This window comes from Acomys minous, assembly GCF_964271855.1.
Source record: "Acomys minous genome assembly, chromosome: 1".
NCBI lineage: Eukaryota > Metazoa > Chordata > Mammalia > Rodentia > Muridae > Acomys > Acomys minous.
Window position 1 is genome coordinate 138,058,949 of NC_140483.1, and position 144,179 is coordinate 138,203,127.

The 144,179-nt window shown below is 41.4% G+C and overlaps 1 long non-coding RNA gene across 1 annotated transcript; it reads right to left on the bottom strand.

The window, feature by feature from the left end:
- Window positions 1-47,186: 47,186 nt before the first annotated feature.
- On the bottom strand, window positions 47,187-116,242 carry LOC311594624. Its single transcript, XR_014778156.1, has 3 exons — window positions 116,121-116,242; window positions 91,326-91,451; window positions 47,187-47,304 (listed from the first exon to the last, which is right to left on the bottom strand). It is a non-coding gene; the product is annotated as an uncharacterized lncRNA (long non-coding RNA).
- Window positions 116,243-144,179: the final 27,937 nt, after the last annotated feature.

Below are 144,179 nucleotides of genomic sequence, written 5' to 3' on the forward strand. Positions count from 1 at the left end.
AACATGTAAATTATGAATTAATTATTTAGATGGATAATGCTATAAAAGGATATACTAGAGAGACATAAAAAACATTTTGGGTTGAGATATTGTGATCTGTTAAAAAAAAAAAGAATCATTCATACGGGAAATGGAAGTTCAGGACCTTCAAATGGGAGATGAGTGCAAAGTTCTGTAAAGCCAATTGCCACGGAGAAAGCTGAAGGCAGACAGATCATCTGCCACCAGTCCAGAGGGACCAGTGTAATACAAAGAGAAAAAAAAAAGCCAGCCTAATAGAGAAAGGCTGGCATCATAAACTTGAAGAAGAGGAAGAAGAGGAAGAAGAAAAAGAAGGAGGAGGAGGAGAAGGAGGAGGAGAAGAAGAAGAAGGAGGAGGAGGAGGAGGAGGAGGAGGAGGAGGAGGAGGAGGAGGAGGAGAAGGAGAATAAGGAGAAGACCAAGTATAATGGTTCCCAGGAGGCAGAATGAAGACACTAGACGTACCACCATATCCAGATGGGAGGTCCCAGAAATGTTGGTCAATTTTAGCAAAGACATGTGTGGACATCTAACTCCTGGAAGGAATAGGTCAAGCTAGATAAGAGTTCAGAGGTGAGTATTTCAAGGTAAAGGGAGAAGTTCCACCATGTTGAAAGATGTCTACCATCTCTGAGTGTGAGGTAATCTCAGATGTCACTGAATCCTGGAATGAGAAGGAAATGAAAGGAGGAACGAGGAGCAGACAGTTGCTGTTTAAAGATGGAAATAAGAGAAACTTCTCACTGCCCCTGTTTTTATTTTCTTCAAAAAGTAGTCATATGATCATATCTAAAACGAAAAGATCAGGAAATGTGTTTTGTTCCTGTTGTTAAGTGACCTTTTGCTGAGTATATTGAATACTGGGCAAGTCTAAGTTTTAAAAATGTAAGATAGATGTAGTTATGAATAGAGGTAGAAATGTAGGCCAATAATTCCAAAGCACTAGCCAGCCAAAAACAAATGCTCAAGACAAAAAAATGGTGAGGATGGGAGTAAAGGGAAGTAGTGGCCACTAAGCAAATTCATTGTGTATCCCTGGCATAATTACAGGATGGTCAGTAATCCATGGCAAATTGGAAGCAGAGCTGTCCCAACTCATAATAATAAGTGTCATTTTCTTGCTTGCTGTAGCCCCAAGTGTCAAATATACAGTACTCTGCCTGGATATAGTTAGCTCCTAATCATAAATTGCTCTAGTCTAAGTGTTAGGTTCATGTTGGAATGCTGAGTAAGTGAAATCTTATCTTGATTTTTCTATGGGAATTCATGAGTGAAATCAATAATTGAATTAGCCAATACATTATTGTAAGTCCTACTATGGCCATATTTTACCATAGAAACTTTTGGGTTGATATAATTCTCATTTTTCTTATTTTATATTTATAACTTATTCAAGTTAGTTTCTATTATTCCAACTAAAATTAAATATTTTGGTCATTCATTGTACTAAACTCCCATGAATATGTTATATTATCTGAATATTCTATTTATTTAATATGAGGCTTCTAAATTAGCTAAGAGTTGTATATATTGTTTTTTTTCCACATGAAAACAACAGAACAATGTAATCCCTTACATGGAATGGGTCAGAAACCATAACATCTTCCAGATAAAAAGTCCCCAAGTCACTCAAGGAGAGAGGTAATGATTAATTTGAGTTTAAATATGGAAAATTCGGGATTAGGGCTCGCATTAGTATTTTACTAGAATAAAATGTCTAAAGGTTACTTGTTATACAGAGTACTGTTAAATTTATACAGGCTTATTCTTAGAAGTTTACAAATAGAAAAATGGGAATAGGGCTTCCTCAAGGCCCAGCTATTCCACTCCTTGGAATATACCCAGAAGATGCTCCAGCACACAACAAGAAAATTTGCTCAACCATGTTCATAGCAGCCTTATTCATAATAGCCAGAACATGGAAACAGCCTAAGTGTCCCTCAATAGAAGAATGGATAAAGAAACTGTGGTACATATACACTATGGAATACTATTCAGCTATTAAAAACAAGGAATTCCTGAAATTTGTGGATAAATGGATTGAGCTAGAAATGATCATAATGAGTGATTTAACCCAGAAGCAGAAAGACTCATATGGTATATACTCACTTATATCTGCATATTAGCCCAAGGAGCATGTCCCACGAAAGCCTTCACTTACCAGGAAACTGAGACAGAAGGGAGGACATTCTAGTGGGACTCTAGATGAGAGAATCATGGGAGAATGGCAAAGGAGTTGTATATATTGTATTCTTCTTAGAATCCCCATAAACATTTACAGAGCATCTGATTTGTGTTTACACATATTGGCGAACCTGTGGGGCACAGCCCATGCATCTTCTCTGATCATTAAGTAAAAGAGATCAGCAAAGATATACATCCAACAGCTCCTGTCTCACATCGCTGGCTAGTCCAAGAAAGAGGCAAGATACGGAAGTAAGAAGGTAGGATCTGGTTTATAACTAATTTGGTTCAGCCCAATGTGCAGTTCTTTATGTCGTCTGAAGGCAACTAGAAGGGAATATAACCTAGTTTTATATTAAGCTGCAAAATGATTGAAACCCCATCTACATTAGCACTCAAGAGTGACAATAACCTTAGTAACCGAGTTACTGAGTTAGAGAATAAGGGAAAGATGTATCAGTGGACACCCCAATCCTGCTTTTATGCCCCTCTCTCTCTCTCCCTCCCTCCCTGTCTCTCCCTCCCTCTCTCTGTCTTTCTCTCTTTCTCTCTCACTTCCACTCCCTCCCTCCCTGTTCTTTCTCTCATCTGCTTTTGTCTCCCTTCTGTCCCTTTACCTCATCCTCATCCTCCACTTTCCTTATCAAGCTTCCCCCTGGACCCTGCCTTCTATTGTCAGAAAAGCACAGTTCTCTCAAACTGAGTAAGTCTTGGCCAAGGTGAACTGTTACCCTAATGCACTATCTAAATCACTTTAAGTGCATGTAGACCTCTCTATCCCACATTATTTCCTTTTAAAATACACACACACACACACACACACACACACACACACACACACACACACACACACACACACACACATCCATTCAATGTATACCAGGCTATTTTCTTGACATCAAGGAATGTAGTAGTTACTTTTCTGTTGCTGTGATAAAATACTGTGACCAAAAGCAACTACCAGAAGAAAAATTTATTATGGCTTACAATTCCAAAGGGATTGAGTCTATTATAGCAGGAAAAGGTACATATGGCATGGCAGCAAAAGCAGAAGCTAGCTAGTTTCACCACACACAGGAAGCAGAGCAAACAAGTAGGAAGTGAGTGAGGCTATAAACTGTCAAAGCCCACCTCCAGTGATGTACTTTCTCCTGCGAAGCTGCATTTCCTAAACATTCTCAAACAGTGCTCCCCATTATAGACCAAGTATTCAAACACATGTGACTACAGGAGACCTTTCTCACGCAAATCACCACACTCTACCCTTGGACCTATATGTAGGCTCATGGGTGTCTTATGATTCAAAATGCATTTAGTCCTATTTCAAAAGTCCCCCAGCCTTGTACAATCTTGACACTATTTGCAAGTCCAACGTATCTTCTAGGACTCAAGGCAATCGCTTAACTATGACTCCCTATAAAATTAAGCTAAATTAAATTAAATATACGTGACACAAAATATACTTCAATATTCTAAAAAAGAGAACATTTCCTAGTGAGGAAATGTTGTATCATAGCATAGCTAAAATTTAACAGATCAAGCATCAAATCTGCTAGCCCCATGTTCACTGTCTGGGCCTCAGCTTCAAAGGGGTTAGATAGCTCTGTCTCAATAGCTTTGATGTCTGAAATCTAATTGTTTCTCCTGGGCTGATTCCACGCCGTGTACGCAGCTCTCCTTGGTAGACGTCTCACATCTCTAACATCTCCAACATCTTGAGGACTCCACCAGAACCCAGGATTCATGTCCACCTTCAAAGCCTCCTCACAAGGACTAAGACACTGATGACAACATGTGGCCTGGCCTCAGTGGTGCTCTGCAGCCTCAGAGGGAGAACCCATGACCCCCAGAATCTTACATTCTACCTGCCCCCAAAACCAGTCCTATGTGGATGACATTGCCAAGTTGGCTGCCAGTTAGAGATAGGTTTTCACCCCCTCAGACCATAGTACTATCAGCATCTGTATATGGAAGCAATTGCAATCTAGGAACAAATACCCTTTGGGCTGGGTTGGGGGCCATGAGGACATCCTTCCTACATATTCAGTGTAGAGTAGGAGTTCCAGTTGATGGAGTTAATCTCCTCAATAATTACTGGCTCTATTTAAAACATGCCTTTCCTGTAACATTCCTCTTTTTAGTGATCTTTTCCTCTCTAAGTTGCGTAAGTTTTTGATTTGTTTGTTTGTTTTCCATTTTTCTGACCCACATATTGCTCTTTTTCATCGTAGACTTGCATAAGAGAAATAGGCAATAATAATCTACAGATTCAACGATACTGGAATTTTCTGTGTCAAAGTTAGCTCAACTGTTTAAATTTAGCCTCAGATAGTTTCCTAAGACAGAGCCAAGATCCAGTTGGATTCTTTGCAAAAATACCATAGGAACGGACTTTAGCCCAGTTGCAGATAAGAATCTTTGCTCCTTCCATTCCCTCCTGAAATTTCGCTGTCCCTCACTGTTCACATTACTATCAGTATTACTGTCTGTCAGGATCCCACCATAACACCACCATATTAAGTGTTATGCCGAGATCATGAGACCTCGCAAAGAGGACCAGGAGTCTGAAGTCCTACGCAAAAACAAAGTCTTCAGAGATCCAGTGCTCTGGAGTCCTTGCCTATGCAAAGCAAGGTGGCAAAAGCCAATCCCCACTCCACTCCCAACCCCCGCCACCCAAGTTGAGCATGCAGGCTTTTTTATAGCTAATCAAAGGACGTTCCGAGATGGGTTAAGGGATCTTTACTTCTATTGGCACAGATCAAGAGCAAAGGTACAAGTACATCTGGGATTGATTAGGGCTCTGGTCCAGGGCTAGGGCCTCTCTAAACTGGTTCAAACTGGCCCAAACTGGTAGGTGTTCTTGAGGCTATATGATTCTGGTCAGGAGTTAGGAGCTCTTAAAACTGGTAGCTAAACAACTTTATCTTCTTCTGTCCTGGCCTTCCCTGACTGGTTGCCTGAGGGCTATGACTTTTCCAGGAATTTGTTTATAAAACTCTGAAAGACAGAAACTCCACCCTAGTCATAGCATGGAGTTTATATTTGTACAATTACCTGAGTCCTTCATAAGCTCTGCTTTAGTGTAGTCAGTGGCTTTTCTATTTTAGACTTCCAGCATCTTCCACCTTCCTCTAAAGAACAACATGGTTAGCTTCTTCACCAAAACAACCCACTTTCCTGGTACCTATTTCTGTATTAGTTACTTTTCTGTTGTTGTGATAAATTTCTGTGACCAACAGTAGCATACAGAGGAGTCTATTTTGGCTTACAGTTCCAAAGGCAGGGTCTCTCTTGGCAGGAAAGGCACTGTGTGGCAGCAAGAGCCAGAAACTGGCTAGTCACATTTCCCATCCAAACACAGGAAGCAGCAAAAACAGGTAAGAAATGGGTCAAGGCCAGAAACTCTTAAAGCCCTCCACCAGGGAAGCACTTCCTCCAGCAAAGCTCCACCTGTTAACAGCGCTACCATCTGTCCCAAGCTCAAATACAAGATCCTGCGATGGGCGTTGCTCATTCAATCCACCACAGAACTCCACAACAAATAGGTAGGTAAGGTATCTTCTCTACATGATAGAAGTTATATTCTGGCTGTGCGTACATGCGTAGGCCTGTGTGTGTGTATGTGTGTGTGTGTGTGTGTGTGTGTGTGTGTGTGTGTGTGTGTGTGTACAAGCATACATATTGAGGTCAAAGGATAACCTTAAATTGTATTCCTCAAATGATACCTACCCAACTACTAGTTTTTGAGTAACTAGTTTTTGAGGTATCTGAAACTCACCAAGTAGGCTAGGCTTTTTAGTCACCAAGCCCCAGAGACACCCACCTGTCTCAACCTCCCTAGCACAAGGGTTACAAGTACATATCACCATGCAGTTTTTTTATTATGTGGACTGTAAGGATCAAGCATGGGTCCTGGTTCTTGCACAGCAAGCACTTTATCTACTGCTGTATCCCCAGCACTTTTCTTTGCCTTTTTTTTTTTTAACATATCTTTACCGCAGCCTTAGGCCCAATAGTAACCCTATCCATACTGACTCCCAGATATCAGCTGGGATTTTTTTTCTGCACCTTAAGAACATGATAAGATTTATGAGTTAATAGGCCAACTCACAATATTATAATCTTCATTTTACCTTTTCTCTGTGATCGGTACTTTTAATTGTTATTGGGACACAGCCAAGAAGGAGGGCCCATGAAGGATCATCTAGGTGGTTTCATTTTGAGTCTGGCTACTGAATTATATAAGAACAGTGAAAGCAAACTGAAAAAAAAAAGTTTGCCTGCACTTATTTCTCTCTCCTCTCAGTGGTGGGTATATGGCCAGCTGCTGTGGCATGCAACCTTCACTTCCCTTCTACGGTATGATTTGGAACTGTGCACTAAAATAAATCCTTTCTCCCTTCCTAAATTGCTTTCGATCAAGTGTATTACACACCAACTGAAACCCAGGACATCTATTCAATATATTCCAGACACTGAATCCTATCCAGCTCCTGCAATGTCTTGGATTAAAACTCGTATTAAATCTAAATTATCTCCAAATTTGGGATTAGGCACTCACAAAGCTTGGTTTGTGTTGTCTTTGGAGATCACACCTTTTATACTAAGCACTCACTTGCCACTGATGATAACCTCACAGAAAATGGGGAATGTGTGTTTCTGACCACCATAGGACATTGCTAACATCACAGGCTTTATTCATCGTTGTCTGATCTGAATATCTTCTTTCATTTCCTATACCAAGAACAAGCACTCCTTACTCTGGTGTCTCTTGTCAACCCATCTATGGTTTTTTATTTCTTTCTTCCTTCCTTCCTTCCTTCCTTCCTTCCTTCCTTTCTTTCAGCATTTCTTTCTTTCTTTAACTGTACATGCAGAGAACCTCTTGAATCTGTTTCTCTGTCCTCTTGAGCATGCAAACCACACTCTATTTTAAAATTGCCATCCCAGGTTTGTCATTGCACAGTGAAAAGTAAATCCTTTCAATTATAACTAGTAAACCATCAGTTTCTCTGGACCTTGGCTCTCTCGGAACAGCCTTCCTCTTGGAAATACTATACTTAAAACAAATGTGCTTCTAACATCATCCAAAGGCCATTAAAAGCAGTAGTTGGTCATAAGCTAACAATTTATTCCAACCCAACATGCTAGAAAAACACCACACATCAAAAAAGTTGACCATAAAATGAGATATCTCATTTAAATTCCATTGCTTGCTGTTCTTTCTTTTCATCTCTGAGTGCACTGCTCACTGATGCCGTGACTTCTTCCAGCTTCCCCCTTACTGAAGAGTAGCATATCCATCATGCTGGAATGCCCAAGTTACAGGCAGTTTACTCACATTAGATCCTATTAGCAATTACACTAGTGTTCAAAAATACATTACCTCGTTTGTCTCTTAGCCCATATAGGTTTTTTTTAACATAATGAATTAGATCAATTAGTCTCACATGACAGAGGGAAATCTTAAATAGTACCATCCTTACTATAAGACAAGCTTGACAGAAGACAATGAAAAAAACCTATAAAATTAATTTTCTTTGCAGTATACCAAAAAAAAAAAAAAAAAGAAAAGAATTAAATAACAAAACCTCCCTCTAAATGTTTGTGGTGTGGGTTGAACATCAGAGAATAAGGCAGCATAGAGGAGGACAACAGTTCACTCAGTTTGGTTCTTGAAAGACACAACTTCATTATTTACATAGCTAAGAGTCATGTTTAAATGTCCACACCAACTTGTTTATAGACTTTTCAATTGAGGCCATGATTGTCCTTTGGGGAAAACCATGCTGATTGTAATCAGCTAAGAAATTTACAACTATTGCCCTGATCAATAGCTAGAGATTTTTGTTAGCACAAAGGCAGCTCTCTCCCTGTTGTTTATTTTACCAGTGCAGAGTTGTTTCTTAGCACCCCTGGTTTCCAGTCAAGTGATTCTTTCCAACGTCAAATCTAGCGTCCTAATCACTATTGGTAACTGTTCCTTCCAACTTCAACCATTATAAAGCACCTGAGATTGACAGAAAGCACCCAAAGTATGGGTAATTTTTTTTTTTCTAAAGGCTCCGAGCACTCATTCTGTGGATGTATAACCTTGAAAGACTCCTATACCTTTGTGGTCATCAGTACAGCAATTGTCCATCATCTTTGCAGGTCATGGTTTATTTTCTCATTGTCCCATCAAGGACTGTGAGTGCCATAAACTGGCTGTTGGTGGATAACCGGTTCACAGTGCCCAGTATTCCATTTATGGGTATACTAAATTGTGTCACCTCAGGAGTCAACAGGAGATACAAATCTGTGCTCATCGGTTTCTAAAACTGTGGTCAAAAACCTTGAGGTGAAATTTGATGCAGTCGCCCCTCTTTAATCAGAGCGACTCTCAATATGTCTGTTTTAATGCCGCAGCAGTAAATGACAATTTAGCACTAAAGGGGAATGGGGAGTGAGGACTATGTGTCAGTTGGGAAGGGTATTTTTTCCAGAGATCTCTCACGTGATGAAAATGAATTTTCCTTGTCTTCTAAACCAAGCATTCTTTCCTAAGGAAATGTAAATAAGAGGGGAACTGCAACCAAGACATTAAAACCCAAGCTCTGTGAATGCTGTGATTTGAAAGCTCAATTTCCCCATTAACCATTTTATTCTGCTTTTACATAATTATCCCACACCAAAAGCATTATCTGACAGGTTTCATTGAAGCATATGGTTTATGTTCAAATGGAATCTTTTAAACTGAAATATTTAAAATATTTTTAGTACTTATAACTAACAATTCAGAAAATATTGACTCCACTATGTGCTATTTGTATGTAAAGAGTCTAGAACTCTTTAATTTAACTTTCTTTTACTTCCACAGATCCACATATGATGTCATTATACCTAGTGCACTACTTAGGGACTCATGCCTACCAGGGCAGGATAAACCAGAAATGTAAATTCTGAATTTACATCCTTAAGAGGCCTTCAAAATTGCATGAGAAGCTTAAATCTGACCCAGTTTTTGCCATAGGTAAAATACAGAATGCCCTCTACAACTGTAGCTGGAAACTCATTTCATTTAGTCTTTTTTTAGTAAACTCCTGCTGTTTAACTTTGGCTCATCATTTGGAGACTTCTAGAATTGGAATGAAAGAAGCACCTCTTCCAACACTCCCTCCAACACACACACATGCACACAGAAAGAGAGAGACAGAGACAGAGACAGAGACACAGAGACAGACAGAGAGACAGAGACAGAGACAGAGAGTTTGCAGTTTATGTGGAGAAGAGAGTTCGCCCAAATGAAACAAAATGAGCAATTGTTGCAGAAAGTCTAACTTACTGTGTGATGACTGACAGCAACAGGGAATGAAAATGCCAAACCAAAAGAAAGACACTGGGAAAGAGCATCGTTGATGCTAGAAAGCCTTAGATATTTGGATATGGTTCAGAGAGTCCATATGTTCTCTCAAAGGAATTCTTAACTTTGCCTAATTGATCTCCAAGTAGAACTTAGTCTTTCTTGTGTCTAAGAGCCTCCCTGGCACCAAGGGGCCTATGGCTCCCATCTGCCTTTAATAAATGACTCACACTATGCTGTCTGAAGCCTCACTCTGGGGCTACCTTCAGGAAGCAGGTGCCGGGCTTCCTCTTACAGCCATTTTCATATAGGTCTGAACTGTTGCTCTCAGACTTTTTCTTCCCAGACCCTATCCTATGATTGTCTTTTTAAAAATTATAAAGTCACATTGTCTTTCATGGTTTCCTTTATGATGATCAAACCGAAGTAAGGTGAGCGAGATTGCTCACATGCATGGCTTCCTTGTGCAGTTACTTAGTGTCTTGAGAACTTGGAAAGGAAACGATAGTATTGTCTGCTTAAAGCTTGCTGGGGTATTAACATGCTGGCAGGGCAGGTTCTGACACCTGCCTTTTACAAAGCCCTGTGGATTTGCAGGAATAGATCCAGATCTCAGTCCTTCGGACTTCACTCTCCTCATCCTGTGCCCTTTCCAAAGACACCCTCTTCAGTCATTTCTAGGCTTTAACGCTTCCGTTCTCTCTCTAGTGCCAGCAGCTCATGTATAACACTGAAGAACTACTATCCTTTCTCTATCACACAGACCTAAACCAAGAATCGGGGTTTAAGTGACTTCCTCGAGTCTGTTTAAAGACAATCCTCAGACATTTCTGATTCCAGGCATCACTTTAGGATGAAAACAAGCCTTTCTTGTCTAGCCTCTCCCTCAGGAGCGCCTGCTCATTTCCAGGTTGTAAGAGAGCCCATCTCCTGGCTTTACAGTATCTTCCGCTTTTAGCTGGGACAAGGAGATAAGACGGCTCTACATTTCAAAACAAAGGTAACGTCTAATTGTGCTCATGCAACGTTAGTGGAAAAATTGCGTGGCTGCATCTGGAATAAAACAATACTGGGAAGCACATGCCTTATCGGACATATGCTTCACTGGGAAAGCAGCACTCCTGAAGGGAAACATGTACTTCTGAAGAATACTCAGTCAACTTTGTTGTATTTCTCTGTAATGTGCTATAATAACAAAGTCTAATTCCAAATGTTTCCTTGTAACTTGAGTGTGAAGACTTCTTATGTGCCTTAACCTGGCATACCAGAACATGGTAGAATGCAGTTTTGTTTTGTTTTGTTTTGTTTTGTTTTGTTTTGTTTTAATAAAGCAGGAACCTGTGTTTTTTGCATGACTCTCTGAATTGTCTCCTGTGGTGGGTGAGAAAACGTTTCTTCATGAGGTGACTTGTCTGGTCGGCAAAAGCAGAGAAACATACAGTGTGGTGGTTTTGCAGCAAGGCTTTAAGAAACAGTGTGCTTCCCTGCTTACACTTTTTGTGTAACAGTAACATGTCACAAGTAGCTACCTATTTATAGAATGAGAAATTATATGGAGGATTCTTTTTTAATATTTTATTAATTTATTCATATTACATCTCAATTGTTATCCCATCTCTTGTATCCTCCCATTCCTCTTTCCCTCCCACTTTCCCCCTACTCTCCTCCCCTATGTTTGTGACTGAAGGGGACCTCCTCCCCCTGTATATGCTACCCTTCCTCTGAGTGCCACCAGGCCTTCCCATTAAGGGGATGTGGTCAAATATGAGGCACCAGAGTTCATGTGAAAGTCAGTCCCCACTCTCCTCTCAACTGTGAAGAATGTCCTGTCCATTGGCTAGATCTGGGTAGGAGTTTAAGGTTTACTGCACATACTGTCCTTGGCTGGTGCCATAGTTTGAGCAGGACCCCTGGACCCAGGTCCACCCATCATAATGTTCTTCTTGTAGGTTTCTAGGACCATCTGGATCCTTCTATTTCCAGATTCTAAACTTAAGCTCAGGGCAGAAGCAAGCTCAGATGACATCAGCCAAACCCAAGAGCCCTCCTACTCTGCTTCCTATGGCCGTGATAAACACCACAGGCAAGAGGAACTGAAGGAGGAAAGAGTTTATCTTGCCTTAGAGCTTATAGTCCATCTCAATGGGAAGTCAGGGCAGGAATTCAAGCCAGGAAGCTGGAGATAGGAACTGAAGCAGAGGCCATGGAGGAACACAGCTTACTGGCTTGCTCTACTTAGCTTGCTCAGCTTGCTTTTATACACTACCCAGAACTATGGGCCAAGGAGTGGCCATCCCCACCCAAGGCTAGGCCCTCTTAGAAAAATCATAATCAAGAACCCTCCACTCCCCATAGATCTGTCCATAGGCTGATCTGATCTGAAATTCTTGTTGAGGTTCCCTCTTCCAAGACAGCTGTAGCTTGTGTCGATTTGCAAAGGAATTAACCAGAGAAGCATCCAAATCGTAGGCATAAAAATGTTTACGGTCATTAAGGTTTACAGTCTTGGCTGTTACATACCATCACATTGTCCCAGCAAATGTTGAGAAACTTAATAAGAGTCTGTAATTATAAGTAACGAACACCTAGCATTCTACAAAGGAATCTGTTTGTATTATGACTGCCCTGCAATTCAAGAAAGTGTTTATATGACAAAAAGGCACTTTCTATTGTGCCTATGAGCATTTCATTCTTTACAAATTACAGAAGAAAAAAACATTTCACTGCCATTTATCATTAGCACAGGGAAAGTCATCTACACACATACACACACACACACACACACACACACACACACACTCCCCAAGAAATTATGGAGCAACAAGACACAACACCTATTTCAAATCACGCATTTTAGGCCAAGGTAGGAGAGTAGCCATTCCTCAGGCAAGGAGAAAGGTGCCATGTGGGAAGAAACATCATCCAAGTGGTGTTTAAAAGTGTGTCTCCAAATTACTCTGATGCACGTGGTAGTCAACATTCCCTTATCTCAGAAGAAGCCACACAGTTCTGTTCATAGATTAATGGGCACCTGAGTTAGTACTGAGGGTGACTGCAGGACTGCTTTTCTAAATATTTACATGTCAAAAGAGACAAAAACCAGAACTCAAAGGCATCTTAGGTTGGAGACAGAGGGCTCTCTGTCTCTTAGAGATGTTTTATTTACATATACCAAAAGGTTTGAGTTGGGTCTCAAGCCCATTACAATTCCAAGGAAATGTCTCTAGAAGAGGAGAAATGAAAGTCTGCACATAAAAATTGTTTTTGCCTCATTTCTCAGCTATGGCGCTATGGCTACTCATGTAGAACATTTGACTTGCCTTTCATCACTGAATCGTAGGGATAAGGCCTGAGGCAAAGGAGGGAATGTATGTATTTTTTATCACAAAGTAATTCATAAGAAACCTGCCTCTTATCATTAGTATTTTCAGTGTGCAATCACAGTAAAGCTTTATAAGATGAATATTAACAACCCAACAACTACAGACTAGATGAAGGGACGTTAAAAAGTATCCTTTCTATCTTTTGTAACTTTTACAAATTCTTCCCCATTCATTGGCCAACTAATGCAGAGCAGTCACTTATCTGCAAAGACATACATAGGCAATGAGTATAGACTGTACATAGCTGTGGCAGAATTTAGGTTCAAGATAGAAGGTTCAGCTCTAACTAGAGACCCTGTGCCAGCAGCCAAAACTGAGTTCTCACAGCCCATGGTGAGATGCAACTGTTGGTGTTCCTGTTCCTCTGCTTGGCTGAAGCCATGGGAGAGACGCTTTGTCATAGGCACCCAGCTAAGCCACTCTTAGATTGCTGAGTTTCTGGAAATTATAGGATGACATATAATTGCTGCTTTAAGCTAGTGAATTTGAGTATAATTTATTATTAAAAATGTGTGTCGGCTAATTTTACATCAATTTAACATAAGCAAGAATCATTTTGGAAGAGGAGAACCTCAAGCGAGAAAGTACCTTCAGCAGACCAGCTTGTGGGCAAATCTGCTGGGCATTGTCTTGACTGATGATAAATGTATGAGGACCCAGCTGTTGGTGGGTTGGACTACACCTGGGAAGGTGTTCGTGGATGCTATAAGAGAGGCCAAGCAAGCCATGGGGAGCAAGGCTAGAAGCAAAACTTTCCCATGGTCTGTTCCAGTTCCTGCCTCTAAGGGTCCTGATGAGTTCCTATCCTGACTTTCCCATATGATAAACTCAAGCTATAAATTGAAATGAACTCAAGTTGTTTATGGTCAAGTGTTTTATCACAACAACAAAAAAACATAACAAAACAAAACGAAACAAAAATCCTAACTAAGATAGAAATTGGTACCAGGAGTAGGATGCTGCTGTAACAGATATAAGTATGTGTTTTGAGGAGAAATGTAGAAGGACTTTGCAACTTTTGTCTATAGTATCCGTATTTCTGAGAGCAGTGCAGATGACAGAGGCTTGGCTTATGAAGTTTCGTAGGGAATCAGGACTATTTATATGCTATTTTGAACTAAGAGTCTGCAGTTCTGGTTAGTTGGAGCTGAAGACCTGTGAGTAACAAGAGACCAGAACCACTAAAGTAAACATTTACTCTGCCAAGACAATAGGTGCAAGTTATCTAGGGCTGAGATCTTAGCCGTGTTTAAGAAAAGAGTAGCATCACTAAGGTGAAATCTCCTGGGAGTGTTTCCGTTGGGTGAGCACAAGAAACCTGTGGTCTAGAAGGGGCCAAGGCTGCATCTCATGCTGGCAGACGAACTTGATAGTGTCATCTAGCTGGTAGTGGCTTTGAAGGCCTAAAGAGCAGCTGAAGCTTAGGCCAGTAAAGGCCATTGATGAAAGTGTAGCTTCAGTTGCTCTAGAAATTCCAGGACTGAGGGGATAATGGAGAGAATTTAAAGTTGGCACCATGTGCCAGGGTCAGAGCCATGAAAAATAATTCTGGACTAGATATCAGTGAAGGTACAGGCAACTGTCGCAGGATATCCCAACACTATAGAAGAGCATGACCACCAAAGACAGCAATATCCCTGAAGTGGAACAGGCCTGAGCCCAGGAGACAAGCTGCTTGTGCTTTGTGTGGCAGAGCCAAGGATGTGTGACTGTCAAAGCCCTTAAGAGCCTAGAATATTGTGAGTGAATCCCAGACATTGGACACTGAGTTATTCAGACAGTTAGAATTTAGTTTTGCTTTGTTCAGATTATGACTGTGCCCTAGTTCTTTCTTGTTGGAATAAGAAAGTATTTAACTTTTTTTTTGGTATTACAAGAGGCCATGGTTGAAAGACTTTGTAGTTTCAGAAAGACTTTGGCATTTTACAGAGTCTATATTTGAGAGAAGCTGTGGATACTCTACTGATACAAAGGCTGTGGGACTTTAAAAAATTGAACTGCTTCATATTGTGATGTTTATATTACCATGCCAGGGAACAATTGAAGAAGGAAACTTTGTAATTGAATAGTGGTATTTTGTATGTCAGGTTGAGAAGAGGTCAACTGTGCAAGCTAGTTTTATGTCAACTCGATACACTCTCGAGTCAGTTGGGAAGAAGAAACCTCAACTGAGAAAACTCTTTCAACAGATTGGCTGGTGGGCAAGCCTGTAGTGGATTTCCTTGATTGGTTGTTGAGACAGTTGGTTTCAACTCACTGTAATGAGTGCCATCTCTGGGCTTGTGGTCGTGGATGGTAAAGGAAAGTAAGCCATGAGGAACAAGCCAGTAAGTTGTACATCTCCATGGCCAATGCATCAGTTCTCACCACCAGGTTCCTGACTTGAGTTGCTGCTCTGACATCCCTGGGGGATAAACTTAAGCTGTAAAATGAAAAAATTCTTTTGTTCCCAAGTTGGGTTTGGTCATGAAAATTTATTAAAGGAAAAGAAATCCTAATCAACACAGAAAAATGGGAAATGGAGAAATAGCTCAGCCATTAATGGCTCACACACTCCTTCTAAAGAAACTGTGTTTAGGTCTCAGGAATATATACGTGTGAGTGAAATGTTTTTGTAGGCTATGCGACACAACCAACACTTAATTTCCATCGGACAGCTTGTCTGTGTTATATAATGTTAAAAATGTTTCTGTATTAACCTTTCCTGAGATATGTGACAAACACCTATTCATCCTGGACAGGCTATCAGTGATAGACCATAGTCCTACCCAGGTGTCACTCAGTAAGGCAGCACACTGAATAAGGGCTGCTTACAGCATAGGTGAACAGTTACCAACAGAAACATGGGTACTACTGAAGAACCTCCTCATAGACCATCCACTGCTACTACACCCTTGGGGAGGGCTAGGGCCTTAAGTGCTGCCCTTCTCCGGTCGATGAGCACAAACATACCTTCTTAGTTTCAAGACAGAAATGCCAAAACAACGGAAATGTCTAGGAACTGGAATCTAATGCCATCATGGACAATATTTGTAAAGCCAATTTGAAATATTTATAGCCAACGACAACGTAAAAGATAATACAATGATGGACAGTCCACAAAGAATGAACAACATGTGAATCTGAACTCAATGGCTAAAACCAGTGTAAAAATCTTTGGATTGGTGATGTGTTCCCTAACACTAGGGAAGTAGTAATAGGAAGGTACCTAGTCTCATTAGTCAGCAAGACTAGCAGTCTTAGAAAGAAAGAAAAAAAAAAAAGGACAGCTGTTAAGCTGTTGAGAATTATATGAGGGGTTATCCTCTGGCTTCTGGATGCACGCACATATACCCAAATGCACATCTGTGTACACACACACACACACACGGCACAATAAATTCAAGATACAAAGTGATAAAACCAAACAGAAATCCAGACTAAAGATCACTGTGCAACCTAGGACTGCTCATCTGACAACTCTGGCTCTAACAACAGTGGAACCATGGGGGAAATAGATTGCTATGAGTTCTGGCACCCAGAATTCTGCACCTTTCACAAACATTGGCAAAATAAATAATTTTGCATACAAAACAGTGAAAGAATAAATTACTAGCACATGTGCACTTAAGGAAATTTTAATGTGCACTTCAAATATAAGGAAGACAAGCTCAGATGCAGCATCCAAGAAGCAAGAACAAAGAAGACGCTGAGTGCATAAACCATCTTAGTAAAGATAAAAGAGATAAAACTAAAATACAAAACTGTAATGTGCGTCAGAAGAGGAAATGGAATTAGAGTAGTCTAAGTTGCTTTGTTTACAATTAAATTTAGCATACAATTCAATTTAGTATGCAATTAAATTTAAACATTGGGAACTCAAGAATGCATTTTTAATTACTAGTATAATCACTTAACAGGAAAGAAACAGAGTACATAAATTTCAAACAGTTATGGGAAGACATGGGAAGACTAGAAAATTAGTTAGAAAATGCAAGCAAACAAGTAAAACATTCAACAAAGAGATGAATGGAAGGCATGAAATAAAAAGTAGAATGTGTCCTCTAATAAATGATATAATTATATAATTATATAAAATATAAATATATTTTATATCTATATATAAATTATATATATATAAATTATATAAATATAATTATATAAACATAAATAAAAGTAAACAGAATATTTCATAATGTGATAAATAAACCACGTCATGCTGTCTCTATCTACATGCTATTCATGATAAACATTAATAAGAAATAAAGAATAAAAGTCTTCAAGGTTTGAAAATAAGAATCAGTGACAGAATGCAATCACCAATGAAAAGAAGCTGGCTACAGCTTTGTTAACACTGGAAGACAATAAATAGTATGACAAATAACCTTACAGGTCATTTAATTATATTTTGCTCAAAACGGAACAAATTTATATGATAAAAATTGTACTGGGAAATAAAATAATATTTCATGTGTACATCTCTCACTTGAAGCATGCACACACACACACACACACACACACACACACACACATGTAATACAAGTATAAGCACATATATAGAAGCCAAGAGAAGAGGGAAATTTACCCTGATCCTCCCTCTTTATTGCCTGTGGTAGTTTGAATAAGAATAGCTCATATATTTGAATGCTTAAATACCAGAGAGTGGCACTACTTGGAAAGATTAGAAGGATTAGGAGCTGTGGCCTTGTTGAAGGAAGTCTCTCTCTCTCTCTCTCTCTCTCTCTCTCTCTCTCTCTCTCTCTCTCTCTCTCTCTCCTGCCTACAGATCATAATGTAGATCTGAGCTATTGTTCCAACTCCATGCATGCTGCTGTGTTCCCCAACATGATGATAATGGAAACCTCTGAAACTGTCAGCAAGGCCCCAGTTAAATACTTTCTTTTATAAGAGCTGCCTTGGTCATGGTGTCTCTTCATAGAAATAGAACAGTGACTGTCATTCCTTCTCTGGATGAAATCCTTATTAATAAGTCTCTCTTTTACCTTTAGTCTCCCAAGTTTAGGTGAGTGGTTATATACAGGAGTAAGGGCAACTTATCCATGGTTATACTAGTGAAGAACATGATTCTCCCAACACCAACAGCCATAAACTGCCAACAGTCCTTCGGGGAAGGGTGGGCCTTCATAGGCTCTTCCCTAAACTATGTTGAAATGTTCATAAGCCCAATCTTGTGAAGGTATTGGGCAGAAAAACAATTTCTGCAGAGAGTGCAAGGGAGTTCCTGAATGCAAGGGATATGCCATGTCCAGGGGACATTCCTTTGGTACATACCCCACATCTTCTGAGTCTTACATGCTTTCTACCTCCTCTTCCATGATGTTCCCTGAGCACTGATGCTGTCTTACTTAAGAACAAACACTCCGCTATCACTTATTCTCAGCACTATGACCAAGTCTGGGTCTGTGCATTATCCACACTTACTGCACCTTCTTTCATGGAGGCTGGACATAGCACTAATATATAAGTATAAACATGGGTGCTTAAAAGGCAATTTGACAACCTATAAGGCTGACTTTTAAAAATGAAATTAGGGAAAAATACTAAATAGATCATGATTTCAGACCACACACAAAAATCAACCTCAAGTAGAATAAAGGCCTAAAACTATAATAATAGAATGTCTGTGTGACTTTAGGGTAGAAAAAACTATCTACATCACAAAACTCTCCAATAATTATGGACAAGATTAATTACAATATACTAGGAATTTTTATTAATCAAACAGAGAGAGAGAGAGAGAGAGAGAGAGAGAGAGAGAGAGAGCAGGGGAGAGAACACAGTACATAGAATGGAAAGAAAGTCTACTATTCGGGCATATGTTCCAAATGCACACACAACTTTAGAATAACAATATGTTTGAAAAGCCATGTTAATATATGAGTATTAAATGCCAACAAATATATTTTTTAAAAGGCTCATGGCCATGGTGGTTAGGTGGGAATACAAAATTTAAAAAAGTACAATGAGATAATAGTATACACCCATAGATAAGTAGGCATCTACCCTGGAGAAAGCATTTCAGATGTTTGTCTAGAATTCTTCATCCTACCAAAATGAAAATTTCCAGGTATACAGCATCAGTGAAGTGAATAAATAAATAAATAAGCATGGCACCTGGGAATGCAGCATAATAAACTGCTAGAAAGAGGAAATATATATGTCTTATAAGTATAGTATTGGGCACACAGGGAGACACAGTGTAGTTTTAATTCTAGAATTTAAAGTAATAAAAGTTCAAAATACTTAAAACAGATTTTGTTGTTTACCCATGCAGTGTTTGTGATATGACTTTTTTACTTCTTAAAGTTATGATTTATTAAGATATAGAAATACAAAGAGCTTAGAACAGTAAAATTGCCTTTTCCAACTTCATGGTTCTTATAGTTAGAAATATCATTGTTGTATATTTTACAATCACATGTGTTCTCAAACCACTGCACACTCTCTCTGGGTTATTAAAAAGAGAGATGATGTTTTTTAAAGCATGGTAAATAGCTATTTCCCAAGCCAGAGTACAGACATTTGCAGGAGATGGAGTGGGTGGTAAGGACCAAGGCATATACTGGGGTCCTGACAGATCGCAGTAGGGTCATACTTGCTCAACTAGGTCATGGAAGCACACATATTCCCTCTAGTACTTATTAAACTATGTGCTTCTGCTTTGTATATGTCTCTGTACGTGTGATTTGCAAGACATTCCTTTAAATTTTTAATGAAAAGCACTGTGCAATGTTTCCTTTCCTTCCACCAGTGGGTCAATCCTAAAAACTGTAGTCTTTACAATCTCTGTGCAACTTGCTGTTTTGTGTGATGTAGAACACATCAGCCGACTTCTTACTGAGACGAGAAAGGAGATTAAAGTAATGATTGTATCAACAGATTCATCCAGGCACTAAAAATGTATTTGTAAAACTCCATATACTCTTTGGATAAGTAATCGCGGTCTGCAGCATTTTTGTCTCCTCTGAGGTAGTTCGCTGATGTGGAACAGAATCATTAGCCAGCTCCTCAACCTGTAACTTCTCTTACTTGTGAAGAGAGGCAGAAAATGAAGTGTTTAGAATAGAGGAAAAAAAATCTCGTTAGCTCAGTGCTGAGAGAATAGCACAAGTGGCTGTTCCTGGGATTCAAATATCTCTTAACTGAGGGATGTGTCAACCCCACTTCTCCCAGGTTGATGGCTGTTACCTAGAGACCTTTAATAAGCGCAGCTGGTGGGCTAGTGACAGGACACACACATGTAACAAGGTCCAGCCATCATTTTAAGAACAGTTGCTGTTGAAGAGCCTCTTCCTTACTCTGTTTAAAACCATTCCCCGCTCAGACATCCCCCATCTCTGCTGCTTTCATGTGCTGCCCCTTATGAGTTATTGACCTTCTCGCCATCTGTCCTCCTAACAGTCAAAGGGTTGAACTAAACAAGAGAAAGGTGCCAAATGTCACCAAAGACAATTGATCCTGGCAGAAAATAGAATAGCCAGAGCCACGTTTAACCTGCTCTAATAAGCAACCAGAAAACAGAACAGCACATGAGAAACAGGGGTCTCACTCTGGTCTAAAGGGGACATAAGGCTGTGGTTCTGAGAGAAAGGAAACAAAATGCCCTTTGAATGTACCAGCTTGCTGCCTGGAGTCTGCAAGCCATATATCACAGAGCAGGAAACTGAGCAGATACAGATTGCATCTGTCCGCTGAACTGAAGGTGGAGAATACAGTTTGGAAAATGCAAAGCACCTATTGTGTGTTGCACAAAGTAAGAGCAGAGAAGATGTATGAGGCAAGAGCCATGCAGTTCCACACACTGCTTGGCTGAGGAACACAGAAAAACGTCACACAGCTGCCCCCAAGGTGAGGAACATCTTTATCTTCACCTTCGGTAGTCATAAGACATGGTGTCCTAGCATCCTCAGTGTCATTCCAGTGGTGGCCAACTTAGCAGTAATGTAGAAGACTGCTCTGGATTGTCACACTCTGAATCTTTCAAAGTACCTAGTTAGTCCCTAGAACTTACCTACACCATGAGGAAATACATTTTTAAATAAATCATTTTTTCAAATTCAAATCTAAGACTGTAAACATTCCATCAAAATTAACCATGTTTGACACCCAAATTATGATACTGCTGAATAAATATTAAAAGGCATACAGAGAATAACAAACATGTGGTCCAAACCTGATTATTAAAAGCCACCAGTGGAAACTGACATAGAAATTATAGGACTGATAAAGGTAATCACCATAGGTATCAAGCAACTTATAAATTGACTCAAAATGTTAAAGAGGATGGATGAAAACAGGCAAAAAGAAATAAAAATTTTAAAATACAAAAATCAGACAATTTTAAAGTTAAATTATATAATACAAATAAATAGTAATTTAAAACATCTGAAGAATAAAATTGCAGTATTTAACGTGAAGAACACAGGAAAGAATTGGCAGGCTAGAAATAGAAAAGGTCAAAGAGGAGCTGGGAGATGGCACATCTGGTAAAACATCCGCTACACAAGCACAAGGAATGAGGTTCTGATCCCAGCATCCGCAGACAGGCTGCTTCCGCAGCACGCATCGGGCAACCTACACTGGGGAGTGGGGAAGCTGGGACGTGGGTTCTGACCCCAGCATCCGCAGACAGGCCACTTCCTCAGCACGCATCTGCAACTCACACTGGGGAATAGGGAAGGTGGGTAGAGACAGGATGGTTGCCCGAACTCATTGCTCAGCAAGCTACTCACATAGATAAGCTCCGTAGGTAGTGAGAGGTTCCGCCTCAAACAGTAAGGTAAGGGTAACCAAGAAAGATACCCAGGGTTGAACACTGGTCTCTATACATGCATGTGTGTGTGCTCACATACCCTAAATACACACACACACACACACACACACACACACACACACACACACACACACATACACCCTACACAAAAAGAAAGAACCAATGAGCTAAGAAACCTAAAAAAAAAAAAAAAAAGGAGACTTTTCAAAATGAAGCTTAAAAGACAGTGTATCATTCTATAGTCAAGGAATCACTATGTAGCCCAGACTAGCCTTAAACTCACTGAGTTTCCCTTACCTGAGACCCCATATCTGAGACCACAGAATGGTGAAATTACAGGCATGAACTGCCAAGTCTGGCTCAAGAAAAATATATTTGAAGGGAAGAAAGCACCATAGATCCGTAGAACAGTTTTAGCCCATCTAAATTGGGCAGAAAGAGTTGCAGGGGGGAGCGGGCAAAAAATTATTTGAAGAAATAATACCTGACAATTTCTCAAATCTGATGAAAACTCAACAACCTTTCACCTAAAAACCCCTTTAGTACAGCATAAGCAGAGAAAATGTAAGGATTTCAATTGGAAAGCAAAGAAAGAAACAAATATGAACACCGTATAGGCAGTAAATGGAATAAGCATGTGAGAAAAACAGGAGTTGAAAACAAAGAGAAAAACAATCAGACCTCAGTCCATAGAAAGGCTGCATAACAATGCCCACATTTTAAAAGGGAAATAACGAATACAACTGTGGTAAATATTTCCAGTTTTAAGACAGAGAAAAAAAATATCTTTAATGGGTGAAGTGTTTGTCCTACGTCGCATACACTAAGTCTGATCCTGAGACACAGATTGGTACAGAAATTGTTTTAGGGGTAATCTGAAGGGAAGTAAAAAGGGCAGGTGAGTAAGGCAGAAGAAGAGGAAGAAACGGAAGCGAGGTCTGCGAGTGCCTGCGATGGCGGACGCAGTTGCACCCACACTGGACAACCACTGAGTACAGCAGCCTCACCACCGCTTCGAGGTTAAGGACCGTTCAGCTTCTGGTTAGGACCCCACTGCCCTCCTCCTGCACGTGTCCAACTCTTCTCGCATACAAGCAAAGGTATTCTGGAAGCCCCTGCGTCGCCTTTCTGCACCGAGATAAATGCTAGTGTGCTGAGAATAAAATAAAAAAAAACCACAAAACCTGCATCTGTGGTCAACCGGAAGAAATCTGCGTGGGTTTGAGTGACCCACAAACGCTATCTGCGGCAGTTTTCTCTAAACTAAAGCGAAAGGTAGCAGTCCATTAGGAAAGTGGGCTATCCACAAAGCCAAGGCAAAATAATCAATGAGCCTAACAAAATATATTGATTCTCACAAGTAATCAAGAAATACAATTAAAACAACGGGAAGATTGCATGTCAAGCGTATCCAACTGGCAAGATTTTAAAAGACGGATGGCACTCTGGGGAAGAGGTTTAGTGAGTACTTGTAGGCATATAAGCCAGGGAGAACTCTGAAGGAGGTAATCTACGGGACACCTGGAATGATACATTTGGTTAATTCCACTGTTGAGACAGTAACCTAAAAAAAAATTACACGTGCATTTAAGGATGCCTGCAGAGGCATGCTGGGAGAAGTAGTATTTGTAACAACAACAAAAAAAATTGCAAAGAACTTACATTTACTTACAAATTTACATTTCTCAATGTAGGGATCTGTTGGGGATTTTTTGTAATTAAAATACATATATACTTTATTAAATTGTCACTGAAGTAGTGCTGTTTGCCTTTGCTTGCTAAGACAGTATTAACTAACCCTATCTATGCAAACCCCATGTATACACGTTCCCCTGGATTGTTTTTCTGGCCCAGCTGCATTGTGGCTAGCCTGAGGCAGTATTCACAACAGTTTTTGGAGGGGTTTCTTATCTTGAAAGAAACTGAGTCATTTCCTTAAATCGTAAGACTATTTAAAAAATCACTGTAAGTGGAGTGACGTGCAGTGTCCTTGGAATTAGACGATAGAAAGATTGCATTGAGGAATTCATAACAGTCTCGAATAGTTTACTGAGCAAAAGTATTCCTTGGCAGCTGCATCCTTCCTGGTGCTCCATTTAAAGCCGAGGTGCCTGTGCAGGGCTCATGCCTTTCTTCTGATTTGATTGGCCTCTGGGATGCTCTGACAGCACCAGGAAGGAACAGGAAGCAAGCCCCCAGTCTCTGGCGAGAAGCTCCTCGGTTGCTGCTCTTGACTGGGGCCTCCTTCCCTGCATGGAAACTCGAACACTGTGAACACAGTCAAACAAGCACACCAGATAATCGCCCGCCAGACTCTTTAGTCATGGTCCTTGTGTTCTGGTAACTTCCTGTACCTGAAATCCTGTATCGGGACCCGTTCTGAAGGAGAGCCAAGGGTACACTGAGCAGGGCTGGTTTCTTTGACCTGGGAACTCCACGAACACTAACAGAGTCTAAAAGCACATCTGCTCTCACAGAAATATACCCTTACCAATTTATTTTAAAAGCATAATTATCTAAAGCTGGACTTTTTTTTTTAAATTTAAGTTGTTATCAAGCAAAATCTATTCAGTTTCATGAATTTGACTTAAGATATTTATTGTCTGCTAGAATTTTGTTTGGTCTATTGCTATTTTAACATTTTATTCTATGAGCCAACACATCCATTATTTAGTAATGTGTAGTAATACATTTGGTTCGAAGGCACAGTGAATAATGTGGTACAGACTATCATGTGTGGAGGAAGGAAGAAAAATGAGAATAGAGTTTTGTGTCAAAGGATAGTGACAAAAATAGGACAAGGAAGCAAAGGAGGACGGGGGTCCCGAGCTTTAAAGCCTTGATTCCTGACTCTGAGCTTCACACCTGCGCACATGGCTTAATGGGTTGTGTCAAAACAGCAATGTATTGTTGCTCAGACGATATGGAGAACAGGCTACTTGAAATTATTCAGGATTTACAACTGAGGTTAATCCTGCTTAAAGTAAAAACTTAATCCAGGTTCTGCTGCCGTTATTGCAACTTCCAGTAGATTTGCAAACTAATAGTGAGCACATCACCTGTACAGTTACAGAATCACCATGTTTTAATATTATCTGGCACCTCCTGCTAGAAGGAAGATGTTGGCTGCCCAGGTGAAGCGTGGTGCTAAGACAACTGCTTCCCACACTGCCTTTTAACTCTCTTCTAGTTCCAGCGTGTTTTGTGATCTAAGCAGTGAACCACATACCTCTGCATCTCAGTATGTGCCTCTGTAAGAAGTGCAAGTCAAATATAAGAGGCATTCAAAAACTTAGACGCGACAAGGCTGCCCACTCTCTCCATTGCTCTTCAATATAGTGCTCTAAGTCCTAGCTAGAGCAATAAGACAGCTAAAGGAGATCAAGAGGATACATATAGGAAAGGAAGAGGTTAGAGTTTCACTATTTGCAGATGATATGACAATATACATCAGCGATTCCCCAAAAGTCAACCAAAGAACTCCTAAGCTGATAAACAGCTTCAGCAAAGTGGCAGGATACAAAATTAACATGAAAAAGTCAGTAGCCTTCCTGTATACAGAAGACAAAAGGGCATAGAAACGAATTAGGGAAACCATTCCCTTCACAATACCCTCAAACAAGATAAAATATCTGGGTATAAATCTAACCAAGCAAGTGAAAGACCTTTATGAAAAAACTTCAAGTCTCTACAGAAAGAAATTGAAGAGGAGGAAGAAAATGGAAAGATCTCCCACGCTCATGGATTGGGAGAATCAACATAATAAAAATGGCCATCCTACCAAAAGCAATCTACAGATTTAATGCAATCCCTATCAAAATACCCATACAATATTTTACAGAACTGGAAAGATCAATCCTCAACTTCATATGGAAAAACAAAAAACCCAGGATAGCTAAATCAATCCTATACAATAAAAGACCTACCGGAGGAATATCCATCCCAGATCTCAAGCTGTACTATAGAGCAACAGTAATAAAAACAGCATGGTACTGGCATAGAAATAGGCCAGTTGACCAATGGAATCAGACTGAGGACCCAGATATACATCCATACATGTATGGCCATTTGATTTTTGACAAAGAAGCCAAAACGATACAATGGAAAAAAGAAAGCATCTTCATCAAATGGTGCTGGTCCAACTGGATGTCTACAGGTAAAAAATGCAAATAGATGCATATTTATCATCCTGCATGAAACTAAAGTCCAAGTGGATTAAAGACCTCAACATAAAACCAGACACACTAAATGTGTTAGAAGAAAAAGTGGGTAAGACCCTAGAACTCATTGGCACAGGAGACAAATTCCTGAACAGAACACCAACAGCTCAGGCTCTAAGATCAATATTCAATAAATGGGACCTTATGAGGCTGAGAAGCTTCTGCAAGGCAGAAGACACTGTCAGCAGAACAAAGCGACAGCCCACAGATTGGGAAAAAATGTTTACCAACCCTACATCTGGCAAAGGGCTGATATCTAAAGTATATAAAGAACTCAAGAAATTAAACACTACCAAACCAAACAACCCAATTAAAAAATAGGGTACAGAACTAAACAGAGAATTCTCAAAAGAAAAATATTGAATGGCTGAGAAACACTTAAGGAAATGCTCAACATCCCTACTCATCAGGGAAATGCAAACCAAAACAACCTTGAGATTCCATCTTACACCTATCCGATTAGCAAAGATCAATAACCCGAATGACAACACATGCTGGAGAGGATGTGGTGAAAGGGGAACACTTCTCCACTGCTGGTCGGAGTGCAAACTTGTTCAACCACTCTGGAAAGGAATATGGCGCTTTCTCAGAAAATTGGGAATAGCTCTACCCTAAGACCCAGCTATACCACTCTTGGGCATATACCCAAAAGATGCCCCATCATGCAACAAAGACATCTGTGCAACTATGTTCATAGCAGCCTTATTTGTAATAGAAAGAACCTGGAAACAACCGAGATGTCCCTCAATTGAAGAATGGATTAATAATGCTTATCAAATGCTTATAATTAGCTAAGAATTGTTCTAAGAACTTTAGATATTTTAATGCATTTGTCATGAAAGGTTCCATACCCATTTAACAGACAGGGAATATAAACTAGAGAAGGTAAATAATTGTTTAAGCTCATGCATTTAGGAAGTAAGGAAGCCCAAATGCAAGCCCAGTCCAGGCCCCAGATAAATATTTATAAATTTTATTATAGAACTTGCAAATAAAAACTACCACACACAAAACTATTAATCGAGATCACACAAAGACAGAAAGGAAAAAAATAAATTGTTTGATCTCTATCATATGTGGGACCTAGATAAATACATGTATACATGTAAACAAATGTACATATCAGTACAATTTAGAAAAAGGAATAAAAAGTCTAAATACTGTGGAAAGAGGAAGGAGTAAAGGTAGGTAATGGGCATGAGTTATGAATGAGGAAATAAGGATAATTGTTTTTAATGGTTCATTTCTTTAAAAGTCGCTGTAAGGGAGGTTAAATGTGTCCCTACTATTTTTTCGTGACCAGACAACTCCTTGCCTTTAATATCACATTCCCCATGCACATGTCAAAGAATATTCAATGTAGCAAGGATAGTTTATCATTCTAAAATACCACATCAATTTGAACAGTTTTAAAATTTTAACAATTTATTTCAAATACATTTCAGTCTGGTTCCTTGTAACTCATGATAGACATGTGTGCTAATCTCTACAACACACATGTACTGAGTATCTCAATAAACTTTTCAGAAACAGAATTAATTGAAAATTTATCTGAAAATGTTAACTTCTAAAAAGAATCCCCAAGATAAATGCTTCCTTGGGCAGATGGTTATTTTGAAACAAAAATCATACATTACCCCTGGAAATGTACACCTGATGGTATCAGGGCAAAGCAAATTTAAGATGTCAATAGACATATATGTCAATAGATATCATAGACATATATGCATCCTGAGCTGTTGCTTCCTAAGGCAATGCAGCCGCTCTGGAAGTATACCCATCATAAGACTATGATCATGGCCAAACATGGCCAAACGGCCAGAATAAACATGCAAACCAACTCACAAGTTAATCTATGTGCTTAAAAATAGAGAGAAAGAGTGGAGAGAGAAAGAGAGAGAGAGAGAGACAGAGACAGAGACAGAGATAGAGACAGAGAGAGAGACAGAGACAGAGAGACAGAGACAGACAGAGACAGAGAGACATAGACAGAAAGAGGAAGACACACACAGAAAGAGAGAGACAAAGACAGAGAGAATATAAGCCCAGTGTTTTATTACTGTGTTGTTTGCCAGTAAGGGTTGGAAAGTATGATTTCTTTGCTAGGGAGGCATGTGATATACTCAAAGTTAATATGGATTCCTTTATAAAAGGTGCCATGTTGCTTTCTTCACAAAAGGTGGGGTTGAAACACTGACTGACATAACCAAATGTCTTAACAATTCAAAGTTGGATGGCCCAGGAGCCAGAGAAGAGTGAAGACAGAGGTTTACAAACCCCTGAATGAAGCTAGTAATGTCAAGGTCCCAGTCTGTGTACAACTTAGTAGACAGGTTTGCCTCTCCCAAAGGCACATAGAGATTGTTCTGCCCTTAGCCCCACATATAGTATTTGCCCTTCTCTGATCTCTTCAAGCGTATTACTTGCGTCTAACTCTGTGTTTCCATCTGTCTGTCTTCCGGTTTGAGCACTGGAAGAGCAGCCTGGGCCTCTTGGTGTACATGGAGTGTGTCCACTTTCATCAGTGCCCAGGTTCATTCTTGGCTTACCTGGAGCAGAACTGCATCAAATAATGTCACACAGCCATCATCCTAATTGACTGAACACCTCACTCTCTCAAAACCTCCACACTGTTGATCCCTCTGCACTATTCCTCTCTGAGTTATTGCGATATCCTTCCCGTACCTCTCCTGGTAGATCACATTCTATTTATTCTGGGAATCAAAAGATAACTGATATGCCAAAATAATCGAGCAGTGAAAGATGCTACATTGACAACTTAAAACAGAAAAACTAAATGATTATTTCGGCTGAAATACAAGCAGCAAAATCAAATACATGTGATTTTAAATTGTTAGAAAAATATGTTATTCTAATAAATAGAAATTTTCTTAACATTACTGAAGACACTAATTGAAAATCAGCATCAATCAACAATACATGAGAGTAATAATATTAACAGTGAGCTCAGGAAAATGAGAAGAAAGCTTTCTACTCTAGTTTGTGCTCAACATTGTATTATATATCATCAAAGGCACAATAAGATAATTTTTTAAAAAGTGAGAAGTCTAGCTAGAAAGACATGAACACAAAACATAAAGCCTGAAGGGAGTCAATGGTTAAATGGAGCTTTAAAAGAATTGGGCACTTGACTTTACTTAGGTTCAATGAAATGTGAACCTAAATTAATTAAACATTTTAATACACAAAAATAAAATCTTCCATCTTACTGATTACTTTAAATTTGATTTTAAAACTCTAAATTGTTAGTGGCAACACCGAACAATTTTAGTTTGGTAGTATATAATGAGATTTTTTTTTCAATTTATTTCTCTTCAGTAGATGGCAAAACAGTTTTCTTCCATAAATTTAAAAATGACGTACATATTATAGATGTAATGTATAACTTTGTTTGCTTCACTGATAAATATTCATGCTGCACTGAAGTGTCTTCATATCTTTCTTTTTGTTTGTTGACATCATGATTTTACTGAATTTTGGGAGCCAACATAGTATTTGGCCAAATCTTTCTCTGTACAAAAAGACCATGGTGTTCTCTATTGCTCTACTTGCTAAGCTGTCTTCTCTTTGTATATCCTCTGAAAGTCTGTGATAGCTCGAATTTGACACTATTGCAATACTCATCAGTTCTATGGTCTTTCAATAAAGTTTAAATAAAACCGACTCAAATAAAGTAAAAGAATAGGGAACCACTGTCTATTATAAACAAATTAATTTTTTTCTTTTCTTACAAATTAAAATTTTTAAGTGGATGTGGTGGTACACACATGCAGTCCCAACACTCAGGGAGGCAAAGGCAGGAAAATCTCTGTGAGTTCGAGGACAGCATAGTGTACAAAACCTGAAAACCCACAAAACAAGTTGTGAGCAGGGGTAACCTAAAATTAAAATAGCATCCACAACTAGAAATAACCATATTAAATAAAGTAAGCCAATCTCAGAAAGAAAAAAATATTGTATATGGTTCTTTCCATGTGAGTCCTAAGCTTTGTATATATATTTAAGATAATGTATGTATATATGACATAAAAGTATAAACAGAACCATCTAGGAGAAGAAAGAGGGCTAACTGGAGGGAGATAAAGGACAAGTCAGAGTTTCTGGAGGGGAATTTATACGTGTATGCAAAGATACTTGTTAGCAAATAATACTAAAATTCATTAATAAAAATTAAAACTTTCACAGTTTCAATAATATTTATGTTGCAATAGAGTGAGCATATACTATGAACATTTAATTAATACAAAATAAAAATAAGTAGTATCCAAAGTTTTTAGCCTCTTCATTAAAAAAATAGTGAAAAATATCAACTTTATAAAATAATTTTTATCAAGTACGAGGGAAATGACTGAAAGGTATCAAAAATTATGTAAAGAAATAAAGCATTGAATGGTAGTTATGAATTAGAAGACATAGAGTTATGAAGAGATTGCCAATGTATGTGAGTAAGATGCCAATAGAAATGTTATGGAGCTTGATGTATAAAGGAGCAAAATCTCATGAGTAGATAGAATGCTTTTAAAGAGGAAAAATGTGTAAAGATCCATTGTAACACTTTATGATATACTCAATGCTCTCTTGACACAAATGATTAATTCAAGCCTATACATGCGGGAATCAAGCAGAAGATTGCATATAGCACTGTCCTTTTTATGGAACCACTGGTTTTGCACATCCATCACACAGATTGCCAAAAAAAAAAAAAAAAAGTCCACTACTGAGACAATTGGAGATCTACCAGACAAGAATAGGAATGTCTTAAACCATAAACAGTAGCAAATAATACTAACTAAAACTCATTTATAAAAACTCAGAACTTTCACGGCTTTCAAAGAAAATATAGACACATGTCTTTACTCACTAGGGATCAAGTAGAAGTTTCTAGACAAAGTATGTGAAAGCCCAAACCTCAAAGACACAACTGATACAGTGAATGATGTTTTCAAAATGCACAGTACAGCCAACTTTAAAGGTCAAATCAGGCCTGGAGTAGGTGCTTGCAGCCAATAGCTCTATTATTTAATAACTTCAACTATTTAAAGAGGTTCTTCAAATAACTAAGAAGAGGAAAACACTGTAGAAAACCAGGCAAAGATGCAGAACTGAATAGGAATCACAAGTGGCCAAGAAACAGGAGAAAAGACTCTAAGCTCAACCGATAATAAACAGTAAACAAGAAGATGCCATTCACCCCAAACCCCAACCCCTAACCCCCACTTCACATCACCTGACCCTGTGCAAGCTTCAGCTGTCAAGAACAGGCACTGACATTAGGGACATGAATTAGCCCAGCTCTTTGGAAATAAATCTAACAATAGAAAATAAGATTGCTGTTCATCTACTGTGAGCTAAGAGTTTCTTCTATGAGTGTTCATCTGTAGCTATTCTCTTTTTCTTATTAAAATTTATTCAGATTACATCTTATTGTTATCCTCTTGCTTGTATCTTCCCCTTCCCAGCCACCCCCCCTTTTCTGCCCTATTCCCCTCCCCTAGACTCTGTCAGAAGAGGACTTCCTCCCTCACCATATGACCAGAGTCTATCAGTTCTCATCTAGATGGCCTGAATCCTTTTCTTTGTGTGCCCATGCCGGGCCTCCCCACAAGAGGAAGTGATCAAATTGGGGGCACCAGAGTTCATGTCAGAGCATCTGCAGATATTTTCACATAATAGATTCAACATAGCTTATTTTTAAGTGCTTATTTCTTATTTTTCATACCTCTTATTAAAATAAATGCGTATTGGAGGACCCAAGATGATGGCGCCAAACATATATAGTATCTGATCTGCAGGATGGAGACTAGGAACCTGTCTGGGAGCTACAGATCACAAGAGCTGGAGAGCCCTAGTTGAGAGGGGTCCACACAGTGCAGATCACAAGTGGGTCTGGCCTCAGGCCATCCAACGGGCCCATGGAGGACAGGTGCCCAGTCCCCAGAGTCTAGACCCATACCGCCTGCGAACTGCAGCTTTGCTCTACATCACAGACTCAATGACCAGTGAAGGACACCAGAAACTACCTCCCAACATCAAAGACAGCAAGATGACTAAAAGCTAGTGTAAAAACACAAACAACAAAACCAAAACAATATGGCATCTCCAGATCCCAGCTATCCCAAAGAATTCAACTGTGAGATTTCAAACACAACTGAAGCACAAGAAAATGACCTCAAATCCTTAGTAATGAAGATGATAATGGAGAAAACAAACACATAAAATCCATAAACAAATGCAGGAAGACGCAGCCAAACAGATTGAGGATATTAAAGAGGCCTATAGAGAGGAAATGAAGAAATCACTGGATGAAATTCAGGAAAATACAAACAATCAGATGAAGGAAATAAAAAACATTTCAAGATCTGAAGATGAAAATAGAAACAATGATAAGAGCACTGACAGAAGAAAGACTGGAATGAGACAACTCAGAGAAGAAAGCAGGAAATGCAGAGGTAAGTGTTTCTAACAGAATCGAAGATATAGAGGAAAGAATCCCAGAAATAGAGGACATAATTGAAGAACTTGATGCAATCATCAAAGAAAATGTTAAATCTGAAAAATCCTGACAGAAACATCCAAGAAATCAAAGACACTATGAAAAGATGAAACGTGAGGATAATAGGAATTGAGGAAAGAAAAGACACACAGCTCAAAGGCCCAGGAAGTATTTTCAACAAAATCATAGAAGAAAATTTCCCCAATTTAAAGAAGGAGATGCATATAAACATACAGGAGGCCTACAGAACACCAAATAGAATAGACTAGAAAAGGAAATCATCCCACCACATAATAATCAAAACACAAAATGTACAGAACAAAGAAAAAATATTAAAAGCAGCAATTGGAAAAGGCCAAGTAACATATAACGGCAAACCTATCAGAATTATACCCAACTTCTCAGCAGAGACCATAAAAGACAGAAGGGCCTGGGCAGAGGTCCTGCAAACCCTAAGATGCCAGTTCATACTACTATACCCAGCGAAACTTTCAATAACCATTGATAGAGAAAACAAGATATTCCATGGAAAAAACAAATTCAAACAGTACCTATCCACAATTCCAGCCATATAGAAGTTACTAGAAGGAAAACTCAAACCCGAAGTGACAAACTACAACCAAAATAACACAAGAAATAGATAACTTCACTGTTGCAAAACATAACCACACAAACACTCTAGTACAGCCAACATCAAAATCAAGGGACTTAACAGTCACTGGTCATTAATATCTCTCAACATCAATGGTTTCAATTCTCCAATAAAAAGACACAGACTAACTGAATGGATGCATAAATAAGACCCAACATTCTTCCGCATTCAAGAGACACATCTCAGCCACAAAGCCACAGTGATAGACATTATATCAGGGTAAAAGGCTAGAAAAATGTCTTTCAGGCAAACAAATACAAGAAGCAAGCTGATGTAGCTATTTTAATATCTAATGAAATAGACTTTCAACCAAAATTATCAAAAGAGATAAGAAAGGACACTTCATACTTATCAAAGTAAATTCAACCAAGATGGACATCACAATTTTGAACACCTATGCCCCCAATACAAGGGCACCTACATTTGTAAAAGAAATATTAACAAAGTTTAAACCCCACATTGATCTCCACACATTAATAGTAGGGTACTTCATCATCCCACTTTCACAAAAGGATAGGCCAAGGAAACAGAAATTAAACTGAAAAATAATGACACTAACTGATGTCATGAATCAAAAGGATCTAACAGATATCTACAGAACTATTCACCAAAACACAAAGGATTATAATTTCTTCTCAGCATCTCATGGAACCTTCTCAAAAATTGATCATATAGTAGGTCACAGAGTAAGCCTCATCAGATACAAGAAGATTGATATAATACCTTGTATCCTATCAGATTACCATGAACTAAAGTTGGACTTCAACAACAACAGACATACCAAAAAGCCTACACACACATGGAAACTAAACAACTATTTAATGACAACTAGATCAGCGAAGAAATAAAGAAAGAAATTAAAGACTTCTTCAAATTCAATGAAAATGAAAGTATGACATAGCCAAATTTATGAGACACATTGAAAGCAGTGATAAGAGAAAAATTCATAGCACTAAGTGCCTTCATAAAGAAACTGGAAACATCTCATATAGGCAATTTAATGACACATCGGGAAGGTCTAGGGAGAAAAAAGAAGCTGAAACACCTAAGAGGAGTAGACGTCTGGAAATAATCAAACTCAGGCATGAAATCAATAAATTAGAAACAAAGAGAACAATTCAAAGAATCAACAAAACAAGGAGCTGGTTCTTTGAGAAAATCAACAAGATAGACAAACTGTTAGCCAAACTAAAAGGCAGAGAGACACTATCCAAATCAACAAAATCAGAAATGAAAAGGGAAACATAACAACAGTCACTGAAGAAATGCAAAGAGTCATTAGGTCCTACTTCAAAGGTTTATATGCCACAAAATTTGAAAATCTAAGGGAAATGGACAATTTTCTTGATCAATTCCACTTGCCAAAGTTTAATTAAGATCAGATAAACAAATTAAATAGTCCTATTTCTCCTACAGAAAGAGGAGCAGTCATTAAAAGTCTCCCAACCAAAAAAATGTCCAGGGCCAGATGGTTTCAGAACAGAATTCTACCAGACCTTCAAAGAAGAGCTAATACCAATATTCTTCAATCTATTCCACAAAACAGAAATGGATTGACTACTACAAAACTCATTCAATGAGGCCACAGTCACTTTGATTCTTAAACCTCACAAAGACCCAAAAAAGAAAGAGAATTTCAGACCAATTTCTTTTCTGAACATTGATGCAAAAATACTCAATAAAATACACACACACTGAATACAAGAATACATCAAATGAATCATTCACCTGACTAAGTAGGCTTCATTCCAGGCATGCAGGGATGGTTCAATATACAGAAATCTATCAATGTAATACACCATATAAACAAACTGGAAAAAAAACCCACATGATCATCTCCTTAGATGCCAAAAAAGCATTTGACAAAATCCAACACCCATTCATGTTTAAAGTTTTGGAGAGATCAGGGACACAAGGCACATATCTAATTATAATAAAGGCTATATACAACAAGCCAATAGCCAACATCAAATTAAATGGAGAGAAACTCAAAGAAATTCCTCTAAAATCAGAGACCAGACAAGGCTGCCCACTTTCTCCATATGTCTTCAATATAGTTCTTGAAGTTCTAGTTAGAGCAATAAGACAACAAAAGGAGGTCAAGGGGATACAAATGGGAAAAGAGGAAGTCAAATTATCCCTATTTGCAGGCGATATGATAGTATACATAAGTGGCCCCCATGATTCCACCAGAGAACTCCTACAGCTGATAAACACATTCAGCAAAGTGGCTGGATACAAAATTAACTCAAAAAATTAGTAGCCTTCCTATATACAAATGACAATCATGCTGAGAAAGAAATTAGGAAAACTATACCCTTCACAATTGCCACAATAATATAAAGTATCTAGGAGTAACCAAACAAGTTAAAGACTTGTTTGAAAAAAACTTCAAATCTCTGAAGAAGGAGAGTGAAGATGACATCAGGAGATGGAAAGATCTCCCTTGTTCATGGATCGGGAGAATTAACATAGTAAAATTGGCCATCTTACCAAAAGCAATTTACAGATTGAATGCAATGCTTATCAAAATACATACACATTTTTAAAGGCATTGATAGATCAGTTCTCAACTTCATATGGAAAAACAAAAAAAACCAGAATAGTTAAAACAATCCTGTACAATAAAAGATCCTCCAGAGGAATCCTCATATAGTGCAGCTGATCTCCAGCCAAACTATAGAGCAACAGTAATTAAAACAGCACGGTACTGGCACAGCAATAGGCTGATTCATCAATGGAATCGAATTGAAGACCCAGAAATAAATCCACACACCTATGCACACTTGATTTTTGACGAAGAAGACAAATCTATTCAATGGAAAAAGGATAGCATCTTCAACAAATGGTGCTGATCTAACTGGATGTCTACATGTACAGAAATCAAGTAGATCCATATTTATCACTGTACACAAAACTCAAGTGCAAATAGACTAAAGACCTCAACATAAAACCAGAGACACTAAATCTGTTAGAAGAAAAAGTGAGGAATATCCTAGAACTCATTGGCACAGGAGACAACTTCCTGAACAGAACTCCAACAGCCCAGGCCTTAGGGTCAGCAATTATCAAATGGGACCTCATGAAGCTGAGAAGCTTCTGTAAGGTAGAAGATACTGACAACAGAATAAAGTGACAGCCTACAAACTGGGAAAAGATCTTTACCAATCTTACATCTGACAAAGGTCTAATATCCTAAATATATAAACAGCTCAAAAAATTAAACATCATCAAACCAAATAACCCAATTAAGAAATGGGACTAAGAATTAAACAAAGAATTCTCAACAAAGAAATATGGAATGGTTGAGAAACACTTAAAGAAATGCTCAATGTCCTTAGTCATCAGAGAAATGTAAATCAAGACGACTCTGATATTCCATCTTAAACCTATCAGAATGGCTAAATTCGAAAATTCAAGTGACAGCACATGCTAGCAAGGATGTGGAGAAAGGGGAACACTCCTTCATTGCTGGTGGGAGTGCAAACTTGTACAACCACTTTGGAAATCAATCTGGCACTATCTCAAAAAACTGGGAATAGGGCTTCCTCAAGATTCAGCTATTCCACTTCTTGGAATATACCCAGGAGATGCTCCACCATGCAACAAGGACATATGCTCAAACAAGTTCATAGCAGCCTTATTTGTAGTAGCCAGAACATGGAAACAACCTAGATGTCCCTCAGTCAAAGAATGGGTAAAGAAATGGTGGTACATTTACACTATGGAATACTACTCAGCTATTAAAAACAAGGAAATCCTGAAATTTGCAGGCAGATGGATGGAATTAGAAATGATCATCCTGCGTGAGTTAACCCAGACCCAGAAAGACTCACGTGGCATATACTCACTTATAATTGGCCACTAGCCCACCAGGGATGTCCCCTGAAAGTCTTCACTTAGCAGGAGATTCGGATAGATGCTGGGACTCCCTATTGAGACTCCAGGTGAGAGAAGTATAGGAGAATGAGGAAATATAAGGATTCAGAGTGTCCTAGAAACCTACAAGGAGACCATCAAGGCTGGCAGATCTGGACCCAGGGGGGTCTGCTCAAACTACTGTACCATTCAAGGCCAACACATGCAGTAAACCTAGAACGATCTAGCCAATGGACAGCACATTCTGCACAGCTGTGTGGAGAGTGGGGACTGACTCTAACATGAACTCTGGTGCCCCATATTTGACAACTTCCCCTTGGTGGGAAGGCCTGGTGGCACTCAGAGGAAGAGTAAGCAGGCTACCAGGACAAGACCTGATAGGCTGTGATTATATTGTGGTGGAAGGAGGTCCATTTATGTCACAGACCTAGGGGAGGGGAAGAGGGTGAAAGAGGGAGGGAGGGAGCAACGGGAAGATACAAGTGAGGGGATAACAATTGAGATGTAATCTGAATAAATTACTTAAATACAAAAAGAAAAAGAATAAATGAGTATAAACAGAAGAGTAGAAAAGTATATTGTAGCATAGTTAAACAGTAATATATGAAACAACAGTATAAATGTTGGACCACAGAAGTGTGGACATGAGGATAGAGAGAAGACTCATCACCTAAGAGTCTGTTCTGCTGCTTTTGCCAAGGACCCTACCTCACACTCACATCAAGTGGTTCACAACTGCCTAGAAGCTCAGCTCCAGAACATCTGATGCTTCTGACCTCTGAGAGTAGCTGCACACATGTGCAAATACCCCCAGACACACACACACACACACACACACACACACACACACACACACACACACACACACATGTAGATATAGCTAAAAATAAGGTGAATCTTTGAAAACATAAGCAAAAAGGTGTGAACTTGAAAAACACAATGTTAATAAGAACAAATGCAAAATGGTTCTAATGTACCTTAGACCATTCTGTGTGCCTTATATGAATTTATTTATCCCATGTTTAATGTTCTTTACAGTGATGTCTACTATTCTCTACAAGTCACAATAGGATGAGCCTAAAGACATCCATACTATCTTAAGTCATCTAATTGATAATATAGCTGAGCGACTGAATGACTTACTTCTTTGACTTTGCATAGCTATTAGAAAAGGATTGTTCTTAGTTTACTCTTAATCCCACTGCTTTACCACCTATTCATTTTTTAAAGTACATCACATAAAATGTTTCCATTAATACTCACTTAAAACCACCAGAGAGGTCTGAGGTCCATCCGTCTGAGGTCCATCCTGGAAGGTTTGCCTAAAGTGTGTAAACTCTGGGTCCTGTTACTAGCAACCTATGCACAATCAAATAATACTACAGTGTTCAAAGGTAAACATCTTTTAGGGCCACAAAAATGTAACTCATAATCCTATTCATTACAATGGTGTCGCATAAGCCAGTGAGATAAATGGCAAGTTCTGAATATCTCGTGTCATTTCCTTTCTCAGGTGGAGAAACTCGGGGTTCTGGCTACATGGCGCCACTTCAGTTCACTCCCTACGGCAGTGAGCAGTGATGGTCCTGGAAGCAGTCACTTCCAGGCACAGTGTCACTGCAGCCATAGTAGAGCAGTCTTTGATATGTCTGTGACTGTGGCAGGAGTGTTTGAAGAGACTAAGAGTGGAGAGGGGTGGGGGTCAAGAAAGGGAAGTGAACCCCACCCCTTCTCATAGTACTCTTCAGTTCACCTGCCCCAGCTTTAAATGCGTTTGTGCAGAGAAAAACCACCAGTTTGGGCTCCGCTACAGGTTCAGCCTACAATGTGGGCACTTCAAAAGGCTTCAAAGGGAGGGGACACAGCACTGTAGTATCAGGAGGGAAACCAAAAATGTGGGATCGAGCAAAGCTTTCCAGGGCTTGAAGTGATTTCCACTCAAATACGCTGCAAGAGAGTGAAGGGGGGAAAAAAAAGAATCAAAAACATAATAGGCCAGAGGAAGAAGAAAAAGATCTCTCATTTCTCTCCTTTGTTAATGCTATAGAAATATCAGTTCGGAGGGCTTGGTGGGATTTTACAAAGCCAAATGCCTGGATTCCTGCAGCAAAATGCAGGAGGCTGCACTTTCACGCTTTCCTGACTGGTCCCATTTTAAATAATGTATAGGTAAAAGGAAGATGGAGTGGGAGTTCACTCCTTGCCAAGCAGCATGCTTGGGGCTTTCATCTCTGCTTCATCTCCTTCTTCTAAGAACCCTATGTAGCAGCACAATTGTCTCCTCCCATTCACAACCCAGTAAACTGAGGACCAGGGTGCTGACACCCTCACGTTCTCCAAACACATACATCTGAACTCGGTCCAGCATTTTGGAGGCTCCTGGTTATTCTCGGTGCCCTGTGGATTTATGAAAAGTGAATGAAAAAATATCCTAATCTAAATCAGCCTAAAACACCATAATCACCCCCTAGTTAAAGATACTCATTTTTAAATTTATATACAAGCTAAAAGTGCTTTTTGAATGTCCTCAGAACGCCCTAGGGGTGGATTTTGTTTGATCCTACACTTAGTGGTTTCATAAGGTTGTAACTAATGCTCATTGGCGGTAATGGTGTGGAATGCAGTGTGCACTCTGGGACTCTAAGTCCACCCTCTAACTTTTCAACTCTTCCAGTGTGTGGGCTTTAAACAATTAGAAAAACTAGATATGGTTATAACAAGAGCCTTTCTAATTGAAAAAATATAGGGTTCTTAAAACCAATGTCTCTACGAACTGCTTGGCAAAATGAATATTGTTTAATTTTCATTTTGAATTAAAGACTTGGAAACCTGAGTAATGTAGAGGCTAATGATGAACTGAGCTGCGCCAAGCTCCTCTGAGAGCCATAGCAATGTATTAAAACAAGAATTATTTTGTGCACTGTGCTGTACTTCACCGTAGGATCCTCAGCAGACTGCAAAACCACTATCCAGATAATGAAATTATAAAAGAATTTTAATTTCATGTTAGAACTTGTATTACAAATTATTAAGGAAAGAAACAGGGGAGAAAATAATTTTCAAGCAAATTCCTCTTGTGTATCCAAACTGGAAGGGATTTCTGCTTAGAAAGTTTGTGCGACATTTTATCAGAGGTAGCAGAAATATTCACAACACACAGTCTGCTTACGGCAGTATTTAAATGTCATCAATGGGGCTCGGGCTGTAGCTAAGTAGCGGACTCCTTGCCTAGTGCATGCAGTCTCCAGCATGGTGAAAACCATGAAGGACATTCAAGAGCTGAGTCAGCAGTATAGAAAAGGCCATTTTCAAAGTTTTGCTTCATGGAATACATGTTTCGGTACCATCGTAGCTTATTAAAGGGACCAAGGGCAAGAAGTTCCTCTCTGGAACAAGCACACCAGATTGAACCTCACCAGGGACATCATATCCACATACCTCTAATGGCTGATCCAGAGCAACTGTATGTGCCCCCAATGGAGCCTTACCTAAACGATGCCAGATTCCCTTGCATGGGTTTGGGGTTTGGCCTATGAGAAATGACTTCTATACAGTCATTCTCTTTTCAGTGAGACAAAAGGAATATTGCCAAAAGCCTAAGGTGACAGGAGTCAACTCTACAGTGAACAAATGTCTAGAGGAGCCTCCCAGTTAGGAGCCTCAACCCTTCATTTCATTAGCCTGGCTGAGAACAGTGAGAGGTCCCTGCTGACTCCTTCCCACCACTAGAGCGAGACCTGGAAGCTGGTCCCGGAGCTGTCCAGCTCTGTGCAGGCCAACGATGCCAAGCTGCTTCCTGCGTGTTCTGTGCCCTCCACACGACAAAAGTCAGGCCAAGTCCCAAAAGGGCCAAATTGGTCTTCAAAACGTTCACTAAAATATTACAGTGTGGGCATAAATACCCATAACTTCAAAACAATAAGTTATTGGAACATAATTCACAATCGTTATTGGGTGTTTGAATCAGAAAAACATGTATATATTTGTGTGCATATATATATGTGTGTGTGTGTGTGTGTGTGTGTGTGTGTGTGTGTGTGTGTTCATATAGGTATATATATACTAAGTTTGTCAAAATTTGAAATATTTGAAAGGTACTTGGATGCTGTATTATGGAAACTCCATGACTAAAAGCAACTTGGGGAGGAAAGGGCTTATTTGGCTTACACTTCCACATCACTGTCCATCATTGAAGGAAGCCAGGACAGGAACCTGGAGGCAGGAGCTGATGCAGAGGTCATGGAGGCGTGCTGCTTACTGTCTCACTCCTCATGGCTTGCTCAGCCTGCTTTCTTCTAGAACCCAGGACTACTGGCCCACGGATGGCACCTCCCACAATGGACTGGACTTTCCCACACCAATTACTAATCAATAACTGTTGTACAAACTTGACAACAGCCAGATTTTGGGGAGGAGGCAATTTCTCAATTGAGGTTCCCTCTTGTCAGATGACTCTAGCTTGTGTCAAGTAAAAACTAGACAAAGCAACAAGAGAGACAATTAGTTTCCATGGCTATAAGTAAAGCCAGGCTACAACTTTTTTTTTCACTCACTAGCCTAAAGAGAAGCAAATAATGAATAACATTTTTTGTCTAGAAAGAAAATTTATAACTGAGGATTTTCATTTAAAAACTTACTTACAACACTGAGCTTGCCCTAGACTTGGGAAGCAAACAGAAGGAGAGAGACTAAAATAAAAATAATGCATCTGGTTCCATGTCAGCAGCTGACTCACTTAAAGCTCAGGTTTGACCATCAATAGTGTATGAACCTTTAAAATCAATTTTATCCTCAGTTCAACTTCAAGTGCTAGCTACCTGCAACAAGCTCTAATGGAAGTGTGAAAGTTCGTGTCCACAGAGTTTTGGTGCTAAGGACAGCAGTGTGCTCCCTGGTTCTCTATTGAGGCTTTGGAGCTGACAGAGGGAAGTTCATCTTTGTGAATAGTCACATCACTCCCAAAGCATGAGAGTAATTCCCACAGGACATGCAGAGGATGAGCAGAGGATCATGGGAAGGACTTGAGAGACAGAGAACAATCAGCACTTGCACATAGGCTCTGTGGAATTTTGGACACATTCCTAGCTGAAGAAGCCCGCCATTACTAGGTGGCTTTTCAGTCATTATTTTAATTATTAGAATGTATACCCATATTACAACATGCACAATGTCATGAAACTAGTTCACTAACAAGATGGGAAAAAAAGCAAGCATATGATGAGGTAATACCAAACCCTTTTGACTCTGTTTTTAATGATTTTGGTTTTCTTTTCTGAAGTGGAAAATGCCCATCTTGTTCTGTGGTTGGGTACTGGTGGCAAAAGTTGCTTACAGGAATGTTGCATATCACTAGGCTCTGTTTTTGGTTGCAAAAGCTTAAATGCTCAAAGAGTTTTCAAAACCAGGAAGAGAACAGAAAATGTGTAAGAGATTTTGTACGTCTTTCCTCAGTGTGTCTCAGGAGGATTTTAGGACTTACTTCAAAAAAGTAATGGCTTTTCTTTGCCCCAAGGAAAGTGGGTTTAGAAATCTCAGACTCTGCGAACCATGATAACATTGGTGTGGACAATGCTGAGCTTGAGAAAAGGGTGCCATACTGCTGCAGATAAAATAAAGGCCTTTCTTGTTAACCTCCTCTGGAAGAAAAACCCAGTGATGACCCAGACTGAATTCCTTGCCACAGTGTGGAGGACTCTAAGGAACAGGGAGGTAATATGTAATGTGCTCACACAACTGAGCACGTACGTGTGTGTATTACCAATACTTATGTGTATACGCACATGTGTGTGTGAGGAAAGAGAGGGCGGGGAGAAGGAATGGAAGAGAGAAAGAGGGAGGAGGGAGGGAGGAAAGAAGAGAGAAAGAGAGAGAGAGAGAGAGAGAGAGAGAGAGAGAGAGAGAGAGAGAGAACATTCTCACTTTAATAATTCTAGCAGAGGACAGAATTCTTCCAGAGGAAGTCAGGAGACAGCAATGGTATTGGCATATCTATTCTCCACAATATCCAAATAAACTAGAATTAAACTGATCTAATGTCCAATAAATTCTTCCCCTTCACATTACTGAATTTAAAAATATCATATCTCAGAGGGCTCAGTGAGTCGATTTCTTATTGACTTTCTAGTGGGTCCATATAGTGTAATGAGTCTTTATATCTCTATTCTTAAATTGCTTATTGGATTCCTAAGATTAAACAAAGCAGATGAGAAAAATTACAGTGTTGGAAATTAGGAAAGCTGGTCAAATGAGTACATTATTATCCTATCAAAACTACATTTAAACTTTCCAGAATAAATATTAAAACACTAGAAAGGCTGCTTTTAAAGCTTCTTGTAACAAGCAGTTCTTTAAAAATTGATTATCTTTTTACAACTTTACTTACTATAATATGAATTTCTGTCTCCATATAAAAGTCTAATGCTTTTCTCTAGATTAGATAATAAAGTCAGTTCTCAATTTGAAAGAATTTGTGCCATGGTATGAGACTCATAATGAGATTTTCCCCCCAAAGGACTTAAAAATAACAAAAAATTCAGAACCTTGGACATAATATAATCAGAATATTATTTTAAGAAAAACCAATGACTCAGTGCTGTGCTTAAAATGCTTCAGAGGGGAGCCTGTGCCGCCAGTGCTTCCTGCTCCTTTAGCCTGCTGCTTATGGGCCCTGGCATGGTGTGGGCCCTGCTCCTACTCAGCCTACGCAGCGGCCTCTCTCCCACTTACCCTGTGTCTCCAGACTTTGTTTTCTTTACCGACATTGCCTAGTTTCTGAAACCTGTCTTCTCACCCAGCACACTCCTTGCTCTTCTGTCTCCGTTTCTCTTTCTTGTCTAGAGCCTTGCACAGCTGTACGGAGCTCATGGCCCACACAAGATGGCTGCGTCCTGATTTTCCCCGGGGATGCAATCGCTCACTCTTTCACAGAGCCCTAGACAGAACCACGATACAGGGTCCTATCTGTTGAAGGAGGAATGGATGGCCCCATGGCAGCTGACTCCAGCTTCCCTCCTCAGCAGCACTGGGGCCTTCTCATCTACCGGATTGAAGACAATGCGAACAAAGTTCCCAAAGTGAGGAGAAGACTCCCCAACCCTCCCTGATAACTCGCAGGTGACCTGTAAGTGTTAAGGACTCATACAGAAAGATAAAATATCAAAGCATGTATTAGCTTTGGGAAAGTTGCTGGAGATGGGGGCCATGGCTCCACCAACCAGCTTACTTTTGTAAGTAAAGATAAATCAAATTTACTGCCACTAATGAGCCACTAGGGCTTGAATTTTCTCCCGTCACCTGTATCATTCTCTTGATAAAACTCAGCTTCAGCACTCGGGAGTCCTGAAGGGCAAGAAACCTCACGGAATGCACAAGGCACCACAGAGAGAATAGGATGGCGAGCTGGGTGCTACCTAGATGTAATTCCTTTTTCTGTAACCAAATCACCTTTATAGAAATTTTTGAATCAAGGAATGTACATTTGCCAGAACAAATGGGCCAGAGTGTGAATGAAAAGAATAAATCAGAATGTAATCAGGGCCCACTCTACTCTTTATTGCTTCTGATGAAATCGTCTTACCATGTCCTTCTGAATTTACCATTAGCTGCTGTTCCTGGAAGGGAAAGTGATCCAAAAAAAAATGGCCTAAATATCATCTGAAGTGCATTTTAAACGTAGGGTCTATTTGGTTAGTGTGCTATATTCCATTTTAAGGACAATGCTAGAACCATTACGAGTTTATTTTCATAGCTTTCTTTACTTATTTGGCACAGTTTAGTTCAAACTGCGCTTGTGAAAGCCCAGATAGACTAATATTTAGGTCACATTTCTTCTGGTCTCTGAAATAGCTCGGTGGTAGCCGCACAATTAAACTAAAGGAGGCATGGAGTGAGTGCTGTGCCCAGTTCTACTCGCGTGTGCCAACTTCCCCATTATAGTTTTCCTCTTGCTGTGGCCCCAGTACAGGCTCAATCACTGATAGCAGGTGGTCTTTGTGTCCCCCTCCTGGCCCCTGTGAACCCATTCTTCTGGCTGCATAAAATTAACTTCAAATTCTGCTAGTGATTATCTCAATACTTTCTGTGTCTTTGTTCTTACGCCATATTTATGTCACTGTTTAGTGATTTGGGGAAACACGTAAAGCTTCAGTTTAGAAACTCCTCAGGGAGACTATCTCTGCTTCAGGTCCCTTGGATCAGGAAATAGAAATGGCCCAGGAAGCAGGTGCTTCTGGACCACGTGGAAAGCCTTCTTTTAGCCTTGAATGAGGGGATTATAGGAGTCAGGTTAATTTTTTTTTTCTGCCTTATCTGCTTGGAGTGGAATATTTCAAATTTAAAACCGGCTTTCTTTTCATAAGCCTCAAATGAATTATAACTCAACATATTCAAGTATGTGAGTCAAAGAGAGGTAAAATGGCCATTGGTTGTGTTACTTCGCCAAAAGATAGCAGGGATTTAGTCATTCGGGTTGAGATCCGAGGCTCGTTCCTGTAGCACAGTGACCTAGCCTATTAGGAGTACCAGAACTACTGCGTGTTTCATGAATCTGTGTGTGAGAGAGTGGTGCGCCAGACCTGGCATCACTTTCCCAGAAATTCCTGGTGTGCTTATGCTGCTGAGACCACAGGCAGGCTCACTGGCAAACGGAATTCTACTTTTTTTTTTTTTTTTTACTTTTTAAAATTAATTAATTTATATTACGTCTCAATTGTTATCCCATCCCTTGTGTCCTCCCGTTCCTCCCCCCCCCTCGCTTTCACCCTATTCCCCTCCCCTATGTCTGTGACTGAGGGGGACCTCTGCCTCCTCTATATGATCATAGGGTATCAAGTCCCTTGTTGATAGCCTGCTATCCTTCCTCTGAGTGTCACTTTCCACTTTTGAGACTCATCTATGTGACACACAAAGGAGCCCAGAGGTAGATACACTCTTGAAACGGCGTCTGACTGCTCAAATAAATGTGTTCCTTTCGCTTACTATCCCATCATGTCTGGGGGGACATGTACTAAGGGTGGCAGGGTCTACACTGGGCATCATGCTGCAGCAACAGGTAGTTCTTCTAAAACAGAAAGTGAATTCACTGAGCCGGTTGCCCAACACAAAATCATCCAGAAAATTGGTAGATGTATTGAATCCAGAAAACTTCCTTTTTACGGCTTTGAACTATTCTCAGCCTTTTTCATCTGTATCAAAGAGCTAGTCCTGGGACAGGGCGCAGTGGCCTTCTGGATACAGCTTACATGAATTGGTATGTCTCAGGCATTTCAGTGTGGAGACTAACAGCTCAGACTTTGACGAGAAGAGCTTCTAGAATCTGAAAGATGACTGCCAGTGAGGAGAGAGAAACAGGAAGTTGACATCAGAAGCCCAGTCCTGCCAGACACGTGAGGAGGAGCAAAAAGGTCGGGGACCTTTTCCAGAGGTTTCAGTATTAAAAAATTCAACAGTTTTACAGAGAAACATGTCAAGAAACTTCTGATTTCCACTCAGTGTGTTATTTCCATGCTCAATTATCTTTGTTTGGAGACTACGGTGCCATTAGCCACTTGCCATATAAAGATCTGAAGACATCAGATATCTCAGTCTAGACATTGAAACTTAAATGCGTCATGAAAGTGCAACACAACATCACCACCTAGTGTCCAAAACCTAGAAGGTACGTCCAATGTCACTGACCTGTAGAGAACAGCAGCTTGAGGAAAAGATCAACAGAGAAGGAAACTGAAATTTGGAGAGCTAGCTAGCTAGTCGGGGGTTCTCCAAGAGCTGTGAGAAAACAGCCGCCTCACAGCCAGCATGCTCTGCATCACCCAAAGCTAAGAGTCAGGACGCACCTACACGTTTCAGCCAGTGCTCTGTCTACAAGATCACATATTCAGGAGGTACCAAGTGTGCAAACCCATTAAAGGAGCTGGAAAGGAGATACATTCAAGTAGAAAGTCTGAAGGGTTCTGGACCAGAACACAGTAAGAGCATTAGGGAAAAGCCGGTTATTTCCCAAAAGATTTTTGTTTTTAAAAGCCGACAAAATACAGTGTCGTGATATCCCATTTTTAATATTTTACATACAAATCACAAGAAAAAACTGTGGATACGATTTGTCATACACAGGGGTTTACTTGATCTGAAAGACAGAATGCCACAGGAACCCGTACAATGGCTATAATAACACCTTTAATATTGATTCCCTTAGCATTCCTATTATTCAGTGAGCTTCTATGAACAGTCTCATGGTCTCTTCTTGTTCCATCTCTCCTCAGCTTCGTGGACTTCTGCAGCATCACACATAAACCCATGCCCCGCAAGCGTATGTCTTAGCATAGACTTCAGGGCACTGCAGACAAAGTGGGAGAAAGGATAGGGAGCTATTCACTATGGTTTTCTCTTCCACCCCACTCACAGGGTCAGCATCAAGCACATCAAGTGAAACTTCTCTCCCATTCGCATTAATGACATGATGTGTTGGGAGGCCTTTGACTTCTGTCTTCCTGGGCTGTTGGCACCCAGTGCTGCATGCTTGGTGAAAACAGCTAACGGTTCTAATAATGTGTATGTCAATGTTCCACCTTATGCTGGCAGGCCAGCGGCTCTCTTTCTGGTTGTGATGTCTTAGCTGACCTCTTGTGACCAAACTCCTCAGCAGCAGAGTCCTGGCTTAGCTGGAGTCCTGTCAAGGTCTCCAGTGCCCTCCCTGCCCCAACACCACTGTTGCCTGAGGGGGTTACAAGGTTTTAATCAAAGGTTTAATGCCAGGATTTCTCAAGAAGGGGCAGGAGCCTATCAGAATCACCTAGGGAGGCTTTCCTAATTATGGCAACACCCCTACACACACATATACAAGTCACCATTTCCCTACAGGAAGACTGTTTCACCGCCCTCAGGTGTGTGGGAGAGGGGAACCAGGAGCTGAAAGCCGTTGGCTTCAAATACAGAGAGCAGAAAAGTTAATCTTCTTTTGATTCAGATGGAAAATACCTCAAAAAAGGGAAATGAAACCTTGTCTCCGAAGGATGAAGCTATAATAAAACCTTAATTAATTTGGACCCCATTAATTCAAACTGTGTGATAATTAGAAAAAAATGGTTAGGTTAAAGTTTACTTTTCCTCTAGCTAAGGGAAAAGTGGTTGAAGATTACTTTCCTGTACCTGGGAAAAGTGAATTTGCTAAGCAAATTAGTACTTTCAAAGAGAAAAACATCTAATGGGCCAAGTGAGCAAGTAGTTTTGAGACCACTTAGGTGGCATCTACAGATAAAAGAGAGCAATTATAATGATAAATATCCCCATTCAGGCATCAGAACAGCACCCCTGGACCTTGACAGGCAGCTTTCAAGGAATGAAGTTATCAGTTCAAAGTAATTTAATTTTTAAATTTCACAGCATCCCCGAGTTTCCTATCTTCCTTTTGAGTTAGTCCATGACTTACTGAGCTCAGGCTACTGATAACTCACAAAGCTGCCCCTGGTCATCATCGTACGCTGCACATATGCCCTGGACCCTTCTTTAGCAATACAGAAAACAGCTAGAAACAAGGCGGGGGACACTGAACAATACTCCTTTCCTCAAGCTTTTCAGTTGCATTAGATTGTGGGGGGAAAGTAATGGGGAGACTGGAGTGCTAGCAAATGCTGTGATCCCAATGTGTGCGGGGATGGGGATACTGGTTTCAGTACTATCCAGCAGTTCGCTTTATGACAGAGCCAAGAGCCTTTCCTAAGCAAATGTGGAGTATAAGTAGACCATAATTCCTAAAGTTCCTTGAAAAGGTAATCCTTTGTTCACTGTGAGCCCTAGAAACACAATGCCCAATGCTGCATAGTCTCTTCTGCAGGCACTGAGCATGTTTTGAGCAGTGACTGACTGGCCTCTGAATTCTAATAGTTAACTAAAGGTTTTCAGTTACTAATTCTGCTGCCTAATTATTTCAACACATCAAATAGAAATAAGAACAAAAAGTTATACCCCATAATATTATATTTATCCCATTCTATTTGAGTTTTTTTTTTTTCTTAAACAATTGCTAGCTGAACCCTGGGGCTTTGCGAACTGAAGTTCCTGAGTTGTGATTTAAAATATTTTAATTAAGTAAAGCCTCTGCCCTAGGGCTTCCTAAAGCAATTTTCAAAACCTCACAAACAAACAAACATTATACCAAAGGCCTGATCATTGACAAACCACAACCATTTCCAGGTGGTCACTTTTAGCTTTGTTTTCCTAGGCAGAGAAATGTTTTATTTTAAATGACAACAATAAATCACAAAGTTAGGCAATGTAATAATGAAGTTACATTGCCCTAGGCATGGTGAGAAAGAGAGGGCTCACCACAAAGTCCCTTCAGCTGCTGGGGACCCCATCAAAGGCAGCTCTCACTGAACCTGTACCTAATTTAGGCCCAGCGTTGTGTTGAAGTTACTTCCAATCTCTCCCTGCAACGTGTTAGGTTTTCATTTTAGCAGCATGCATATGCATTTCCATGTGGTTTAGCGGGGAAGCCCAGTGTGGGTTTTGAAGGTGATATTACTGTAATGTTTCTCAAAGCATGCACCCCAGCTTCACAGGGAAACGAAGAAATCCAAATTCCCACGCGTCTGCCCAGATCTGCTGAAAGGGCAATTCTGGGAGCAGTGGCCAATGGCCTACCAAGACATCCCCAGACTGTTCTGATGGGTTCCGATGAGAAAGTACCACTGAGTTAGAATAGAAACTGAAAAACCATGCCTGGAAAGTACTGCATTTCCCTGTCTGCAAAATGATTTTGAGAAGCAGTATTAGGTAACTCAAAGAGTTGCTTTCAAGAAAGGAAACAGATATTTTATGTAAAACTCTTCCTACAGGGTCTGACTGCATTCAAAATGGAAAAGGCACAATTAACTGATCATTTACCCCACGGCACTGGGGATCTGGGAAGCCTTGTTGGGAGACGTGAGTCATAGCTGTCTCCCCGGAAAGATGGAGAGACAGGCGGAGACCTTCGGCAGGCATACTGCTAGTCTTTTGAAGATATACACTTGAATTGTTCATTCAATGTTTCTTGTTTTGTTTTGTTTTGTTTTTGTTTTTCTGTTTTTTGAGACAAGGTTTCTCTGTGTAGTCTTGGCTGTCCTAGACTCGCTTTGTAGACCAGGCTGGCCTAGAACTCACAGCGATCCTCCTGCCTCTGCCTCTCAAGTGCTGGGATTAAAGGTGTGCGCCCCCAATCCCAGCGTTTGTTCGCTGTTTCTTATTGGTCATTGCTCCTCAAATGGGTATGCGCTGCCTACAGCGAACAGGTCAGGATATTGTCTACGCTTAGCAAAAGCCCAGAGCACTGCTTGTTAAGAGTAAGTAAAAGACAGCGCTCCCTCGCCCAAGAAAGGCCTTGTGCTAACTAAGTCAAGGGAGCACTTAACTCTTGCGGTACACAAAGGTGAAGTCATCCAAGGGAGCACTAGGGAGTGTCAGTGCGAGCACAAGAGTACAAGGACAACAGAGCTGTGAGCTTGCATGAGTGTCTGGGACCGTGGCCTCTGAAGTTAAGACAACCTAAACATTCTGAGATGCAGAATGTGATTGTCACCAATGCTAAACAAACATTATACCACGTGTTTAGTGGGAAAGAAGCTGAACTTCAGGTTTAAGATTACAGATCCTCCTCCAGATCTCCCCGACTCCTCACTACTGACCCTCCGGCTCTTGGTCATTAGAGTGCCTTTCCCCGCACTGTGTCATTACGGCTGTGTCATTGTAGCCATGATTGTGTTGAAATTATTGCTGGATTGCTTAGTTTTGCTTTGAGCTTTTCAATTCCTACAAGCACACCACTAAAATTTCTAATGTCACAAAAGGTCCCCCAAAACACAGAAAGGTTGATAAACATGGGCCGGAGCCAGGTTTTAATGATAAGTTTCTGCTCAGTTATTCTGCCGCTATGCCTCCTCTGCCTTAGAAACATCCTTTGATCCTGTCTCCCACTAAAATGAATTTCTCCAGAACGGGCTGAAAACTTGTATTTGTATTCCAACTGGAATGCGAACAGTGACCCACCATCTCATTTCTCTTCTACCCTTCTGGAATTGGCCCTGTGGCTTGCTTCCTGCTTCTCAGTCAGAATTCCTAATTGGCCTTATCTCCCCCTGATCAGCACTGGACCTGCCTGTAGCCAGTCCCTGGAGAGGAGAGCAGAGTGTTTTCCTCCTGTTAGCCAGAACAGCCCTGGGACTGCAGGACTGCTCACGGGAATCAATTGAACTCATACAGCTTAGCGCTCTGCACCTCTTCAACCCCCTACCTGCTTTTCCAATATCATCTTATCAGTTCCCTTCTGATCCAATCCATTACATGAAACTGAAGTATACTTCATCTATTAGCTGCTCCTTTAAAATTCTGTTAAGACTCGGGGAACGGAAAAAGGCAGAAAGATAAATGCTCAAAAATGGAAATTTTGGTCATTTTGAGAAAGGGGTGTCAAAGCCTGGATGCTTGAGGAGTTTCATTATATACTTCAAAGTGAAATTAGCACTATTTCTGGGTTTTATTCATCCTTTTGAAATACATATCCACGCTTATAACATCCCTCCTCTTACTCTTAGGAAACTCCTTTTTAAGACTGATTGATCCTCTTATCGCTCACTGAGACTCCTTGGCCTTTGAAGAGCATTTCCTGTGTCATTAAAATTTTCATTTCCAGTTCTTGAGATAGGCAACAAACACCACTTCTCTAGTTCTACGGGGCAGTTGGGCCCTTGTCATTAGCGAATACTTCAGCTTTCTGAACTGCCAATTTGTTCGAGAGTATTATCAAAGGGGCTAATTATGCTCTGGGTCTTGCTTGGCGCTTTTGGCCTGGCCACTGCAGGTTGGGTGGGCTGTGTTCTTCTCGGGCAGACTCTGCAATACGTGATGATTAGAATCGACAAGGTTCCCGGGCCACTTGCGTGTCTTTATCAAACATATTCTCGGACTTGATCAGCATAAACACGAGAGAAAGCCGGAGCTAAACTGCATGGCCTCTTTTTAATTTCAATTATCTCATCATCACTGTAAATAGAAGGGAAAGAAGAAATTATACCCTCCAGAGAAATGGTTTTTCTCCACAGCAGCAGTTTGATTTCTAGAACCAGCCGCAGCATCCATCTCAAACTGCTGGTCACTCATGCTCACACCACTAGTCACCCATGCTCACACCACTGGTCACCCATGCTCACACCACTAGTCACCCATGTTCACACCACTAGTCACCCATGCTCACACCACTAGTCACCCATGCTAACACCACTGGTCACCCATGGTCACGTCACTAGTCATTCATGCTCACACCACTAGTCACCCATGCTCAAACCACTAGTCACCCATGCTCACACCACTGGTCACCCATGCTCACACCACTGGTCACCCATGCTCACACCACTGGTCACCCATGCTCACACCACTGGTCACCCATGCTCACACCACTGGTCACCCATGCTCACACCACTGGTCACCCATGCTCACACCACTAGTCACCCATGCTCACACCATTGGTCACCCATGGTCACGTCACTAGTCATTCATGCTCACACCACTAGTCACCCATGCTCACACCACTGGTCACCCATGTTCACACCACTGGTCACCCATGCTCACACCACTGGTCACCCATGGTCACGTCACTAGTCATTCATGCTCACACCACTAGTCATCCATGGTCACATCCCTAGTCACCCACGCTCACACCACTGGTCACCCATGCTCACACTTTCTCCAAAGCTACAAACTGAGGCCATTTTGAGGGAATTCTGATTTTTGAAATGCATTGCCTCACCGTCACGGCATCAGAGGAGTTTTCTTCATGTTCTTTCCCACAGAATGTTTTGTGCTTTAGCTATAGACAGGGAGCAGGGGCAAAGCTCCAGGCCTGCCCACAGCTCAACCCACTCAAGGTTTCAGTCAGCATGAGGCCATCTTCCTAGGCAAAACCAGCCCAGTCCTTCATTTCCTTATTTCTTGTGACCTGCAAGTGACACAAACTAAAAGCCATGGGTTATTTTTTCCTTAAGGATCTTTCTTTCTTCCTTTTTTTTTTTGTGTGTGTGTTTTTTGTTTTGTTTTGTTTTGTTTTTGGGTTTTGTTTTGTTTTGTTTCTTTCTCCGGACAGAGTTTCTCTGTGTAGCTTTGGCTGTGCTGGACTCATTTTGTAGATCAGGCTGGCCTCAAATTGACCAAGTTCCTCCTGCCTCAGCCTTCCCAAGTGCTGGGATTAAAGGTGTTCACCACCATACCCAGCTTCCTTATAATTCATGGATCTTTATTCTTCATCTTACGTCACAACAAACTACTGTTAACTTACTGACAACCCCGACAAGGTAAGTAAATGACACTGCTCCTAAGAAAAAGAAACCAGAAAACCCTATGCTTCCTTGTTGGGGGGAAAAAGCACCAAGTGCCTTCAAGTTGTGGTCCTTTTCCTTTTTCTGGAAAGACAATAGATTGAAACCCATCCTGGGGGTGAAAGCAGAGTGATCCATGATCTGTCTCATTCTATAGCCCCTTCAAGGCCTCAAGAGAAGAGTCATTCTTAGCCTTCAGCTGAAAAGTGAGTCAGGGAACATGAAGCTGCCATGGTGGGCACGTTCAGGTGTCCACAGAGTGTCAGTATCTAAGGATAAGCTATCTGGCAACAGCAAACAATCTCTGAAGAGCCCATTTCTCCAAACTGCTTCAATTTAGACCCACAATTGGCCATTTATTCTTCATGGGCATACGGTAGTTTTCTTTACCATTTTAAAAAGTGAAGAGGATTTTAAAATTATTTTTGAAAACTCCTTACCACATGGGGCTTCTTCAAGAGGCATCAGCTCCAGGCTCACATTCTACTGGATTCTGTTCATGGGCCAAGAAAAGCCATGACTTTCCCTGGCAGCTAGACTAACACACTGGCCGGGTGCCTGCAGATCTGTACCTCTTTAACTGTGATTTAATCACAACCCTACCTCTTGTCCACACCATTTTCCTTTGCTGCTAGGAAAAAAAAATGGAAAACAGACAAGCCATCTACAATTGTTGTCGTGTTAAATATTTGTTCTCCTAATTCCTTCACGACACAAACAGCATTGTTTTTTAAAGAGAGCTTTAGTTCTCTCACGTGTATTCACTTGACTTCACAGAATAAGATCCTGACACATCTGAGACATTGTTTAGGGACAGTCATTTTTCACGAACTCAGAGAAAGAAAAGGTAACACTGTCAGCCTTTTCTCTTATTATCCCATGGCTTGCACAAGACATTTTACTTGAACCCGCCCCCTCCCCCTTATCTCTGGTTCCTACATTACTAAGCAACTCTCTAATGTAAGAACTGTAAAGAAGCATTTGTCCTGTTTCCATAGTTAGCATCCAGGAATTCTGATGGCAAATACAGTAGAGTTGGTCTTGTTTTATATTGAGCCACTTGGATAAGTGTCTGGAAAGATGATGCCCGCTCATGGCTTTAGTGACTTGTACAAAGAATCCATACAAAAGTATTTATGGACTAACCAGTAGGCGAATGAATCATGCATGCCCTGTGTTCCATCAAAATTGTTTTGACCTTTTAAAGTAGACTTCTTCTCCTGTCATCATTTCATTCACACTCCTGAAGGTCTATTTGTTAAATAAAGAAACTCTTGACAGTGACATTAAGGAAAATGTAGACTTAATTTAAATTGTAACTTATCTATTTACTGACTGGTGATATTGGAAGTAAAAGTGGGAAATATGTTCCAGGCCCTTCCCCATTTTTTTCTTCTAACCAATTTAGTGTCTCTGGTTTTATGTTAAGGTCTTTAATCCACCTGGACTTGAGTTTTGAGCATGGTGACAAATATGGGTCTAACTGCATTTTTTTTACACCTAGACAACCAGTTAGAACAACACCATTTGTTGCAGATGCTATCCGTTTTCCATTGAATAGATTTGGCTTCTTTGTCAAAAATCAAGTGACCATATGTGTGTGGATTCCTTTCTGGGTCTTCAAATCAATTCCACTGATCAACCAGCCTATTGCTGTGCCAGTACCATGCTATTTTAATTACTGTTGCTCTATAGTGCAACTTGAGATCAGGTACGGAGATTCCTCCGGCGGATCTTTTAGTGAACAAGATTCTTTTAGCTATACGCTTGCATGATAAGGTCATTCTCAGGCCCAGAAATCTGTGTTTTAAATGCTTGATGCATGGTGACCGTTCAGTATGTAGAGGTTACCGTTGTCCTTGCACTGAGAAACAAGTGGGGTGCACCTGCCATGCTCGCCAACTTCTGATTAGCATGGCCATCATCTCTAGGCATTATTTTTTTTGAGACCCTTTAATCCTTCCTAGAGAGCCAAACCAAGGCTTTGCATCTGAATCTAGGCAATCTAACCAGGCTGGCCAGCAGCCGGTGGCACTGTCTGTCAATACATGAGCAAGATGAGAGTAAGCAGTGGCCTCCTATCTGCTCTAAGAATCTTCTCTCCTGTGAAGTTTCCCAAAGATGATGAGCTGCAGAGGAGAGCAGAGCATGTGTGGTAGGCAGCAGTGGAAAGTAAGGTGGATGTATAAGGAAGGACGTGAGAAACGAGGTCCAGGACAGGTAGGAAGAGAGGGAGAAATGGGCAAGCCCCATTCCACTGAACTGCCTTAGTGAGTGGTACTTGCTTCTCATGGGTCAGATCACCTACATGTCTGGCTGTGAGCAGCCAGTTACCTGTGTCTTTTTATTTCCCATTACACTTAACCTTTGTAATAAATCCCCTCCATGGAACTGACCTCTGTTCCCAGGGACCAGCCTGAGCATCGCGGTGACAGAGGATGGAGGCTACAAAGCCAAAGGGGGCTGCTGACCTAAGGCAGAGTCTCTCACCTTCCTGTCAGTTCTTTACTCTTTACCCTTCGGCTTTCATCTTCTCTCCACCTAATCAATTCTAGTGTCAGAATAGACCTTGAGAGCCATTCTTGCTGCCTCACCCTAAGTACAGTCATTCAGCCCCCGGGGCTGTGACCGGTCCTAACCCTACCTCACCTTTCTCCTTTGGAAATGTTGCCTTGTCTTTTGGGGGAAGCATCATGAATCCAACTGGCTGCAATCCCTTGCCTAAGATGCTGAGTTTCTGGGAAACTTGGACTGTCAGACTCTGCCTGTTTTCTTCATTATTCATCCAAGGAGTGGATAACTGTTCTCTTCTGAAGCTTCACTTTTGAAAGGGAGAAAACAAGGAGAGAGGAACAGGTAGCATTCTCCTCAGCTCCACCCCCTTACTCGTTCTTTCTCAGTTGCTGCTCATGAACATGTTGCAGCTGTCTTCCCCTCTTTCTGCTACACTCTGCCTCAGAGTTTCCCATGGTTCTTTGCGTCCAGCTTCCCAGTATTGCCTCCGGTTATTCTGTTCTGCTGCTCTAGTTCCCTATACGATTTTCTTCATTGTTGTTGTCAGCACAAGGTATGAGGCACACTTATAGCTTAGGTTACTTTCTACTTCTCCCATGAAATAGAAGCTTCAGAGACCAACATCTTGCTCATCCTCTGTGACAGCTCAGGGCCAGGCTCCTAACAGACACTCAGTAAATACCTACTAATAATGCAAGAGTGTATCCTTCCCAGTGACAGTATCTGACTGACACTCTGTTGCTTTTCCCCACCAGACTTTTTGTTGTTGTTTGACTTTTTCTCTTTTTCTTGGCCTTTCTGCAAGATTCTATTAGCAACTCTAATCTTCCCTGGATCCTTCAGATATATTCATTTACATACGTTGACTCAGATGTCTTCATTATACTTTTTAAAGCTAACTCTAGCTATGCATTTCGTAATCAGAGCTTGAGGTCTCATTACACGGTCCTGGGTGCTCAGCTTATGTCTCTAGGCAACAAAAGAAACTTATACTCTCTCGCTATCCCACAAATCTCCACCTTAGAACTCTTTTCCTTACATGGGTATCCTAACTCTGTGCTCTGTGGCAAATGTAAAACAACTTAATATCCTTTCATTAGGAAAAGAAAATCATAGAGCTGGAGAGATGGGTCAGTGGTAAAGTGTGTCCTGTTCTTGCAGAGGACTGGAGCTCAGTTCTTAGTATCCATGTCCACAGCTAACAACCACCTCTAACTCCAGCTCCAGGGGACTTAATGCCCTCTTCTGGCCTCTGAAGATATGGCCATTATGTGCACATATCCTTACATGGACACACATAAAATATGTAATTTAAAACAGTGTATTTGTTTTAAAGGTAAGTCATATTAAAGTGATCAACACCAAGATGACATGAGTTATCAATATCTACAACTCATGAACAGTTCTTTGGATTCCAATCAAGGATCATATTATTCCAAAGCTATTTCCTGTATATGTATATGTATACATATATGCATATGTATATGTATATATGTATGTGTGTATATGTATACATATATGTATATGGAGTTAGGAGGAACAGGTTACTGAGGTTCTTGACATAGCTTCTTCCCTACCACAACTTCTGATCTTTTCCCAACATTTATTTCCCTTCTCTACAGTAAAATATCCCCCAAAGAGGGAGGAGGAGCAGACACTAGGAAAAAACAAGGCTGAAGTAGAAGAACATACACACTGCTCAGCTATTTCTATCCACATTATCTCTCAAGTTGTTCCTTTATCCAAACAGTCTGAATGTGCAGTATATGCAATGGCTGATCCTCTGAGCCTCATGTATGACATGATAACTTGGTTAAGTTATCATGCTTAATTATGTGGCACATGTATTTAGTTTTTAGAAGACTCAAAACAGTAATGCTTTTCTATAACAGCGCCAATCATTTGAGCTGAGAGAAGGAGAGATATGAAGGTAAACTATCAAATTCAGGATCAATAAAATGAACTCATAAATGAAGGACTCTGGACAAAACAAAACAAAAGTCTCCAAGTGGATGAGTTTTTTAATTATAAAGCCAGATTTGCCTGTTTCGCATGTAATTTGCACCTGGGAAATCATCACATCTAGAATAAAGTAATTTATACAGAGTTAAAGAAAGCCAGCCTACTCAAAGCATCACCTAGGACCTTGAATGGAAACAAAAGATCTCATACTCCAAAGGCCACTGTGGAAGGACCTAAACACAGCCAGAGCTGCAACTGGTCATTAGAACTGTGTCTCTTCTGTCCTGACAGAACCGGGGCTGCACACAGCTGTCCATAACAGTCATGCACTATGTGAGCATCGCCTAAACTATGCCCTGCTAGCCAGCTTTCTCTTAGGCACATTCTTTTCCTCACTGCCTCCAGCTCTCCTACTTCCTTCAACAAAAACAGATGAATCAGAATCCTTCTATTTAGTATCTCTTTAGCTGGGTGTAGGGGCTCATTACCTGTTATCCCAGCTCTCAGAAAGATGAGACAGGAAGATTGTGAACTTGAAGACAGCCTATACTGCACAGTAAAGGTACAAGAGAGAGGGAGAGAGAGAGAGAGAGAGAGAGAGAGAGAGAGAGAGAGAGAGAGCGAGAGAAGCAGAGAGACAGAGACACAGAGAAAGGCAGAGACAGACAGAGACAGAGACAGAGACACAGAGACAGAGACAGAGACAGAGACAGACAGAGATTCGTAAAACTGATTGTATAGAAGTATTAGTTACTCCATGATCTACAAACAGTAAAAGTAGGGAAACCAGAAAAGGCAATGAAAGCATTATCCAAAATTGGTGTGTGTATGTGTGTGTGTGTGTGTGTGTGTGTGTGTGTGTGTGTGTATGAGTGTGTGTGTTATAGGCTATTTCTATTGCCATCACATAGTTTAGGCCTCTGCCACCTCTAAATTAGACAACTGTCGATTCTTACTTAGCCACCTATCTGTCTCTCACTGATAACATCAATATCTTCCAATCCATCTTTCCCAGTATTAGGCAAGCTTTATAGAATACAAGTAGAGAATACAAATTCTAGTCTATGAGGACAGGGAATGTTACATATAAAAACATCAGAAAGTTGCTGAATATAAATTTTTATAATTCACCATTCAGAAAAATAATGATTATCTAGGCAAAGAAAATTTTTAAATGAGTTTTGCTGCTGCTTACAGTGGACATAAGGAGGTCAAGATGTCATAGCTGGTATATTTTTAGCTACTGTAAACTACTGTGGTGCATTGCATTTGTATTTCTCTGTCCCAATATTCACATTTTTCTCGTTGCTTCCCACCAGTAATACATGCCGGTAATGCAGAAAACTCAAACCAAAATTTTTTCAACAAAAATTCAAATCAGCAGTTTGAAAATGAGAAGGAAATGTTGATTTTCATTTTATTTTTGCATTTTAACCTTAGGATCTAATGGGAGTTTGAGTGGCTTTCTTTGCCCATACATAATAGAAAGCAGTCTAAGAAAGAAGGGTTCAGCAATAGAGGAGACACTTGTAGACCCCACTTAGGATGGACAAAATCTAATTCTTGCTCAGATCATCAGATTCATGGGATCCAGGTGAAGCCGAAACTCACAGTGTCTAAACATCCCAAAGAAGTTAGACAGTGAATTAGTAAACGTACTGTGTTTCAGGGATAAGTTCAATTTCTAACACTTCAAACTGAAAAACTATGACAACTACATTATATATTTTTGCAGAATAATGCAGTAAGAAAAGAAATCTGGGAAAAAAAATAGTAGTCTTCCTGTTTGTGAAATCAGCCATTGAGACAGGGAACTGAGCAGGAGTGCAGTCCTCTCCTGGACACACTCTCTGCTCCAGTCTCTGCTCCCTCAAAAGCTGAGTCTGTTTGTCCGCACTTGACACATGGGTGAGAAGCTCAGCACCTCCTCGAAGCCACTTGACACGGGATGTCACACTCAGATGGGGGAATCATGTTTGCTACTGAAGAGCTGGCCTTGTCCATCCTCTGCTGATGCTGAAACCACAAGCATGGGTGGACTGCAGACTTACTCTCATTTTCGTACCTGACTCTGGTCTTCTTTGGCATCGTCTGTGTTCCTTTCTGTTTCCGCTGCAATCATTGAGCAAATTGCACTTGTAGATGAATAGATTTCAGTTACCTGCCACCAAAGGTCCCTCTTCCTTCTCCTCCTCTCTCTCCTCCTCCCCTCCCTCCCTCTTTCCCTTTCACAGAAATGGTGCATTTGGTTTAGAAGAAACAATCGGAGAGCCTTTGAAAGAAAAGCTAAATCAATTTGAATCATAATTAACAGAGGTCTAAACTTCTCAGCTTTTAGCTTCGATCTGTGCTCCAGGTAACCTCAACTTTAAAAGAAACTCCGTAAGAAGTCTTTCTCCTATGTACTGTGTGTTTATTTCAGGTCCTTAGATTTAGCTACTTATACACTGATGGGGATCATCAAATGACCTGATGTAGGAAGAGAAAGATTTTTATAAAACTTATTTTAAAGCATCATCTGAGGTAGTTGCAGCCAGAGTGATCTTCTAAAACCCCGAGCCAACCATTGCATCCCGGCTACCATCCCCTGTACCACTCCATCATCTCCAACATGTAATGCAGTTTACAGATGGGTCGTGTCTGCCACCTCTCCAGTGTAGCTCCGTGTTGCTGTGTCTGTATACCTTACTGGCATTACTCCAAATACACCAACTCTGCAAGAAGATGAATCTATCCACCTGGGGTCTGGTGTATCGAGCAAAGCTGCTCTTACAAACCCAAATTCATATGAAATGTGCATGCTTGGGTGGCAAAACTTGTACATCTTACCCAAATATCCATAACTGACAGTTTTGGGTGAGTTTCATGACTATCTATCTAACTTACTCCTTTTTGCTGACTGCTTGTGAGAAAACCTAGTGTCGATTAAGTGTTAAGTACCACCAAATGCGTGAATGAAGTCCTAACTGTTCCATGCCAAGAAGCAGGGCCATGGCCGATCTGCTCGTCATATCCCAGCATACTCTTCCGCTGTAACTAGAAATCCTCTGCTTGGTCGTTGCCTAAACTACTGTATCCTGTAAGCATCTGTAGGAAAAATGTGCATGGTCTGTTATAGCTCTTTGTCTGCTTTAATATCTTCCATATAAGATAGGAAACCCCCGAGGTATCATCAGCGTTTCACCCCCCTTAGTAGCTCCAGATACTCTGAGTGAGATCTGAAAGAACAAAACATTAACTGAACAAAGAGCTGTGTGAGTGAGTCTTGAAATAGACCCACGGCTGCCACCATTGGACGTCTCTTCTGGTCTGCACTAAACACATGTCACAATAATGAAACAAAAACCAGGCATGTGCCTCCGCTGAACCCTCATTAGTGATCTCTCCAGAAAAACTGAAATAATGAAGCTATGGCCGGAGTAACTCTGAAGCAAAAAATCACTTTTTCAAATTTTTGTTTGCACCAAGACCTACTCGACTCTAGCATCTCTCATTTTTCTGTGGCTCACACTCAAGCAGTCATGCACCAGGGAGACTACTCCCTTCCCAGCCTTTCCTTGCAGGGACATTGTCTGCTCCTCAGAACGCCCATGCCCAATGCCAGAACCTGCACCGTGTTGTCAGCTGTCACAAAGGGGCTGTCAACTTTATTCCCAGCAAAACTGAGCATTGAAACATTTGGGGAAATTAAGCACCAATGAATTAGTCTTCTGTCCCCAATATTTTCTGCCTTAGAAACACCAAAAGGCTTAAACAGTGGCTGATGTGGTGTTGAGTTACAGTCCGTAGATAACAGTCATCTCTGGTGCAGAGTGTCGGGTTCAGCATCAGGAGAGCCTTCCGGCATTTCCTGTGTCCTGTATAATCCGTGCCGCTTTGGGGAGTCTGGAAATTGTTTTTCTGCCAAAGAACAGAGCAGTGGGGGAAGTGTGCCTGCTAGCCTTAGAGCACAAAAGTGCCGGTTCCCTCATCCAGTAAAACACTAAGATTAGCTCTTTTATCACTAATTTCCCACTCTCCTCGCCTACTTTGTAAACACGGCATGGATGACTTTGCTTCTTATCAGCAACAAATGGAATCTGCTTTTGTTGAAGCACTGTCAATCACAGGCTTTCCTATATAAACTCAGTGATATGCCCAACTGAGAAAAGACAGACTTTCCATTGCCCCTCTGTGACACACACACATACACACACACACACACACACACACACACACACACACACACAAACACACACACACACACACCCCAAAGAGTCTCTTTCATAAGCTACAACCTGGAGTTCATTTACTCTGTCAGACAGAGTGAGATTAAAAGCCAATGGAGGTCAAGACTATTAACATTTGGATAAAAGCGCATTTTGCTTGTTAGGATCTGGTTAGAGTACGTTTCTGTAATCGCCCTGTTTGTTTCTACCATGTCATGTAAACATGAACATTAGCTGCAGCCGCAGTGGCCTCCCCTTCAGTCAACAGCTTTATCTTTGATTAGGAGCAAAAAAAAAACATGAAGCCTAGCAATTTGAGTTGTCAATGAAGCTCTTGTTTCCACTGGTACGGCTTGGTGGTGACATTCCCAAGGGGACTTTGACTTGGTTTCCCTTCTGCCGTTCATTTTCAAAGCGTATGACTGACAGCTCCCTTGCACACTAGGGCAGCTTCAGGACCAGCACATTAGATTTAACAAAGAAATCCCCTGATCACCAGGGAGGGAGAGGAGATGTAAGCATTAGTCCAGAAGACAAAGCCTTAGGATCAAAGAAGCGTCATCATGCTGGGCAAAAGCTCCTTCCTCAGACTCAGGGAGTACGTTCCTCCATTCTTCCTTTCTCTTAGGCTGACTCTGCATTTTTAATTCTAAGAGCATTTTCTAGACAAGGTTTCGCTGGTCCACTCCTATTACTGATCCAGGTAAATAATAAATCGGAAAGTTACATGAAGGTTTGACCGTGAGCCTAAAGGCCACTGATGTGAGAGTCAGAATGCATGACAGGAGGTAGAGGAAGGAGAGGGGCTGAGGTACTGATGTCATTGTATCACAATTTCAAATACAATTTAAAATCAATATTAAGAATTCTTAGTAAAATGTATGCATCCATCACTATCTTTCTATGTAAGGGAAGCATTTCTCCTTGCTGTCCTACCCGTACAAATGCCCCTATCTTCAAATCTCAAATCCCACCCCGTGCCATCATTACCCCCCCCCCGTCATCACCCCCCACCCCGCACCGTCGTCATTATCCCCCCCAGTCATCACCCCCCACCCCGCACCGTCGTCGTCATTATCCCCCCCCAGTGATCATCCCCCCCACCCCGCACCATCATCATTATCCACCCCCAGTCATCACCCCCCACCCCGCACCGTCGTCATTACCCCCCCAGTCATCACCCCCCACCCCGCACCGTCGTCATTATCCCCCCCAGTCATCACCCCCCACCCCGCACCGTCGTCGTCATTATCCCCCCCCAGTGATCATCCCCCCCACCCCGCACCATCATCATTATCCACCCCCAGTCATCACCCCCCACCCCGCACCGTCGTCATTACCCCCCCCCCAGTCATCACCCCCCCACCCCGCACCGTCGTCATTACCCCCCCAGTCATCACCCCCCCACCCCGCCGTCGTCATTATCCCCCCAGTCATCACCCCCCACCCCGCACCGTCGTCATTATCCCCCAGCCCCCCAGCCCCCCAGCCCCCACCTCACCCCCACCCCAATCGCAGCAAGCATAAGGTGTATTCCTGCATCACGAGTGGTCATAGCATTGCCAAGCTTCATGCCCAGGTGTCTGTTTTGCCTTTGCTTCTGATTTACTTGAACTAACCTTACGTTATAATTACTTTTTAATTTCCACCTCTCCTGTGCACTCATCTGAGCTTACTCAAGGAAGATTTTTGTCACCATCTTTTCATCTCACCGTCAGGATTTAGCATGGGGCAAAATCATGGGATGAACGAATCTTTAGAAGAATAGAGAAGATCTCGAAAAGAATGCTACTTACTCCCAGGGACACTGCAGTTGTTTATATTAAACATTCCTGATATATGCATTAGGGATGTTTAATACTACTCTCAATAAGTCACTTGAGAATTTTCCATGGTGCTGTCTTACCCCTCAGGTTAATTTTAAAATCAAATGTTATTTATTGCATTGTTCTTACCACCTTGTTATAATTATAGCATTTAGTTGCAATGAGGGAAGTCTTGAATAAAGCTATATTTACAAATATGATTGTGACTACAATACTTGAGTTTAAGTGAGATTGGAGAAGAGCCCAGAGCAGCAGCCTCAGTTTAAAAGTGCTTCAGGCATCAGTGCTGTGTGTGGGACAGTCCTTAAGACGACACTGGAAGAAAAGTTAGTAATCTTTTTATTTCTTTAAACCAATAAAAAACATGTTGGGTACTAACTATTCAACATTGTAAAATGGATTTCTAGATACCAAGATAATTTGGTGTTAAGAGAAATATACATCTCCAGTGGGAAAGAGGCAAAGAAAGAGATCTCTAAGCTCTGCTATGAGGGGATAAAAGGCAGGCCAGCCCTTCCAGGGCACTGCTGGCATGGTAAGGCATTCCCTCAGAAGAAGGTCTTCAAGCCAGAGTTCAGATTTTATACAGAGTTAACCCCAAAAAGATTATGAAGCTAAAACCAGGAGGATGTTATGAAAGCCCAGAAGAAAATGCTTAAAAAGACTCTTGTGACCTTGAGTTGGAAAATGGGTACATATGACATCAAAAATATAATCCATAAAAGATAAAATTAATTTTGAACAATTAAAGCTGCACATGTGTATGAAAACACCATAGTGAAGACTATTATTCTATATGTTAACTTAAATTTTAAAAATTTTAAAACTAAAATTGATAACTTAAATTTTGATTTTGTGATAAATAAAAGTATGAATATTAACACCACTTACCACTGGCCTTACTTAACATTAGGACATTCACTGATGTAAACAGGGAAAATTACTTTTCCCTCTTTTGATACAAAATAAACAAAAATTTGTTTCAATTCAGTACACCTTCCCATCACATAAGCTTCCTAAATCAGAACTAGAAAGACAATCTGGTGACAATTCTTCAGTCTTTCAGCAAAAATGCATCTTATCAAAGATAATTTTCTCTAAAGATCATAAAGAATCATTCCTCTTCTTATGATTCTGCTGTTCAGCTTGGGCTTGCAGATCTCAGCCAGATTCATCAAAAATTAGGCATAAGACAGAAGAATTACAGAAAAGGAAACAAATTGCCACTACTAACAGATACAGATATTATCTTTACCCATCTTTAAAACGCTTGGAATTCTCATGATGAGCTCAGCGCCTGGACCACAACTAGTGTTTTTCACTGTCAGTGTGTGGCCTGCTCCATCAATCTTCAATGAATGTCGGACATTATGCTCCTAACATTGTGGAGACTCAATGTTTGTTTCTGGCCATTAGTCAGAGAAGATTGCTTTAGTTCAATTAGTGAATGAGTTGCTTCCATCTCAGGCTTCCTGCCTTTGAGCTTATGCCCAGGTACAGCCTTCAGACCTCTTAGTGGAAAAGCAATGTATTCACTAGAATCCCTGGTGGAACTCTCCTATAAAAGCACATTGGCCTACTGTCTTCTTTATTGAAGTGATAAAATACTAATTCTAATTAGATAATAATAGAGATAGGTTTAAAGTTTACTTTTCATCTTATGTTGCTTTTTAATACACGCTTTGCATTTTTCCAGGAATTTCCCAATATACTGCTTTAGAGTTTTATGAAAATAAAAAATTATGTTTATCATCATATCTTATCTCTGCTCTCTGACAGCTGTGTCCCACTGGAGAATGTGCCCCACTGGAAAGTGTGTCCCACTGGAGAATGTGCCCCACTGGAAAGTGTGTCCCACTGGAGAATGTGTCCCACTGGAGAACGTGTCTACTGGAGGCTGTGTTCCTCGGAAGGATGTGTCCCACTACAGAATATGTTTTCACTGGAGACTGGAGGATGTGTCTCACTGGAGGCTATGTTTTTTTCAAAGACCAATTTGCCCCTGTTTTCCTATATTGTACCCTCACTTTCCATCTCGTTAAAAAAAACTTCTTCCCATTTTTCCCATTCAGTTTATCTTATTATTGCTTGGAAATAACCTTACTTCTAACACAGGAAATGTAACTCATTTTGATTTTTTTTTTATTAAATAGTACAAGTATTTGAAGCTGTAAATATTTCTTGAAGCACAAGATGTCCCCCACAAATTATAAAATACATCATTGTCATCAATGTTCGGTTCTAAGTTTGTTGATTTTATGTCTTACTTGTTTATACCATGACCTCTTTAACAGATCACTTTATCACTAGTGGTCATAGTACAGACTTGCCTGGGGATACATAACAACTTTAACATAATTGGTTTTTGTCAGTTCCCTTTACATACTGGCATTTTATCGTCCATCATAGACTGCCACGTATAGACTGCCATGTGTCCTGGCCTTGGGACTGTGTCCCTGCTGCCTTGGCTGACAATGGAGTCTCATCCTTCCAACTCTGGCTTTGTCCCGCTAGCACACACCATCTTCTGTGACTATGCTCACACAACTGCATAATGTTAGCCTTTCTTTAAGTTTTCTAGTGCTGACAGATTTTCTTAACTTCGCTGTCAGCTAAGCAATGCAATTAGACGGCATTTTCTGTAATACAGTCCAGTTGGGTAAGTATGAGTCTTTATAGGATTACTTCTCTGTCAAGCCAGGACCACTTATATGAACTAAGACTACTTTAAGATTGTCGTGTCACCTAATTGCTTTAATTTTTGTTGCAGTTCCTAGAATACTTAAAAAATTTTCTTTTGAGAATTTATTGTCTAAAGTCTGTTAATTAGACTTATCCTGTTTATTTTGAAATCAAGGTCTCCTGTGCTGATACATCCTGTCAAATTGACTGGTTATGAAACGAAATTGATATCTTCTATACATTCTGTACCTTTCTTTTCAGTCTCATCTTATCTGTGTTTTACTAATGTTGGTGCCATGTTTTTGGTACATATATCTTAACTGCTGATTTATAAAATACCTTTCTTTTTGTGTAATAATTTTTCCTAAATTTAACACAATATATTACTGATTAAAAACAAACTTTAAGAGAGAGAAAATTATTGATGTTGTGTGGAAGATTTGATGACAATGATGGTGGTAGTATGTGTTTGTGTTGGAGTGTGTGTGGGGGGAGGTGGGGGGGGGTGTGTGTGGGTGTGTGGTGGTACTAGTGTGTTTGTGGTGGAGTGTGTGTGTGTGTGTGTGTGTGGTGGTGGTGGTGGTGGTAGAGTGTGTGTAGTGATGGTGGTGGGGGTGGGGGAGTGTGTATGTGTGTGTGTGTCTGTGTGTGTGTGTGTGTGTGGTGGTGGTGGGGGTGGTAGGGGTGGTGTGTGTGTGTGTAGGTGTGTGTGTGTGGTGATGGTGGTGGTAGTGTGTGTGTGTGTGTGTGTGTGTGTGTGCGCGCGTGTGCGCGTGCAAGCATGTGTTGACATATATCTGAATCTGGTGACTATATATTCTGATCTTGTGAAAAAAATTTAGTGATGATTTCCTTCTAATTCTCTTTCTTAACTGTCATTTCCATTGTAACATTCTACTTATAATTTCCCAGATGTTAGACTGGAAAAATATCCATTTACAATTCAGCCTATTCAAATATGAACACAGAGAAGCCACTGTGCTTTAAAGCTGTGTCTCTAAGATACCACTTTTAAATTATATTTTATCTTCCCCGTTAACTTAATTGAGACAAGTCAGATTTAATCTCTTGTAAATTCATGATCATCAATGAAATAGTCCAGTACCTTCTGTCTTTATAGTGTTATAAATCATGGTGGGAAAGCTGATACCACTGCTCTGACCCACAGGAAATAAGATCACGTTGAGTCCAAGAGGTGCAGCTTTGTGATGTGCCCATGACATAATCATTAGCAAGTTAATCCTGTGTTACTGATTAATTGGAACAAATATATTTAGAGGCATTTGTTCTTTCCAGTCACTAGTCCTAAGCTCTGTTTAGGCATGTTTCACTTGCCCTGTCTGAGAATCTTCCACTTTAGAATGTCACTTCACCTTCTGAGTCCTCTAATTTATTTTTATGACTGTGATTTCTTTTACAATGTTCTGATCATTCATTGCCACCATTTTAGGTCCCTTATGTTCTTTGCTCCCAAATGCAGTGAGCACTTTACATTTCTGCCTGGAGAATAGCATATGACTAAGTATGGCTTCTGAGATACTTCCTAGACCATTTACTCCCAAATTTGTTTAGTTTTTCTTCTTTTTTTTTCAATTCTATAGTCCATAACCCTTGTTTTCTTTTGCCCAATAAGTCAGATGGAGCTCATAAAATTTATAGACCAAGAAGTACATTTAAAGGTACTGACCCATGCAAAGCCTATATTATTTTCTCACTATTCCTATGCTGAGCTTTCTGTGACCAAGATTCCAGGATAGATAGCATAGCATCTAGGATAGATTGCAACCTGATCAGTCAGAGTTGGAATATTGAAAAGGTTATTCTATCCGAAAAAACGATTAAATCTATAAGAATTATAGATTTACACACCTATGAGCCTTCCTACTGAGTGAAACAAGACACAGTAAGAACAACAACAAAAAAGGCTGCCATATCCTTAGTCAGTATCTTTACATGGAAAAAAAGCATTTTTCTTTTAAATTGGAAGTATTTTTCTAAATGGCCTTTTTCCAATATATAAACAGATCTGTATGTTAGCAACTCATAGAATCCTATATAATCACAGAATAGCTAGAAATATTAGTCATGTAAGCACTCTTGGGTGTCAAGATCATAAACTTCATGATTAATAATAAAGAAACATCTGTGATTATACTCAAATAAAGAAGAAAAAGAAAAAAATTAAAGAAAATTAATGATGAATTTATAAGAAATGCACTATTAAGACCCTATTGCTAAAGATACCACACAACTTCAGACACAGGATATGGGAGGACCCAGCTGGGTGTGACTGGACAGCCTTCTCCCTGATGACGAGCTCTCACAGTACCAGCAGGTGCTATGCAAACTTCCAAGAGAAAAGAGCAATCATCAGTCTGACCAAGCTGTGAACTACAACAATAACCAGCAGGGCAAGATATCTCCAATGATGTAGTCGTGGCACTTTTATCTGTGAGCCACCAACAGCCGTCTAATTGGACTTAAGGCATGCCCTACAGGAAGAAATTCATGCCTGGTATTGAACAAAAGTAATTTTATTATATGATGGCTCCTTAAGCCATTTATAATTTCTAACCGCATTTCCAAATACCTACCCTTTCACTCACGGATAAGTATCTCTTTTACCTCATCAAAGAAGCTTCAGTTTGCAGCCGATGGGTCAAAATTCAGAGAACAACTGATGTTGAGATATTAAACCCCAACTGATGCCACGCCTAGCCCTAAGACTCAGGGAGCACTGCAGAAAAGGGCATAGATAGATTGTAAAAGGCCAGAGGACTAGGATACCTGCTGTTCCAAAGTATCTTGTAGACGTGACAGGGAAGTTACACCCATAAAGTCTCAACAATCCAGTAGCCTAAGCAATCCTGCATAATGATAATAACAGTTGTCATGCCAATGTGCATGGAAGAAATATCCCAAAGCCCCACCCCTAGATGAAGAGCTATGGGCATAGTGGCTACTAAGAGGCATACACACAAGGACAAGACCTCCTGATAGGTTACCCCATCCCAAGCAGTCAGTCCTAAACACACATGCACATGAGCAACACTAAATCGGCTTATATATACACCTATATGTGTATATTCAATGTTATGTGTGTATATACATGTATGTTTCATAGATATGCCTATATGACAATATTAATTCAGGGAGTGGTCACAAATGTGAAAGGAAGTAAAGGGCATGGGAAGAGTTGGAGGGGTGAGAGAAAGGGGTAGAAATGAGAATATGACAGTCATGCAAGAAATTATTTTAAAAATAAAATAAATTAAAGGAGTTCATCATTATAAGACCATATGCTTTCACATCTAGTTCTCTGCTGTGTGTTACATGTTAATTTAATTTTCTTAGCACACAGAAAAACAAAGTAGATACACATTGTAAAACTAAGAAAATGAGCCATCACCTAAAGAACTGAACTAAACCATTAATGCCCTCATATACTTTATATGTGGGTGATAGACGTGCTTTGTACTTCTAGAGGATTGTACCACACATGTTCAATAAAGCTAATCAGGGCTCCTGGCTTAAGACACAATTCTAGTGTATACCAGGCTATAAACATGAAGGCAAAACAATTACATTGTTGAATGGGCTAAGTTTTGTAATGACTTCTGAATCTCTCTTCAACATTCTTTCAGAGGACAGGAAAGTATCCATGCTGTTGTGGCCTGTGCACTGTAACTGCCATGTTGCCATTCAAGGCTGGGGTTGCCCAATGAATTACAGAAGTTGCACAGTGCAGTCAGTATCTGCAGTATGATTCTAGAAACATAAATGCTGAGTAATCACAGTCAGATAGGAAGGAACTGCCTTTGGCACTCCGGCTGTGAGCTTACCATGTGGTTTTTGGTGCTTTGTAGACAGATGTCGCCTACCTCGGTCTCCAGTGTTCCTCTCACAATCACTTTGAAAGTAATGTTTCTTAAAGGTGGAGACCAGAGAAATATGCACTTTTTTCGAGGCTTTGGCAGCATTGTGAAATAGGGCCCTTCCGCCCTAAACACCTGTGACTGGGCTTGTCTTTGCCACAGCACTTTCTTATTTATAATTTTTATAACTAAATGCTTCACTGTGAAGTTCCAAATATCACACAATAAATTTAGATTATTGGGTTGGAGCAGAGAATCATCTAAAGGTGCAGAATGTAACTATATAGAATCATCAATGCTATTAGTGCATCCGAAGTGTGGCAATTAGGATGCAAAAAGAGTGTTTAAAAATAAAAAGAAGGTTCTCCTCCATTCTAAATGAGGGGGGGAGGGAAAGAAAGGAGGTAGGGAATAAAGAGAGGAGAGTGCTAAGGCATATTCTTGTTCTCAGGAATCAAAATTCACCCTGACCTCTTTTATTTCTAGAATGAATGGTCTCAAGAAATGTCTATAATGGGCTTTAAGATGAGGTGAAGAATGAGGCCACATGCACTGTTCTCAATGCCTGGCTGTGAATTGTGCTACGTATTCAGCTACACCTCTCCCCACAGAGGTCTGAGGTGAGGGAAGCTATATTTTGATACGGTACTTTGGGATATAAAACAGGTACAGAGAATACAAGCGAAAAGACTTCGCTCAATAAATTGTTTTCTTCCTCTTGAGCCTTCCCATAAGAAGTAGGAAACTACATATTAAATACGCCTTTTGTTCTTCGAGACTTAATTTTTTTTTTTTACTACTAAATAGTAACGCCCTGCATTGTTCTCCATAGCACCATTGTACAGCATACAAATACATTCTCGTCAGTAGCTCAATGATCTTCCTTCCCTTCATGGGGATGCTGCAGAGAGGGCGAAGGCTGCAGGAAATGCCTGATGGAGGTACGTAGTGGAGTGATGGAGTTCCTTGGTGCTGAGCTCACTTTTGTCTTCAGATGTCAAAAAGCATGTGAGTCCAACATGAACCAAGATCAGTAACAGCCCAACATCGCTTACCTCTGAACAAGTCTCTTTGATCCCTATGTCTGAGCTATACACATCTCTGAAGTAGCAGGGTTTTGTAAAATATGCCTAAATTTTATCATGCTTTGATGTGTTTATACGAACAAATCATTGCAAAGGCATTTGGCTCCAGGAGGTGCTTTCAAATGGCTAGCAAAATTTCGTTCTAAAATATGTATAGAAATTGAATTTACCCATTGAAACATAGAATTATAACTGAGAAGGGACCGACATGTGGAAAGATTAATATACACAACCCATAATAGTCTCTAACATAATAAGGGTTCAGAGTTCAGGGTACATAATTTGACAAAGAAAAAAAAAATACAGTGAAAATTTATGTCTGTCCATGATCAGAACACCAAGTTTTTTCTTTGCTTTGGTAGTATCTTTCTGACCTCTTCTGGTGCTTTGACTTGCTCTGATCTCACACTTTTGCCTTCTATAAAAATGCTGGTGTGAAGAGTGCAGATTCTTAAAGGCACCAAAATCCTGACCAGGAGTTCCACACTTAAAGAGAGCGTACTGACCCCTCCCCCACATCTAGACACTATGGTGGCTGAAGAACAGCAACAGTGACAGCAAGGGTGGGGCCTACAGAGGCCAAGAGTTTCCCAGAGGCAGCAGTCAGCCCCCCCTGAGCTGCCCAAGTCCTGAGTGCTTGCTCCAGTTTCCCTTCACACTTTATTTGCAAAGTTGCAAGTTAAAGATAAAATGATGAAATGTTTCAAGATTAGTACGCCAGCAATAAAGCATTAGCAAAGGGCCCCCTTCTAAGCTGCTGCTCCGAGCTGCTGAACTGTTCCCTGACCCCTGAAGCTAGCTTGCCCTACATCATCAATAATCAATTAGAAAATAAAAGCATCGTATTCACAGCAAAATTATCTACTCTGAGTCTTTCATAACTGGGTGTTGTGCTGTACATACACAATTAAAGGTGTAAAAAGGTTTGATAAAGTATGAAATGCTTTTGAAAGACATAAATAAGAAGCTGTCTTAGGGTTTCTATCGCTGTGCAGAGACACCATAACAAAGGCAACTCTTATAAAGGAAAACGTTTAATTGGGGCTGGCTCACAGTTTCAGAGGTTTAATCCATTATCATCATGGTGGGAAGCATGGCGGCGTGCAGGCAGACACGGTGCCGGAGAAGGAGCTGAGAGTTCTACATTTTGACCCCCAGGCAGCAGAAGTGACTGTGAGGACCATTCACTAGGCATAGCTTGAGCATATGAGACCTCAGAGCCCGTCCCCCACAGTGACACACTTCCTCCAACAAAGCCACACCTCCTAATAAGGTGTGTGGGCCAGGCACTGAAACACACGAGCCTAGGGGGGCCATTCCTGTTCAAACTACCACATTCCACTCCCTGTAGCCACAACATAATGCAGAAATGCTTTCAGTCCAAATTCAGAAGACCCTATATTCTGCAACAGTCTCAATCCTGTTTAAAAGTCCAAAGTTTAAAGTCTCTTCTGATTCAGTCTCTTAACTGTAATCCACTGTAAAAGAAAAATGAAAAATCAGGTCACGTACTTCCAGCATACAATGGCACAGGATATAAACTACCTTTCCAAAAGGAACCATAACGAGGAAATAATGGATCGAAGCAAGAAGGAAAACCCATTTTCCAAGGCTTAGTCCACTATTGTCATGGTGAGAAGCATGGTGCCATGCAGAGAGACAAGATGCTGGAGAAAAATTTGAGAGTTCTACATCTTGATCTGCAGGCAGCCGACATACCTGTGAGCCACACTGTGTAGCTCGAGCATATGAGATCACGAAGCCTGACCCCACAGTGACACACTTCCTACTCTACTCCAACAAAGCCACTTTTCCTAATAACGCCATTGCCTACGGGCCAAGTGCTCAAACAGTTGAGCCTATGAGGATCATTCCTATTCAAATCACCACAGAATCTGAGTAAGTGAAGAAATGTGTTGTGTTAATGTGCGAGAAAAGTCTCTATAAAGGCATGATTTCCCCCGAAAAACATTGTATATGGATTCAAAACACTACCAGTGGGACTTTAAAATGGAGAGAGGAAAACGTATTGTTAAAATTTACATACAACAGGGAAATAGGATGATAATAATAGCAAAGTTAATTCAAAGAAAGAATATTTTTTTCTCCAAATCAACATTTGACATTTTATCAAACCAAGAAAAAAAGATGATAATAGAAGAATGAAATAAAGTCAGTAGAGAAGCTTGGTTTTGTGATGCCAACTTGTAGATTGGTTTTCAGTGTATCTAAATTGAGTGAGTCAGAACACATACGGACCAAAGGACACACAGGCTGGTGGCTGTCCTGAAGTGCATTGAGGTGGGGTATTTTTGCTAACAGATTGGCAGGCAAGGCCAGCAAGAGCTTGGGGTTCCTTGGGAGAAGGTCTCTTGAGATCTAGGAAAAATGTGGGGGTGGAGAATCTCCACTGTTCATCCCCCACTCGCAACACAGTTGGCCTGGAACGGCATGCCCCCTGACCACTGTGATTTAGCTGGTGTAAACCCCTGAGGGGCATTCTGTTTCTAGAGGTGCCTTTGTTTCAGCTCCCTGTCACGGTGCTGCACTCCAAGGCATGCTACAGTTGCCCTTGAGACCTATAAGACGCAAAGGGGTAAAACAGGGCCTGTCCAAAGCTACCTCTCCCCTCAAGGCCCAAAGGTCTATGTGGAAAATGGGGTGCAAAGACTGTGGGAGCCAGAGAGGATAGGTGACTCCAGGGAAACAAGATTTTCCAGACACAACAGGACAGATGCACACATGAACTCACAGCGACTTTGACAGCATGCGCAAGAACAGCACCAGCTCAAGCTACACAAAACTCTCAGCTCTGAAGGAGAGAAGGGGACAGGAAGTCTCCCATTCCTTCCCACGAAGCTATTCCTAACTCATAATTGTTGAGAAAGGGAAACTGTTTCTTTCAATGCAGTGACGCTGAGTACAGCAACCACACTCCAGGGAAGGCCCCATGCTCCATAGTTGGCCAGCCCAAACCATTTTTGGGTGTGTCATGTTTCGGTCTCGGTGTTTTGTTTTGGTTTTTTTCTCATTTGATTTTAGTTTGATGTGAAGTCAGCTGAGTGGTTGACGAGGGAGAGGGAAGCATAGAAGTGTTCCCTCTACACTGTTGGCTTCTGACTCACAAGCCATGCTTTTTACTTCCCTATATTAACATATGCAGATTCTCAACATAGAAAGTGTCTGACAAATTCATTTCCTATTCTCCTGGATTAGTTCAAGTACCCGAGAGCTTTGACTGCTGCCTCTCAGCTCTATGTTCTGCCCTGGACGTCTAGTACTCTGAGTGGCCCCTGGCTCCCGCCAACCTACAGACATTGTTTTTGTTTTCCTCTCTTGTTTTGCAATGCAGTTTCCAGCTTTTCATGTCAACATCACTATTTGAGTTTCACTTACCCTTTTGTTGTCGCCTCTACAATTCTCTACTGGTTTGTAGCTTATTTCTGCCCTATGATCTCGACGACGTAAGCTGACTGCCAGCCTAGTCACAACTCTTTTATAAGAAATCTGTCTTTGGTCTTTGTCTTTCATTTTGTTTATGTTATTTGCTCTGATTGTCGATTGTTTATCTGTGATATAGCTAGCTAATATTTGTTTTGTCTATCTTCGAGGCTTAATATGCTTTATTCATTTTTTTTGAGGAGATACGCTTTCATCTAAGCCAAGAAAATCCTCATCCATAATGTCCTCCTTCATCTCCTCCTCCCCTCTAATTTTGTCTAGCAGTTAACTGAAGAATTCTAACAATCCCAAAGGATGCTACAGCCCATGGGGCAGCTGCTAGCCATAACTTTTCAGTATACCCATGCAGTCGTGAGGATCAGATTTCCATCCCTGTAAGGACTTGAGGTTCAAGCTCCCCACACTACACATTGCCATCAGCTCAGTCTTCGCAGCAGTCTCACAGGGCATACGCTTGTGGTGTATTTAGTTGCTGCTCTAAGTTCACGCTTCCCTTCTGGATTGGCCCCTGCACACAGCACGGTGTTTATTCCCAAATGAACTGCCTCAAACCTGTTTGCTGTACTTGAAGGCATGCGCATGTGTTGCAGGAGGTATCTTTCCACACATCTACTTTATTTCAAAGATCTTATGCTCAAAACATTTTAAAGGCACAAATCTTAAAACAGAATTGCATGCTATGGTGTATGAACCAGCAATTTGTGTTTGGAAGCTGAGTAGAATCCATGACCATAAGAATGACCGAAAGAATTTCTGCTCCCAACCCTTCTTAACACCAGATAGAGCCACGCTTCCTCAAATCAGGGGGAAGGAATTTACTGGTAGACTTTAAGAGGCATATGCTGTCGCTCAGGGCAAACAAGTACCTAATGATTTTAAGATGTGGCTCCTTGTTCCTGTAGGTCATCGGGACATGGAGCATGTCCTGTGTCCCCCCTCAAAAGAAGAGTCATTAGTAACAGGTTTCCGTGTAGCCCGTCAAATGGACCCTACTGTTTGTTGTCTCTCCTCATACATCTTCCTTTACCCCTCTCTCCAATCCCCCTGCCTACTTAACCCTCTCACCCCAGCCTCTCCCCTGTATCTCCATAACAATATATTTTATGTCTCCTTGTTTGGGACATCCTCTCCTTTTCCCAGTCCCTTACTAGGTGTCTAACCTCTGTGGTTATACAGACTGTAGCATGCATATCAAAGGATTAAATATATGCGGCAAATAGGTTACGCATATGAAAGAAATCTGAATGGGAGACAATATTCCCAGATGAAACCGCTAGTTAGTGCTAGGAATGAGTTACATCTGGTTGAGTTGTTGGCCAAAGAGCCTCATAAAAATCCCCAAACAGCTCTGGCAATTGCTCTCAATTACTCTCAACAAATTGATAGCAAAGTCCTATTGATGAAGACACTTATATATCTCCAGTGCCTAGGGGGAAACCAAATGCTCTTGTTCTGCTAAAGGAACAGCAATAACATGATTCCTAATGACATTCCTCTACACCCAAATCACTGTCTCTATCAGCCATCTTCAGAGGACTTCTTTTTTTCAGTAGATGGGAATTGACACAGAGACCCACAGCTGGAGAACGTGTGGAGAAGGAGGGATATTGGAACACATGGTATTAAATGGGATGTCCTTATCAGACCCCTCCCCACAGAGAAGAGAGACCTATATGGAAGATGAGACAGAAACATTATAAGAGCCACAGGGGGTGGATGACTCAAAGGAAACTTTGCCTTCCAGACACAACAGGAGTGGTATGAATTCACAGATACTGTGGCAGAGCAAGCCAAATGGGGCCCAGAACTGCAAAGGGAAAGTGGACATGATCTTCCATCCCTAACCAAGAGACTATCTGCAATTAGGACCTACACATCAGTGGATGCCCCATGCCTAGGAGTTGATGTCCAGTATAACATGAACTGAATTTTATTTTTTGCAGGCTTTTTGTCTCATATAGATTTGTTTGAGCGTTTTTGCCTTTTGCTTTCTGTTTTGGATTCCAGTTTCGTGTGTGTGTGTGTGTGTGTGTGTGTGTGTGTGTGTGTGTGTGTGTGTGTTTTAGAAGTCAGAACTGGGTATCAGATTTCCTTGCAAGTTGCATCCCCTTGGACTTACATGTGGATGTGGGCTGCTAGACGTGGAACCAAAAGTGGGTCCTCTGGAAGAGCTACAAATGCTCTAGAGGACTGAACATGTTTGAAACAGGGTTTCACCATGAATCTCAGGCTGGGCAGGAGCTTGCTAAGCAGCCCAGAGGACTCTGAACTTTCTGTTCTCTCGCCTCAACCTCTCCAGTGTTGCAATTTCAGACTTTGTTCAGAAGCCCATTCCTCCCAGCCCAAGGGAAACCTTTGGTTAACGGATACCTCTAGGGTTTGTTTGCTTTGTATTTATAGTTACAGAGGCTTGGTCCACTATTGTCAGGCCTTTATTAAGAGTCACTGTGGTCGTGCTGTCTCTTTATAGCAATGGAGCATTGATCAATACATATAGCAAGTAAAACTGGGTGAATTTGGCCTGTGAAGGAAGAGAAGGAGATGAGGAAGAATAAGGAAAGAGGAGGAGAGGGGAAGAGGTGAGGGAGGCAGAGGGAAAGGAGTCATTAGAACCATACTCCTTTGAGAGGTCTAGCAGGCCTGAGCCAAGAGTGAACTTCATGGAACATGGCTGCCATAAGGCCAAGGAACACTATGGAGCGGCCCACAGGGAGAAATATAGAAAGTGGGAGGCAAATTACCTGCCTATTACACAGCAGCTCCTATCTGTAAAGGTGGCTCTTTCTGATTAAACTAAACCTTTATTTTCTAAACTCCCAAAACAGAAGGGGAAAAAAAAAATCAAATACAGTGGAGAAAGTACAGACCCAGAGGAACGCAGTGGCCTGGTCCCCTCTCCTGATAGGGGAATGACTGAGGCTGCCCCAGAGCCTGGGGCGTCTCATTTGAACCTTGTTGATATGCCGAGCAGATAAGAGTTCCTGACTCCTCAGAGTAAACACTGGAGGACCAAAGCTAAGTGCTGCTGTGATTGTTGCCATGGCTGAGTTGCTGTCCTTCTTTTACAAAGAGAGAAAGGGCTCATTTAAGCATTAAGCTCTTCATTCTTCACGTCTGTTTTGAGCCCTCGGATGTCTACAACATTCTTAACATTGCCATGTTATAGAAACATGCAGAAAACTGAACGCCAATTATAAAGAACTGGATGTTTATGTTTACCTTTTATCATGTAAAAATAAATAATACACAGTCCCATAATTATTTTCCAGCAGTCAATCCTGCTATCATGTGACAGTTTGACTTTAGTTTTTGTCTAAGGATAACCATATATGAATGGAGAAGAGTTGGCTGTCAGTGTGGTGTGTCTTAGGAGACAACAGTATCCTCAGTCTAGGCAAGGTTGGAGGTTCCATCTCTCTCCTTGACCAGTTCCCCTTAGAGAAGCAGGACAGGGTGTAGCAGACGTCTTTCTAAGGGAATAGGGCAGCTCAGGAGCCAGTGCTCAGGGAGCCACAAGGTGGTGTTTCTTTAACCCCTGGCTCATTTAACCCTTAGAACACTTTTCCAGAAATGAGGCCTGAGAAGACCTTGAAGATACTTACAGTCACCCAAAAGATATGAACAGCAGACAAGTATGTGATGAAACATCAAGTCTGTTCTGTTCCCATCCTGTTGCTATCCCAAGAACATCATACACACACACACACACACACACACACACACACACACACACACACACACACACACACATGTTGTCCACTAAGCAAAGAGTTCCTAGGTACTTATTTACCTTTTATGATAACCAATTACCCCAGTTTTGGTGTATTAAACATGAAGACAAACAGCAGCTTATCCCAAGGAGACTGGGTAAAGAATAAGTTACTTTAAGTGAAGGACCCAAAGGGCAGAGCTGCCTCAGTCACTAGAGGCAGAATATGACTATGACCACATACATTTTGCCTTTTTTTCTACTGGAGAAGACACTTTTTTCTGAATTTTTATATTTCCACCGCTCTAGTCTTTGCAGCTCCTTCAACACTCCTAAATTTTCTTCTGTGACCCACAATATTGAGGCCCCAAAATATTTAAGAGATCATATATACATTTCCTTTTAAAGTTCAACAAACTCTCAAAATGAAATGTCTTTTATTTCTTCCTACACATACTCTTTCTTTCTGGATCATCAAAAGAAAAAAAAAATGAAAGGAGGCAAAAATCAATTCTATTTCATGTTTGGTTTTCAGCAAAGTGTGAGAATTATCTGAACCATTTCCTTGTTCTATATAGGGAAATATGTTTTCCATGGCATGGTTGGCTGGAACCACATAGGTAAAATAAAAAGTCTTCAAACTACTTCCCTTCAGATCCAGAAATGATGAGCAATTTGACATCCTGTATCCCCCGACTGCAAAGCAGAAACCTCTCTGTCAGGAGCTATTCTTGCAGTATTATACCCCTAATGTTATGGGAAGTTGTTTGAGGCAAAAGGCAGCTGTAATAATGGGATTGTGTTTCGAAAAAGAGCTGGCTGTAAGGCCATGCTGTAAATGAAAAGCATCATAAAAGAAACGTTCCCACTCTTAAGAAACAGTGAGACTGCTGGAATAACTCATTGCAGGCTGTTTTTATAGCCCTCTAATTCTGTTTTTAAAATCAAACACGACTCTAAAAGAATAGCTCACTCTGAGTTGGGAAGAAAGCCAAGCCTGGGCAATTTATACAGAGTCTCAGATCTTACTAAATACAAGCCATTCATTCAATCAATCAAAGCAGCAAATACTGAGCACTAACTATAGATATTTCATTATGCGATGAGGCACACCTCTCCCCTCCCCCAGCGAAGTTTCCAGTCAGGCAAAGACAACAAGCATAATGAGGTAAATAGCCTACAAGACAAACGAAGAGCCTGGCAATGGAAGAAGCAGGTAATAGTCGCAGCCCGGGAGGATTTCATTCCAGAGGAAGCAGCATTTACTGAGCCTTGGAGAATGAGGGCAGAAAATATTCTTGATAGGAAACAAGAAGGCGCACTGACCCAGGGTAAGGGTGAACAGAAAAGGCAAACTCTGTCAGGGATGTGGGAGAAACTCTGAGAGCAGCCAAGGGAGTTGTTAGTGTAGAGCCAGCACAAGGCCATACTGGTCAGCATAGACTTGGAGCTGTAGCCACTGACTGGCTGATGGAGTCAACTGCTTCCCCAAAGGGGAAGCTAATAATGAAGGCCTCACAAGTCTGTTTTGTAGACAGAGATTAACAGTGAAGATATTCTTTATGGACTGAGCGTTAACACTCCACGTTCCAGGCCAACTTCAGCATCCTCTGAGTAAAAGACAGAATTCTTCATTTTGTTTTGTTTATGTCCCTCATCTCTGACTTCATCTTAATTTTTCCCCAAAGTCTCGGTTTCCCCTTTTTCTCATTTCCTCACATAAAAATATTTTGTATTATATTTATTTTGCTGTATGACAGTGACCTTATAAATGAACATACCATAAAGGTACAAACAGCAAAGGCGGGCACAGGACAAGTACATGTATTAGAAATCAAATCAGTAATATTTTCTAAATAGACCACCCTACAGATCAGTCCCTGGTAATCCTTACAATTCCTATAGTTTCCACAGCTCAGAAAATTTTCACACAGCTAGCTGATCGTATCAATCACATCCAACAGTTACAAGTAACGTGACCTTCTATAATAGCTTCTCTTCCAAACAAGAAATGAGATTTCTTAATATGGGTATATTTAGAGAGCAGGCAAAAATGTTTTTAACCAACACCAAAACAACAGCCAGACTTCCTTCTACAGTACACCAAATCAGTGCTTGTGACAGCATTCTGACACTGCCATGTCAAAACAGTGTGCCATGCCCAACTTTGACACAACCATGTAGTAGTAGAGATGGTGAATGAGTCACATCAAGGTCCCATGCGTCTTCAGATGATTCATCCATGTCCCATCAACTAGGGGCATGTTTTATGTTTACTAGGCTGAAAATCAGAGGATTAATCCATTCATGCATGGCCCATAATGCTTTCTGCCCAACCCACTTTGCTCGATTTGTAGAACTGCAAACATTTGAAGACTACATTTAATTGTATGTATGGTAAATATGGTAAGAGTAATTATGGGGGAGGTGCCTCTGTGAAGAAGAACACTGCACAGTCATCAGGACCTGAGTTTGAATCCTTGTCACCCACATAAAAAGGAACCAGAAGTGGCCGTGAGCACATATATAGCCCCAGCATTTAAGTGGAGGCAGAGACAGGAGGATTTGGGGGCTTTCTGGCCAGCTAGCCTAGACAAAGTGAGTTCCACATTTGGTGAAAGATTCTGCCTGTCTCCAGGTACAAAGGCAGAGAACGGTAGAGACAGGCATTCAGCATCTTTCAGTGGCATGGCCTCTTGCATTTACTCATGGGTATACACATACAGCACAAGTACACACATGAGCAATCTTTTCAAAAGTAAGTATTGAGGCGACAACCAAGTGGTTTGCTCCATAGCATCAACGTGAAACAACAAAAAATGAAAAGCAAAGAGAATTCAAGCTGAAATGTCTTGAATTCTGTAAATATTTGCTGTGTGCATTGGGAAGAGACAGTTGGTTTTACGTGTGTTTGGCTGGCTGATTATCTTACCTATTATGGCACATTATCTAAACATCTATTGAAGTAGACGCTTCATGGTAAAAAACCACACGCCTTTGCTCTGAATGCCTGGAAACGGGATGGGCACGGATGGTCTATATCGTTAAAGGAAGTCCCTGCTTTGAAGTATAAAGGAATCATCACATAGAGACAGTCTCCAGCAGTCAGCTTGGCCATATGTAATCCCCAGCCAGTACCTCTCCTCCCAAAAAGTAATGGGGAAAAAAAATAAAGCCAGGAAGCTTTCAAACTTCCACCTGCATTAGCATGGCAGGGCATAACAGTTTGGAAACCATTTCTGCTTAATGAACACCCACATTTGCATTTGAAGAGGACCTCGGGGGGCCGTAAAGTCAGCACAGCATAGATAATTCTGAAGCCAACCCTTCTCTCCTACTAAAAGGTCCTTTAACTATAAAAACCAATTTTAATAAAAGGCATCTGTACTCAGGATCTTCCATTATACAATACACTTCATCATAACATAAAGTGTTTGGCCCGGAAACTAACTTTATACGGAATTCCGAGCAGATTAAGTCATTATTAGTCATGACTGCATATTGAAAATCATGTGTTCATCCCTCATCAAACGAGGGTCAAAAACAAAGCCTGGATTAAATTATAGGGACTAATTACTCTGTTGCCCATTTACTCAGTGTCCACAGGAAGAACAGGACTGACAGTGAAGGCCATCTCCTCTCTCATCTTCACAGGCACTGACTGCAAGGTGGTAAACAGCAAGCCACTGAGGAAGGAACATTTGGAGTTGGCTATAACCTGCCTGAGCGACAACACTCTGAGTTGAACACAGTAGGAAGCAGGAAAGCGTGAGGCCCAGTCATCCCAGTAGGCAAGATCAAGGCTGCCAGCCTCTGCGTCCCCCCACCCCCAAAGTCCTGAAGCCCATAAGGCACGTGTCTTTCTCGGATTTTAAATCAATTGTTCCCAGGAATTTTCTTCCACATTTTAAAAATAGCACTTCTTCGGTAAGCTCTTCCTTTAGACCCTATCTAACACTAGCTACCTCCTTGTGTCTTCATCCTACAACAGTGGTTCTCAACCTTCCTATTGCTGTGACCTTCTCATACAGTGACCCCAACCATAAAATTATTCTCATGATACTTCATAACTGTAATTTTGCTACTGTTATAAATTGTAATGTAAATATCAGTGTTTTCTGATGATCTTAGATGACCCATGTGAAATGTTCTAACCCCAGAGGAGTCTTGAGAGCCCCACAGACAGCTGACAGAGAAGATGAAGGAAAGAGGGATCCGTCACAGAGAGGAGTGAACCAGAAAAAAAAAAAAACATGTCACGGAAGCCAAAGGAGACGGGGGTTTTCAGGCGGGTGGGAGCAGTGTCAACCACAGCAGAGCGCCCAAGAAGAATGAGGCTGAGAAAAGGCCACTGGGTCTATAATTGTACAAGTTCATTTTTCATGTCAAGCAAACAGCAGATTCAAAAAGGAAGTGTAGTGCTGAAGGGGGCTAGTAAAAAAGGTCAACTTGAAGCCTGAAGTAGCAAAAAGGAAAAAAAAAAAGTTAAATGAAATGTAAGCAATATTTTACTAGTAAGTCCTAAGATACACCAGAAAACTTAAAGCCTTCTTCAATTAATAGCAACATAACTAACAAATCATTTACATAACCGAGGGAACTTAATAAGCCAACCATAACTGTCAACATTTGCTAAGTATCGCAGAACAAAAAGAAATGAGAGGCAAGAGCTTAAGATAAATGAAAACTAATCCAATTCACAAGCAAATGGAAATGCCATGGGCCCAGAGAACATTTATGTGTGGGATTTTGTTTCAAGATCCCAAATTTAACAAGCTAAAATTAAGTGGCATAGCAGTCAACAGTTTGAGATGAAGAATTTCCTTTTATTGGGATTTTTTTTTCATTTCTTTCTTTCTTTCTTTCTTTCTTTTTTAAAGAATAAAACAAGAACAAAGCCCCCTAAAGTTACTTAGTCTCCAGAGAAGCAAGTAGTTCTTGTACTGTAAAGATAAGCTCGTCATGGGGTTGAGGGGACTGGAGTCGTCTTTGCTGCTCTTATTCCCAGCCTTCTCCAGGCCCTGCTGTCCAGCTCTGCATCCATGCTTGCAAGTGGGGGTTTACTGCCCGAGCTTCTGCAAGCAGCCAGAGAAATGTGAGTGAGGTCTGGCACCCTTCTCGTGTTTTCAGTGCCCCCCTCAGTTCAGTTCACAGGTGATTTAAACAAAATTGTATCAATTTTTTAATTATTTAATTATATTTAATTATATTTTATTTATATTTTATATTTACTTTTATTTATATATTTCTATATAATTATAATTTATATATTTATATATTATAATAATATATATAAACATATAGATATTTATATGTAATGTTTTTATTAATTATTAGTAAGTTGCCCATCATTAAAAGGAGGCTGAAGGATAAAGCAGAATTGAATGAGTGCTTTGCATTCGCAATGAACTCAGATCAAATACTGGCTCCAACCCTTCCTGCCTGACCTTAGTCAGTTACCAATGATGGTGGTGGGGAGGATCTAAGATGGCAGCGTCAATCACACACTGTGTCTGATCAACAAGACAGCAGCAACTAAAGGACCAAACTGTGGGTTGCAAAACACCAGCGCTGGTGTTTCCTAGGTGAAGGAGATGACACAGGGTGAGAGTCGGGGAGGTCGAATGAGAATGTCCCTAATAAGGTCATATGTTTGAAAACTTGGTCTGCAGTTAGTGAGGGAACTATTTCAGGAGGATTAGGAGGTATGGCTTTTCTAGAGTAGGTGTGGCCTTGATGGAGGTGGTGTGTCACTAAGGGTGGGGCTTTGAGGTTGCAAAAGCGCAAGCCGCGGCCCAACCCTGGCCCCTCTCTCTTTCTCTCTGTCTTCTGCCTGCAGATCAGGATGTAAAGCTCTCAGCTACTGCTCCAACGCCATGCCTTTCTGCTTCCTGCTGTGATGAGCATGGACTCACCCTCTAAAACTGTAAGCAAGCTCAACAGTTAAATGCTCTCTCTTAAGACTTGCTTTGGCCATGGTGATTCTTCATAGTAATAGAACAGTGACCAAGACTCTCCCTCTCCCTCTCTCTCTCTCTCTCTCTCTCTCTCTCTCCCTCTCCCTCTCCCTCTCCCTCTCCCTCTCCCTCTCCCTCTCCCTCTCCCTCTCCCTCTCCCTCTCCCTCTCTCTCTCTCTCTCTCTCTCTCTCTCTCTCTCTCTCTCTCTCTCTCTCTCCCTCCCCCATAATCCAGTCCTCTCCTATTCTTCTCAGCCCCCTCCTGCCCACCAAATCCCCTTTCACCCTGAGCCAGCCTCTTCCTTCCTTGACTTCTCTCTGCCGCCCATATCGGGCAGTACAGGGGTTCTCCCCTCAGCTGCTCACAGTCTGACCCTTTCTGACACTTCATCCTAAAGGCCTTGTGTTTTGCTTCCTCAGGAAGCCACATATCTACAGAGACAAACACCATGAAGGAACAAATAAGCTATGTGCATAGTCATGGCGATCCAACCGGAACTGCTGGAATGAAGCTTTGGTGATGAGGAAAGCAAGGTCAGCCACCCATGGAGAAGCCAAAGGGCCATGTGGAACTTTCTCTTATTACTAGGACAGCTTTTCTGGCCAGCTCCTGCCTCACAAGTCACTGCAGTAAGTGTACAGACATCATAGAATGTCGGAAGTCCTCAATAACCCTGAAGGGTTCCTCGTGCTTAAGACACTCTCACTTGGCCTTGGGTTCCTCGCCTCAATCCGAACTCACCAGAGACCAAGCTAACACTGAAGCTAGAAGCAGAGAAAGAGCATGCGGGAGATGGTAACTTGGTTTTTTATTTTATTTTATTTTATTTTTAGCTTCTTGCATGTTAAGTTCATTCCTAAAAATCTGGTAGGTGAAATCTTAAGAATGTCTGACAGTAAAGCTCAACTGAAAGGATGTGATCGCTTGAGGGCCAGCAACTCCAAAGCTGCGTGGAAGAGGCTCAGCAGCCAGGTGCTCTTTGCTTAAGCTCTTTGGTTTGCAGGAAATTCGACAGACTATTTGAAAACCACCTTAAAGCAGTAATAAGTAGTTCAAACTGTAAAACTCAGCAGAAGAGGCTATATTTCGAATCTCATTCCCTAAAGTTAAACCCTTTTGAATTAGATCAGTAATTTAATTAAGAACCTGGTTAGCAATGAAGGAACAAATTTTGGATCGCACCAACACTGCTCAAGACACAAACATGATTAATGGCTTGTTGGATAACAAGAAGACTTTTCTTAGAATGAACATGTTACTCTAAATTATACTCTTAGATTATCCAGGGCAGGCTGTGGTGGCAGGATAAAAAAAATTATAAATATGCATATCTACAAACAAAGCTAAGATAGAAAGGAAATTTTAAAAATTGGGAAGAAGGTCAAAGTTAGGGCAGAGTCTAGAATTTAACCCCCATGTACTGCCAAGGAAAAGAGTGGCGCCTCAATTGTGGCACACCTAACTGCTGGTGTAGTCACAACTTACACATGATTGCTCAGAGCCTGGCACAGGCTGGGGTTGTTTCTTGTTACTGCTTTCAATTGGCTCAGCCAGTATCTGGTGGTCAGGGGCCAGGCTATAGGCTAGCTTCTTCAGCCATGGAGTCATAACTCATTAGTGTACCCAAAGTCCACTGCCAGATCAGCCAAGCCCTCTTGTTTCCATACAGATACACCAATCAGCCCATAGTAGGATCTCAACAGCAGTGTTTCCCATTGACTCTTGGAAGTATTTAATGTTCGTCATTCAAAATCAGATTGTGTAGAATATAATGAAAACAGAAAATTTCTGACCCTTCTCCATACTCTGAATTTCACTACCCTTTGAAGTCAGACTTTAGTCATTGGAGCTCATAAAAAAAAATGTTCAACACCTTTTTTCTGAGTTTTCAATTGTAGATATTAAATTTTTGACTGAGTAATACGGAAACTAAGACTATCACCTCATTTACATTTTGTTCCCTCTCTCTTCCCATAATTCTTATTGGCCATGTCACCTTAATCTCTCTTCTCTGTGCACCACGGATTCCATGGTAACCTTCCATGCATGATTCCGTTAACTTTCCACTGCATCTCTTAAATTTCATCATGTTACATGATGACATCACGACCCAGCTCTACTCTCGCGTCATCCCCACCTCTGTCATCAACTCAGCCACCACTTTCTGTGTTTGTAGTAGGTTACAAACTGGAGCTATAGCCAATGTTCAGCATGTTAACCTATACATTCATTGTAAACATTTATATATGATAAAGACAGCACTTAGGACATTATAAATATGATCAAGTCATGTCACTGCAGCCAAACAGAAGGAGGGACTAGGGATGAGGTCAGAGTAAGCATGAAGATTTAGGAGCCACCTCAGGAGCTGTAGCCTCAGCTACAGAAAGAAACAGCTTGATAGTCTGCGAGGAAACAGGCCTCCTGACGAGAGGCATCTTTTAATTGTTATCACATTTATTTATTCTCTATCCTGCGTGGGTAGGGATTGAACAACTTGCAGGAGTTGGTTCTCTTTCCAATATGTGAACCCCCAGGATCAATTTCAGGCCATCATGCTTGGCAGCAAGGATCTTCATTCACTGAGCCTCTTCTCCGCCCAATAGTCATCTTTTAAGGAATTTTTTTGCTGGGCCCGCAGATGCAGATGCTGCTGTGGGTAACAAGAGCCCTTGACAGGCAAGCACGTGGGCCTGAGTTTGAATGCCTACCCAGCATATTCACATCAAAAGCTGAATGTGGCCACATAGCCACAGAACTCTGAGGAACGGCCGGAGGGGGATCAGTAGCATGTCAGCCTACTTGCAGGTTCAGTGTGGAATCCTGTCTCAAGAAACTAAGGCAGGATACGCGACATCCTTCTCTGACTACTAATGTGCATTCCTGGGTGCATTCTCTCATGTGCACATGAACATACAACACATGCCTGCACATGCACGCACACATTTCATTTTGCAGCATCAAAATACTTGCATGTTAGACAAACATGGAAAACTGTTTACTGTAGCCACTGAGCTCTAGATGTTAAAAACAGTATCTCGGATTTGGCCTGAATAAATGGATATATTTTTTAGTTTTAAAAAAAGGATGCAATTAAAAGAAGCTCATTTTAAAAAAAGAAAAAAAAAGGTCATTATAGCTTCAAGTTCAAACTCCATTGATGATGAGTAAGCTTCCCGGAAGATTTTGGTAATAGGATCCATCAGCCTCCTTGTCCCCATCTAAACACTGCTGAAATCACCTATCCTGGGCTGCTTTGTGAACATCAAGTTAGGAAGCATCGGTGAAACTGTACTGTGAATTATAAGCTGCTGCACACAAACGAGGCAATATCCTCATCACTAAGAAGCATGGATGCTGCTTCTGACTAAGTGGAAACACAGTACAGATGCCTGACATCAAATCAAGGCCATTTGGAGAGGAAGGAATCAAAGCAGACTCTGCATAGATTTGTGTGGCACCTTTGAAAGGACCGGAAAGCTGCACAGCCAGTCAAGAAGCCTGCCGCTTGGGATAGCTTGTTCGGTGCAGCAATAGTTTTATGCAAGATATAGATTCAGCAAGGAGGCCTGCTCTTCCCTGAGACTTGTCATGGACATTATTTGCAAAACCTCTAAACATGGTGTCTCATTGGTCAAATGAAAACAAAATAAGAACAGATTTTGACATGTTTGTTTCATAGACCCATACCTGAGTCCGACCCAATATAAGGAGTTGACTTGGTTCATTCAATCCCCTCAAAGGGAATTTCTAAATGTGTAGGAGGTTCAATTGTTTAAATGACCTTTAGTGTTACTTTGGGCTGACTTCCTAAATGCCAATAAGCACTCATATCAGCTTAGCACATATAACACACAATCCTGTGACAATAGAAAGGAAAGCAGTCAGAACAATATACCCTAGAAACGCAGAAGGGTAGGTAGGACTTATCTACGGCGCAAGTTATTGTGTATCCCACTAAGAACCCTCAGCACCAAGCAAAGAAAATACCAAAATCCTATTCTTCTAGCCAGGGGGGTAGGGGGTGTTGACTTAAAGGCTCTAGGTCACTGTTAAGACCAGCTCCCTTAGTGTTTGCCTTTTCTTAAGGTTAATACAGACAACCCTGGAGAAAGAAATCATTAAGCTAGTTCTGGGATCTGCTGAGACCAAAATATGCCTGAGAAACATCTACATACCAATAAGCCAGTTGCCACCCAGCGCAGGACGATGGGACTCATTAGAACAGCAAACCTGCTGAACTCCCGGCCATCTCCACTCACATTAAGAGGATGTCTCTTTTACCCTTTATGGCAACTGGATTTTTCCTCAGCTGTTGATGAGAAGAATCTCAGTCTTTATTGAGTGGATATTTCCCTCAAGTGTTGCTCTCCTTAATGGCAATTTTACCCTATTATGTGTATGTCCCAGGGAGCTCAGGAATGTTAATGAATGTCAAGCCCACATCTCTCTCAGTGGCTGGATTTCCAAATGTGGCTGGAGCAGTGGCCTGCTGCAAGCGCACATGCTAATCAGGCTCCATCTGCACAGGAGGCTGCTTGCAGAAACAGACAATTATTTTGCTCCGTGCAGGGCTGCTTGGGGAGCAGGAGTAGCTGCAGAGAAGTAAATTCCCAGGGCTTAGGATGATTAGGGGCCCCCCAAAGAACACTTAAGTCTTTGAAATAAATACCAAAAAAAAAAAGTTTCCAAAAAGCATGAGACGAAAGTCTTGGTCCTTGGGTCCCTTCGCCACTTATTTCAAAGCCTTTTCCATCAGAGAAAATCCTTCCCTCTGACTGGCTCAGGGAGGAGGCCTGAAGCACGGGGAGACCTCCTGCCTTGCGCTCCCTCCGCAGTAGGTGTACAAGCCTCCCTTTCAACTAGGTGGGGAAGTGCTGAACAGGAGGCCTCAGACAATGCTGCACTGCAGACACCGCGGACTGGGGAATATTAATGTCTCGCCTGATGGAGTAATCGCTTCTTTACCGCAGTGTGCCCAAGGGGAGAAGTCACAAATGAATCACTGATCATCATCGAAATGTTGAATTTACAAACTACCACTTGTACTCTCTCGTGGCTCCAGTTACACAGATGGACACATTTATGGGTCTTCAGGCACCGAGAAATTCTAACCCAAGGAACTGCTTGACAGAAGTTGAGAAAACAGCAGAGGACTACGTGTCTCGTGTTTCGGCTCAACCTTGAAATATTTTGAGGAAGCAAAGGGGACACGCCACCAGCTAGAAGGGAACATGTAGGTGATCTGAAACTGCCCGTGTCACCATGTATTACTTCAAGGGAATCGAGCAACTGCCACATCACCCCAACCCCCAGACATTTCAAATATTCTTTCATATGTTTGCTTTATCTTAGCATTTGGAAAAGCCTGATGCTGGCCTCAAATGAGCAAATCCCTGGAAAGACATGGATTCAGCCTATCTGTGGTCGGTGTGGTGTCGAGGTCAGTTAACCAAGCCAGAGCAGACAATGAGCTCACTAGGGCCTGGAGTTTTCCAGGCACCCCAGGAATAGAGCAAGGTCCCCCAATCTCACTCCCCCAACCCCAGCATGGCTCAAGAGTTACTGTTGTTCTGGTAGTGACTAGGATCCCTGTCTCCTCTAGTCCCCAGTGCATTTCCAGGGGTTACCCATGGCCAGAGGAGGCTCTGTATGGTTAGAGAAGAGGTCAGCGAGGGTCCCTCACAAAGATTGGTACTTGGAGGCTCAATTCTGAAATGCACCCAGCGAAGGCTCCTGAGCACTCAGTAAATGGATAAAACCTGCGGGGGAGTGTTACCACTGCCTTGGGATGAATGCATTCACAGAAAAACTGAGTGACTGGAAAATTACACGTCCCTGTCACCTGTCACCTACTCTCCAGCCTGGAGGAAATAAGGCAGCTGCAGCCTAGAGGCTTCACCTTGGTGCTTAGTGCATTTGGCACCTTGCTGGCACTCCCTGTGGAAATTAGTTCAAGCCCATGCCCCAACCCCAGACAATAACTGCAGAAAAATGATGCACTGTGTACCCCGTGGACAACCTAATGGCCCAGAGCACTACCTTCGGAGGCCACCAGCCAACGTGCCCAAGAGAAATGGTGCCTATGCTGCTCTAGCAGCAATCCCATAATCACTTCTTGAGTCAGTAATGATGGAGCTAAGGTGGGAATTTGCCCTTAAAGACACTGACAAAAAAAAAAAAATCAATCTATGTGTCCACATAGAAATGTATTGTTTAAATGAATATCCTGGGAACAAATCAACAACAGTCTCAGATATATGGGAAGGGATGTCATTGTTAAAACAAGGCTCTATGCATCTTACACAGGAGGCTGCCTGTGTTTGAACTTCACTCCTAGACAGAAGTGTAGAGCATCTCTGCACGCCTTGCCCCATTTCATCTCTAACATAATACCCAAAGACTCACTTCATGTCTTGGGGTTGAGATTACGAGTCTTACGTCTTTGCTCTAAAAAGCAAGTGAGACTGCCCTGTTTAGAGACGGTGATGGCATCAAAGCTGAGCCACCAAGACCTGGCTCAGCCCTCATCCACCAATGATTAGCAACCCAGCAAAGCCACCAGCACTCCTGTGGGCAATGGGAGGTGATGAGCATATTAGGTGCTGAGTTCCTTGTGATTCTGATTTTTTTTTTCCACTCAAAATACTGAAGCACTACATTTATTTTCAGTGTTTTGATTTATATGTTTTACATGTATGGTATTCTGTGCGCATGTATGTGGACGTACCATGTGTGCTTCCATGGACGGTAGAAGAAGGCACTGGAGCTGGAGATGGTGGTGTGATGGCAGGTCCTCTGCAAGAGTACCCCGTGCCCCTAACTGCTACGACATCTCTCCAGGCCCAAGTACGACCTTAAAAAAAAAAAAAGAAAGAAAACAAATTATATTTAGCTGTTACCAATGTAAGCCTTCACTGCGCATAGATCTGAATATCACAGCTGATTCATGAGCACTCTGTGGGCCGAAAGGAAGATGGTGTGTGGGGAAGTCCCTACAATGGCAGCATCAGTAGATGCAGTCATTCCCAACCATCGACTGGCTCCTTAGCTTTGCCTAGTCATTTGTCTGCTTCCTTCTGTCACACACTGACAACTTCCTCCTTTTCCTTTCTCTAATAGCAAAGCCATTCTGTGTTTTTCTGTTGCTCTCTAAAGGGACACAGCCACTCTACATTCTTCTCTGCCCTTTCCTCATTAAATACCATTGTTGTTGATGGGATAGCAGTGGAGAAAGAAAGGCATTCCTGTAGTTCTTTGTCTTGGGATGGGGGTTCCGTGAATTTCCCCCCTTCTGTGTTAGCAGGCCCATTGATATTTCCATTGTTCTGACCTTGTTTACACAGCCGTTTCTAGGAAAGACTGTTTCTCATAAGACTTCTAGGTGTTCTGGCTCTTACAATAATTCCACTCATTCTTCCTTCATGTTCCCTGAACCATAAATTCAGGAGCTGTGATGATGAATCTCTATCCTCTGGGGCTGGGCTCCCCGTGATCTGTTGATCTTTCCATTGCATGAGCCCCCTTATTTGTTGTCTAATTCAGATGGGATCAGTTTTGAAACTATATGTGCGCCAACAATATAGCCACACTCAGCATATTTTACTTTTATATATCTGTGTACACACATGCATGCATATGTAACAATAACAATCCAAAAAAATAAGGCTGTCAGCTTGAGTGTAGGGAAGCATGGGAGAAGTTTGAGAGAGGGTAGCTGGGAAAGATTGGAAGGAGAAAAGGAATCAGGGGAACGTGATATAAATTGATTTCAACTAAAAGTATTTTTTAAAAAGAAGAAAGAATAATGAGGCTCCAAGTCTCTTCCAGGCATTTCTGTTTTCAAAGCTATGGTTGTTCCGGCACTGGGACTCTTGTATTTCTTAGTCTAAAAGAGCAGAGAAGAACAGAAACAATGCTTTCCCTCTCTTATGGACTGGACTGGGCTGGACCCTTTGTGCTAACTATGCGCTGAAGTCCTAACCCCAATACCTTCAAATGTGACCATAGCTGAGGAGAAGGCCTTGACTAGCTTACTAACCAGGTCAGGTGGGCCCCCAGTACAACGCAGCTAGGGTTTATCTATTTAAGAGCAAACATGGACACAGACACAGACACAGGTGCTGAGAGAAGCCCTGGTGAAGACATAGCAAGAAGGCAGCTCGCTGCAAGCCAAGGTAAGGGTCCTCAGAAGAAACCAAGCCTGCCCATCCTGGTCTCAGCCTGGTAGCCTGTGGAATTGGGAGCTAAAGGCTTTGGCAGATGAAGTATTCCATCTGTGACGGTCCACCAGGCCATGCTAATGAACAGTTATAATCCTCAAAGGAAAAAGCCAGCCTTCCCCCACACAAGCTATAAAGAAGACTCTTAGAAAGTGGCTTAGCTTTTCTGTGTCCCTGACTCTTTCATCTGCAAAATAGGATAATAATAATTAATACTCAGCCCAAAGTGTTCTTATGAGAATTAGTCGAGATAATGACTATAAAGAACTACCCACTTAGCACACACTCAAGGACCGTCTGCTACAATTATAGCTCAGAATGAAAACCGAGCCCTCACCTTTCTGTGACTCCTCAAGGCACCTACACTCAGCAAAGCCTCAATAAATAACTGACTAAACATTCCTAGGATTAACGGTTTTTAACAAAGGAGAGATGAAGACAAAATAGCCGTGAGAAAACAGTAAGCTCAGCTGGGTTCCCTGCAAAACAGATGTTTGGACTCCCTGACCATCTCGCTTTTAAAGTGAGTGCAAACAAAGTCCAACCGGTGACTAGTAGCAGGGGTCATCTATTTAAAACAAACTAAAATAGGGCCCTTTTGGCACTCGAGTACCATGATTTAGCTGCTGGTAAGTACTCAAAATATCACATAAAATGAAGCACACTTGCACTCAAAACCCATATGTATACACACACACACACACACACACACACAACTTATATATAATATATACGCTACCAAAGGACTGCATTTTATATAGCACTAATACATGACATTTTCTGCCTCAGGAAGGTGAAGTGTTGGTTTGTTTATTTACTGTTTGTTTTCTATGACCGTGTGCGTGCATGTGAGCACACAGTAGGTGAGCAGATGTGAGAGTTGCCTTCTTTCTCCATAGCTTCGAGACTGAAGGTAATGATTGTGAGTAAAGTTAATTCTTAGAAAGAACAGCCTTACCTTATACATATTAATAAGTGCTTTCTTTGAGAAGCCATGACAGCCCTTGATACATTTTGACGAAAATGAAAGGGAGGAAAAAAAAAAAAAGCCTGGCGCTGCTATTAAGAACACCCTGAGGTGACAGAGAGCCACATCTCTGATACATCAGCTTCTGGTCTCAATGCACACACTTATTAAGTCACCTGTGCACCAAGAATTAGAATGAGCTCCTCCTTCAGACTCACATTCTTAACAGCGGTCCCAGCAGACACCCTGGAACCAAAGGCAGCCCTTCCGCGTGGGCTGGGGTGTAATTTTCTCACGGCCTCTCACAGTACAGTTTGTACCGACAGCGTCTCTCCACAGATTAAAGACAAGCAGCGTGGAAGTGATCGTTAAAATGCTCAGCGAGGCCAAAAGGGTGGAAAAATAACTCCGCTCCAAGCAAAACGCTTTCCTTTACTAAGGGAAGGGCACAGGGTTGTGCCTTACAAATTATTGCCTCAAAGATACCAAACTATGTGAGCCAGATAGGCAGGGACAGATGAGTGCCAACTCCAGATAGCCACAGTGATGTGACTGCTGTGAGAGCGTCACAGCTCTTTACAAACACTGTCTCATTAATCCCCTCCGACTCCGTGACAGGAAGTCAGGCGATGGTATCATTAGGCCGCTGTACTTAGTGAGAAGGAGAACATAAAGAAATCCAGCTATGTACCGAAAGGGTTGCGCGAATGTAATGCCTCAACTCAGAGCAAAAACATCTACCACAGCAGGCTTGTAATTTAGAAGGAACAGTAGAAGAGAGTGGGTACATATTAACCTAAAAGTACATTTCCTCGACTTTGCTGTTTTTCATGACTATTTGTCAGGATCCTTGGAACTGAAAGAAAGTGGCACCCTCAGGGACGAGAGCTGACTGCGGGAACTCGGGAATGAGGGAGGCAGCCTGGGGAACTGCTTTGTCAGCTGGTGGAGCCCTGGGAGTCCCAGAGCTTCTGCATATAAGAACAAGACATGGGGACTCAGCACCATTCACAACCATCACCTGGCTCAAGGGGCCTTTTAGAGAACTCATCTTGCACCTAATAACACCCGGGCTTTCCACAATAACAGCGAACTCCCCTGGTCAGCTACTGCTTCAAGACAAGCCCTCAGAATCGGTGGCTTTGGCCAGCAATTGTTCTTGGCTCAGAGCTGTCTGCACATCACCCACCAGCTGCTGTTCAGAGAAATTAGAGAGAGAAATGACAGCTACAGGGCTCTACTAATCTCCCCCGCCCCAATCCCCAAATCATCCGTGCCCTCCCCTCCACAACTGCCAGGTCCTTACCTCAACCCTGTGTCATCAAAACATCGTCAGGATGCTTGAAATGTGTGTGTGCGTGTGTGTGTGCAAGCGCACACACGCGTGTTCATTTCTTATTGTCTTATGTGGGAGGGAGACATCAATGGTTTTCATAATATCGTTTGACCTACATAGTCCTGGATGAATTGGAGGCACTTGGTAACTTACAAATACTGTTTAAAACCATGAGTTCTCCAAAACCAATCCAAGGAGTCTAAAAATGTCAGGCAGTATTGCAGGAAATTTGAGGAGGGAATCAGACTGCTTCATCTCAACTCAGTTTTCCCTCACATGTCTGTCTAAACCAGGGATCCCAGAATAAGCTGTGAAATTAGGCTTTGTCCTAATAACTAGATAGCTTAAGTTTAAAATTTAAAAAAAAATCCTTTTCTCAGGGATGCTTAAATACTTCTAATTAGATAAACATGTCCAATGTGCACATAGAAGTTAATGAGCAGGATTCAAACCCATTGAGAGAAGTTATTGACTTAATTAATGATCTGTAATGAGAGATGAAATGGCAAAATAAAATATGGCCTGGAAGCCCACGTGTCTGCACCACCACTGTGACACTCTATCAAGGTTTACACCTATTAAAAACCCCTAAGAATAAGAAAAGGCCCCACCCTAGAGACACTTCAAGGCTGACTTCACTGCAGAAGTGACTTCATTTTCCTGATGTCACATTCCTTGACAATCTCTAGGGCCAACACAAAATATTTCAAAGTTCTGGGATTGAAGCTCTTGGTGTTTTTAAAGCAAGTCTCCCAATATTTTTCTGCTTTCCAGATACATTACAAGTTAATAAAACAGCATTGAGCTTCACAACAAGGAGAGAGAAACCTTTTAAAATGCTGAAAAATGCCATGGAGAATATTAAGATAAGAGTAGAAGCAAAAAGAAATCATTGCACCTGCATTCACCATTCAGACTTCAGAGTCGCCCCCATATTCGCACTGTGAAAAGCCTGCACAGACTGGACCTGCCGACCTTTGCCGCCTCCTCCATCTGAAAAGCTTAACTCAAGTTCTAACACATCTGAAGCTACAGGTAGGCACAGGACATAGCCTAACAGTCATAAATTCTTCTTTTTAAGGGTTACTCTTTCACATGGTCACGAAGCAGCCATGACAAAGGTCTGGCCCAGACAGAGGCTCCATCTGTCATGGAGGCCGACTTCCACACGTTCCCACTGCAATGCTCACATTTTATTTCACTGTTGAACTGGGCCCTCTATGCCATTTAATTAAAGCCCGAGGCACCAAATAATCTATTTTAAAACTAACTCTATAACTAATTTGCTTTAAGTAGGTATTGAAGAACTCAATCTTTACTCGTAGTAATTGTGACTTTTTAGGATAATGAACTGTAACAAAAATTGTATGGTAGCCAGAAGTTATTACCTGACCCTCATAAGCAGGGGACTGGACTTATTTGCATCCTAAGAAGCCAATGTTGTTCATTATCTCCCAAGGAAAGAAACAAGTAACATAAGTGTGAGCCTGTAGATAGATTTCCGAGCTTCCTAGATCTGACCAATGCTGAGAATTACTATAAGACTGTGAGCAATTATTATCATCTATCATGTTCATTTTGTAATAAGGGAGATGGTGTAAGTTGATTAATTAGATGGATTTCATGCACTTCTAGGGAATAGAAAAAAAGAAAGAGTTTCAAACTATGTTACAACTTCTGAGCAAAAGCATCTTTGGAATATCCTTCTGTGAAGAAAGGGTCGTTGGATCCAATGCATTGGAATGTTAACTTTGTCTGTGAATTAATGCTCTGTGTAGTGATGGGTCAGGCTAGTAGCACAGAGTCCAGTACTGAAAATGCAAAGGCTACTTCCATTTTGATGAGTCTTTCTTACCAAAACCCATAAAAACCACAGTGCAGACGATGGATTGAAAGGCTGACCAAGGACTTGAGCTGACCCTAGGTGTCCAGCATCTTGAGAAAGTATTTTTATTGAAACCTTTAAAATTCAATGTGCAGTGTCTACTGAAAGCATTTTAGGTTTTGCCCCAAATTATCCTATTTCACCTCCCCTCTCACATTGTGCTGGTGATACAACTCAGTGAAAGAGTGCCTGCCTAACATGTGTGAGGCTCTATGTTCAACTCCTAGCCCCCCCCCAAAAAAAAACACAAAGAATGAGCTGCTATCTATATTGTATGTACTAAGTGAGACATATATACATAAATATCTAGAGATTAGTTCACTCTAAAAATAACATCTGATGGGTTATGATTTTTAAAACCTCCAGCGCTTTTAAGTATAATTCATGTATTTTGTAGGCGTTATACTTTTTTTCCTGCTCTCTACCATCAAGATTTTCTCTGGTGCAACTTTAAAACCACCCCACCAGGAACAGAAAAATCTGTAAGAGCAACTTTTATTTCACCTGTAGTAACTGTTGTTTTGGAGGCTTACTAGACGGCCTCCTTCTGCTAACCTAGGCCTAGTCCTGTAGGAAGCTTCTAGCCTCCATACAATCTAACCTAGACCCAGAATGTTTTAAGCCTCTTAGGCTTACTGCTGAATAAGTTCACTCTTTCTAGCTCTTTTCTGACTTCTGGCTGGCTGGTTCAACTCAGCTGTTCTGGCTCAAACGCCGCTCCAAATTGACTGACTCAAACTGGCTTCTCACAGCTTCTAACTGAATTGTTCTGCTTGGCCTCAAGCTAACTCTAGCAATCTATTCTAATTTTTAGGCTTCTTATTCTGTGGCTCATCCTATCTTCACCCATGTCTACTTTGTTCTCTCTTCAACCTGTTTCTAACAAACTCTCCCAGTAAAATTCTCTCTTTCTCTCTCTCTCTCTCTCTCTCTCTCTCTCTCTCTCTCTCTCTCTCTCTCTCTCTCTCTTTCCCTCCCTCCCTCCCTCCCTCCCTCTTTGTTCTCATGAGAGTTGGACATATCCTAGTCTGTCAAGTCTATCTCTGATTTGTCACTTTTTCTGCCCCTCAATTAGACATCACTTTCAAACATGGGTACTTCCTTCTACAAACTAATCTCACCTCCATTGTTTGGAACTAAAGCTGTATACTAAGGGCACATCTGTAGTCCAGCCAGAAAGATTAAAGCTGTTTCTGAGCTAGGTTCTGGGGATCAAACTCAGGTCTTTATGCTTGCAAGGCAAGTCTTTTTACTAACTGAGCTATCTCCTCAGCCTGGGGTTAAAGGTCTATGGCAAGTCCTGATTCCAGCTGGATCATACAGATTTACAAGGTCTTCAGTTGTACTCAGAGCAGCCACGTTGCTGGATTAAAATTCCTTTACAAAAAAACATCAATCAAAATCTGTAAAAAGGAAGATCTGGAGCCCTAGGCCCACCTCATCTCTCCAGCAGCACCCCACAAAGAGTCACGTACACATCAGCAAAGAGTGGCAGACTGGTCAGTCAGGAGCAGCTGACCTCAGCCTTCACACTGAGGAACAGTGAGCTGGGGACTAAGAACACTGTGTGCTAGTTTTCCTTCTGTTACTGTGGTAAACAGGGCGATCAAAAAGCAGCTTGGGGAGGAAACGGCTTATTCCAACTCACAGCTTAAATAGTCTAGTCTAGTGATGGCCTAGTGCTGTGAAGAGACATCTTGACCAAGGTAACTCTTAGAAAAGAAAGCGTTAGATGACTGAGAGGTTAAGAGCACTGAGTGCTCTTCAAGGGGTCCTGAGTTCAATTCCCAGAAACCACATGTTGACTCATGACCATCTATAATGAAGTCTGGTTCCCTCCTCTGGGGTGCAGGTATATATGGAGACAGAACATTGTATACATAATACATCAATAAATACTTTTTAAAAAAAGAAAGAAAAGAAAACATTTCATTGGGGTTGGCTTACAGTCTCAGAGGTTAGTCCATTATCATCATGGTGGGGAAGTGGATGCATGCAGGCAGACATTGGTGCTGGGGATGTAGTTGAGAGTTCTAGGCAAAGAAAGAGAGAGACTCGGCATTGGGCTTTTGAAACCTCCCATCCCTAGTGACACACTTGTGTTTTCAAACAATTTCCCTCCCTGGTGGCTAAGCATTCATGTATAAACCTATGACCCTATGGGAGTCATTCTTATTCAAACCACCACACCATCATCAAGGGAAGAAACTAAAGCAGAGGCCAAAGGCTGCCTACTGGCTTGCTTCTAGATTAGTGTTCAGCTTCTTTTCTTATACAACTTGGGACCACATGGCCTGCAGTGGCATTGGCACAGTGGGCCAGGCGTCGCTGGAGTGGCATTGGCACACTGGGCTAGGCCGTCCTCTATCAATCAGCAATTAAGAGAGTTCCTCACAAGCATTCCACAGACCACTCCAATGGTGGCAGTTCCTCAACTGAACTTCCTTTTTCCCAGGTGGATTTGTTGTGGCAGGTTGGCAATTGAAGCTAACACGTACCAACTGCTCAGACCCAGAGAGAATAAAGCCAAGGAAGAGGACAGGGTACGATATGCTGATAGCACTGGTTTCTTGAACAGAAAACATGAGAAGACTAATTTTTTCCCCCAGATATTCAAATGAAGATGGCAGGTAGGAAGGGGAAGGACTGAAGCTGATAAGAAATAGAACAAAGAAAAGACTTGATACCCTATGAGCATGTACAGGGGGAGGTAATCCCCCTCAGGAACAGTCATAGGGGAGGGGAATAAGGGGAAAATGGGAGGGAGGGAAGAATGGGAGGATACAAGGGATGGGATAACCATTGAGATGTAACAAGAATAAATTAATAAAAAAAGGGAAAAAAAAGAAAGAAAAAAAAAAAGAAATAGAACAATCTCTCCCAACTAGCTGAAGAAAATGATGAGCTTCATGAAATATTCCAAATTAGAGGAAAGGATTGGATCTAAGCAAAGGAGCAAGGGCCACCATGGGCCTGGGGAAGGGTGTTCACATGCTGAAGTATAGCGGAATATCTGCATCTTTTCTATCGAAATGAAACCACTACGAGGTTATTCATGGGATCTCAACAAAAAAAAAATCAATATAATAATATTGCAACATTCTCCATTCCCCTGCAGGGTCAGCAAAACTGCTTCTGAGGCTGTAGGTACTTACCAGGCCTGGAATGAAACCTAGGAGAAACTCGGTCTTAATCAGTATGCGCTCTTTCAACAACAGTAGCCATAGTAATCTGCTTTTCCCTTGTTGAGCTTGAATGCAGCAACTAAGGCTGTGAATGAATTTCTCAGCCCATGTCACTGCAAGCTAGCATCTGGCTTCAGAGACATCTATGATCCTTTTTAATTTGTAGATTTAAACAAAGCAACTTTGATGCCACTGTTTCATAGTGTAGCTTCTCCTGGCAACTTTTGTGTTGTACGACTAAAGATGAGTACATTTATTTAAAAAGCAGGTAGAGTATAAGTTTAAAACCAGCTACTTCACCTCATGAAGCAAATAATGAATTCTGGCCTCTGTATTTAAGTCTTCAAAAAGAGAGTCACTTGGGCTCTTCGGGGATGGTTTCTAGAATGTTCTTGTTAAAAGTACAATGTTCTCAAGTCTCTACCCACACACTCTAACTTTCCCCCAGAGCAAGCAGGGTAAGTGAGCCACAATTGTCTAAATAGTTGGAATAAAAAGGAAAGAAAGCCCATAGCTTGCCTTGTCCAGGCCTATCAGGAAAGAGTGGCCCATAATTCTATGGTTCTATAAGCATGACACACCACACATCTCCAGAAGCCCATTTATTAAAGGCAAGTAGATCTTTCCTGTATAGATCTTTTCTTCAAAATATTTTCCTTTCAGCTTTCATGAATAGTCATTAGGCCTTTTGTTTTTCTTTTTCTTTTTTTTTTTTTTTAACATATTGAAATGTACTTGGTGGTACTTTACAAAACAGCATGATTTATGTCACGGGGAGAGAAATGTACCTTCATTAAATGTATTCATGTATTTTTTTTCTCTTCTAAGCAACTACATGTTTTTCCTCTGCAGAAAATACAGAACACAATCTCATCACACACACACAAAAAAAAAACAAAAAAACAAAAAACAAAAAAAAAACTTTCTCTTACTCAACAATCATCTTCAGACCGACTAGTGGATATCAGAGTTTCTCAGACACATGAATCTTTGGAACTCAAATGGCTGACTTCTTTAAATTGGGGTCTGTTTAGGCTACCAATTAAAATTGCTCTTGATTTTGTAAGGCAGACTTTCTACAATGTGACATAGTTGAAGACTATGGATCCATGTCTTCTCTGGTCTTGCCTAACAGTGAAAGTGGAAATATGTTATAACATGCTCATAATGACAATACAATTATTTTCTTTGGTTAAGGGAGCATGTATATCATTTAATGAATTATAGCCATAGGAGTGTCTACCCAAAACAAAGCAGAAGGCCAGGATGTTCTTGTCTCTGCCTAACATGTTGAGCTACATGCCCTGAAATGCATTAAGTCAGAATTATAGTCACAATTTCAAAATACAGAGTAATATTGTGGAGTATAACTAGATTATTTTTTTCTTCCACCAAGTTGCCCGTTAAGATAGTTGCTTCATTCTGCTTCCCAGTCTTATGGGAGAATCATGGTTAAAAACAGAGTGATTTGTCATTTGGTTTCCAAGAGTCTCAAGCCAGTTGAGAGATTATGCACAGTGCGAGAGACAAGTGAGCATACGGCCTGAGCTGGAGAGAAAAAGGGGTTGAGTCAGAACAAAACCGCTTTGCTCTAAGGAATAATATGGGCAAGAACGAGGCAATTCATTAAACGGGCTCCAGAGGAGGCATGTACTCACCCCAGGCCATCCAAGAGCATGGTACTTAGCTACGCACAGCTCATCCTTCCCTAGAAAAAGCATCACAGTTTGCTAGGCTGGGAGCAGAGCCTGATCTGGATCTTCCCTTCTTCCCTTCAAGTCTGCTAGATGGCCCCACATGAGGTGTGCACAGTACCGCCTACAGAGCCATCTCCCCGTGCTTAAAACATCTCTTAGTCCTACAATACAGGCCCACAGGTCTTTCCAAATGGTAGAGTGCTTGTCGTCTGAGAGCCATCAACAGAAACATTGGTTACACAGACCTCATCTCCCAGTACTGTTATTTAAGGCTATGTCAAATTTAGTGCGTATCAGATATCCTTTTTAAAAGATCATAAGTTTTTCTTGCATACACTCTATCCTAAAAGTATACATGGTAAAAAGTGAGGAGAGAGAGAGAGAGAGAGAGAGAGAGAGAGAGAGAGAGGGAGAGGGAGAGAGAGAACTCAGACCCTGCAGCCATTTGTGTATGTTCATGAACACATGTGTATTTGTATGTGGTTTATGTGTATGGTATATGTGCACATTGGTATGAGGGTGCACAGAGGACAGAAGACATGGAGTATCACTCTCTGCTTTATTCCCTTAGAACAGAGGTAGAGGGGGATGACTCGCACTCAGCCTGGGATTAGGCTGCAGGCCAGCAACCCACAGCAACCTTCTAACCTGTCACTGCCTACCTCAACATCTTTAGTCGTGCATAGTTTTTACATGGGTGCTGGGGACTTGAACTCAGGTCCTCATGTTTGTGCAGTAAGCTCTATCATCCTCTGAGTCATCATGAGTCCAGCACCCTGTACCCTGTACTTCCTCAACACAGATAAGCTAATCTGTTTTGTCCCCCACATCTCTCCGTCCCTTCCCTACATGTCTTCAGTGTGTTTGGTAGTTCACTGGCATTTCATGTATTCTGTGATACATTGCCTCCACGGCCAAAAATGCAAGTTTCATTGACAAAATATCTAAATGAAAGTGGGGGTAAGAAACTGGCTGATAGACTCTTGCATAGAAAAAAAAAACCCATGCCTTTGACTTTGTCTCCAAAGTCCTGGTCTTCAGAGACTATAGAGCTACTCGTGAGCACAGGTCCTTAATTACTGAGACAGATGACATCCCCACAACCAAACACACAGCACAGCCCATTTGTCTTGCAGCTAGCTGTCTCTCTGTTGAATTATTTAGTTTTCATCATTTTTTTGATTTTGTAAAGGTTAGATGTTAGGTGCTGATAGGAATATTAGAGAGGATGAAGAAATCAATCTTTTAGTCATTCTGAAGCCGAATGAGAAACACGGTTTGTCAAAGTTAGCCTAGTAAAGTGTCACATTTCCTCCAACCCTCAGAGGGTTCAGTTCAAAAATTATAAGTTTATCTTGGTATTTACCTGGGGCAGCTGACTTGGAGAATTCTCTAGAATCTTGGCACACAAAGAGCGGCAACAGACAGACCATTTGTCTGTCTGCTGTCAGTCATGCACTTCTTCATGTACTTGTTCATGCAGCAAACAGGCATCCAGAAGCTACATGTGCCTAGAAAGTGTGCAGAGGAAAAGATGGCCCCAGTTGTGGCTTTGAGAACAAATAGGCACTTGCCAGGTGCCACAAGGAAAGATGGAAGGATTCCAGGCAGAGAGAAAAGCATCTGCAAAGGGACAAGGCACAGCAGGGCATGTTGGGGAAACTCCAAGTATATAGGATTGATGGTCCATCGAGTGCCAGGTTAGAGACCAGAGGGAGATGTGCCTGGAAATGACAGCAGGAGCCAGACAATGAAGAGCAGTTTGTGCCACACAAAGAAATTAGTAAGATCACTGTGGTCTCAGTAGGGTGAGGTTTGAAGGCTGTTGCTGGCAGCAACAGGAACAATATTTAGAACCTGACTTTCTAGGACATTCTAGTCAATGCAATAAGTACCATTTCTTAGTAGCTCAAGATCATGATTTCAGGCCCAGTTCTGTCTCCTGCCTATGTGGGCTTTGTCCACTATAGATAGCTTTTAAGTGTGGGGGCCATGTGGTGCAGGGGCTTCTACTTAACAACATACTATCAACCTGACATCTGTACAAGGAAGCCATGTGAGTCAACTGACAGACCTCTCGAATGAGCCATGCAGATTTTGTGAATTTACAAAACAGCTAGCAAGTATCTTTCCAATTCGAACCTCTGAGATAATTCCAACACTGCCCCCTCACCTTTCTCAGTGGGGAAGCAATGAGCTCCCCAATGAAATAACACAAAAAGTTGCTCACTCCCCTTTGTTGTGGGCTTCTAGTTCCCAGGAAAGAGCTGCTTGCCATCCTTCTGATGACAACTTTATATTACTGCCTCATCTATGGCTCGAGCCAAGCATCTATGTCTGCCTGTTGGTTCTAGTGATAGGGGAAAAAACTTCCCCCCCTTTACTCTCTGTGTGTGTGTGTGTGTGAGAGAGAGAGAGAGAGAGAGAGAGAGAGAGAGAGAGAGAGAGAAAGAGAGAGATCTAACAATAAGACACACAGTTTAAAACCTAAGCTATTTGTGTGGTGATGAATAAGGGATCTGTGCAGATGCTAAAAAGCCAGATTTTTCTGTGGGTGGAGACCATATGCTTCTGTGTAACAGCTGAAATATAATTCCACTCCTTTGTCACAGCCTGCTCCTCTCAGCTCCCTTTGCAGAACTCTTGTTTTGAGAAAAGGTCCCAGATAGATGCTGACTGTAGAATTTTCAGTTCCAAGATTTTATCCAAGAACATGGTTGGGGGGAGGGAGGCTGAAGAATGTCTTAGCTCAGTTTGATGGATCCACAGAGTGGTTATGTAAATGGGTTGTTGTTCAAGGCTTGTCTGGAATGTCTACAAAACATGACAGAATTCACTATTGCCCCTCAATTCCCACCCCCCCTTTTTTGGTCAGTTATAAAGATACAAGCATTTTTTAAAGTAAAATAAATCACACAGAAAAAGCTTTTATGAGACCTGTCTATAAACTAAGAGTAAGTATAAAAGCAAGGTGGGGAAGACTGTCTGACAAGCAGTCATTACTTGGAGAGCATTCATGGCAGCAGACACATGCTGATAGCTGCGGAGCACTGCTCTTCATACTTTGCTTTTCCTAGAAGAAATATGGCAATCATCTCAGTGGAAAAAAAATTTCAAATCTTCAGCTCAAAACTCAGTCCTTGCCCCAATTCATTTCAGATCAGATTAATCTGCCAGAGGACAAGTTCCTTAACAAACCACCCTTAAATGGTGAGGAACTAGGCGCCTGCAGGCAGCTCTTCAGTGTTAAAGTCTCGCCAAAGTCCTTCTGCTCAATGCAATGACTCCTTCCAGCTGGTCAGATAGTGGCCCGAGCTCCTTCACCAGTGATTGCTGCTGGGGAGCACATGTGCTCAGAGAGTGCTTCACGAAAGCCTCACCCCACCAATGCCACTCAGGAGGCTGTTGTCACCACACAAGACATCACAGCTGCATCTGCGTGGCAGTGTTCAGGTATAGGGCCTCTGAACCTTAACTGGGACCTACACATCACATTACACCAAATCCCTCAAGGCAAAGATTTTCAAAGTTTGTTCTCAGGAATTTTTTTTCTTATTGACTTTGAGCTTCACAAAGTATAAGTAAGGCTAATTCTTAGCTATTCAAATACTGTGTATTGATTTCTAGCCATTTTGGTAATTCAACCAAAATACCTTTTCCTCAAAATAGTGGAATAGGATTTTTACTTTTTGCTTCTTCCCAAAAGTCCACTTTTTAAATAACTTGAAGGTTTTAGAATGTCAGTATCCCTGAACAGTGTCCCACAACTGGAGGATGGTCTTGATGACTTCAGATCACTATAAAAAGATATCTGAATCAATTTGTAGAAGCAATCCATAAGCAGGAGAATTTACTTTGGCGTATAGTTCAGAAGACACAGCTCATGGCAGCAGGGAAAGCACTGTGCCTGCTGCCCCATCATTTCAGCTCCTTGAATCAGAAAACAGAGAGAGCTTGGGCCAGAAAGGAAGTGAAACTGAGCCCTCCAGGTTAATCCCTCCAGCAACCTGCTACTCTGCCCATCCCCATCATCCCAGCTACTCTTCTGTTGCTGGCAAGAGATACCATGAGCAACACTATTTATAGAAGAAAGAGTTCATTGCACTTACAGTTCCAGAGGTTGAGTCTATGACCACTGTAGTGGTGAGTATGGCAGCAGACAGGCAGGCAGGTGTGGTGCTGGAGAAGTATCTGAGAGCTTACAATTTAAGACAATAACCACTAAGCAGAGGGAGGGAGGGAGGGAGGGAAGGAGAAACAGAGAGAGACAGAGGGAGGGAGGCAGAGGGAGAGGGAAAGACAGGGAGGGAGGGAGAAAGAGAGAGAGAGGGAGAGGCAGGAAGGGAGAGGGAGGGAGAAAGAGGCGAAAGGAGAGAGAGAGAGAGAGAGAGAGAGAGAGAGAGAGAGAGAGATTCTGCGTGGTATGGGTTTTTGTAGTCTTAAAGTCCATTCCCAATGACAACCTCTAAAATGGCCACAACTAATCATTCCCAAAAGAGTTTTACCAACTGGGTATCATCAAGCATTCGGATATGAGCCTTTAGGGGAATCATTTCCATTTAAACTTCTACAAGCTAGAACTAAAGTTTCCACACCCTCCTCAAATCCGCACCACCAGCTGGGGAGCAAGTGTTCAAACATTTCACCTTTACAGTTCCTCACGGTGTGTACCAAATAAAATTGCTAATGGTGGGGCTGAGAATGGAGCAGTATTAGAACACTTGCTTAGGACACATGAGGCCTCTTGAAATAAATAAAAAAATACACAATAAATAAATGTATACAAGTATTCTAATTGTAGCAGGTCACCAACTATGAAGCATAATGGATGAACAGAAGAAAGAAGAAATACTGCAGTTTTCTTCTTCTCCCCTCTTGGGTCTCCCACTATCCTCCTTAACAGTCCTGAAGTAACACCATTTAATAATGTGTAACTTTAAGTTAACAAAACTTTAGAATTAACATGACTTTTGCAATGTTCTTAACCACTTCAGGATCCTAGAGTTACTTTGAGAATCAGATGAAAGTTAAAAATCCTTTCTACAGAATCAGCCACTCTATAGACTGTTGGGTCGTAGGGGCCTTGTCAGAGTTCTGCCTGTGTGGCTAAGAAATGTAGCTGCGGTGTTTCACAGGATGTCTTCTCCCAGGACATAAGTGGGAGAAGTCTAGTGACAGAGAGGATGCATGGCGGGGGTACAGGGAGGGGGCTGAGTGGATGAGGGTCAGGAGCACTCAGCACAGTACTGCGAAGTGACAGGAAAAGGGGAGTCAGCCTCAGACAACTGTCAGAAACAAGCAGGCACACATGGGATGTGTTTCTTAAGAAGCTCCCTTATCCAGGACTCTTTTACCATTTTACTCTTAGGACGGTTTTCTATCAGCCACAGTCTGGCTATGTCAGCATGTTTTAGTCAGTCCCTGGTTCTTAAATTTAATCTCAAGCAATCAGAACAGGGTCACGTGGTCAACATGACCATGGCTGAACCAGGTGTAGTGAAGTCATTGCTATTAGTGCCAACAGCCTGTGCATCTTAACGAGGACCAGTTCATTGAGGGCTAACACAGTGAACACTTCCTTGGCCTTCACTTTCCTAAGGAGTTGTTGACGTTGCCAGGGTGGTATACAGAGACAATGTGATGCCGACTTCTGTTTCTGAGGAGAAGCTTCTCCCATACAGCAAACATCATGTTTTTATGATTTTTGATGAATTACTGGGAAAAAATCACAAAGTCTGATCTTTGTTTTTTCTTACATTTTCAGACTCACAAAGATTAATCAGAAAGACATTTGAAAGCAGAAAGTTTATAAAAACTAGACTTTCTAGAAAGACATGTCCAAGTATGGGCATCATCACCTTAGCCCTGATCTTCAACTCAGATCATTTCTGCTCTCATATTGTTTAAATGTACCAAACCTTCTTTTTCTTCTTTTAAAGTTTCAGACTTTTGAAAAGAATTTTACAAGTTCAAAGAATTGTGCACAGCAACTCTATCGCCTTGTGATATGTTCCACCTTCCCTGGCCAGTGACAGCTGAGGACCTTTTAACCTAGAATAAATTCGATTTTACATGCAGAACAAATGAACAGAAAAAAAATATATGTATATATACAGCTCCCTGTAATGAAACCTGTGCCTCAGAGTTGGGCAAAGCTGTGAATACAGGTGCCACAAAGAGAAATTTGACAGAGAGGACTCTGTCTTAAATTCCTAACCCATGTTGGTTTGGTGTCTGAGTTGTAGGAATAAATCCAGCAGGGTAGGAAATGAAGAGAAAACAAGTGAAATGATGAGCAGTTCCCATGACATGGCGAGCCCCATCTGGTTTAGACAGACAGTGAGAAACAGAGATAGTCAAAGGGGCTAGATATGCTGGGAGAAAAAGCGATCAAGACACAGACGTCACAGGCGTGTCACATTTATTTAGACAGACTGTAATCTTTTTCCCTCTTTAAAAAAAAAGAAGAAGAAGACAGAAAAAAAAAACCACTGATAGAGTGGATAGTTTGATATCCACTCTGAAACTATCAATTTAACAGTCACTGAAGCACAGAGTAACGAGATGTCAGTTTTCTAGCCTTCAGGCTTGCTCAGTGTTCCACCCATGAAAGAACTGGAAATTGGAGAGAGGAAAGGATGGAAAGTTCCTAGGAGGAATTAAAAAAAGAGTACATCACACAGATCTTTGCAATGAAGGAAAGCCTAAGAAAGGGAATAAGAGGTCCAGAGCCTTCCGTGCCATAATTAAAGGGGCCGCCAATCAAGACTATGCTTGGAGGACTGGAGCTTGTGTTTCTTCCTCTTTGAGCTAAAATTGCTTTGGTCCATGTATAACTACAATTCCTGCATTTTATCTGAGATTGACAGTGATAAAATGCTCCTCAGTCTGTCATTCAGACCAGAAAGCCATAGAGAGTTAGGACAAAGCAGCCTAAATAGCTCCTAGAAATGCGAGACACTGCTGAAGAGTGAGCCTGGCTGTTTGCAGGCAAGCATGCCATGGCCATCTCTTGGCAAGTGTTAAGTAGGGCCAGACTTGCCATCTTCCTCTGCAGACACTGCCCAGTGACAAAATCTCTGATGTCCTTCTTGCATCACAGTGATCACAACAGGATGCCCACAAAGTGAAAGTAAGGAGACAAATCACGTCTTCAGAGAACTCTCCTGTGTACACTGACCATGAAATGGCAGAGGAAGCCAGCATAAGGGAAGAACAGACCATGCCACAGGAACAGCCCATGAAGAAATGCAGAGCGGGGGTGGGGGGGGGAATCATACTGGACCTATGTTTGCAGTAGCCATGGAAGCCTTTGAGTGTAGTTGAGTGAACAGGAGATTTATCCCATGCCCCCATGATGCCATGGGCAGCAGAAGCACTGATGGAGCAGAGCAGAAAGGGGACAGGCCATGAGAGCGCTTGCAAATCCTTGTTGAGACTTTGCTTTAGAAAGGTGCTATGGAAAGTCATCACAAGGCTTGACACAGAGAGAAGAACAAACAAACAAACAAACAAATAAACAACCCCTCTCCCCCAAAACCCAAAGATGTAACGCACAGTTTAAAGTGGATCACTCTGGTTTGTTGCAGTAAAAATAGACTTTAGTGGATATAGGTAGAGCAGGGAATCTAAGCAGGAAGCTGGTAAGCAGCACAGGTTAAGAATGATGGTGGCTCAGATTAGAGGTGCACCTAGTCCTAAGTCTTAGGACAGAGCTGCCTGCCACTGGAGAATACTGCTGTGTAACATTGACCATACAGATTACCTGCGTTTCCCCCCTACAGGTCCTCCAGCCCCACTGGAGCTGTCTTCTGTGCTTCTTTGGATAGCATGTCTACCGTCATCCTAAGACCCCAGGTGTCTGGCTCTCTGGACCTCACTGGGTGACACTACCGGCCCTCATTTTCTGACTGTCATTGCCTCTGCTTCCCTCTGCCCCAGCGTGCTAAGCTGCACAGCTTGTTTGAAGCAACTGTCCCACCTTCTGACTCCATAACTTTTTTTTTCTCTCTACCCAATGCTCACAACGCTCCTGTTGGCTCACCTTTAGCTTTTTCTTCTTTTCCCCAGGTCTGGGCTTAGCAGCAACTGCATCTTAATCATGCTGCACTTCTCTCCATGGGCTTTGTCGGGGCTGGCCCTTATTTTCTGTGTCTTTGCGCAGCGATCAGTCTTAGTCAGGGGATGCTCGCCTGGACCTGCTGATCCTGCTGCAGTGGAGGGTCACAGTGCCAGCATTCATTAATTCCTTCCCTTCCTCTCCCATACTCTCCTTTGTCTGATTTCTTTTTCCTCTCTTGTTGGGAAATGGTCCTGAATTCCTCTTTTCCTCTTTCTTTTCCCTTTGAGCCTCTGACAATTTCTGCTTATTCATGTCTCTAACCTCAAAAATATATTTGTTAACCTTCATCCTGACCTTTCTTTGCAAGGACTAGACTTGCCTATTCATCCGCAAGCAATTGGCAAGGTGGCAAGATAAGTGAGTGTCTGCGTCCGCCATGCTCTCCTGTGAATGCCTCTTATCAACACCAGGAGCCCTTTTTAAAAAGCCAGTCTGCAGCTGCCTCTCCCCCACTTAGTAGCAGGAGCCCAGTGAGTGGCTAATATCACTGTATATTCTCAGGAGGGGATTAAGGACAGCACAATAGCATTCCACCCAGAGCTCTGCACTGTGTACTATCACCTTTCCAAAATACACTTTTAAACTACAGAAAGAAAAAAAAAAAAGCAAGGTTTCTGAGCAACCAAAATATGTAATAAACCCAAAGCTTTAAAGCTGAGACCCCTGACTCACCTGAAAATCATCCACCGGTTTCATCAGCCCTTTATTTTCCACATTGCCCCGAAGGGTGGGCAGCTTATTTCTAATTTCATAGCTAATTAGAAAGAGCATATTTGAAGGAGGGGGCGTATCATACCTTAGGCAGGAAAATGTATAGCAATGAAAAGCTGTAGGACCAAGGAGGAAAGGATCCAAGTTGTGGATTTCACACAGTGAATGCACAGAGCATGGGGTTTGTGGCTGCCAGAACTCTGTCATAGCAAAACATGGTTTGGACAGGAACTACGATGCTTTGTCAATCTGATAGGCAGAGGAGAAAGGGCTGGGATGGTGACAGGTGGAGAGCAGAGGTTGTAGGACTTTAACCCTCGGGAAATGAATATGCCCTGTGTCTCACAGGCGCTGAGGCCATACAGCAGATCTGTTCTCTCTCAGCCTCAACCTGGGCCACTGATTTTCACAATTGACTACCATCTCCAGCGGTAAGAAAAAAAAATCTCAGGGCCTCCCAGGTGGTGTGTGTTCTTCAGCCCACTAGAGTTCGGCAAGAGTTCTGACCAACAACACAGAACACCGTGACTTCTGCCAATGGGAAAACTACCCCTCTTCACACTCAGCCAGTATAACTGGAAATCTATCGCAAGCCCAGGAGTAACATGGTAACAGCATGATCCTCCTTGTGGCCTTTGGGATGACATCGCTGTCTCTATTTTTAATCGGAAGAACTAAAATTCAGCAAGCATCAGTAGAGGCAAAGCAGAAAATCAGGTCTGTTGACACGAAGCCTGTGCCCGGTACGTCATAGTACCCCAAAGTACAGACAGACACAATGACAGTGCACTTTAACAACTACCACATACACATATGCCCTAAATCACACTTTTTCAATTCAGACTGCCTTTTATGTTGCTTGGTTGGTTTGGGGGTTTGTTGTTGTTGTTGACCTTTCTTTCTTTCTTTTTTTCTTTCTTTCTTTCTTTCTTTCTTTCTTTCTTTCTTTCTTTCCAGAGCCAGTGTTGTGTTTCTGGATATTTCCCAAAGCTCTGTTGCTAATGAAAATATCCCAGATCCAAACACCATGATACAGGTGTTTGAGGTGAAAGGTGAAGAAAAGTAGTTGAGTACTGTGGAAACTGACTTGGCTCTCAGCTGGACTTAGTCATCAAAGGCAGTCTTCAGCCAAGCCTCCTTTCTGGTGAGGAGCTGGAAGAGCATGGATGTGGAAAGCCCCATAAAGACCAATACTATAGGCTTGGTTCCCAGCCAGGGCCACTATTAAGAGGCGGAGCCTTTAAGACATGGAGCATCATAGGAAGTCTGTGTGTGCCCTTGGAGAGGATGGTAGGATGCTGGCCACTTCCTAACCACTATGATGTGATCCTGCTCTGTCCTGTGCTTACAGAACAGCGTGGTACCTCAGCACAGGCCAAGAGCAGCAGAGTCAACTTATCTTGGACTGGAACCTATAAGCCTCTGAGTCAGAATAAACTTCCCCCTTTTGAAGTTGATTGTGTTCAGTGTTTTGTTACAGTAACCGAAAGCTAAATAACAGGAATTATTCTCAAATGCTTTCGCCATGTCTTATCCTAAAGGAGAAGGAGGCATAGGATGTGGGTTGTCAACCTTGGCTGATTTGATGATGTTTCATTTGCTCACTGGAGCCTGGCTTTGTCTGTTTGCTAACCATGGCCAAAAGGAGTAGTAACACAATGAATATTCACAGTACTGCATTCAGAGTTTTCTTAAAGCATTTGAATGGTGTCAGTTGTTGAAGCTGACTATGATAGAGGCAAAAGGGAGAGAGGGAGGGAGGGAGGGAGGGAGGGAAGGAGGGAGGGAGGGAGGGATGGGGAGTGGGAGGGACGTGACTGGAGAGGGATCTTAATTGATGCCCGCATGTGGAGCACAGATCCACAGTTGAACATTTCTCGTATGCCACTCTAGAAATGATATCCTTAGGGATTACCCAGCTGGGCATTGTCTGCCTTTCCTTCTGCACTCTTTTATCTTCTTCCACTGTAATGGATAGTGCCCTCAGCCTTCTGCAATGTTTACTCTGCTTAGAGTTCCAATTATTCACATGCTTGTAGGACAGCTGTTTTCTTCACTATCTGGCCTTAAGTCACACATTCAAAATATCCTTAAAGTTCCAGCATAAACTGGCTATAGAGTCACCTTCTTGAGATGCATGACAGAAGTCGCGTCCATTTCTGTTATTAAATATGAGGACAACTTCTCGACAGCCAGTTACAGAAGAATGGACAGAGCAGGGGGTGGGGGTGGTTACTATATAATAGATAGCATTTTTCCACTGCCAGGAAAACAGAGGGACAAGCGAGGCATTTTTTCAAGCCATCACATGAAACCTCCCGAGAGTGCTTCCTGACCCATCAAACTTGTGCATGAATGATGGCTCAGGCTCCCCTTTTGGAGCGTAGTGACCATGAAACTGGAAGAGACAGAGGACCGAAAGATAGCAAGGTTGTATTCTTAATAAATCTTCACTCATCCATTCAACAAATATTTCTTTACAACAAAAATTGTTAAGAAATTGCTGGGGTGGTAAGCATGAGATTGGGAAATGGACAGAAGAGAAAACATAGGTCCGTCGCTTTCCACACTCAGGGGCCAGCCAAGAACACAAACCTCACTGGATATCCATGGGATTTTTATTATAGCAACGGGAAGGCATGGCTAGTGGAAGATGACATGGCTCTTTACAGGGAAGACTGAGGCAAGAGAGCTCATCATTGTAGGAAGCCATGCATACTGGCCTGGGAAACACAGGGATGGACCAGAGCTAATGTAGAAGCCCTGGGGACAGGGCTCTAACACCTGAGAGGGACTCTTCTCAGCAGTGCTTGAAGGAGGTTCCCCAAGGTGCTGTGGTTAATATATCTGAAAAGATAGCCCTCTGTTGCTGCTAGTGGTGGCGTTGAGTGACACTGTGGGAGGGTTCTAGAGTTAGACAGAGTTACCTGCTAGGAAAGGAGAGTGAGATCCGACCCTGGACCCATACTCTGTCCTGCTTTTAGGAACATGAAGCAAATGAAAAGAAACAAGCTCCTTCCTGTCCCTGTCCCTGTCCCTGTCCCTGTCCCTGTCCCTGTCCCTGTCCCAGTCTCTCCTCTTAAGGAGCCTTAAGGACAAAAGCTGGATATTGTAAAATGTAGTGCTCATTGAGTCCATTAGTGTTGCCTGTACATGCATGGCTGTGGGACCACCTCCTAGAGTGTGGATAGCCTCTGGGGGGCCCGGGGAGGGGGGTGCGGGGGGGGGCTGCTTCCCTGAGGGAAAGTGGCTCTCCCTCTGCTGTCAGCTGTCAGTTGTCAATATGTCCTCAGAGGGAGGAAGAACATCTTAAGCCCCACCCACCCCTTCCTCCGTTCTGGGATTTCAGCTGCCTTGACCTTGTGTTTCTGTGTGCTGTATATACTAACACTGTGAGTTGATACGTGCAACTTCACTGTCATGCCCTACATGCTGTTTCGCTAAATTGACTCAGTGAGCATTACGTTTAAAACACCCAGAGAGAATGTACATAAAAGTCTAGTGAGGAGAATGAGGTGAGTGTGGGAAGAGTTGTAGGGGAGGGAATGGGTTGGCTGCAAATGTGTTATATGCATGTATGCACGTTTACTAAAATATTTAAAACAACGTCATATAATGTGCCATTAACAAGAAAATAGGGTTGGGATGGCAGAATTAACTGGGGGTACATTTTTCATTTTGAATCCCTGTTATTGTGCAGATAAACTGGCTTGAAGGGTGGATGAGAAGAGCCCTAACTAGTTCCAGGTGTTGGCTGATTTCTGTGGTGCAAATACTCACACCACGACCAACGACAAGCTACCTCACCTCTGGTCATTGCCTCAGGCCTTAGGGGGGAAAAAAACCGGCAAAAATTGATTTTCCTAAGCCAGTATGTTAGTTACTGTACAGTGTTGGTAGGCAGAGACGAATGAGATGCAGTGACTGAAGAAAAAAAAAAAAGCCTAGAAATAAAAATTATAATTTAAGTCACACAAGGGAGAGACACAGCACTTGCCAGAAGTACAGAAAGCCCCTGGAAAACAACGATCACCAGAGGGAGAAAAGGAAAGAAGTGGCCCCAAATGACAAGCCACGCACAGCCTGACAGGCTAGCATGGTAAACTACCTGACCTACTTTATGGAGGATAAGCGTTTTGCTCTCCAGTCGTTGATCCTAATATTTTCTATATAGTGCTTGGGAAAATGAATTGTATCTGCTCAGACTTCTGAAGCTAAGACGTGAATTTTATATGAGAAATGAGGCATATGTATAGCTTCCATTTTTCAGTCCGGAGATCAAATGCTTTTCCTGTGACTTTGAGAGATGTATCCTTTCTTTGTACTGAGTAGGCTAATAGTACAAATAAATTTATTCCATGCTGTTTCTGATACATGGCATGACAGCCCTATGCAATCCATTGCTAATGGCCTTGTTCACAAGCTCGAGTCTGGTAAAATATTAAATTCAGCTATAAAATGACTACATTAAAAATTGAATTAATAATGATTAAAATTAAGTATTAACCATTCGATTTAATATAAAAATAAATCCATAGACTTTTAACTCTCCTTATGGAGAAAAATAAACAGAATCAATAAGCTTGACAAATATTTAATAAATATTTAAATTCACATGCACACCCTATATGAAGAGAACAGAAAGTTAAAATTTGATTATCATGTGTTGCAAAACTGTCTGCTGCCGCGCTTTTATGGTGTCCTTGGGTTGAACTAGAAAGCCAGTGTGGAATAAGCTTGTGTTTTCAATCAAAGAGAATGCATATAAACCAGAATCGGGATTCGGCTCACATTTTCAAGAAACCAGTGAGAGCTAATCATTTACCATGCTTTCGCATGAAAAGCAAAGGATCGGGGTGCTGGCAAGTTATTAACTACGCGGCACATTGCACTCAAGCACAAACGCAGAGCAGGAGCAGCTGCAGCTGCAGCCACAAAGGTGGGAGCAAGGGACTGGTTCCCCGGCAAACTGTGCAGTATCAGCCTCCATCTGCAGGATCATTTCGTGCATATTCTGCCACCTTGTGTGATGTGTATATACTACACCATAAAACAGGTTCAGTCCTTGATCCATTAGCCCTGCACATACTGTTTCTGCACACACACACACACACACACACACACACACACATACACACACGCACACACACACGCACACACACACAGACACACACACACACACACATGGGGGAGGAGAGAGAGAGAGAGAGAGAGAGAGAGAGAGAGAGAGAGAGAGAGAGAGAGAGAGTCCTCTTTCAAGGTTTAAGAAATCATTTGGGAAGCTGCAAGGAAGTGATTCGACTTGGAGGAGGCTGTCGCTGTGGGAGCCTTAGCTGATGGTAGAGGCACAGGGACGCAGGCGCGGGCGGGCATTTCTCACAGTGTTCAGGGGTTACTCACCCCAGGGCACCTTGACGCAAAGATAAACAGGAACAGGAGGAGCAGCACCTCTGGAGTAGGATCTGTAGCCAGCTGCTCCTGGCGTTACCCCATAAGCCTCATCCACCATTGCGCAGGCATAGAGGCCAAGCTTCCTTGCAGCCTTTCTGGTTTTATGCCTCTGCTTAGTAACCACAGCAGGAATTTGGAACAAGCCGTAGCAAATGGCTTCCCTGACCCCTCTGACTCAACCCAGGAGAACGCAGCTAGCAGCCAAAAGCTGGGTGATGTTAGGATGTTAGAGACGTGAAGTGCTGAGGCGCAGAGTTGGGTAACAATCTCCCAGACCATGCATTCTGTGAAACTTTGACAGACAGCAGGCCAACTGTCTTTAGGCAGAGCATGAACGCTTGTCAGTATGATCTGTTTGGGCAAATGAGCTGTACTGAATATACACCAGTTCCAAAGTCCAAGTCAGATTCAATTCTTAACATTTCTGGTTCCTGGACACCATCTTAAACACTACAGGACAGGAGGAGTGTCTGCTTAAATTACTATATTTGGAAAAGATGATCGTTTTTAATAATATCATTTGCCCTCCAAGTACTGTCATTGCTCTTTATCTAAAATCCCATCGTTTATCAAGACCACAAGTAGATGCCCTGTAAACATTTCAGAGAAGGCTGCCTCTGAGGAGAAGGCCCCAGAGGGGCTGTTACATTTGTTGGGCCTTGTCTTGGAGCTTCATTCTGTTCCTCAAGGGAATCTTCAAATTATCTCAGCAGCAGTGTATAGGAGATAACAAAAGCTTACCCTGGTAGACTTTGTGCACATACTGTCAGGAACATATACAAAACACCCAGCACCTAAGAGGCACCCATCAGGTATCACTCCTGACATTATAAATGACATTTGGTCAAATGCAGTCAGAGAAGAAATTAGACAGCAGAAGACATGGTGTGACTCTAATGACAAGTGCCCCATGCCCCCAGCCACTATCCCCCCCCACACACACACACACAAATAGGCTTATGTGTTTGAACACTTGGTCCCATTTGGTGGCACTGTTTGGGAAGGTTAAGGAATCTTTAAGAGGTGGAGCCTTGCTGGGGATGTATGTAGTTGGGGGCAGGCTTTGAACCTGCCTGGCTTCCTTTGCTATCTCTCTGCTTCCTGTGTGTAGATGACATGGGGACAGCCAGCTTCCTCATTCATTCTCCACCATGACTGATCTATCCCTCTAGAATCATAAGACAAAGCAAACCTCATCATTCTTAATTGTCCTTTCTCAGGATATTTATCACAGCAGCAGAAAAGTAAGTAATATAGAAGAAAATCTTAAGTGTAATGCATTACCTGGGGCTAAATTATATAACCAAGCCTTATAGTTTGGTATGTTTGAGAAAATGGTCCTTTTTCTTACATTAGCATCCACCTTATATACTAAGAACTTAACAGGGATATTATGGTATGTGTGGTGGTTTGAATGACAATGGCTGCCATACGTTCATAGATTTGAATGCTTGGTCCCTAATTGATGATACTGTTTGGGAAAGATCGGGAGGCATGGCCTTTTTCATGGAAGTGAGTCACTGGGAAGTTGGCTTCGAGAATTCAAAGGCTCATTCTATGCACTGTTCTCCCCACTGCACATACTGTAGAACAAGGTTTTATTAAATGGATGTAGCCACCAGCCCTGAGTTTTGTTTGCATAGAGAATAAGTGTAGGAGTTTCAACCCACCGAGAACATCACCTTCACCCAACTCAGAGAGCTGATTCCCTGAGACCTCATAGCCTAAGGCTACCCTGTGCCAGATTCAGTTTCCTTCCTCAGGCCCACTTCAGTGTTCTTCTTAGCCTATCAAAGCACTTGGTCACACTAGCACTCACCTCATCCCATACCTCTCACCCATGGGGAAAACCGTCTTAACTAAAATACACCACTTGATTCCCTCGCCTACCTTCTAAATGAAGATGCCCTTCCATTATTAGTTGTCAAAACTGCAGCTCTGCTCAGAATTTGTAGAGTGCAGGGGTGAGATGATTGTTGCCTATACCTTGTGTCTTCTGGGTACCTAGACCTAAAGGAAAATATGTCTTCATCACAGGCTTAGCTTCAGACAGGATCACAAAAAGATGTACATCTGTAGTCGGGTACCCAAATAAATGAACAGATCTCTACCTGGGCAGTAAGTCTTCCAGGAACCGTCAGGGGTTAAACATGTCTGTTCAGGAGAGTATCATTTTACTTAATCTTCCATAATGACATCTTGTGATCTTTTAAATAGTTTCTGCCACCTGCTTCTATATTTGTTATCATCAACCATTTCTTTTCTGTCAGATTTTTTTCGTGTTATATTTAACCGAGATCCTAAAAGAAATTTAACATCTCCTGATCAGCATCTTTTAATTAGCATATTGAGCCTCTGTGGCTGTCGGGGTAAATTGCAGTATTCACTGAAGCTGCTAATACTGACAGAATTGGAAAATACTAGAATATTAAAACAAGTGGTGCAAATCAAAAATCAATTTCCAGAGAACCCTTACAAGACAGGAAAACAGAAAACAATGGCAGGGAAAATTATTTCAGTTCGTCGGAGAGCAATGTCTGAATCCTTGTGCAAAGAGATGAATTTTTGGAAACCTGCCAGGTCAGTAACACATACCTACTCATTTATGCAACATGTGATGGCATATGGCGTTCTTAGAACACTGCCTGGCACATGGAAAGCAAGCAGGCAAATATGTTAAAGAAGTTTGAAAATAACAACGCTTAGAAGTATTTAAGTTCACAAAGACAAAAAAGAAAGAAAGAAAGAAAGAAAGAAAGAAAGAAAGAAAGAAAGAAAGGTATTATCACAATGAAAAACTAGGCCCGGTAATTTAAAAAAGAAATCTCTAATTGTTTTCCTATACAACATGATTCAGTGGCTGCTTGATTACTACAAGCGGATACTAGATATGCTTTACATTGCCACCGGAAAAGATGTGCTTAAACTTTAGGAATTTGTGCAAAATAGAATAGTGAACCCCATTACTGTGGCGTGAGTGTAGCAGGTTGCCGATGGCAAGAAGACTGGCTCCTAAGTAAAGAAGTTTCTAGCCTCAGTGTCTCTGAAACATTATTGATGACACAGAATCGTCTGGGATGGGAAACTCTAATCCCCATGAAGCTCAGGAAATTTACGATTGACATGCAATGAAGCAAGAAGACTCCCAAAGTAAACTGAGTTTTCCTCCATTATCTAAAGGAACGAAAGAAATTCCTACAATCTGCACATCAAAACGCGGGACACAACCCAGGCGGTCCTAACTGTGCTTGCTTGCCCTGTTAGCCTCCAAGAGCATCTGCCTGTCTTCACACCCATCATGCCCTTGCAAGCAAGAATCCAGAGCAGAATGTGGAAAGGCTTTTCTGAGGTGCTGGAGAGAACGAGAGTGTATATTTAAATGTTGGCTGCTGCAGAATACATCAGGTCACGGCAGGCTGCTCGTCGCTGGGCCCCTAGCCCTCTAAGTATGATAACTCCAGGTTAAGACTAAGAGAGCCAGAAGGCCAACAAGACAGGCCCTGAGTAAAACCTGTGGTCAAAGAATAAACATCTAAAAGCTTGCGATCAGGATCAGTAAATTGAGACCTTCTGGGTTCCGCAGCACCGTTTTATGACTTATCTGCGTAAATGGTCTGTTTGCTTCTTCCAAGTGTGGCCTGGGAGCAGAAGATCAGAATCACCAGGGAAGCACTAGAAATGTTCAGTCCAGTCTGCCTGGACCTTGACCTCAGAGGCTCAAGCATAGAGGCTAATGGCGTTGTCACAGCCCTGGAGCAATTCTAATGCCTGCCGATGGGTAAAGACTTCTGCTGAGCACCAGCAGTGATCAAGGGTCGCTGGAACTCTGTACTAATCCTTCCCCACTCTGCTCTAGCCCAATAAAATATTCTTGTTCAGAAATTAGGTCACATTGCAAGTGAAACAGCGAAGTAGTTAAAACAGAAGAATGGCTCTCTGTGACATAAGATAATTAGGAAAATACAAGAATTGTGAAATGATTTATAATTAATACACGACTATGACATTTACCGAATGAAGTATGCACTTCTAATATGCTACAGCTGAAATGGGATAAAATATCACGGATGATAACTAATCCTAAAATTAAATAATTGACCTACTAAAAACTGAAGCTATTTTGGATAAGACTGTGCCCTTCTTCTCAGCTGTATGTTTATATCAAACTAGCAATGTTTTGTATCTAGATACAAGATGGAATTCCACGGATGTCAGGCACTATTGCTGAATGTGAACGATGTTAGTACCAAAGCATCACTCACAAGAAACATGTGTATGAGATTCCTAAATCAAATAAAACACTAGAAATATAGGAGAGATATATGTATATTATATATGACTCCCATTATTATAATTACATATACATATATATAAACACAAAGAAAAATAGGAGACAGTCTTTGAAATAAGGTACTAAAACTAAAAGTAATGTTTAAAATGGAATTCTTTCACTGTAAAAAATAGAATTATCTTCCTTAAGACAATTGGGTTAATAGTAAAAATCAATCCATAAAAGCAAAAACTATTTTCATTTCATGTGTTCATCACAGAATTTCAAGGTTATAAATGTCAAAATTTGAAATAAAATATACTCTACAAGACACATAAATTGAATATTCCTTTCTGAAATACTTGGGACCAGAAGTGTTCAGAGTTCTGATTTGAGTATACTCATAAATACATAATGGGATATCTTGGGGATAAGGCCCAAGTAAAAACACTACCCTCCTTCATCTTTCATGTGTGCTGTGTGCATATAACACGAAGGCCATATTAACTGGTATTTTAGTGCACCTGTGTTTTTACTGTGACATAAGGTGAGGTGTGGAATTTTTCCATTTTTGGAACCATATTGACATGGTTCCAACAGGCTTAAATTCTGGACCATTTCTAATTCAGATTTTTGCTTTGAATGTATTAAATTTGTGTATATCATTATTCGGTTTGCATATAACAATATTCTACTTGCATATAAGAATATTTGATCTGTATATAGGTTTGGAGACCTGCTAAGGAATATCTACCTTACTGAAACTAGCTGTTCCTTCTAATGTGGACAGGTGCGAGACGTGTTGCCTATGTAAGTTGTTTCCCTGATTAGAAAAAAACACAACAGCCATTTATAAAACCCCCAAACTCCAAGGATGACAGCGAAAGCCTCTGAGCTGAGGGCGCAGACCCCATGGGAGTGCAAAGAGCAGCCCGAGGTCCTGAGCTCCGAGTTTCTCCTGAGGCTTGACTTAGGCGGTCCTTTCCTGAGACCTCCGTTCTTGGGCCGCCTCTTCTACGGCCCACGCTTACTTTGATTCTTTAGTAACTCTGAGCAACAGAGGCACAGGCCTGCCTTCCCCTTTCATACGGCAAGAGCTTTCTTGGCGCCACTCATCTTTCTTAACATCTCTCTGTCAAAGCTGGCAGAGTCTGATGACCTGAGCGCTCTGGAATCTGTAGCTGCGAAAGACTTGGTGATTGAAATGGACGTCAAATGGGCTTTCCCTTCAAATAGTACTCACAGAGAAATGAGCAAAAAGGGATTCACGTAAAGTGGGAGACAAGACAGGTATTTGTGAACCACTTGCATTACCTTCCTGGAACTGGTATCCATTTCTATGGGAAGGCCCCTCACAGCTGTGGATAAAATCTTAACGGAACCACAGGTTGCAAAAAAAAACCACTCCTCCTTATTTAAAGAGACATCTGTATCAAAGGCACAAGCAAGCCACATTTCAGAGCAGAAAAGCAGCACGATATAATGTTTGAAACAGCAGTCTCTGGAGCCAGTGCCCTGCCCCTGCTTCCTTGGTTTCCATCTGTAGAGGAAGAAATAAAAGCTGTCTTGCACGATGCTAAAAAGACCTATTTGACTGATACCTACAAAATGCTTAAAACATAGAATTCCCTTATTAGTGTGAGTTGGATGGATGTAAAGTGGCTTTAAGTGGGTAGTTTGAAGGTTATGCCTTTTTTCTTTTCTTTGATCAGACAAGAAGACCACCGTAATTTCAATATGCTTTCCTTTGTGAAAAGCTATCTCGGAGTATTGGGCTGAAAATGCCATAAGCAATAGTATGTTATTATATATTTACCTAAATTACACAGAGTACATGTAAGTCCATGTGTATACACTTACATACATTATTCGACCTGGACTGACACTACTCCCACTGCGGACCACAGACTACCTAACAAAACCTCTAATACAAGGCACGAGAAACCCCCGTTCAACTTGTTCATCAGAAGAGTCCAAGAGACTCCCAAAACAATATAGGCTATTACTCTTGCCCTTGGTAGAATCCCAGAGGTCAAAAATGAACCTTTATTGCTGGAGATGCCATCCACTTCAGACACAAGACCCGGAGGAGTTGCGTTGGATCTTGCTGAAAGCCCTACCTCTGAGAGATAGCTTTCATAGTACTGAAAGATGCTACTCAAGATTCTAAGGGAGGGAAGCAACCAATAGTCTAATCCTACCTAGATATAATACAATGACAAGCATAGCACAGTAGCCCTCAGGTACAATAATGGCACTCAATGTGGTGGTCACCAAACAACTCTCTAGTTGGAGTTAAGGCCTATTCAATAGGAGAGAAACCATGCCTGGTACCAGAAAGCTGTCAAACCATCCAGGACTAACGAGGTCACAGATCTTAAAGGAGAACCTACCGCCAACACTTTACTAAGCTGTCGTAGTTCCTAACTGGATTCTAAATGCTTACCCTTATGTCCACAGGTATGTGTGGCTCTCAGCTCTCTCCAAAGAAGCTTCTCTTGGCAATGACAGGAGAACATTACTGAAGACCACAACCAGTCCAAATGCACAGAACAAGGGACTGTGGGGTAGCACACCTGCAGGACAACTACTATGTTTGCGAAACATCACAGAAGGGGTCGGAAGGACTGTAAGGCCCAGAGGACCAGGAAATCTGCTGTGAGATCATGTGTCTTAGAAATGACAGGGAAGCTACATCCAACTCGCCTGAGCAGTATGGCTACTTGAACAAAATCAACACCACTAGACATGCTTACATGAAAAGGAGAAATCTCATGGAGCCAGGTGTGTGTGTGTGTGTGTGTGTGTGTGTGTGTGTGTACGTGTATGTGCATGTATATGGGTATATACTGGTATTTACATGTATATGTAACAATACCAACTAAAGGGGAAAAGGCCATGATTTTGAGAGAGAGAGAGAGCAAATGAGTATCATGCAAGGACCTAGAGGAAGAAAGGTGGAAATTATATGAATATATACATTAACTAAATTTTTTTAATTGCATTGTTTTAAGGAAAATGAAAGGTAGTGTCTGGCAGGACTATGGGTCACAAGCTTTTAGAAATCTGTCCCTGGAAGTATCATAAGCTGGCTGTATACAACAAGAGCTTATTGAGGCATCTTATGTATGAGAATTACACAAATTAAACTTAATAGAATACATACACATACTTGGGAAATTTTACAGCCAAATATTACTATTTCAAAAGAGAGAAAAATAAGCAAATTAATATTTTAGGAAAATAATGCTTAGAAATAAATTCAAGCAATGCCTCTAATTAAAAAAGAAGATGTAGCCAGTAGGAAAAACACAGAGTCTAAAAGACAACTGAGAGAAATATTTGAAAAATTTTTATAATGTTTACTGTGAATAATTATAAGAAAACAAATTGGTCTCAAAATTAAAGAGAATATCTGGAAAAATGTTTATTTACCAAAATTGACAGCAACAACAACAAGAAAAGAACAAGAGTGGCACTGGGGAAATTATTAACAGGATTTCTAAGGAACATGTCCCATAGTAGCATGCAGCCCCTCTGACAGTGAAGCCTTCCACACACATTCAAGGAGCAAAGACCTCCTGAATCAGGTATCAGCAGTTACTGTATTGAAGGTAAGAAAGCGTGCACAGCCTGAAGAGAGATGCGCATCCCATACCAAAACTAGCAGAGCTCACGCGAAGCGAACGTAATAACTCACTTCACTGTGAGCACAGACACTGCATCCTAAGTACTATAAAATATTTGCACACACAAACAAATTTAATAAAAATACTTTAAAGAGATAATTAAATGCCTATTCCTTTTATATTAATAATAAAAATATTCAAATAAATGCTAGCATTTTATCCTACAGGAATTTATAGTTTTACACAGAGAAGAGCTTCACATGACAGTGTTTTCTAAAATATTAATAGGTACAGTTATTTAACAACATTTTGTTATTACGTATTGATAAGCGTTTGTGTGGGGAGCATACACAGGCAAACCATACTACATATGTGGGGTCCAAGGATGTCTGCTGTGAGTAGATGCTCTCCTACTATGTGGATCCCAGGGATTGAACTCATGGACTCAGGCTTGGCAGCAAGCGCCCTCGTGGGCCTAGGTTCAGTTCTTAAAACACAAAGTGTGGAGATTCCTCACCCAAACAGGCAGGAGAGAGGGTGGATTGAGCAAAGCTAAGCATGCTGTTAACAGCAGAGTTTCTTGTAAACATTCCAACATCTGCGTGAACTGCGAGTCTCCACAGAATGCACCTTTCTGCTTTGCAGCGTTTGGAAGCAGAAGGCCCATCACAACAGGTTGAGAACTGCCGCCCTTAAAGGTGACCTTTTCCTGTTCACGTTAAACAAGGGTGCTTGTTTTCTTCATTGCTTCTTAAACCGGCTTCAAAAGTCTGACTGGTGGAAGAAGAATGACACAGAAACAAAAATACATAGGAAGAGCAGAGGAAAGCAAAGATATAGACATGCATCCCATAATTGTATACCCATAACTATCAAATGTATACTCAATATATATCTATATACTCAATAGCAATAGCTCGCATAGCACTCATGCATCACAGTGAGAAGGAAAGCTTTCAAGAAAAAAACAAAAGTTTACTTTTTTAAATTTTTTATTATTTAATTAATTTATTCAGATTCAAAATGTTATAAACTAAAAAAGATTTAATGAGTCAACAAACATGACACCTCTGGTTGAGAAGTTGGGATACTGCAAGCAAGATGTTTTAATTTTGCACTTAAAAAAAAGACCATAAAATTCACCTTTTCAAAAAAGAAGAAAGAGACCAGATATAGTCATACTTTGATCATAGGATTTCACTTGGAAAATCATTTTGGAAATCAACATGCCAGAAACAAAGAAAAACTCAAGACCGTTTGGTTGGCTGGTACTGGAAATCCTACTTTAGAGAACTATAAACAGAAATTGACTGAAAATCCTGGTTGCTGGATGTGGCAAGATACTCCATGTTACGTTATTTATGAAAACAAAGCAGCTGCCCCTCCAGCCCACACAGGTACCGAATGCCCAGAAGACCATTCAGATATGAAAACATAGACACATAGAGGTGAAAAACTTGCCTTGAAAGTACACATACACATATACATAAACACATACACACATGTACGCACATGCACACATGTACACACATACACATACACACATATACACACACATACACATAAACACATACACACATAAACACACACACACACACACACACACACACACACACACACAATTGATATAGCATGAGGCCCAGTTCTGGCAGAGCCCTCTCTCTTTACTTCCCCCTAGCATCCGTGAATGTTAGAAACAGGATACACATCTCTTCTTCAGCTTCACCATGATAAGATGTTGAAGACTGTACAATAATCAATGTTTACAATGAAACATAAAATGCAAGGAAACTGTAAGTATGTATGCACACCATGACAACTAACCAGAAAAATCCATGTGTCAGGGGAAAAAAAAAACCCTGGAAAGAAACGTATCAGAATGCTCATGTTCCGCTCCCAGAGTGTGAACTTTATGGACAGTACATTTTTTCTTGTTTCCAATTTGAAAGTAATGGAGTCATATTAATTTCATCAAAAGAAGACAAGATCATAAACCGAACAAATAGTAGGAATATTGCAGCACACAGAAGCAGATTACAGGAAGGGGAGTGGGGCGAGGGCGGTGACTGATTCAAACGTTCCTTCTCCGGCAGCTGTCCTGCGCCTCTCTCCATTTACGAAGTGAATAAATGCACGGTGTGGCCACATTAAAGCACGGCCACATATCGTGTTTAGCCTCTCTCACAAGAAACTACACGCTCCTCACACAGCTTCGGACAAGAGACAAAAGATACCTTATCTGATTGAAATTACAGGGGAGATAGGAAAAGTACAGGATCCATTTGAAGTTTGGTTTCAGCTTTGTACACTATTGATTTTATAATGTCCAGAGCAGCTAAATGCAACAACAAACACATATTATGCCACACAATATACTGTCTGAAGTTACTTTGGTCATCACCTAAATTCAGAGAAGAGGTAGGGGACACAGAGACACTATCAAAGACAATTGATTTTTTACAGCTAATAACCTGTGCTTGGTGACTGAACACACTATCAAAATCACCATTCTGTGTGCAGATCATTTCCCCAGCCTTCCCTGCTGTTCCTCGACCCTCCCGCAGCTCTCCAGCTGCCGCCGGCTAACCCCTCCTCTTCAATATTCTCACGACCACACAAGTAGGGTTCACAACATGCCCCGGTAATTCGTGTTGCTCACTGATCCTCTGCTCCACTTCCACTGTGATGCAGAAATTAAAGTCTCGGGGAAGGAACGTGATGACATATCGTTCCAAGAAATTGAATTTTTCCCACTAGAGGCGAGGACACTTGAGAGGACACTTTGTCGCCAGCGTAGCATTTCCTGGACTTTAGAAAAACAGTTTGCCCTGGAATGGATGCAGCACACTCTGGATTCAAATCGCAGCTCCCTCCCTAGCAAGGTTATTCATCATTGTGTCTCGGGGTTGGATGAAATAAGGCCAACAGCAGTAGACTCTGGAGAGCAGTCTGCCCATCTGGAGTAAACCTACATGAAACACTGAGGAACAGTGGAGCTGCAGGCAGATGCTGGCAGATCCTTTAAGTAGAAATACCCACGGAAGAGGGGGGATGCTGAAAAGAACCAAAGGAAGTGGCCCAGGAACTCGCGATGCTGCGTCTACTCTTTAACCTTCCCATCTTTAACAGCTTCTGAGTGTGCTGAGAGGGAGCCAGGACCCTAGGAGACACAGCTCATGTGACTGAGCCATGCATAACGTACCAAACACGGAGAACAAGGAACTTAGAGCCTCCATTAAGACACACCCCGGCTGTATAGGTGGCATGAGAAGGTTTTTTTTTTTTCAATTTGTCTCTCAAAGCAAAGCAATTGGATAATTTTAGCAAACAGCTACCCGACCCCGTAGCAGGTGCTGCAGGCCACAGAGACGTGACAGTGATCTTTAATGATGCAAGCCATGACCTTCAGATTATGGAACCAGATAAAGGAGGAAACAGTCCAGACCAAGAAGAATCAAGAGGGAAAGAAACAGAGAGCGAGCCTAGCTGACGCCAAGAGCGCTTTGAAGATCTTTTAGAAGGTTCATAATTTTCACAAGGATTTTCTCCTTATAGTTGTCAACAGAAGTAGCCTCATGATAAAATGGGTAATAATCAAATTTATTAGGGCAAAGTACCTGTTGTAGACTTCTGCGATCATTAATATTTCCTCAAGTAACCTTTGAATAATCTTCACTCAAGATTTTCCACTCATACAGTACTTGCATCCTCTGTGCCTTTCCTTCCTTCCTGTGCTGACTGACACCCATTCCCTGGATGTGCCCCTCCCCCGCCCCCAGACCTACTCCGAGGCTCACACCACTCAGGTGTGTTGCTAAGATACACACACCTTATATCAAGAATACGTTATAAGTGACAAATAGACTTACTTCTTCCAGAAGACATGGGCATCTCGCATTTCTTCTTCCCCCCCCCATTGGTCGCTTTTATTTATTTATTTTCTTTTTTTTTTTATTAATTTATTCTTGTTACATCTCAATGGTTATCCCATTCCTTGTATCCTCCCATTCTTCCCTCCCTTCCATTTTCCCCTTATTCCCCTCCCCTATGACTGTTCCTGAGGGGGATTACCTCCCCCTGTATATGCTCATAGGGTATCAAGTCTCTTCTTGGTAACCTGCTGTGGGATATGACTTTCTCATCGTGTCCCCTGGAGGGGGAGACCTGGTGGCACTCAGAGGAAAGACAGCATCTCGCATTTCTACCAGCTCACTGCTGACCTCCAGAGCAGGCTTTAGAGGTAACCAACCTAAACCACTAGAAATCCCTGTGCTTTGTGTGTCGTTGCCATGAGGGCATAGTCTCTGAGGATCAGTATCTGGCCCTACGCTCCAGTTCATATTCTGTGTGACTCTTGCATCACAGCCAGCAGCTGGTAAAGATATAGAGCTCAGTGCAAAACTGGCATTAGAGGATCAGAGCTTCTTCAAGGTTCTGGGTCTCTTTGACCCCACATCTTTACTTCTTAGTGTTAACTTGAAGCTAATTTTTAAAGCCAATAGGCCACACATTGTAACTTCAGGTCCAAAGAGAATACAAAGGCTTCACTCCCCACCTTCTTGGAGCCAGGTTTTTGTTCAGTTCTTCTTTTGAAAGCAAAGAAAATGAAAAATTTTAATTAATTTTTTTAAAAAAACTCTATCGTCAGGGCGGGAGAGATGGCTTAATAGGTAAAGTTCTTGCTGTGTAATAGGTAAAGCAAGAAGGCAGGTCATCAGTGCATAAGCATGCTGAGCACTGGGTTTAGATGAGAGACTTGGCCTCAGTTTATAAGGTAGGAGCAATTTAAGGAAAACCCCAAACACCCGCTTCTGGCTTCCACATGGATATGTAGCACATGAATCCATTCACACATGCCCCCACACAGGTGAGCACACACACACATACACACACACACACACACACATACACACACACACACACACACACCCCTCACATTCATAAACTGTAATTTTATTGTACTCTATTTTTTAAAATACCATTTTAGTTCAAACTGAAGAAAATAAATCGTTAATATATAAGCAACTTGCAGCTGCACTCAGAACCAAAAGTACAGAAAACCACACTGTCTGGTCAGGTCTAGTTCAACTGGACTTCCCAATACATGATCTGGAAACCACAAGCAAAGAATTGGTGCTCAAACAGGTGTGCTTCACAGCCTGGCTCTGAACAACTCTCTGCCAGAAATCTATGCTTTAAAAGAAACCCAAACTGGAGGGTAGAGAGATGGCTCAGTGGTTAAGAGCCTTAACTGCTCTTCCAGAGGACCTGGGTTCAATTCCCAGCACCCACTGGCACCTCACAGCTATCTGTAACTCCAGTTCCTGGGGATCCAAAGCTCTCTTCTGGCCCATGCAGGTCAGCTACACAAGTGGTCCATGTAAAATAAAAATAATTTTAACTAACATTCTGGCAATGCTGTGTACTTTATATTAAGAGTACAATTCAGGAATACTACAAAACAGTCTCTAAAGATTTAAATGATAAGTTCTGTAGGTGTTTGTAGAACAACTATAAAAAATAAAATGAATATCATTACTAAGCTAAATATATTTTGTCTAAACAAAGGCACCTTGGTGACTGTTGGGGGTTCCTGTTAGGTTACGTGTGGTTGTTTATGTGGGGGTAAAGGGGAGCAATAATACTCTCACCCAAACATGGTAATGGGATGTGTTTAAATAGGAGATTTTGGGTAATTGATTCAAGGGCAGAGCTCTTTAATCTGGAGGAGTGATAGTATTTGCCCAATAGATAGAGGCTTAGTCTAGTTAAAATCTTCATTCAAAACTATATCATACTGATGATAGAACACAGCTTTGTTCTTTGATTTTTTTTTCAGAAAGAAAACACACAAATTACTTTATTCCTATGTGGGACAAGAGAGTAATTGAATGCACATGCATTTCTTAAAGGTTTTCCCCCACTGTCCTTCCTGCCCCTGATGACTATGTAGAGAGAGGCTACTCAGTGGCAAGCACAGTTCACCAGGAGTGCATGAAACAATGGTGGGTAAAGAAAAGCTGTTCCCTCAGAAGCAAACAATGTCTGTGGTGATGTGAATGGGGAATGCCCCCATGGGCTCGTAGCTTGAAGTGTTTGGACTCCCGTTGGTGGCTGTTTGGGAAGGATTAGAATCTGTGGCTCTTGCTTGAGAAGATGCATTCCTGGGCATGGGTTTTGAGGTTTCAAAAGATTCACACCATTGTGAGTTCACTCTCTACTTGATTCTTGCAAATCAAGATGTGGGCTCTTACCTGCTGGTGCAGCCACCCACCGAGAGGGCATCATAGAGTCTCTGGCCCAGTGAAGACAGAACTGTTAGCCTAATTAAACTCTTTCTGTTCTAAGTTGCTTTGGTCATGGTGTTTTATCATAGCAATAGAAAAGTAACTAATATAGCACTTTTTTAATCATCTCCTAAGTGGCTGGGGAGGGGTGCAGTTTGATGGTAGACCATTTGCTTGCCATGTATAAAATGTATAAGGCCTTGGGTTCAAACTTCAGTACCACATTAAAAATAAACTTAAAACTTGAGTATATCCAGTTTTCTAAATAGACTTAACAGAGTGTCCTTGACAGATACAGAAAACTAGTTGTCTCAGAGCCAGTATCATCTCCTGGATCCTTTTTTAAATTATTGTAATTTATTCATATTGCATCCCTATTGTTAACCCCTCCCTTCTATCTTCCCATTCCTACCCACCCACCCTCTTTCCCTCGCCTAGACCTCTGATGGGGAAAACCACCTCCCCTACCATGTGACCACAGCCTATCAGGTTAGGCTGCTTCCCCTTCCTCTGTGTGCAGAGCCTCCCCACCAAGGGGCGGGGCTGATCAAATCACAAGCACCAGGGTTCATGCCAGAGGCATTTACAGAGGACAAAAGAAGAAAGAGAATCAGGACTCAGTCTCTGAACATGACCACATGACTCACAGTTAACTAGTGATGCCATGGAACCAAGAAAATAATCTGCTACTCCATGTTCCCAAACCATATAATCCCTAACTCCATTCTTTGTATCCACCAAAAAGTATAGCTCTCACCCACCCCCATCAAATAAACTTATTTTTACAGAAGACAGAGGCAATTACAGATTGCCACAGCGCAGCTGATCAGAATTCAGAGAACAGCTGGCAATGGGGTGCCCTGCCCCAATTGATACATCTACAACACAATACCTGCACGTAAGGGGACAACACAGAAGAGGGGACAGAAAGATCGTAAGAGCCACATGTGTATCTTCTGTGAGATTTACACCAGGGAATCTGCACCCATGAACTTTCAACAATGTGGTTGCCTAAACAAGACCTGAACAATGACATCACCAGTTGCCATATCCACGTCAGTGTGGTTGGTACAGATCTCATAGGGCCTCACCTCTGGGTGAAGAGCTGTAGGTAATTAATGACTATTGAGAGAGGGAGAGCTAGTCTTACACAGGGATGCACATAAAAATATCTACATACAAACAACAGCATTTATATATTTATTTGTGTGTGTTCATGTGTATGTGAATAATAATCAAATAAAAAGAGGTCATGAATTTGGCAAGGATCAGGGTAGAGCGAACACAGGAGGGGCTGGAGGGAGAACAGAGAGAAGGGAAATGATGTAAATATAGAACACGTTTAAAAGTTTTTGAAAAATAAAGAGTTGTTAAAGGTGATTAATCTATTCATGTATGCTTTATAGGCCTCAAATCTGGAGGGGCTTTATTACTATCATCATTGCTATATTATTATTATTACTATTATTGTATGAAACATTTGTAATTTGAGCTTGGGCTCCTAGGCCAGCACAAGGCTTGTACCTACATCTTCTATGAAGAGCATGTGAACAGAGATTCATTGCTGCCATATGCTTAAACCTAACACACATATTTGGGAGGAAAATTTTTTCTGCACAAATGTCCATGTAGAACTGAAAATTGTTATTAACAAAAGCAGCGATTCTCAGATATTGATGTTCATAAAGTTCCCCTTTTTAATATTTAATTTATGCACATGTGTGCCTGAGCACATGTATGTGTGCCTTGTGTTTGCAAGAGGCCACATAGGTCAGAAGGTGGCATTGGATCCCTTGGAACTGGAGTGTTGGAAGCCACTGAGTGGGTATTGGGGTCCAAACCTGGGTTCCCTGCAGGAACACTGCGTGCTCTTTTCCACTGAGCCATCCCTCCAGCCCTGCAAGTCCTCTTTATTAAGTAAGCTCAGGTCTTGGAGGGCAAGGAGCAGGAACTCTTCTCTTTCTCTTAAACTGCAGTCCTGTAATCCTGGAATTAGACTCCACTCTAAACTTGCACTCCTGCTATCCACGAACATCATTCCCTGAGTTTGAGAGACAAAGGACCTGGGAACCATCGACTTTGTATTTGTTCCAAGATCCTGGCACTCCAAGTTTTGCTCATCTGAGGTAAGAGCCTCGGTCACTATCAAACCCTCTCCATTTGCTGTATCATTCCAAGTGTGTTTGCACATGTACAATATGCAATGAATCCTAATACAACAGAGCTGGAACTGGGCCTTGGAATGGACATTTTTGCTCCTGTTTATTTTGATGCATATATCTGGAGCCATGATTTTTTTTTACATATACGTTTATATCATTACACATATATACAATAAACTACCTACAGCAAGAAGAACCATGAAACAATCAGGAATTATATAAATGTTACATTCTTAGTGATTTGGGCTATTTGTATTTGGCAACCTTGCAGAAAACATCTTTCCTATCTTGATGTGTCTAAAATTCTGAATGTAAATCAATATCATTCATATCTCGTCATTATCAACTTAAAACATCTATCTAGACCTAAACACATCTTAACCCCTAAACAACTAAGCTTAACTGCAAAATTAAACTGTCTGGTCTTCAACCCCATCAGAGACTTGAAAAAGGAATAAAATTAATTACCTGAGTAAACAGGGAGTACAGGTTAGCAACTTCCAAAGTGAGAAGATGACAGAGACAGTTTGCTGCCTGAACAGTCGCCCAAAATTCTCTATAACGTTGACGCATCATCTTCAGCCCTCCAGCCCAACATATCTGCCAAACATATTTGTGAGGCATGAGCTATTGAAGACTTGCTTACCGGGTCTTGGCAGAGTTTGGCCATCAACGCTGCCTGCATCTAAGTTTGCCCATTTTTAGGCAGAATTCTGTCTGTGGTAGAAATGAGGACAATTTTCCCAGTGGCTTGCTTGCCACACTTGAAGCCATCTCCATAAGGAGGTTCTTCTTGCCACGCTTTTTAAACACCACTGGTGTTTAAGGTTCATAAGACAAGATGATTTGGGCCATAATTAGCCTTACAATACAAGGACTGTGACTGTGTTTTGGCTACAGAGAAGTCAGCTAGCTCAATTAACGATGATGAGATTTATTAGTTCATTGACTTGGGATTAAAGTTGAAGCAAAAGTCATTGGAAATGCAGTGACCGCATTAAGATACAACTAAGCCTGAAGCCTCAAAAATCAAAACCTCCCTCCACTTCCCACTTCGATATTCCTTACTGCTCTTTAAGTGGTATGAATTATTACTCAGCAGCAAACTTCTCACGCTTGTGGGGCTGTTGACCTGTTGCTGCTCCACCTACGTCTGTCGTCTGTCGGTCGGAAGATTCTTCCCACAGCAGGACACCCCTGCTCACAGCGCCTTCTGTCCTCCCTTATGACTCGGCTTGCCAGGAAACCAGCTGCTCCAACATCTTCCTGGTTTTTACTCTTTGTTTCCTGTTCAGCTGGAAGATCAAAACCGTGTTCCCTAAACCTGACTGTACCCAGGAGTCAGGCGAGAACTTACTCTTCTAATATTGGCTTTCTGCGGTGCCCCTGATTCACTTCGAAGGATGGGAACAGAAACGTCAAGAACTGTATGGGCTTCCTCCCAGGAATATGTCTGCTGTCATTCCAGGAGAGCTTTCGTCCTCCTCTAACTCTGCTTTTCACACACCTCTGCATGCTCTTGATGCAGTGAATACGCCCTTCACATTAGCACGAATAGAGGGGAGACTTGTGCCCTGAGGAGATAATGGGCCAGCCTACCTGAAGAAATAAGCCCACTAAATGCCTGAGGCAAATTGGTAGCTGCCCAGGAAACAGCCCAGCAGGAAGCTGCTGCCTTGCCATGGTTAAGTCTGTCCCTGTATTCCTACCCACCTTGCCTCTGCAGTTCTGAAACCAGAGATGTAGGATGCACTCAAGCTAAGCTTTAGCTGGAAATTCTTCACTTTCCTCTCCATGGAAAGAAAAGGATTATGAAAAGAAAGTGTAAGTGAAACTTCAAATCTTATCAGCCATGCCTCCATTGCTACTGGCAATGAATCACGAGGCAACCTGCCCAAAGGGAAGTGTGAACTGAGTGGAGGGCTGGATTTACAGCCTTAGACCAGCTCGCTCTGAGCTCTGGCTTCGGTGGTCCTACAGACTGACTGGCTCTTCTGGTGACTCAGAAGGAGCCTGACCAGGTATAACAATACTTGGCTTTGTCACTGTGACTTCCTCCTTCAAGACTTACTAAAATCTATCAAGCACTTTCATTTTACATCAGTAAAGGGAGTCAGTGAGGAAATAAAGGCTTTCTCTGCCTTACATTCTGCACCATGTGAACTTTGGTGACCTCTGATTTTGCAAAAGTTGCAATAACAGAAAGACCAGAGAATCACAAAACTAATTTCATTGGGAAGGAGGAAAATTCCTATAAATGCAAAGGTAGTAGTAGTCACATAATCCTGTCATATGCGGGCATAGCATTTCCAAGGGTTGCTTTTAGACATGGCGCGTCTATTCTCCTCCTCAAGGTAATAACTACACCAGCCTTTCTGCACTGAAACATCTGAAACAATGGAACCACAACCGTAGTGGGGGCTACGAGGAATCTCAAGACTCAAAGACCAAACTGCTCTGTGTTTTCTGGCAAGAGTTTTTGTCCTTAAACTAGAGTTTGCATTCTTGGCTTAGAGGGGACCACAACAATAATCCTCTTTGCACAGACACACACACTGACTTAGTTCATGGCTCCTATTGTCACCAACTTGTTCCACAGACAACCTTTCTTTTCTTGATCCAAATTCCCATCTGACCCTGAGTCCTCTTTGTCTTCAGCGTTCAAATGGACTTTTGGAAACATGTTCGTACTTAAGACGTTTTCTTTCCAAGAGCTAATGCCATGGTTCGTTTTTTACAGTCCTGGCAGATGGACAAATAAAAATATAACTGGAATAATATCATTTAGTGATAATTATTATACTCTGGGTGTGTATGCCAGCTGCATGCTGGACAGACACAGTTACCTACTGAGATGACTCCATTGCAAAGCATACACTGCCCTGTGCTGCTTTGATAAGTAACATAACTGTAGCAAGATCCAGTGCCTCACCCTGCTTCTTGCTGGCAACATCTGCAAATCTGTGGTTTCAAATATAGTCTGCTTGATAACAATGTCCTCATCCTGAGCCATCACAGCACCCTTTCATGGGCAAAGGGGCTCTCCTCTCCCCAGGTAAACTCTACCAGACTTGTCATTACTAGACAGGAAGAAAGCATACCAAGAACTGTATTTGAATTTTTTTCTTTGTTCAATTAATTTTTTAATAATGCCCATGCTAAACACTTGTTACTGTCAATGTCATTAATACGCCTGTTTTTACTTCAATACCTAGGCTGGCCTTGAACTCACAATGTAGTACAGGCTTGCCTCAAACTTGTGGCAATCCTCCAAAGTGTTGAGATTTCAAGTTTGTGCCACCACATCCGGTATGTAGTACCATGCCTTTATAATACAATCAAGTGCCTATGTGTCAACCCCATAGGATTAAGAAATGCTTGGGCATTGGTGAAATGCATCTTTGGGTATATCTTGAAAGGTTGTTTCCACATTACATGGGCTGTGGGTGGAGTTCTAGGACTAAACTCAAGGAAAGAAAGATAAAGCCAGCTGAGCAATGCTGTTCTGTTTGCTCTGCTTGCTGGTCCTCCCAGATGTAAGCATGTAGAGCCATGTTCCTTTTGGCACAACCCCAACTGTTCCCACCACCGTGCCTCCCTACTATGATGAACTAGACCCTCAACCCATGAGATGAAAATCCTTATTGCCTTTATCACCTCCTTTCAGATACTTTGTCACAGCAACAAGAAAAGTAGCTAATGCTCTATATGACTTGAACTATTTTAGAAATATAGTCATTCTCCAAAATGCATGGATGAATGAAACAATCCATCCAGTGAGCTGTTAATCTGCTGAGCTATCAGTTAGGGGCACTGCCATCTATAACAGCAACCATTAATGACTCCGAAGCCATTTATCTTGATGTCTGTAAAACAGACTTCTGTTGGCAGGCTTGGACAGCTCAAAGCATCTGTGATATGAGTGACTGGGTCAATAATCCATAAATTAAATGGTTGCTAAGTACTAAAACACTTTGAAATGATAGGCTATTAGGGCTAAGACAGTTTCGTTTAGGTATATAAAATTCACTTTCAAAATATTCTTGAGATATGAATTTCTATGATAGATCACTCAAGATGTACTGAAAAAAATGTGTTCATTCGTTACTCAGAAGGTATGCATTGGGCTCTCTCAGCAGCAATGCCGTACAAATTATGAAAGATCCAAAAAAAAATGTTGTTTTAAGAGCTTGCAATGCAAGTGAAGTCTTCTAAAAACAGATGTTACAATAATTATAAATCCATATTGTTAATGAGGAGACATTGGCATAAAAGAAGCCTATTATCCATAGGTGGTTAATACACTATGTAAAGTGAGCTTGGCTTGCTGGAACCAGACTGAAAATACTTAAGGAATAAAGAACATAGAAAATTACCTGAAATGAGGCAATCAGAGAGAGTGTCAGAGACAGCTTTCCCAGTCCCGTTATCATTCATTCCCAAATCCTGTGGCCCCACTCGCCTTGCTTTCTGAGCCTTGCACTCTATTCCTTTATACTGAGGCTTTGACCGCCTCTTCGTTCTACTTAAGGAAATAGTCACAAAAGTCACGACTTGCTACTTGTACCCTAGAAGCACAATTAGTTCAAACGGCCCATCAGCTGGAGTGACAAAGGTGAGTGCGTAGGTTCCCCTGTCTCTGCATCCTCAACCTGACATCTGAGAAAGCCACAGTGAGATAACTAGTGGAAGATGCATATAGAGAGAATTTTAAATGAGCGGTTAAGATATAACGTAGTTCAAAACAGACTTTTTGGTTGGATTTAAGGCTGGCTCCGTGAGATGGGACCAATACCTGACACTGTTAATGCGATCAAGGGTGTGAGACTAGCTCGTCCATGAGAACTAAGGGGAAAACCTATTGCTATTATTCTGTCGGGTGAATTTAGCAATGAAACGACTCCTATGACGTGTTGCTGTATCCGTACATTATTGCCCCGTTTCAATCCTTATTAGAGAAGCTTCATCCTGTAAGGGATACTTAACACAAACACAGGACAATGTGAAGGATTTTGGAGCACTTGGCCATGAATGGAAAGTCTTGGTCACAGTCTTCCCTTCAAGGGTCAGGGAGACAGAAGGACCGTAAGAGCAAAGGTGGTGGATGACTCCAAGGAAGCAGTATTTTCCAGACACAACAGGGCTCATGTTCATATGAACTTACAGAGACCATGGCAGCATACATGAGGACCTGCACAAGCTCAGTGGAAAATGCTTGCATAGAAAAGAAGTAAGCACTGAGTCCCATTCCTAACCAACGTTGTGTAATTGGCACATCTGGTTTTCACAACGTTGTGTAACTGGCACATCTAGAACACCACTCCTGCACCTAAGGCCCAGGCATCATTGTGGAAGAGACACTGGCAAAGTGTGGAGAAGCCAGAGAGGCAGCAGCTTTGCTAAAAAGATCATGCCTCAGTGAAATATCAGAGATGCTACCCTCATGAAGTCTCACCAACATGCCTGTCTAAACACAGCCTGAACAATGATATCGCGAACAAACAGACATGTGCATAAGTAAGAAAGAAAGCTCTCAGGAGGCCTCAGCCCTAGACAACGAACTACAGTAGGTAAATGAAGAATGCTGAGAGTGACAGAAATTGTCTTCCCCAAGGAAAAGCACATTCACCACTGGTTGTCCCGTAGCAAATTGTCAGCTATGAAAACACAGATATACAGGTAATATATAGACTGAGCAGGTTGTATTTTATAATTATAAATATACATATTACATATGTGTATATATATACATATATATATTTATAATAACAATTAAAGAAAAAGAGGCTATGGATTTGAAAGAAAACAGGGGAGAGGTTGAAAGGACGAGAAGACAAAAGGGAATTATGTAATTATAGTATAAGCTTAAAAAATAAAATAGTTCATAGTTGCGGGGAGAAGGAAAATCAGTTTTCAGTGGCATGACACTGGGTAGGCCCAGTATACTTAGCCAGTACAAAACAAAGTGTGTGTGTGTGTGTGTGTGTGTGTGTGTGTGTGTGTGTGTGTTTGTGCGCGCGCGCACGCACGCACGCACACCCGCATGCGTGCACATGCATACGCACACACTCACTTTTTGTTTTGTTTTGATTTATAAGAGAAAATATACTCGGGTGGGTAGAAAGGAAAGTATCTGGGAGGGGGTGAAATATGGGAAAGAGTATGATCAAAATATATTGTATAAAATTTTAAATTAATACATTTTAAAAGGATTTTTACAAACAATAAAACTTAAAAGTGAATACAAGGTAACAAGGTCATAGAATAATATGCATATAAATCAGAAATACAGGAAGCTAACACACATAGTTATTAAAACCCAGTCTGATATAAAGGAAATTCATGTTAAGAATAAAGCCTGGTTATTAATTTTATCAATGTGATACAGAGATGTACTAAAAAAGAAGAAAAAACCCCTTGTGTGAATTACCTAAAATGTGGTATAAAATACAACAAATCCCTTTAAAATGGATAGGTGAAATAATTTATATATTTTATATATTTTTAATTTCTACATGACTGGAAGAGAGTATGGGAGCAACTGAAAGCATAACCCAAAATGAGGTCTGGCTTCTCTTGTTCTTTTCCTAAGCTTACAAGTTGTTCTTCACAAGCTATATCGGAACAACATCTAAACAGTGGGCTTTCAGACTGTGAGCTAAAACCCTTGCAAGCATAAAGTCTCAGGATTTGATGCACTTGGAGGTTAAAGTGCTCGGCATGATTTGAGAGATTACCCTAGGGAAATTGCCCCATAGTTAATACAAACAGATGGGAATCGTAGAGGAAACTTTAAGAGATAAAGAAGCAAAAGTGAAGTGGGCTGTTATGTACTGATTTGGACTTCTAGAGGCGCATAGAGAGAGTGGAGATGCTGACGTGTTTTGTAACAAAGTGAATCCTGAGGCTTAATAGCCACTGTAGAAGTTGAAGTCATGCAGCCAAGGAAACTAATCATAGCCCATAATCGTGTGCAACAGCTACTTTCATTAAGAGTTTTGCTCTTGACTGTTTCAACTGTCCACAGCTCAAAAATATAAAATGGAGAATTTCAGAAATAAATAAATTCTAGGCTTTAAATTATGCACCACTCAGAAAAACTGACAAAAACTCCAGCCATCGCACGCTGCCCTATTGGCAGCTAAATTACCTCATTGTTAAATAATCCAACACTCTAAGCAGTCATTAGGTATTTTGTAGCCATATGGGTCATCAAACTGGCTACTTTATTAAAGCAAGGCTTACAGCTTACATCCAAATAATCTGTGTTTTATTTAATAATGCATTCAAAAGGTAAAACTATCATTCTGGTAGTGCTATGACAATGTGCTGTGACAAGTATTCTATTACCACTTGTCATTGGTAATTTTATTTTTTAAACACATACATTTATTTTATTACACTTGAATAAAACAGACTATATACAGCAGGAAAAACCATGAGACAATCATGAGTTATATAAATGTTACACTCATAGTGAATTGGCTATTTGTATTTGTCAAACTTACAGTAAACATCTTTCCTATCTCTTTGGGTCTAAATTTCTGAATGAAATTCAATATCTATCATATCTCATCTCTATTAACTTAAATCATTTATCTTGATCTAAAAAGATCTTATCCCCTAACCAACTAAACTTGATTGTAAAACTAATCTATCTGGTCTTCAACCCCCTCAGAGACTTGAGAAGGAATTAAGCTTAAATGCCTGAGCGAACCAGTAGTGCAGGTTAGCAGCTTCCAAAATGTTAAAATGACTGAAACAGTTTACTGCCTGAGGAATCACCCTACACTCTCTATAATGTTGGAGCCTCATCTTCGCCCTTCTAGCCCAATATCTCTGCCAGATTTATTGGCAAGGCAGGAACTATTGAGGACTTGCTTACCCTGTCTTGGCAGAGTTCAGCCATTGACTCTGCCTGCATCTCAGCTTGCCCATTTTCAGGCAGAATTCTGTCTGTGGCAGAAATGAGGACATTTTGCCCAGTGGCTAGTTTGCCACATTTGAAGCCGACTCCATAAGGAGGTTCTTTGATGCTCATCATCTTCTTTGAGGTTGGCTGGATGTTGACAGGAGTTAACTAGTCTTGTCTTGTCAAAGAATCTTTAGATTAATAAAAACATCTTTAAATGCCATATTCTGTGGGTCCCTGAGGCTTTTGAAGACCTTATTTAACTATTTTACCTTATGTATCTATAGAATCGTATCTATCTGTTAGACTTAGGATCTATATTCTTATGCTTAATGAGACTAGTATTTAACATGACCATGACTTTATACTGCACCTGATTTATAAAGTTAAAAAAAAAACTTTAAGATGCATAGGAACAAATAATTCTAACTAGTAAATACAGGGAGTGACCCAAGCAGACTACATACAACAATGTGGAGGGCTTAAAATTAAGCTAGAACGTAAGAATCAGATAAGAATGATAGTATTCTGGAGAGGTGTAATTGTGATTAAAGAATTAAAGCTGCTTTCACAGTTCTAAGATGAGATCATGGCTTTAGATTCAAACTTCATTAAATTAAACGGTGTATTACAATTTTGGATGATGACACAGAATAACAATAGCATATGAATTTCCAAAAAAGAATAGGCATACGGAATGATACAAATGTACAGAAAAATACTCATATGATCAAAGCAAAACAGAAAAACAACATCTGAAGCAAAAGAACAATGTAGAAAGCACCAAAAAAACTGGTCTAAAATGTCTAGTTTAAAGGTCAAAATTACTAGAACAGACTAAAAATAAAGTTGTAGACTTTCAACAAAAATATCACAGAAAATCCAAAGACTTGAGGGCACTTAAAAGAAAAAGCTAGCTAAGAGCTATTCACTTCAAACCCATACGCATCACATGCTATACGTGGAGGCTCTTGAAACTTCCAGGATCAGTGTAGGCTCACCACAGCAGTGAGAAGGTTCAGCGTCTCTCCCACAAACTGACCAGACAGACAAAAGTTGAGTGCAGAGAAAGGATTGAACTAGCAAAATTGATTCCTAGAAGGTTATACCTCATTAAGAACCATTCACTATTATATACATTCTGTGTATAGCCACCAGAGATCAAAGATGCTTTGTCTTCTTAACCACATAATAAGTCAAAAGCAAATATCATCAAATACCAAAAATATCATAATTATAAAGTCCCTGGTCTTGGTCCACCCAGCAACTAAATTAAAATCAACAACAAGGCCAAAGCTTCAGGGGCCGAAATCCAATGAGTTTTTCTGGATGCTGGGGGACAGAGTCAGAAATTGATCTCAAAGAGGCATGGGGGAATTTTTCAGGGTGATGAAAATCTATTTGAATTTGGTAGTAGATTCATAGCTGTATATATTTGTCAAAACTCATCAAACCAAACACTTCAGTAGGTAAATTTTACCATATGTAAAGTACATGTCAATAAGCTTGACTTTAAGGATAATCAATAGCAAGTAATAACTTTTAAAACTCTCATGCATTCAGATTTCCACACTAGGAGTGGGAATGGGAAGATGCTTAGAATTGAATTACTAACTCTATATCGATGTAATAAACACAGTTGGAAACAAATGTATAATGCTTGTATTAAAAAGTAACAATGGCTAAAAGGGCAACAAAATAGTAAATCCAAAAGACATAAATCAACAGGAATAGAAGACAAAAGATGCAATCAGAATGAACTACCAGTAAAAAAAAAAAAAAAAAAAGTGGGTTCCACTGCAGCTTCCCAGTGGGAGAGTATAGCCAAATATTGGAGCTGAAAACTGGTCAGCAATAGTTTGAAAAGAAAATTTAAAACCAGGTTAATAAATTTCAAAGGTTACACAAAATAAATTCCTCAAAAATGCAGCCCATCAAAAACTGCCTAGCATTATATAAAAAATGAATAGAGCTATGACTACTAAGGGTATTAAGTTATTAGTTTAACGTTACTTGCAGGTAACAAAGCAGACAGTTCTACAGGACAATTGAAGCAAACGCCTACGGAGTGTGCAATCCAGTGTCACATGGAGCACACTCATCATAAAGCTAGCAAACACAGGGTATCTTTAATAGCATTACAAGAACTCAAGAAAGCTGGAACCCCCTTTTGGACCGTCAGCTTTTTTTCATATTGAGATTTCTGAAGCCTGGTTTCCCAACCATAAAGAACCTGATTAAAAACATTAGAATCGTATCTTCTAGGGAATCGAGGCATACTCTTGCCAGGCCAATGCTTCTCCTGCGGTAGCTCTATATGTAGCTATGCACGTGTAGGAACACACTTTCATGTGCTGTGGTGGACACTGGCAAGTCTGGGCACCTGCTGTGTGTAAGCTGGAGACCTGGGGGATCTGGGGGAGTCCTTCTGAGGCCTTAGAGCCAAGGACCTAAAATAAGCAGCTTCCTGCTTTTTTTTTAGGTCTGGAGGACTGAGAGACTGGAGCACTAAAGGCAAGAAAAGATCGTTGTCTCAACTCAAGACATTGAGCAAGGAACTAATTCACCCTTCTGATTTTTATTTTTTTTTATTTATTTATTTTTTGTCCTATTTGGGACACAGCCTGGATGATTCCCCTATTTTGAGAAGAACCATCTGCTCGATTGAGTCTACCTGTTCAAATGCTAATTTCTTTCAGAAGCACCCTAACAGATACACCCAGAAATAATGTTTAACCAGCAATCTGGGCATCTTGCGGCCCAGTCAAGCTGACACATTAAATTAATCATCATGGAAACTGAGTCCAATTATGGTCGTGCTCTTAAAACCATACGGCTAAAGTTGAATTTATCTAGAAAGGTGACGCTCGCTGTCATATCCGCCTTGTCAGGAACACAGCTTAAGGAACAACCACAGAGAAAAGAAGGATTTTTAATAGAAATCATTATAACACAATTTTCTTACAACAAAATTAATCTGTTTTTAGAACCACATGAAAGCATGGATAAATAGAAAGCATCAGTTTCCATAGCAGCGCATCCATTCAGAAGAAATGTCCGTGGCACTGGCAAATCTTTCTCTCCCAGGTACTTAGAGTGACCTCCCTCTTGCTTAATTCTCTTAACTGTGAAGGAAAGAAAGGAACCCGACAACTCCCTAAAGACTCGAATGGCAGTAAATGATTTGGCACTGTATGCATTCAGGCTGTATCTACACTTTATCCATACGATATAGCATAATAACCGTGTGCCAACAGTGAAGTCAGAAGGCCACCATCGCGACATGCTTAATGAATTTATTATTAAATGTGTATTTGTCAGCAAAGGCTGACCAGGCAATGGAGCATGCGCCAGAGCGCTAGATGCTAATTTGTCAGCTCGTACTGCCACCTGCTTCCCCACGAGGACACACTCACTGTGCTGAGTCACCATTCAGGGTCAGCGCTGCCTTCTGCCTTCAGCAAGGCCTTGTAGTAGGACGTAGAAGTTTGAGATCGGGCCTGTCAGCTGAGCACTGTCTAGGGTTGTCTGAAAAGGAAATCTCAATTAAAGGATTGCCCAGATGGGACTGGCCGATGGGCATGTCTGTGGGAGACTGCCTCAGTTTGTCAAATGACGTATGAGATCCAGGCGACTGTGGGTGGCAACCACAGCTGGGCAGGTGTTTCTGGACTGTGTAAAAGAGCTATGAAAGCATGGCTCTGCCAGTGAGTAGGCAAGCAGCATTCCTCCATGGTTTGTGGGTTCT